At 49.4% G+C, this 143,225-nt stretch overlaps 2 long non-coding RNA genes across 3 annotated transcripts; one reads left to right on the top strand and one right to left on the bottom strand.

Moving 5' to 3' along the window:
• Positions 1-51,941: 51,941 nt before the first annotated feature.
• LOC127490559 (uncharacterized) lies at positions 51,942-106,495 on the top strand. Of its 2 annotated transcripts, XR_011389907.1 has the most exons (5): positions 51,942-52,182; positions 75,122-75,348; positions 76,985-77,049; positions 99,158-99,380; positions 102,913-106,495. It is a non-coding gene; the product is annotated as an uncharacterized lncRNA (long non-coding RNA). The 2 variants fall into 2 exon arrangements; XR_011389908.1 differs by lacking the exon at positions 75,122-75,348.
• LOC103347973 (uncharacterized) lies at positions 104,882-112,928 on the bottom strand. Its single transcript, XR_516462.4, has 4 exons — positions 112,849-112,928; positions 111,053-111,390; positions 108,372-108,690; positions 104,882-105,045 (listed from the first exon to the last, which is right to left on the bottom strand). It is a non-coding gene; the product is annotated as an uncharacterized lncRNA (long non-coding RNA).
• Positions 112,929-143,225: the final 30,297 nt, after the last annotated feature.

The raw sequence follows: 143,225 nt of genomic DNA, 5'->3' as shown, positions 1-143,225 counted from the left end.
GCTTCCGTCTGACCCAGCTCCGGCCATTGTGTCCATCCGGGGAGTGAACCAGAGGATGGAAGACCTCTCTCTCTCTCTCTCTCTGCCTCTCCTCTCTGTGTAACTCTGACTTTCAAATAAATAAGTAAATCTTTAAAAAGAAAAGAAGGAAATGAGTAACATCTTACTGGAAACTGAAGCAAACAGGATTCTTGCCATATGTGCCAGCAAGGTCAGCTGCCTTGTACTCTAAGTTTCTGTGGAAAACAGAGCCTGTAAGTGATGAACCTGGGCATTTAGCTGAGGAGGTTTCCCAGCGGAGTGCTGAAGGTGCCTTCCAATTTCTTGCTGCTTATAATAAAGTGTGAGAGGAAGTAGAATGATTGAGAAAAGAACTGTCTAGCCAAAACAGGAATGAGATTTATTTGGGACATTTTGAGTTCATCCAGTCACTAGCAGATGCCAAAATCAATTTGGCTGTCAAGAAAACATGCTTTGAAGATAAAGCCAAAGGGTGTGTCCCACCTTTGCCAATGCTCCAGAGGATCAACAAGTCAGAGGATTCAGTCGCACAGAGAACTCTTTGAAAGGGTGAACCAGGCCCTTCACGGAGTCCTCAGCCATCACAGCAGAGGCCAGAGATAAGGAAGAAATCACCCAGGGAAGATCTGTGCGCGAGCCTCTTGACCAATAGAGCAAATTCCCCAGACGTCCAGGGTTCTTGGGTATTCTCAGTCAGCAGAAACACAGGCAGCTTGGACTGTCAACACACAGATGACATGAAAGGAGGCCATCAGATTCCCTAAACTCTATAGGAAGCAAAGGAATTGTAAAACTGCTCAGCGGCAGGAGAGAAGAGGGATTCCAAGGGCAGAACCAGAAGCTCCGAGGGTGGAGTTGTGAGCCACAGGGTATTATTCTCAGGCCTTGGAACCTAATGTTTTCCTAGCTGGATCTCCAAATTGCTTGGGACTGATGAATCTTGTTTATCTTCTATTTTCTCCTCTTTGAACAGGAATGCTATAACTGGTATCCTATGCCTGTTCTATCACTGTGTTTTGGGAGAAGATAACTTGTTTTCCACAAGTCCAGAGATGAAGAGGAATTTTGCCTGCGGATGCATCATATGCAGGGTCTCACCCGTACCTGATGAAGGTAATGAGCCTGGAGACTTTTGAACAGCTGAGATCTAGATAAGATGTGGAGCTTTGAGTTGATGATGTCATGAGCAGAGCTATTTGAGGGCAGTGCGTTGGGCTGTGTTTATGGGATGGAAGTGAATCTTTGGAGACCAGAGGATGGACAGTATAGTGACAACAAGTTCCAAACACTACTCATGCTAGTGTCAACTGTATATTCATAACTGAAAAAAAATACCAAGTTCCAGCTGGAAGTTAGTAAAAATATTGATGTTATTTCCCCCTCTACCAACTTCATAAACCTCCATGTGGAGAGTATCTGGGAAAGGGGAAGCAGTCCCGGGAGACCCCTGGTCTTTATTCCTCTCTACTATTCCACCCTGGGGGAGAGGGCAAAGTTTTCCCATGCCACAGAGTATTTGCCACACTCCAAGCATTGTATCCCTACATACAAAGAAGGAAGGAAGGAAGGAAGGAAGGAGACAGGATGGAAAGGATGCTTTCTGTGAGCCACTCCTACCTTAGATCAGAGATGAAGTCTTCCCCAAAACTCACCAGTAGGTCTCTGCTTTAGACTCATTGGTCATCTGGTCAACCTGGAAAGTGATCCCTGGCAAAGGGGAATTGAGGTACGGTGATTGGATTAGACCAGGGGTCAACCAATTTGCTGTGAAGGGTGAGAGAGTACACACTTTAGGCTTTGTAGACTGTGTTGTCTGATGTAGCTACTCTGCTGCGGTAGCAGGAAAGCAACCATAGATAATACGTAACAAATAGGTGTGGTGAGCGCTATCAGATGCTGTCTGTACCAGAATAGGAATGCTCAATTAAATGTAAACTTCAGATAAACAGCAACTGTGTTTTTCTTTTTTTTTATTTTTTGAAGATACAAGTACTTATTCCAAAGGCATAGTAGCAACAGAGGGAGATGGAGAGACAAAAGAGCTGGAGGGACCTTCCATCCCTTGGTTCACTCCCCAAATGCGTGCAACAGCTTGGGCTGAGCTAGGCCGAAACTGGGAGCCAGGCACTGGGTGGCAGGGACCCAGGCACCCGAGTCATCATTTGCTGGCTCTGGGGTGCGTTAGGAAGCTGGGTTGGAAACACAGTAACCAGCATTCAGACCAGGCACTTTGCTATGGGGTGTGAGAATCCCTAATGGTGGCCTGACCCACTGCACCACAATGCTGGCCCCACAAATGCTCGTTTTTGCTTGGCTTTCTTGCTTTCTTGCTTTCTTTCTTTCTAGTATATGTTATGAAAGATTTGGGACCTACTTACACTAAAAACGTGTTCATCATTTATCAGGAGTTGTAATTTAACTAGGCATTTTGCGTTTCACCTGGAAACTGTTCTCATGGTGACCAGCTCATACTGAATTGCTGATGGGGCCAGTTCTGTTACCCCCAGAAGTCCTGAGTTCTTGGCACCCTCTCATTCCGTGGTAAACTGGGGCGGCTGTTTTCCTACCAGGAAAACTTGTGGTCACGGACATTTGAATTTCACACAGTTTTGTTAATTTCACAATTACTTTCTTAATTTTTAAAAGCTGTTTCAAAATATCTTACAAAACATTTTCAGCTTTTAGGCTGTATGGAAAACATGCGTTTGGCCTGTGGTCCGTCACTTGTTAGCACCTGACTTGGACAATCTGTAATCCATCCCTGAGGGACAGGCATAGCACCACTCCAACCAGGAAGACTGGGAAGGGCTGTTGGCAGGCAGTGAAGGCCTGGCCATCTCCTTTAGGGAGACCCTGGGTATCTAATTCCGTGAGGCTGCTGCTGGCCGTGCATCCCGCACCTGCAGCTCCTGGGCACCTGCCCAACTGGAGCTATTTTCAGAGCTTTGAAAGGAAAGAAAGTGCATTTTAGACCAGGGGGAAGTACATCCTGCCAGCTTCCTTCTTTTGAGCAAACCGTGAACTTGAGCGAGTCTGTATCTTTCTCTGCCCCAGCGTAGAAGTTCAAGGTTCCCCACCCAACGGGACTGAGACAAGAACTCTTGGGTCTTAAAGAGTCCTGGGCTTTCGCAGTTCAAATCATGCATGTTTAGGTAGCTGATCTTAGCGAATGGCAAGAGGACCTACGACGGAGGACACTGGAACCCAAGCAGCTTCCCCTCTCCTCCCCTGTATCCAAGTGCCCCCTCTTTACGTCTGATAGCCACCCTGGAGGACCAAGGGGGAAAGCAAGCTACACATTCCGAACCAGTGCGGCTCCACTGTCCCCGCTCATAAACCTCCAGAGGAACAGATGGAGCCTGTTTATCTGTGGTTCTAACCCAATTAGGACGAACGTTCATGTCTTGGGTCTGATGTGTCTCCTGGGCGTCCTTAAGTCAGCAAAACCACAGGGACTTCGTGTTGTCTCAGCTTTTCCATCAGCAGCTTTTATGATCAGGTTTAGGAATCAGTTGTAAAAACCCGGCTTCAGACCCCAACTTGGCAACACCGCACAATTTCTTTCTTTCCTGTCCAAAATTCAGATGGATGCTCCCCTTGGCAGCGTACAGAGAAAGGGAACAAGCGAGATGCAAAAATTTCTGGTTTTTAGAGGTCTTTCTCTTTCAAAGAAGTGGGAGTTGTTGGTAGTGAGAGGAGGTAAAAAAGTGAATAGGAGGCAAAAAGTACGCAGGACTTCAAAAAGTTCAGAGAAAAATGGAAGCAAGCAGTGTAGGAATCTTGGTGCAAGTCTTTGAGATCCATATGTTCTTTTAAAAAAGATTTATTTATTTGAAAGGCTGAGTGAAAGAGAGAGAGGGAAGGGGGGGGGGAGAGAGAGAGAGAGAGAGAGAGAGAGAGAGAGAGAATCCTGAGAAGAAAGGGTCCATGCAGCTGGTCTACCAGGCAGGTGGATGGTGAAATATATGGTCACGCTCTTTGTCCTTTCTGGAGGGGCAGGTTCCTGCCCACTGCAGGCAGCAAGTGGCAACACCCAGGCAGGTTTCCTGCCTGCCCGCAGAGGGCTTCCCAGATCTCTCCTTTCCCGTGGTGTCCTTGGCTGGGAGGAGCAGCCTGGGTGACCCCAGAGTCCCTGGGCACTCTGAGGCCACTGAGGTCATCCCTACCGACTCTCACCCCTTCCCAGGGTGCTCTTCCCGGGAGACAGAGGAGCCCGGGAGCTGTCAAGCTGCTACTTGTTCACTGCCCAGAGAGCACCTTCTTCCCCAGCAATTACCACATCATCATAAACACTCGGAGAGACATGATGTAAAAATGAAATGACTGAAAACATTTTTGGACTAACACTTGGCTTTATATAAACTCACAGACAATCCTATAAGGCACTCAAGCAGATTATGGGTTTGAGCAAAGCTGGAAAATTGCTGCCATTATATTGTTATTATTAACACCTTGTAATTAGCCCTAAGGAATCCCAAAGTTCTCTTTCTTGATTTGGCTTTAATGAAGGAAAATTGCTACCTTTGCAAGTTGGATGGCGCCCGTTCTGATTAACCTTAAGTATATAGGACTATTATTTTGAAAATGTTTGCTGTCATGTGAATATTAGCATGACATACAACTGGGAAAGGGTTGGGGTGGACTGTAGGAGTCCCTCTCTCTTCTCCTCTGTCTTCTCCTCTCCTTCCCTCTCCCTCTGCTTCCTTCTCCCCTTCTCCCCTCCCTTCTCCTCCCCCCCTCCCCTCTGCCCATTTCCTTCTCTCCCCTTCCCTCTCCTCCTCTCCTCTCCTCCCTCCCCCCAAAGGAAGATGAGTCACTCGCTTACCTCAGCTGTGGTCCTTGCTTCGAAGATCAAGAATGAAAGCCCTGTGAAGGCCATGACCGCAATTCCTTGGCCTGTGCCAAGCTCCACAGGCAAGACTGCTGGCTGCCAGCTTCCCTACCTGTTGATTGCACAGGCTGGTGCTGTAATTGTCTGGGTGGTTTTATCATTACCTTGAGAGGGACCCATGGGGATGAGATCACACGGGAGTTAGCACCTCGTGCAGTAAAGTAGATTTTATTTGCATGTCCCAGAACTCTCCAGGGGCCCCCTGTGCAGCCTTCACAGGCACCGTGTCTGCAAAGAACCGCCGCCAAGGTTCGTAAAAGATCCCTGTATACGTCCCCAACCCCCTTCCACAGGCTGTGGACTGCTTTCATTACCTTCTCTGGGAAAACCATACATTAAAGGGAACTCGTTTGATCTTATCTATAATTAATTTGTATTTTGATAATATAGAGGAGGAATTTTTACATGTGATGACTTTACCTGTTCATTATTTTTTCTCTTTTGAACTCCTGTGACCGCTTAATAACTCCAGCCTAAGCATGGCGGCTGGCATCCCCTCCACCCACCTTTCGGGAAGGGGAAGGTGTTGCCTCTCGCCGGGAGACAAATTGCTTTAAATAATGACTTTGTGCAAAATTAGTCATACATAATTGAAAAATTCTATAGGCCAATACCAAAGTAACTTGGGGTGATCAGTTTCCTTGGGTGCTGGAAGCTTCCCTTCCCATGCAAGGTGTTCTCGCTCATCCAGGACTTGGCATTGGGTCAAGTGTGGTCTGATGTTTGTTTGTTTGGCCCCACTGGGAGAAAGTGGAAAAGCTTATTTACAAGGAGAAATGGTACAATGGCAACGCTCATGTAGAAGCGTAATAAAAACAACAGCCCTAATCCTAGTAAGCACGATGCTACTGAAGGGAGGTCCCCAGTGCAAGGGTAAGGGATCATCCTTGGATAGACAGTTCATGACGCCAGGAACGCATTTCATGTGTCGGTAGGAGCCAGAGCCTAGGAACTTCTCTGCGAATCTGATCTCTTGTACACCTCCCTGGGCGGCCGTATTCAGCGTGAAACAGACAGCAGCAAATGCCACCTCTTTGCATAATGCAGGGTTGGCTGGTCTGACACTCAGCTGCCTGGCACTGTGGACACCCCTGGAGTGGAGCCCCCCATTTTTGCCTTTGACTCAGCGGGGCGATTTTGGGCAAATCATTTACACTGCCCAGCACCAGGGATGTTGTGATTCTAGGTGCAATCCATGAAGGATCAAAGATTGGTTAATGCACACCAAAGTCTGACACAGAGTAGGTGCTTCCTACACTTCCCTGCGCCCAGGAGGGCTGGGAGCTGCCCAGAAGTCCGAGCAGTGCCTTTGTTCCTGCTACTCCTTGGGGAGAAGCATTTAATCTGCTGGGCTCAGTTTCTGTCATGTATAATGGGCTAATAAGACATGACAGCTGCCCAGTCTCTCAGGGTGAGAAGAGGATTAATGAGTTAATGTTTATAAAGGGCTTTGAGATGTCTTTCTGAAAGTCTCTTCAGATGTATTTTATGGGCATATTAAGACTTCTATCATCTGTGGGAAAAAATTCCAAATAGGAAAACACAACTGTAACTCAAAGGAGCTAATGGGGATATGATCAGTGTAAATTCACCGCCTCAATTGCTTGTTTATGGAGTCGTTTCTGGCGGCCAGAGGCACGCCTGTTCTGGCCCCGGCTGCGTGGCGGTGCTTTGGTGCTCACTCAGACGGCATTACACGTTCTCCTCCGGCTGGGTCCGCTGGGCTCAAGAGCTGGTGTGCGGCAGAGCAGGGAAGGACAGCAGAGAGAGGCGGCCGAGCAGGTGCGGCTGTGCCGGGGGCCAGGACTGGGCCTTCGGTGTCTTGTGATCCACGTGGACTTCTCCCTTACGTGGACTTGTTCCATCCCTTCACCACAAAATGACGGGCGGAGGTATCGGTTGCTTATCTAGTGAGGAGTCTGCCTCTTGTGGGCCAGCATTTAGGAGCGTGAGATAATATCACTGCTCAGGAATCAAACAGGGCTGCTTTGCGTGGAATTGAATACCCCAGTAACGCACTGTTTTTCTCACATTTTATCATTCTTCCTAGAAGACTTGTCACTTTCCAATCTTCCTCACCCCTAGGGCATTTTAATATCACCAGTGTACTACATATATATATTTTTCTGTCATGTATAAGGGTATTTCAAAAAAATTCATGGAAAATGGAATTCAAAGGTGTTTATTTTGATGCAAGGAAAATGTACATAATCAAGTGTTTCAAAGTGTTTTTGCATCAAAATAAACATATTTTAATTCTATTTCTTCAGGAACTTTTTGAAGAAATTATACTGTGTGTGTATGTGTGTGTGTGTGTGTGTGTGTGTGTGTGCTTTATATCTAAAAAGAGCAAGATTCTAGGGCCAGTATTGTGGCACAGTGAGTTATGCCACTGCTTGCTATACCAGCATACCATAGCAAGAGGACTGGTTCAGATCCCAGCTACTCTGCTTCTGAGCCGGCTTCCTGCTGATGTGTCTTGGAAGGCAGTGGATGGCCCCACTGCCTAGGCCTCTGTCATGCATGGGGGAGACCTGGCTAGGGTTCCTGGCTCCTGGTTTTGGCCTGGCCCAGATCTGGATGTTGAAGTCTTTTGGGGAATGAATCAGCAGACAGAAGATCTCTCTCTTTCTCTTTCTCTCTCCCTCTCTCTCTCTCTTTCTCTTGATTTACCTTTCAAATACATACATAAATGAACCTTTTTTTTTTTTGAAAAGAATAAGATTCTTTTTCACCCTCCTGATTCCAAAAACCAGCAGGCACCCCTTTGGGGAGATACCAATCCGGTTGAGCAGGCATGGTTTAGCATGCAATGAAATGACAAACACTCCTTTGCTAACAAGTTCCAAAGGCCTAACTTGGCCTTGACTTTGTTGTCATGCTGATTTCCCAAAATGAGCATTCTTCACTATAGTAAAAACTGAATGAGAATCTAAAATTCAAAATAAGGGATTGGTTACTTGCACCATGGTGTCTCTTCAGCAAATGCAATGCTCTATAACTCATGTGCATATTAACATACATATTGGTTTACACAGAGCACTGTTCATTTGATAGTCATTAAGGGCAAACAGCAAATTGCCAAGTCATATTTATGCAGGGACATTTATTTCGAGAGACCTGAGCCGTGCGTGCCAGCGTTGTGGCTGGGTTACAGAATCTGCAGGGATTCTTCCTCCCTGCCACCTTCCTCCTCCTCTTTCCGACTCTCGTCTTTTTATTTCTTGCCTTTCCTTCCTCCCTTCTTTCTCTCTTTCTCTTTTAGTATGACGTTTATTTTCTGGTATTCCCATCAGGAATGTGTAATTGCATTCCTTAAAGTGGGGAGAGGAAAAACTGGGAAGAGCCCTCACCCGGATATGGCTGCGAGTGAGGCAGTTGCATGCTGGTAAGAGGAGCCCAGCTGGTGGTCCAGCCCGTCCACCTGGGGAGGGCCAAGCAGTCTCCTGGGTCCTCACCGACGGATGGCGACTGCTCACCCCTTCTCCCAGCTGTTGAGTCAGCAGCATCACCTTTGAAGCAGCAGTCCAGGCTACCCCTACGCCACCCTCAGTTCAAGAAGGTCATCGCCAGCCACTTCCTGTTCAGGCTCCATGCGAAGTCTGACAGAAGGAAAAACCAGGAACGAAGACCAACGCTGGGGAGAGAGTCTGGGTGCCTCCTCTCGATTCTGTAGAGTCTCTGCTTGGCCACAGCGAGGCCACTGGCTGGCTAAAAGCTGAGCCTAGTTTCTTTCTTGCTCGAGAAGCGCTTTGTCCACTGACACACTTGGTCATTTTGTCTTCAGACTGGGTCTGGCATTACACAATTTGATGTCAAATTGCTGTTGACTGATTCTTCACTGTGTTTGTTTAGCACTCAGGGCAATGTGAAGTTCACAGTAAATGAGAATGGTTTCTAATTGAATAAATGAAGATACTGGATCTTGGGTTGATCAATATCTTTTGAGTAGATTCAACAAGGCCTTGCCCCAGTGCCTGCCAAAGAGTTACATTTGAATAGAAATAAATTTAATGAAGAATTTAACAAGTAGAAATTTCCCTTAAAACATTATTTTTCCTATCATTAGACATTTACGTTTCCTCTCTAGGCTTTGATTTCTTCCTGCTTTAGAACTTTGCACTTGCTGTTAGTCCTACTGGAATTCAAGTCCCTCAAATTATTTAATACATCCTCATTGCCTGTGTTATTTTTCCAGGGGCCCTCCTATACCGCTCCATGAAGCCATATTCATGTTAATGCTTCTAGAACTCACCATGCTTCCCTCCCCATCCTTTTGCCCTTATCAAAGTCATAATTAACTAGTTATATGAGCAATTATTTAATGATATTAATAACCAGCGTGTAATGAGTACTTGCTAAGCATCCGCACTCTGCTAAACACTTTAATCCTGGGTTCATTACCATCTAATCTGCAGGACAATATTGTGAGGTCCTACCATTATTGTCATCCTGCAGAAGGGACGCTGAGGCTCATGGGAATTACTCATGTAGCCCAAGGTTGCACAACCAGTTAATGGCAGAGTCGGGATTAGTATCCAAACTGCTTGAACCCAAACTCTTACCCAGGGAGCTTCTGTAGACAGACCTCCACACCTTGTCCCACGGCTGCCAATGTAGACATCAAGAAATTGGGAGCTTACACATGAACAGGGGTGTCGGGCTACTCTTGAAAAACTCAAGGATCCAGCACCCTTGGGCCCCACCCCTTCCTGACAATGCCACTTCCCCAACTGATAGGATGTGCTGTCTCCATCCTGCCAATTCTCAGCTCTCTTCTGCTGTTGGCATTAGTGTTGGCAATCCTGGCACAGTGCTGAGTTGTTTCCATCATTTATTTAATTTATTATTTAATATTTACTCTCCCTGGGCTATGATCCAGGTCATGTTGAAAGAGTTCACCGTTTAGTGCAGAGACAGACTTGTGAAGCCACTTGCAGGGCAGGAGATGAATTCAATGAAGCGAGTGTGTGCCTAGAGCTGTGGGAGTCTGGAGATCCACCTGGGTACGTGGTGAGTTTGGGGGGTGGTGTCAGGATTCCCAGATGTGGACTTGTTGTACGGGGTCTTGGTAAATGTGCAAGAGCTTTCCTGGAGAACTGGGAAATACCTCTCCGAGCAGACCGAACAGTATCCACGAAGATGCGGGCATAACACCCGTGGGAAGGTCTCAGGATCTCTAGAAGTTTGGTGTGGCTGAGGCCAAGGAGAGGAGAAAAGGACAGCCACTGAGGTGACAGAAGGGCGAGGAGTCGGATGCCAGAGGCCTTCGTGCTTTGTGTCTCGGTCCATTTATGTCTTCGCCACAACATACTGCAGAGTGGGTAATTCATCACCAATAGAATTTATTGCTCACGGTTCTGGGGACTGCCAAGTCCAAGATCAAGGTGCTGGCGCACTGGTGTGTGGTGAGGGCCTTCTTTCTGTGTCTTCATATGGAGGAAAGAGCAAACACCGTGTCTTAATATGACAGAAGGCCGAGAAGCAAAATGGGCCCAAGCTAGTTCCCTCCAACTCTATCATAAAGACAAGAAACCAGTCGTGAGGGTGGAGTGCTTGTGCCTTAATCATCTCACCCAGAGGTCTGACCGCTTTGTACTGCCACGATGGGGCACATGCAGGCCAGAGCCTGAGTTAGGGTTAGGGTATTCATAAGTACTCAGTTCTCCGAACACTCGTTCTTCTCTGCCTCCTTTGACATTGGAGGGGTCATGTGATGCACTTGGCCAATGAAACGAGAGTGACACGTGTTGCTCCAGAGTCCAGTCGGTGCTCAGTTCCCTGCCTGCCCTTTCCTGCCTCGTGTCGTGCTGGCTCCCGTGGACATGGTGATTTCGTCCACCCGAGACCCTGAGTGACTTGGGTGGGAAGAGTCTGTGCATCAGCCTACAACGGACAGGGAGCGAGGGCAAGAATCCCCCTGCTGGGTCCACGGAGACTTTGAGGTTGCTTGTAATCACAGCGTGGGGAGGGGCCCATCCCGACAGATACACGGGCCAGTTGAAGTAATTGAGAGTCTACTGTGCAGGGACGGTGCAGATAGCACAAATGGTAAACAGGCAGGTAGGATACTATGAGCAAGAAAGCAGTGCTCTAACCCTTTAGGGCACCCGCTCTCCAGCAATGTCACGTGCCCACGCTTTTACTTATACTGCCTCTTCCTTTGACTCCACCTGAAAAGTTGCTTGTGTTCTTACAAGTGACATAAACATTACCCTTGAACCTCCACCCACACCACCACCAGGCATCAAGATACTTTGCTCTCATTTTTTAAAATAATTATTTATTTATTTATTATTTATTTTAATTAATTTTAATAAATAATTGATTATTTTAAATAATTTTTTCTTTTCTTTTTTTAAAGATTTATTTTTATTTATTTGAAAGACAGAGTTACAGAGAGAGACTTAGAAACAGAGAGAGAGGTCTTCCATCTGCTGGTTCACTCCCTAGATAGCCACAATGGCCAGAGCTGTGCCAATCCGAAGCCAGGAGCCAGGAGCTTCTTCCAGGTCTCCCACATAGGTGCAGAGTCTTGGGCCATCTTCCACTGCTATCCCAGGCCACAGCAGAAAGCTGGATTGGAAGAGGAGTAGCCGGGACTCGAACCGGCGCCCACATAGGATGCCAGCGCTTCAGACCACAGTGGCAGCCCCTGCTCTCATTCTTATTACAGTTTCCAGGAGTGATGGCGCACTGACACGAGCCCTGGGGTTTAGTCAGTAACAGAGGAGAGTGGGGTGGAGTGCAGGCTGCTGTAACTGCAGAGCACAGGTCCCTACTTCCCCGGCTCAGCTTCTGCTAATCTCAGCCGAGTGCGAATACAGGCCTTATCTTATCCCACCTTCTGAGTTCTCCTGAGAGTCAGGAAATATGCAGTTGCACAAAGGTACTTAAATAATTCACGAAAATGGAATTGAAATATAAATTTCTTTTTGGTGCAAAGCAATTTTGAAATCCATGCAGAGTTTTTTTTTTTTTTATAATACACATTTTCCATGAATTTTTGAAGACCCTATGCATGGGAAATCTCCAGATTTGCAAATGCCGAAAAGTGTTTTGGGGCCAGCACTGTGGCATAGCAGGTAAAGCTGCTGGCTGCAGTGCCGGCATCCCATATGGGTGCTGGTTTGAGTCCCAGCTGCTCCACTTCTGATCCAGCTCTCAGCTATGGCCTAGGAAAGCAGTAGAAGATGGCCCAAATCTTTGGGCCCCTGCACCTGTGTGGGAGACCCAGCAGAAGCTCCTGGGTCCTGGCTTTGGATTGGCCTAGGCCATTGTGGCCAGCTGGGGAGTGAACCAGCAGATGGAAGACCTCTCTCTCTCTGCCTTTCCTTCTTTCTCTGTATAATTCTGACTTTCAAATAAATAAATAAATCTTTAAAAAATGTATTTTCAATATCAGAGATAGTGGAAGCCAAATAATTTACTTTTTCCAATCTAGCTTTCAGAGAGTTAGTGTGTCTGGTTGTGAGGGTAGGGCCATGAGTGGAGGAGCTGAACCATACGGGTTCAGATAGGGTAGGCATTCAGTTTAGTTGTTAAGATGACGCTTGTGACACCTGCAGCCAACATCTCAGTACCTGGTTTGAGTCCTCGCTCCACTTCTGATTTTGTCTTCCTGCTAATGCACACCCTGGGAGGGCAGCAGGTGATGGCTTGAATGCTTGGGTCCCTGTCACCCATGTGGGATACTTAGATTGAGCTCCAGGCTCCGAGCTTTGGCCTTGCCCAGCTCCAGGTGTTGTGGCCATTTAGGGAGTGAACCAGCAGATAGAAGATCTCTCCATCTGTCTGCACTCTACTCATTCAAATAGAATTTTTTAAAAAGATAACCTCTTTAGGGAGAGATGGAGGCCAGCAGAGCAGTGAGGAATGAGTGGTGGAGAAGGACACTGGGTGTGGCTGGGAGGAGGACTCACCAGGACTTGCTGTCTGATGAAGGATGGAGAGGTGACAAGCTGGGCAGCAGCTTCTGGTGTGGCAGGAGATTGTCAAGGTGCTTCTGGAAGCTTCTTCCAGGCCTGCCTCTCTGCCACTGCGTGAACCTCAATGCAGGGCAGGCAGTGGGATGGAATCTGGGAGTGCTGGATGGCAAATACCAGCGTCTGCTTTCTAGGAGCTCTTGCCGCAAGATCCGCTCTCAGGCATGGTTAATTTCAGCTGCAGCTGGCAGGAAACCCAAGATAACAGTAACTTGAACAAGATGCAGGCTTACTTCTCTCGCCTAGGAGGAGTCTGGAGGCAGGTGGGCAAGCAGTCAACAGGGACTCAGGCCTTTGCTCTCTTGCTTTTCCACCGACTTCAACACACAGTTCCCATCTCGTGATCCAAGACGGTTTCTCTCCCTTGTGTCTGCATTCCAGCCAGCAGGAAAGAACAAAGACAGAGAAGGGAGGGTACTTCTGTTTCTGTGCCATTAGCCATCACTTAGCCACATGGCCATGCCCAGCTGCCAGGAAAGCTGAGAAATATCTTTATTCTACATGCCCAGGCCCAGTCAGAAGTTTTGGAACTAAAGAGGAAGGGAAGAACCAATACGCCAGGGCAACTAGCAGCCTTGGCCATGGATAGGGGCCAAAATACAAAGGGTCCCTGACTTATGGCCTGACTCCACAATGGTGCAGAGAGGAAGGCAGTCAGGAGAAACCGTACTTGGCCCTTCAAACTCGGATCTATTTCTGAGCTGGCGGTATGCGGTCTCAATCCTCTCTCGCGAGTCCCAGCTGCAGGCGCATATAAGCCTACAAGCCTGGTTAAGGCAGGCGAAGCTAAGCCACGGAGTTTGGTAGGGCCAGTGTTACAAATGCATTTCAACTTAAACAGTAGTTTCAGCTTGAGATGGGTTCTTGGATGTAACGCCTTCGGAAACCCAGGAGTACCGGCAGAGTTCTGCTGGCTGAGGGTAGAAAGTGAGACTGAGGGCCCCCTGCAGCCCCAGATGCCTTAGTCTGAATCATGGGATGAGGACAAAGTACGTGTGCGTATTCCAATACAGGCAGAGGCTTCACCACCGTGGCTCACAGAGTGGCAGAGGGAGAGTGTGCCCCCGTGGCCCAGCTCTGGCTCCAGGAGTCTGTGTCAGCAGGGCAGTGGAAAGCCATGTGTCTGGGGACATGGTACACACACATGCACCCACCCAAGCACACGCACACATGCACACACACAGTGCACACACACCCCTCCTCCCTGCCAGCCTGCTAAGTCGGTAGGCAGAAGTGAGGGGTCAGCCAGACTACCTGGCATTTTACGCCAAGGGACCTTGGTCAAGTCCTTTTGTCAACTGGCAGCCTCCGATTCCTCATCTATAAAACGAGACAAGGAGCCCCTCCTGCCCCTGCCCCACCGCCCACCCCACCTCCCTCAGCCTGCAGTGTTGATTAAACGAGAAAACATACGAAAACCAGTTAGCATGACTAACTGGTGCTGGTGGTGGCCGCGTGGTTGGTTTCCTTCTTTCTCCGCACATCATTTTAACAAGAACATTATAGCCTGTGGGTTTTTCAGGGAAGATAAAGCTTTGGTTGTGGCCTGGATATTGGGATTGATCAATGACGTGACTGGAAAGCCAACAGACATAGGGCCAGTTAGTTTCATAACAGGAACATACCCTTGACAGCTCTGGCATATAGGGTTATTCATTTCAATGGATATTTATTGCCCTGGGCTGGGCTACATCGGACAAACACTCAGCAGAGGCACCGAGAAATGCCTGGCTGAATCTAGAATTTGCAAACTGATCACACATAGCTATCATCATTGCAGCAAGGAACAGACACGCATGCTGTTTGTTAGCAGAGGGGAAACCCTGCAAACAGCATTAAGAAAAGTGAAACCATCAGCGCCCTTGTGTTCTTCATTGTCGTTTCCCACTGAGGTCGCTGCTGCCAGCTCCTGCCTCCGAGTCCAGCTGCAGGACTGAGACCAGCGCCCTCGCTCTGAGTTCTTGACCCCAGATTTTATCCGTTAAGTCAAAGATTTACATGGCCCGGGGCTGGAAGCTGTGGATTTGAACTGCACCTGAGTTCTGGATTGTGCCCATGCCTGGGAGAGGTGGCTGTGGGTGGAGATGCCACTTTGCGCGAGTCCTCACTGTGCTGGGACGTGATCGGAGCCAAGTACAGGGAAGCAGCCGGGGTGCCTCCCAGGCTGTCACCTTGCCAAACGTCTTCTGGAAGACACCCTGCTGAGATCCTAAGCTCTGCCCTCGTACCCCAGGGGCTCCCTGGTACTTTCTTTCAGGTCGGGAAGGAGAGTTCTTGCCTCGGTTGCTGCTTCCCTCCGCAGACGAGAGACCACGGTGGCAGAAAGATGGCCGACGCGGGGAGAAAGGCAAGCTTTCCAAACACCCCAGGGAGCAGAGCTGCGCTGCTGTGTGCCCTTCTCCCTGGGAACATCACTCACGCTCCTGACCTTGCCTCCAGTGAATGGCCCCAACGTGCACTGCATTGCACACGATTTATGCACCTCTCAAGAATCGGCCTGCACCCGCACGCCTGCTGCTCCTTTGCTGCCAGGTAACACGGGCCACATGTTCAGTCCTTCTGTCTGGGAGCCTCTTGTCTTGTCTTGCTCTCCCTTCCGAAGTCCTGAGGGCTCCAACCTGAGCCTCTCCTGGACGGACACCCTGGCCTCCCCACCTGCTCTCAGCCAGTCAGGAGATCTCCCAGACACGCTATGTGGGCACTTCTCGCAAGGAGTTTTACAAACACAGAACTCAGTGAACTTTGCTTTTATGGAATTTAACTTTAAAGCCATCTGATTCGCTTTATTTATTGGAAAGGCAGAGTTACTTAGAGGCAGAGAAAGAGAGAGAGGTCTTTCATCCACTGGTTCACTCCCCAAATGGCTGCAATGGCTGGAGCTGCGCTGATTTGAAGCCAGAGGCCAGGAGCTTCTTCCGGGTACAGGAGTCCAAGGACTTGGACCATCTTCTACTGCTTTCCCAGGCCACAGGAGAGAGCTGGAAAGGAAGTGGAGCAGCTGGAACTTGAACCGGCGCCCATATGGGATGCCGGCACTGCAGGCGGTGGCTTTACCCACTATGCCACAGTGTTGGCCCCCATCTCTTTGGCTTTCTCTAAATGATGTAAGTCCTGGAAGATACACGCTTATAGAAAAGTGAAGAACAGGTGTAAATGGGATCAAAAGTCACCATAAAATTCCTTTCAATCCCTTTACCGGAACCATTTCTTCTGGAGCTAATGTCTTGACTCTGTCTCTGGTTCTGGAAATATAAACGGATCACATCCTGCACTTTTTATTCAATAACTTGTTCATGTCACTACACAGGGATCGCTTCAGGTTTTTTTTTTAATATTTTATTTATTTATTTGAAAGGTAGAGTTACAGCTTTAGAGAGAGAAAGAGAGAGGTCTTCCATCCGCTGGTTCACTCCCCAATTGGCTGTGGTGCACGGAGGTGCACTGATCTGAAGCCAGGAGCCAGGAGCTTCTTCCGATCTTCCACGTAGGTGCAGGGGCCCAAGACTTGGACCATCTTCTACTGCTTTCTCAGGCCATAGCAGAGAGCTGGGTCAGAAGAGGAACAGCTGGGACTCGAACCAGTGCCCATATGGGATGCTGGCACTTCAGGCAAAGGATTAATTTACTTCACCACAGTATGGTTCCTTCATTTTTTTTTTAAATGAGCTATTATTCAGCCCTGAGGGTAATCCGTGGTTTATGGAACTAGTGTTTGTGGAAACACATTCAAATTGCTTGCAAATTCTAGCTGTTTAAACAACGCTGTAGTGAACATTCTCAAACACCGTTAGTGGGCGCCATTCCTGTGAATGGGGGTAGGAGAGTGAATTAGCTCTTTGGGGTGCCGTGGTGAGGACACTGTTTGCTTAGAACAGAGTGTGGTTCTGTACAGCATTAGGCCCAGTCTCTTTCCCAGGGCCTGACCTGGCCTCACAGGACTCCCTGTGTCACCCACACCTCCCTGAAGCAGGCTTGCCTCCGTCCTTGCTCTTCCAGGCCAGGCTGATATGGCCACCTCGGCTGTCACCTCCCAAGGAGCAATAAAGACCTTCATTGAATTTCGTTGTCTTTGAGTTTCTGGGACCTGAATGTTCACAGTGCTTTTTCCCAAGCCTTAATTTAAGTACAGAGCACGTTGCTTTATATATATATTTTTTTTTGACAGGCAGAGTTAGACAGAGAGAAAGGTCTTCCTTCTATTAGTTCACTACGCTATGGCTAGCGTGCCGTGCTGATCTGAAGCCAGGAGCCAGGTGCTTCCTCCTGGTCTCCCACGTGGGTGCAGGGCCCAAGGACCTGGGCCATCCTCCACTGCACTCCCGGGCCACAGCAGAGAGCTGGACTGGAAGAGGAGCAACCAGGACAGAATCCAGCGCCCCAACCGGGACTAGAACCCCGGGGTGCTGGCGCTGCAGGCGGATTAGCCTAATGAGCCACGATGCCGGCCGCTTTATAATTTTTTAAAAGATTTATTTATTTGTTTGAAAGGCAAAGTTGCAGAGGCAAAGAGAGAGAGAGAGAGAGAGAGAGAGAGAGAGAGATCTTCCATCTGCTGGTTTACTCTACAGATGGCCACAACAGCCAGAGCTGCACTGATCTGAAGCCAGGAGCCAGAAGCTTCTTCCGGGTCTCCCATGTGGGTGCAGGGGCCCAAGGACTTGGGCCATCTTCTACTGCTTTCCCAGGCCATTGCAGAGAGCTGGATCGGAAGTGGAGCAACCGAGACTGGAACCAGCACTCATATGGGATGCCGGCACCGCAGGCAATGGCTTTATCCACTAAGCCACAGTACCGGCCCCGCTTTATAATTTTTTGACTTGGTTCTCATGCCTGCTAAGCAATCAAGGACAAAGTTTGGTCTCATTCACGTCTGTATCCCCCACGGTGCCCGAAGTCTGCAAGGTCAAGTGAATGTGGAGCAGATGGTTGCTGAAAGAGGGGTGGGTGGATGGGTGAGGAAGTCCCCAGGGCTTCCTAGGAACAAAAGAGCTTCTAGAAGAGAACTGGCAACCCTGTCCTCCATCTTCAAGTCTGTGGTGTGGTGGATTGAGTGAGGCTCCTTCTCCCCCTACCAAGGGACATTTGGCTGTAAATGCCATCTTACATGGCAGAAAGGACCTTGCACATTTGATTAAATTATGGATCTTGACTCGGGGAGAGCACTCTGTGGGTGGGCCCTAAATGCTCTCACAGGTGTCTTTAAGAGGGAGCAGAGAGGGGCCGGTGCTGTGGCATAGCCAGTGAAGCTGCTGCCTGCAATGTCGGCATCCCATATGGGTGCCCGTTGGAGTCCTGGCACAGCTCCAGCCATTGTGGCCATCTGGGGAGTGAACCAGCGGATGGAAGACCTCTCTTTCTCTTTTCTCTCTCTGCCTCTCCTTCTCTCTCTGTGTGTAACTGTGAGTTTCAAGTAAAATAAATAAATCTTTTTTTTTTAAAGAGGGAGTAGAGAGAGAATTGACATGGAAGAATTGGTGAAGGGGAGCACATAGGCCGAGATTGGAGTGATGAGACCACAAGCCAGGGAATGCTGGCAACCGCCAGAAGCAGGAGGAACCCACACAGCCAGCACGTCCTGGCAGAATCCTTGCTTTCAGCCTGGCAGAACTGCTGTCTGATTTATGGTCTTGAGAACTGTGAGATCCTAACTTCCTGTTTTCAGCCACCAACGTTGTGATATTTTGTGACAGTGACCATAGGAAGCTAACATATATTGTGTTTCTGATGCCTGAGATGATGTCAGAAGTTGCAGGGGGGGCCAGCACTGTGGCATAGCAGGTAAAGCCGCCGCCTGCAGTGCCAGCATCCCACATGGGCGCAGGTTCGAGTCCTGGCTGCTCTTCTTCCAATCCAGTTCTCTGCTATGGCCTGGGAAAGCAGTAAAAGAGGACTCAAGTCCTTGGGCCCCTGTACCCATGAGGGAGACCTGGAAGAAGCTCCTGGCTCCTGGCTTCAGATAAGCGCAGCTCCGGCTGTTGTGGCCAATTGGGGAGTGAACCACCAGATGGAAGACCTCTCTCTCTCTGCCTCTGCCTCTTGTAACTCTGCCTTTCAAATAAATAAATAAATCTTAAAAAAAAAAAAAAGAAGTTGAGAAGTTGTGGAAATTCTTCACCAATTAAGGACCTGGCTCTACCCTCACAGGTTCCAGCATTTCCCTAAGGAGGCAAGCCCACCCAGAGGGATGCGTTCTGAGCATGGCAGACTAAAATGGCACCTACACTAGGATTTTTTGAAACTCAGTTAAAAAACCGTAAGCTATATAATCGAAGTGCCTGAGACGGTGGGGGAGGAGACCTGACGCAAGGGGCAAGTTTAAGCTGTGGGAGACGCGGTAAGAATTAAGACTGTGTCAGGGCCAACCTGTATATGATGTTCTGTGGTGGCACAAACTGGGCTGGGGACATCGTGTGACTCGCTGCGTCTTCCATATTTGGGCTCCTAGGGCCAGATCAGCTTCAGGCTGCAGTTAACTTGGTAAATTTGGAAGCAGCATCAACTTACTGACCCTTTCAAACGACTATTATTGTTATTGTAACAGTCAATGGTCCCACAGTGGTCATTTAAAGAGTTAATGGCACTTTCCAGAAGTTCGTAACATATTTTTAGCACTGGAGGAATTTGACCCAATGCAATCACAGAGCTATCACTTTTACGAGTGTGATTTTTTTCTCTCTTGCACAAATATTACATTATGGTAACATCAGAAATTAGCCACAATCCCGCCACCCAAACAAGCTAACTGGTTTCACTTGTGCCTGCATTCTTTTTCTGGTCTCTGTCCATTTGTAGCTGTCTATTTTTATCATCTCAATCCTAGCTCGGCTGGTATTTTATAAACTATTCTTTTCTCTTGATATGCTAGCAAAAGTATTTTCCATGATGCCACATATTCATAATTAGAAATGTGAAGATCAGGTCACAGTCTTTAGAATGAATGTTCCTGGCTAAGGGGAACACGGCCTCTTGTTGGGCAATTTGATGATTGCTGCTTTTTCCTTTTTATTTATTTTTAAAAGATGTTTATTTAGTTGAAGGGCAGAATGACAGAAAGAGAGGGAATGAGAGAGAGAGAGAGAGAGAGAGAGAGAGAGATTTTTCACCTGCTGGTTTGCTCTCCAAATGTCTATAACAGCCTGGTCTGTGCCAGGCTGAAGCCAGGAGCCAAGAACTCCATCCGGGTCTCCCACATGGGTGCAGGGGCCCAAGCACTTGGGCCATCCTCTGCTGCCTTCCCATGTGCATTAGCAGGGAGCTGGATTGGAAGCAGAGCAGTTGGTACTCGAACCAGCACTCCAAAATGGGATGCTGGCAGCCTTGCGGGTAGCAGCTTTACCTACTGTGCAGCAATGCCAGCGCCCACTCCCCACCCCTCCTGCAACACATGCACCGTTTTCCTTTCTAATTGTAAAGAAGGCTACCATATATCTGGTATCCATTTTGATTATTTGCTTAGATCAATTTCAAAGCCTGGCGTTACAATGGAATCACATCGCAATGTGTAAGATATTTGAAATAAGACAAATTATTTTTCAACCAGGCAGAACTGATTAAACCTGCCAAGACCCGGGCTGGAGTGTTTTCACTTCTGTTTCTCCTCATCTTCATCAGCATTAGATGCTGTTATTAGCCACTGAATTTATTTGATGTTAAATAGAAATTTCTCTTTTTTCATTTGCACTTCCTTAAATGTTCTCAAAGATCAAGTGGTTTCTCATGCCTGTCTCTTCATGCTGCTCTGTGGTCATTTATGTGAGGGGCCTTCAAATGGTCCAGATAAAATAGAATGGAAAGATCATTTTATTTTCATACAAACTACTTGGAAACCGATGCATCCGAGGGTCTTCCAAAAGCTCATGAAAAAAATGTGTACTGTGAAAAATCTATGCCGGGATTCAAAAATGTTTTTCAGCAAAATAAGCATTTGTTAATTCAATTTTCCATATTTCCATGGGATTTTTGAAGTATCATTATGTATTAGGGCCTGGATTTCTTTTTTTTTTTTTGAATGTGCTTTTTTTTTTAAAGATTTATTTTCTATTTATTTGAAAGACAGAGTTACACAGAGAGATAGAGCCAGAGAGAGGTTTTCCATCTGCTGGTTCATTCCCCAAATGACCGCAACAGCCAGAGATGAGCTGATCCGAAGCTAGGAGCCTCTTCTGGGTCTCTCATGTGGGTGAAGGGGCCTGAGGACTTGGGCCATCTTCTACAGCTTTCCCAGGCCACAGCAGAGAGCTGGATCGGAAGTGGAGCAGCTGGGACTCGAACCAGAGCCCATATGGGATGCTGGCACCACAGGCCAGGGCTTTAACCTGCTGTGCCACAATGCCTGCCCCTTGAATGTACTTTTAAAAATGCACTTATTTACTTATGCTCATTTTAGTTGAAAGGTAGGGTGGAGACAGAGAGAGAGAGAGAGAGAAAGAGATAGGTCTTCCACCTGTGGGTTCGTTTCCCAAATGCCCGCAACAACCAGGCTCGACGAGGAAGCCAGGAACCCAGAACGCAATCCCGGTCTCCCACATGGGTGACATCCAGCCAATTGCTTGAGCCACCGCTGCTACCTCCCAGGATGTGCCTCACCAGGAAGACGCAGTCAGAAGCGGAGCCTGGTATCGAACCCAGGCCCTCCAAGGCAGGCTGAGATCACCTTAACCAGCCTCTTCACTGCTAGACCGAACAATGGCCCCACCCCCATAATTATTTATAACTTGTCAAGTCTCCTTTTTTTTTTTCTCTCTCTTTGTTATTCTACTTAGAGAATTGTCTAGGACTCAATAGTGCACGGTTTGAAGAACAGATACGGATTTAAAACCCAACTTAACGCCGGCGCCGCGGCTCACTAGGCTAATCCTCCGCCTTGCGGCGCCAGCACACCAGGTTCTAGTCCCGGTCGGGGCGCCGGATTCTGTCCCGGTTGCCCCTCCTCCAGGCCAGCTCTCTGCTGTGGCCAGGGAGTGCAGTGGAGGATGGCCCAAGTGCTTGGGCCCTGCACCCCATGGGAGACCAGGAGAAGCACCTGGCTCCTGCCATCGGATCAGCGCGGTGCGCCGGCCGCAGCGCGCCGGCCGTGGCGGCCATTGGAGGGTGAACCAACGGCAAAGGAAGACCTTTCTCTCTGTCTCTCTCTCTCACTGTCCACTCTGCCTGTCAAAAAAACAAAAAACAAAACGAAACCAAAAAAACCCAACTTATCTTCCAAAGTGCTGAACATACTGGAGCCTCGGTTTTCTCATCTGCAGAATGGAGACGGCAGTGCCTTCACCCATAGGACATAGGATTCGTTTTTACCCTGGTGTGCTCCTGGGCTTCGTAGGTCAATTCCGTTCCCCCCCTCTTCTGCCAACCCCCCTGCCCAGAGGTTTTTTTTTTTATTATTCATTTTACATGTTTACATAGTTGACTGTGTCTTTTTTGTTTTTTCTTTAAAGTCCCAGTGAACTGTCTCTGGTGCATGTTCTCAGGATCACAAATGATTATGGCTCTTTGGTGCCCAAATGCATTCCAGATGGGTAGCGCTTACGTAGTAGCGTCCTTGCTGGGGCCAGCCTTTCACACACAGGCTCCTACTGCAACCCGAACGGCGGGTGTCTGGGCTGGGAAGGGAGAGATTTTCCAGCACAGAGGGAAAAATTGAAGGGGTTACTCAAACCCTGATAGAATTGCCCATGGGTGCCCCGAGACGAAAGCTAATATTGTTCCAGCCATGGGCAAGAATGTAGAGAATGCTCTGTGAAGTTTTATCTCTTTGTAACTCTCCATTTTAATCACTGACAGGAGGCGACCTCACTGCTGGCCAGGGAGGCTCGCATTCCCCACGTGGGCGAGTGTCAGGACCCACGAGGGACCGGGATGAGCCCCTGCTGCCTGCCCCTCTGCCACCTCCTCCAGTGCTGGAGATTGGGAAAGTTGACCAGATGCACCAGAGTCTGGATCCCGTCTCCGCCACCCTCCAGGGCGGGCAGAGTCACTCATTCGCCCTGAGCTTTTAGCCTTCTCACCTCGAAAATGGGAACGATGACACCTAAGCAGGTGGGTTGGTGATGGGGTTTCAGCGAGGTCGTGGAAGCGTAACAGGTAGCCTGGGACTAAGAGCCAGGATAAGATGAGTGATGTCTCTCTGCCCGGGTCTTTGTAGATCAACTCTGATTCTTATTCTATATCTTTTAATGACTCTCCAAATTTAAAAAGTATCACACACACCACACACACACACAGAAATCATCCATTTGCTTGTTCACTCCCCAGATACCTGCAACAGCTGAGGCTGGGTCGGGCCAAATCCAGGAGCCAGGAGCTCCATCCAGGTCTCCCACATGGACGACAGGAACCCAAGCACTTGAGCCGTCACCTGCTGCCTTCCAGGTGTAGCAGTAGGAAGCTGGGTCAGAAGCGGAGTGCCAGGACTGATCCCCAGCACGCCGACATGGATACAGGCATTCCAAGTGGCAGTGCTTGACGGAGCCCACCCGACGCTTCCGTTCCATAGGTTAGAATGTGAAATGGTCTTGCAGACATTTGCCATCTGAGCTGTACTTTCTCTCCATTTTCATCTCCTGCTCTGCTGCTTCTCAGTTGTGTGCTCAGGGTCAAGTTACTTGTGCCTCATTTTTCCTGTCTGTAAAATGGGAGAATAACAGTGATTGCCATTGTAATGATTACGGTTGCCACATGTAAATAGTTTACAAAATAAACATGGAAAAAACAGTAACTTTTTAATATGTCAATAATAAATTTGCTGAAAAAGAAATCAAGCAAGAAATACCATTTGCAATAGCTACCAAAAGTTCAAATTTTTAGAAATAAACAAAGAAGTGAAAGTGAAAATTATAGTGTTAATGAAAGGAATCATCGTGTGTGTGTGCTTATGTGGCTGTTATATCTAGCTGCTACTCCTTCTGGACTGTTCTCTTGTCAGAATAGGAAGACACTTCCTTTTTTTTTTTTTTTTTTTTTTTTTTTGACAGGCAGAGTAGACAGTGAGAGAGAGAGACAGAGAGAAAGGTCTCCCTTTGCCATTGGTTCACCCTCCAATGGCTGCCGCGGCCTGTGCACCATGCTGATCTGAAGCCAGGAGCCAGGTACTTATCCTGGTCTCCCATGGGGTGCAGGGCCCAAGCACTTGGGCCATCCTCCACTGCACTCCCTGGCCACAGCAGAGAGCTGGCCTGGAGGAGGGGCAACCGGGACAGAATCCGGCGCCCCGACCGGGACTAGAACCCAGTGTGCCAGTGCTGCAAGGCGGAGGATTAGCCTAGTGAGCCACGGCGCTGGCAGGAAGTCACTTCCTGAACCATAATGGAGCCATCCGTATTTATATAAAAATATAAGCGAATGCAGTGATGCAAAATGCACAGGTTGATTTCACTTTGTAAACCAGTACATCAATGCAGCCAAGGGTGGTGGCATTTGGCTCCTCGGTGAAGTCACTGCCCAGGATGCTCACGTCCCACGTCCGAGAGCCTGCATTTCAGTCCCAGCTCCACTTCTGATTCCAGCTTCCTGCTAATTAATGCATACCCTGGGAGGCAGCAGGTGACGGTCACGTGCCTGGGCCCCTGCTACTCACATGGGAGACTCGGATAGATTCCAGGGCTCCTGGCTTTGGCCTGGCCCAATCCCTGATGTTTTAGGCATCTGGGGGGAGTGAACGGGCACATAGAAGATCTTTTTCTCTCTGTCTCTCCCTCTCTTGCTCTGCCTTTCAAATAAGTAATATAAATATTTTTTAAAAATACTAAGGGGCTAAAACCCATCTATGTCCAAGTTTTTCAGAATCAATAAGAAAAACAGATGAAATAAAAATAAATAAACTTTGGGGCCATGCTTGTGGTACAGTGGGTTAAAGCCCCAGCCTGCAGCACTAGCATCCCATATGGATACTGGTTTGAGTCTCGGCTGCTCCATTTCCGATCCAGCTCCCTGCTAATGTGCCTGGAAATGCAGCAGAGGATGGTCCAAATTCTTGGGCCCCTGTACCTGCGTGGGGGATCTGGAAGAATCTCCTGACTCCTGGCTTCAGATCAGATCAGCTCAGCTCTGGTCATTGTGGCCATTTGGGGCGTGAACGAGTGGATGGAAGACATCTCTCTCTCTCCCTTTCTGTCTTTACCTCTCTCTGTAACTCTTTCAAATAAATAAAATAAAATAATTCTTAAAAAAATAAACAAATAAACTTGGAAAAGCAGTTCCATTCTCTCTAGTAATCAAATGTAAGCAAGATTTATTTATTTATTTGAAAGGCAGAGTTACAGAGAGAGAGAGAGGTAGAGACAGACAGAGATCTTGTATCTGCTGATTCATTCCCAAAATGGCTACAACAGCTGGAGCTGGGCCAGGCCTAAGCCAGGAGATAGAACTCTGTCTGGGTCTCCCATGTGAGTGCAGGGGCCCAAGCACTTAAGCCATCTTCTGCTGCTTTCTCAGGCACATTAGTAGGCAATTTGATTGGAAGTGGAGCAGCTGGGACTCCAACCTGCACCCATATGGGATGCTGGCATCTATGATGGTGGCTTTACCCACTCTATCACAATGCTGGCCCCCAAACATACACAAACTTAAAGCACTATCAGTCAGATTGCTCCCCAGATCAAAATCCTTCTTTGGTTCCCTATTATCTTTGGGATAAAATCCAGAATCTGTCACCCAACATCCAAAGCCTCTCACATGGTGTCTCTGCTTTCCTCTCCATCCCAGCCACTCCCCTGGATTTCAGGGACTTCAGTTTTACGCTCCTCTGTCTGTTTTCCCACACACTCTCCCTTGCAAAGGCCTGCCGGCTTGCACATACTGTTCCCTGGGACTGGCCTGCTTGGAGAAACTCTACCTGGACTCGTCTGTTTAGAGAAACTCTACCTTTCATGTTCGGCGGAGCCTCAATTCCCATCACCTGCATCCTGAATCCATGCTTTTGGGAAAAAGTGTTTAGAAGTACATAGCAGAGGCCGGTGCTATGGCATAGTGGGTAAGGCTGCTGCCTGGGATGCCAGCATCCCACATGGGTGCCAGTTTGAGTCCCAGCTGCTCCACTTCTGATCCAGCTCCTTGCTAACGCACCTGGGAAAGCAACAGAAGATGGCCCAAGTGCTTGGGCCCCTGCACCCACGTGGGAGACCCAGAAGAAGCTCCTGGCTCCTGGCTTTGGACTGACCCAGCTCCTCCCATTGCAACCATTCGTGGAGTGAACCAGAGGATGGACGCTCTCTCTGTAACTCTGCCTTTCAAACAAATAAATAAATCTTTTTTTTTTTTTTTTTTTTTTTTTAAAGTACACGGTGGTTTCATGATCTACTACACCTGTGAGCAGGAAGAAGGGTGGGAAAAGGTTGATTTCATCTAAACTCAGGGATCCACTGGTGATTTCTTCTGCATGGCAGGTGTGAACCCTGGCTTGGCCTCCGAGCTGGGGAAAGGTGAGGATTAGCAGTGGAGTGAACCTCCTGGTGGACTGGATCAGGATCTGTACCATCTGATTCCACCTGCCACCTTCCCATCCTGCTCTTAACCACGGTCCTGCCGCCAGCTGGGCTCTGGGGCCGGCTCAGAGCAGGGTTGTCAGATAAAATCAAATCCGGGTGGCCTCCAGAAATTGTATGGGATTTACGAGGGGTCTTCAAAAACCTCGTGGGAAAAAGCATATTATTAAAATACTAGGCCTGGATCTCCAAAGTGTTGGCACCAGGATAGATTTCTCCTTTAATTCCATTTTCATGTCTTTTTTGAAGTTTCCTCATTATTTATACTCAAACCTTTTCTTTCTCTGGAAGTCCAGCTTACCTGGGCCTCCTACCTTTTTAAAAAATCACCGCTAGCTTTTTGTGTTTTATTCTTTTTTTTTTTTTTAAAGATTTATTTATTTATTTGAAAGTCAGAGTTGCACGGAGAGAAGAAGAGGCAGAGAGAGAGAAAGAGAGGTCTTCCACCTGCTGGTTCACTCCCCAATTGGCTGCAATGGCCAGAGCTGCGCTGATCTGAAGCCAGGAGCCAGGAGTCAGGAGCTTCTTCAGAGTCTCCCACGTGGGTGCAGGGGCCCAAGGACTGCTTTCCCAGGTCATAGCAGAGAACTGGATTGGAAGAGGGGCAGCCGGGACTAGAACCAGCGCCCATATGGGATGTCAGCACTGCGGGCACAGTGTCGCCCCCCTCCTGAATTGTTATTGGCTAAATCTGAATGCTCTGACTTGGAAGACAGCTGAGGGGCTACAACCTAGTCTGCAGGGCTTTGAGAGGGACCCCTTGATGGGCTGGAACTGAGACAGGTGGGCCCCACTGCATAGACTGCGAGTGGTGAGAGAAGCCAGGCTCACTCTCCACATGCTTGGCTGTTGCCCTCCTTGAGCAAATTGTAGCCGGAAGACTAACCGGCACACAACCCGTGGGCTGTCCGATGCACACAGCGGTGAGCGCGCGGGCATCCGCGGCCAGCGGAGTTGGATTTAACGCAAACTTGTTCGGTGCATAAATTTGGGCAAGCCCCCTGGGCCATTGTCTCACCACCAGCAAAGCAAGGATTGCAGCGCCTCCCAGGGCTTTCGGACATACGAATGAAATAAGAAAACATGGGAACGTACTGAGCACAGTGCCTGGCGGGGAGTGGACGAATAGGAAGGAGAGAAGCAAGGACGTCCTACCCCAGGACAGTCAAGGAGAGCGTGGGCGTCTACCATTTTGTTTTCCTGTAATGAGATGGGCTTCGTGTCCTGTTTCCTGTTTATCCCTATTTCCAATATTATTGTTACTCAAAATCCCTTTAACAAGTGCTATCTTCTTCGATCCGGAAAGCATGTTAGACAGGTCTTCCTTATTATCATCATTTTAAGACACGGAGTGTGGAGTGGCTGAGGTCCTACAGGTACCAAAAGGAAGCATCAGCCAGCGGCAGCCGCAGCGGGGTGGGCAGGCGGTGCGGGGGGGTGGGGGGGCGGCCTCCCGGTGAGAGTCTCTGCCTGCCTGTTTTTACAGATCCTATCCCAGTGCACCTCGCGCCCGCCCTTGGAGGGCTGAGTCCGTTTTCTCGGCTGAAGAGAAGACCTGAAGTTCGAGGAGGAATGGATTTCCCCCCAGTTCTCAGAGCAGGAAGTGGTGGAAGAAGGATTCAAACCCAGATCTCAGAGTGTGGGGTCGCCAAGCTGGGCTTGGAAACCGGACTCTCAGACCCTACTCTTAAGCACTTGGCCACAAGGCCTGGCCTGTGCAGGCGACGGGTTTTGCGGGCTGCCATCCCTGCCCGGGCGCTAGTTCTCCTTTCTGGGGAAGGCCTCACTCCCTACTCGGCGCATAGTAAGCACTCAATGCATACCTAGGGCTGAATGATTAAGTGCATCAGGGGAGGGGTGGAGGGAAGCAGGATTTTCTGATTCCTCATGTGGGAGAACCAAGTCTATTTCCCTAAAGGTGATCTTTTATTTATTTATTTTTTATTTTAAACTTTACAAAAGTTATTTGAGAGAGAAAGTCCCCATCTGCTGGTTTATTCCTTTAATGTCCACAATGGCCAAGATTAGGCAGGGCTGAAGCCAGGAGCTGGGAACTCAATCCTGATCTCGCACATGGGCGGGGGTCCGATGACTTGAGCCAGCCCCACTGCCTCGGGGCATCTGCGTTGGCAGGAAGCTGGAGCCAGGAGTCAGAGCTGGGACCTGAACCAGGGCACTCCAACGTGGGACGCAGGCATCTTCACTTCCAGGCTACTCCTGAGACACCGTATTTTTTTTTTTTTTTTTTTTTTTTTACAGGCAGAGTGGACAGTGAGAGAGAGAGACAGAGAGAGAAAGGTCTTCCTTTGCCGCTGGTTCACCCTCCAATGGCCGCCGCTGCAGCCGGCGCACCGCGCTGATCCTGGCAGGAGCCAGGAGCCAGGTGCTTTTCCTGGTCTCCCATGGGGTGCAGGGCCCAAGCACCTGGGCCGTCCTCCACTGCACTCCCTGGCCATAGCAGAGAGCTGGCCTGGAAGAGGGGCAACCGGGACAGAATCCGGCGCCCCAACCGGGACTAGAACCCGGTGTGCCGGCGCCGCAAGGTGGAGGATTAGCCTATTGAGCCACGGCGCCGGCTGAGACACCGTATTTTGACATCAAAACAGAGACCCCCACACATCAGGTCCTAGAGACTTTGGGCAGAACCGCAGACCAAAACCAAGCAGCTTTGGAGAGCGCAGTGTCAGGCTGGCTGCTTTGTTGGGTTAAGTGGCGATCCTGTGGTGGGCTTTCTCCAGGCTGCAGGACCCAAGGCAGGGACCCTGTGGCCAGATCCACTTGCAGGGTGCCACACCGAGGGCCGGAGTGGCTGGCTGAGATGCTAGGTGTTGTGAAACCTCGGAACGGTCTGTTCCTGTCCCAAACCAGGATCAGCCAGTCAGTCAAGATTCCACCACTTCCTGCAAAGAACAAACAAAACTGGGAGAGCCCAGTCAGCCTGGCAGAGAGGAGACGGCACCCACCCCCACCTCCTTCCCTTCTTGTCCTGGTCACCAACATGTGGTGCCACCCGCCATGGGCCAAAGTTGGCCCGTCTTGGGGAGGTGTTTGGGAGCATTTATTCCCGATATAGCCAACTCAGACGCGGTAACTCAAATGCAAATCCTGCAGAAGACGAGAAATGGGGAAGGGGCTGACATTTAATAAGCACCAGCTGTGTGCAAGTGAGTTAACCAGCCGTCCTTATTCTAACTGTTCTTCAAGCGACCACTGTCTGCAGCTTTGGGCCTCCTGCAATGAGGGTGTTCAGAGACAGAAGGAAGCTGGGGTACAGCAGGTTAAGCCACCACTTGTACCCCTGGCATCCCCTCGACCCCCACTCACTCTTCTAGTCTTAGCTGCTCTGCTTCCGATTTGGCTTCCTGCTAATAATGTACCTTACAATAGCAGAGGATGGCCCAAAGCTTTGCACCCCTGCCAATTGTGTGGGAGATCTGGAGGAAGCTCCTGGTTCCTGGCTTCAACCTGGCCCAGCCCTGGCTGTTGTGGCCATTTGGGAATGAGCCAATGGATGGAAGAGCTCTCTGTCTCCTCCCCCTCCCCCACTCTGCTTTGCAAATGAATGAATGAATGAATGAATCTTTAAAACAATAAGAAGCAGCAATATGGAGGTCAAATATGGCTGGGACCTGATGATGAGACAGTGGCGCCATGGAGGAGGCTGTGGGGCCATGGAGGAGACTGTGAGGCCATGGATGAGGCGGCAGGACCAGGGAACCTCAGCCCTGTCCTCACTGGGCTGCACTCAGCTGTCTCTGTCTGGCACACAAGGTCCCTGTGACATCTGCCTATGTGCACCCACTACTGAAGGGGCTCACTGAACCGCCTCCATCATCTGGGCACGCTATGCACCTGCTGTGCACCTGCTCGCCGCCTCTTCCCCAGGGCTCTAGCCACCCAGTCCCAATGCACAGGGCCGGTCCCAGCTCAAAAGCACTGGAAACCACTGTGGGTGATGCTCAGAAACTTTCCCCTCAGCCTTGCAGAGACGCCATCACCCTCACTGTTTTCTCTATGACAGTTAAAATATTGTTTATGCCACCATCACAGGAAAAGATGAATTATCACATTTTCATCAAACTCCAGCGTCCCCGGTGTGCCCCGGGATAAGTCTCAGTATCCACCAAGCACATTGTCTTTGCTTACAGATTGAACCCTACTCCAGACCCATGAGGGGTGCCCCTTACACTTTGGCAGGCCCTGTGGCCACATAGAAGCAGACCAGGAGGCTGTGCCTGATGTGTGCTGGTGGAATAAATAAATCTGGAAACCAGCAAGTTAGATAGAAACCAGGGGAGATGACTTGCGCATGGGCCCGTGGCTGGCGTCCTGACTCCTGGCCCAGCACAGGGCATGCTCCGTGGCCCTGGCCTGGTCTCTGAGCAGTCTCCCCTTTCCTGCATGTGCATTCTATTGGCTGCCCGCATTTCCAGTCTACCTTGGGCTGGATTTTCCAATGGGAAAATTGGTGTTTCTCGTGTACTCAAAGCAGTCCCTGCTCATTCTTTCTTTCTTGTTGCTTATATTTAATTTTAGTCTTTCCTGTGACAGCACACAGTACAAGCCCAGATTAGAGGCAACATAGGCAGACCCTGTACAGCACCACAGCATTGCCCTAAAGACCTTTTCATATGGCTGCCAGACTTAGAAACGGAAGTTGCGCTTCTGGATGATTCTGTTGTAGCTGGAAAAGAAAAAGCATCTTAGAATTAGTGAGGGTTTTAGTATCAGCCTGGCGTGAGCTCCTCCCTCCTAGCAGTTAGTGTCTGCAGAGCAGGGGAAAGGCCAGGAGAACAACCAGGGTCAGCTGGTTACCTGCTGGGGCTCTGCTTGCTGCATCCGGGTCATCGTGTGGCCATGACAAGGGTCCGCATGTGGGACACTAAACTGGTCTGGGCTCAAGTTTGGCCTCTACACTTCCCAGCCTGATAACCTGAGACTATGAACTCATCCCTCTTACCTTCTGAGTCCACCTCCATCAGGTGGGGGAAACCAGTCTGTCCTTGCCCCGCTGCTGTTTGGGGAGATTGAGACAAAGTGTGCGGTGGGCTAGTGCATGCATATTCCAGGTTAACTAAAAGCAGCTGTTAGGGCACAGCGGGTTACGTCTGTGCTGGAGATACCCACATCCCATACTGGAGTGCTGGACCGAGTGCCGGCTCCCCAGCTTCCAATCCAGCTCCCTGCTAATGTGCACCCTAGGACACAGCAGTCGACAGCCCAAGCGCTTGGATCCTTGGCACCTGTGCTGGAGACTCGTGTGGCGTTCCTGGCTCCTGGCTTCCTCCTGGCCCAGCCTCTGCTGGCGCAACTATTTTGGGGGAGTGAACCAGTGGCTAGAAGCTCTTTCTCCCTTTCTCTCTGTCCGTCTGCCTTTCAAATCAACCGACCAATCAATCTCAGCATTAATAATATTAGTATTATTAGTCCTCATGTGATTCCATCCAAAAACCAGTTGGTCCAAGTGAATTTGAGCAAATGTGAAACTTGGTCAAACAATCTGGAAGAAAACTAAGTGGCTAACAGAACAACTTTGCCAAAACCAGATTGCAAATGAGCATGAATGTCCCCATGAGTAAGCATTTGAAGCACAAATTGCAAATTTATCTTCCTCTCCGCAAAGCATTTCTGTACTTTTCCCCCAAGATTTTCTTTTGTCTTTCAGTTTAATTTCTAATTCATTTTTGTAATTTAGTCTTGCTCTTCATTGTAATTGGGAAAGTTTAGACACAATAAATATTCATTAATAAGCAAACAACTTAAAAGGGCAAGACAAGAGGAAATACTTGAGACAGCTTCTCCTATTAAGGTGATTTAAGTGAATTCTGGAATGTTACAAAATAGCATGCATGGCATGAACTGGTTTTTGAGAACTGCTGTGTCTGCCTAACAGGATGTGGCTCCCCTTACCCATGGGTTGAGAGTAGGTGGGTAGAAAGGTGGGGGCCTGGGGGCTTTTTCTGTAGTTTTCTTTTGCTTTTCTGTCTATTTTACTATTGCTAAGATGAGAATGCATTACATTTATTCTAAGAAAGAAACTGTTGCAGTGGAGGATGGCCCAAGTCCTTGGGCCTTGCTCCCGCATGTGAGACCAGGAGGAGCACCTGGCTCCTGGCTTTGGATCAGCGCGGTGCGCCTGTCACGGCGCACTGGCCGCAGCAGCCATTGGAGGGTGAACCAACGGTAAAGGAAGACCTTTCTCTCTGTCTCTCTCTCTCTCCTCTCTCTCTCGCTGTCCATTCTGCCTGTCAAAAAAAAAAAAAAAAAAAAAAAAAAAAAAAAAAAAAAAAAAAAAAAGAAAGAGACTAAACGGCGAAGCTCCACAACTCCTCAGCTTTGATTAAGAAAATTATTTTAAGAGACCAGCATTTTGGCATAGCCAGCACCCCATATGGGCCCCGGTTTGTGTCCAGCTCCCTGCTTATGGCCAGGAAAGCAGTGGAAGATGGCCCAAGTGCTAGAGCTTCTGCACCCATGTGGGAGACCTGGAAGAAGCTCCTGGCTCAATGCTGGAGGTTGCAACCATCTGGAGAGTGAACCAGCGGATGGAAGACCTCTCTCTCTCTCTTTCTCTCTGCAATTTTGAGTTTCAAATAAATAAATAAATATTTTTTTTAAAAAGTAATTTTAACTTGAAAATATTCAAGCCAATTCTTCCCTTCCTGAGTTTTTGATATTTTTGTTTAAGTTTGCACACAGGAGCAGAGGAGAGGGAGGCGGTTCCCCAGTCTGTGGAATGGGCATAATGCTGTCTACCCCAAGTGACAGAAGGGTTCAATGAGATGTTTTATATAAAATCCCTTACCCAGGCCTGGGCACACAGTGGGTCTGCAACAAGCCTGTGCTGTGGGGCCCGAGGTCGGCCTCTTCTTTGGCCTGTGGTTGTTCTGTGGCCGGGAAGGTGGCTCTCCCATCACTGTCACTTGGACCGAGGCCGTGCCCTCCTGTAGAGTCTCTGTTTTTTTTCGACTTTCAGCCCATTTCCCTTTCCAGGTTGTTCTCACATCAGCCAGAACCATTCCTTTAAAAATTAAAACTGGATAGTGTCTTTTTACAGTCCTTCCCTGGCTTTCTGTCATGTCTAGTTAAAACCCCAGACGTGCTGTGGTCTACGGGTCCCTGTGCTACCATTAGCCCTGGCTGCTTCAGATGGAAATGGCTAATTTGAGCTTATGATGTGGAAGTCCGCCGCTGGGGATCAGGAAGCCCCTCCCGTCCGGGCTCTGTTGGAGGTTGGCAGTGGCAGAGCAGGTACGGAGGAATGAGCACCTGGTGAGCCAGAGGGGGGTAGAGCAAGAAGCCAGGGCTGATGGGGTGAAGTAAGCAGTGCTTCTGAACGCAGTCCCCAGCGATCCAGAGACCTCCCTCCAGGCCCCCCGCACAGAAGATGCACTGAGATCGAGTCTCTGCCATTAATCTGTCAACCATTAAATAAAACTTTGGGGTTGACATGTCGGCATGAGCTTGGGAAGCGAACTCCCGTTCAATCCATAACTCCTCCCAGAGGTCACCCTTCCTGCCCTAATTCTGTGTCTCTCTTCATGGGATTCACTACATCAAATCAATGGAATATTTGTTGTGTGCTTCATGCTTCTCTCTCTCTCTCTCTCTCAATTGGAAGCTTCCCAAGAGGATAGGCTTGGTCTACTTTTGAAGCGTGTCCACCATATTGGACCCTCGCTATGCATTTGTTGAGTGAATGTACGAACTAGTGAATGAACTATGACCTTGATTTTGGCTACAAATAGGACAGCAGATTAGAAACAAACATCTCCCCTCAAAAGAGGAAGCAACTGCTAGGACAAGGTTGAGATTATTGACGAATTGCAACCAGCTCCCAAACCAAATGATCACCAAAACTAATAACACCTGGCAGACAGCCACGTGTGTTTTCAGCCAATCATTTGCTCATTGATCAGGTTAAACAGCTTGCTTGTGTCCAAACTGACTTTCAGCCACGTCACCTGGGATCAGCGTTCAGGTGTGGCACAAGAAATAGGACAAGCTTGGGGACGTGGGAGAGTCTCTATGTGGGCCCCTTCCCCGCATCAGTGCGCAGTCTCTACATCTGGGGGCCAAGCTCTATCAGCATAGAAAAGCCATCTTCTCTTTCCACTCAGAATGGCTCTCCCCTGCCCCGAGGCATGCCCGGTGCCTGCAAGTTCATTCCCAGAAGGGTTTGAGGAGGGAACTCCCCAGTTCCGTATCCCATTATCTGTTCAGCTCCTGATTCCGGCTCCCTGGGAATGCACACCCAGGGAGACAGCAGGTGTTCCTGCCACCCACGTGGGAGACCCGGATTGAATTCTAGCTCCTGATTTCCACCTTGCCTATCCCTAGCTGTTGTGGGCATATGGAGGGAGAGATCTCTGAGTGGGAGTTCTCTGTCTCTCTGCTTCTCAAATAAATAAGTAAAGAGAAATTTTAAAAATTAAAATCTGTACAGAGTCAGCGCAGACACAGTTTTGTTGGACATAGCTTCCGGCTGCAGCTGGATGAAGCCATGGATGCAGAAGGCCCACTACTCTGCCAGTGCTTCCGCCATTTCTCAGATACTCTCTGCTCTCTTCTCTCAGCCCCTGCTTCTTCCCCCAGAACTTGGTTTCTGCACCTCCCTTGTGAAAAGTCCTTGCACGCACAGAACATGGGGGACTTCCGTTTCCTGCGGCCCCGCAGGGCCGGCACCACATCCATCTCAGGACCTGGATCCTTGGGTTGCCCGCTTGTCTGTGGCCTCCTCTCTCAGCCTCCAAGTGGCCCTCGGAGCTCCTAGAACCCGGGCGTCCAGTGGGCTGATCTTTTTTCCCCCCAGGGCCCTGTGCTTGCTCTCCTCTTAGTAGAGTAAGCACTTGGGCCAGGGTGAGTGGAGTTGCACCCACCCACTTGGGCTCCACCCTCCTCTGCCGAAACTTGGCTCTGCCCCTCTCTTGGCACTGCTTGGGCCTCACTTTATCCCCAGGAGGATGCTGGGAGTACAGTTCTCCTTGCTGTGCACACTTATGGAGAGCATCCATTGCCTGCTTGCCTTTCTCTCTGTCTCTCTCTCAGCCAGAATTACAGAGGGCCAGAGAGAAAGAGAGAGGTCTTCCATCCACTGGTTCACTCCCTAAATGGCAAGAACGGCCAGAGCTGTGCCGATCCGAAGCCAGGAGCCAGGAGCTTCTTCCAGGTCTCCCACGTGGGTGCAGGGGCCCAAGCACCTGGGCCATCCTCCACTGCTTTCCCAGGGCATTAGCAGGGAGCTGGATCGGAAGTGAAGGAACAGGTGCCCGTGTGGTTACGCGGGCACTTGCAGGTGGCGGCTTTACCACTCGGCCCCTAGAGAGCATCCCTCTTCTTCCCTGCCTCTCCCAGTGTCCTCCCCAGAGAAGGGGGAAGCATCTTTCCTCTGCAGCTCTGAGCTAGGGCCTCATTTTACCAGGGACTCACCAGATTGCTTTATTTTGAACAACAAAGAAACGTTTGCGGAATGCACATTAGTTTAAAACCACCTCAAACAACATGGGTTTAGGGTTCTTAAAGAGCTAATCTGACAGGATCTGTAAGGAAAGGAGTCAGAGACATTTTACACAGATTTAGCCATTCCTCCTCGGGGGTGACCTCAAATTACAAGTGCTGGATGTCATGGCAAATAAGCCTTTTAAAGATCCGCGTGAAAAAGCGGCTCTTTTGTGGAGGGCACGAATGTACACACGGCCTGAGGATGAATAAAAGTCCCCACTGCGCTCAAGTCATGCAGATGCAGCCGGGCGGGCGGGGAGCCCCCAGGATCCCGGGGCGGCCAGATGGAAATGAGAAGAAAGGCCTGGAAAGCCGGGCTGCAGGCTGCGGGAGGCGGGGCTGAGGGAGGCGGGCCCTCAGCATTAGCACTGGAACAGAGCCAGTTGACGCCAGCGCTGTGTTTGTAAATAAATATTGGGGCCCTGTGAAAAGACATTTTTACTGCCTGCTGCCTTGCACAACTGAAATGAGAAATGAAGGAAGTGGACGTTCGTTCGCCTCGTTCGTCTCCGTCCCTAGCGGTGTGTGCTTCCCTGTTCCCCTGGACCTGACCACCTTTGATGGAGTCTCTGAATTAGGGGTGACGCGTGGTGGCCCATGTTAGGGCAGAGGCAGAGGAGGGAGCCAGCAAAGCTGGGGACTCCGCGGCTGAAAGGCTTAGGACCAGAGAGTTCAGATTTCAGATTTGCTTTTGGATCTGGGGACATTTGCATAGACAGTAATGGGACGGAAAGAATAAAGACAGAAAAATTAAATCCGGTTTTGTGTCATATATATCTTATAATACAGCCTGAAAGTAATTTCAGACAATGTTTTAAATACTTTTGTGCATGAAACAAAGTTTCATGATTAGAATTTTCCTCTTGCGGTGTCACGTTAAGGCTCAAAATGTTTTGGATTTCAGAACATTTCTGATTTTGAACTTTTGGCTTAAGGATGCTGAATATGTACTTTTAATTTCTTTTAGTTTTAATTTTTTTTTATTTGAAAGTCAGAGTTGAGAGAGAGAGAGAGAGAGAGAGGTCTTACATTCCACTGGTTCATTCCCCAAATGACCACAACGGCCAGAGCTATGCTGATCCGAAGGCAGGAGCCAGGAGCTTCTTCCAGGTCTCCCACGCAGGTACAGGGGCCCAGGGACTTGGGCCATCTTCTACTGCTTCCCCAGGCCATAGCAGAAAGCTGGATTGGAAGTGGAGCAGCTGGGACTCGAACCAGTACCCACATGGGATGCCTGTGCTGCAGGCTGGGGCTTTAACCCGCTGCACCACAGTGCTGGCCCCATGTACTATTACTTCCTAAAATTGCTTTTTGAAAATTGTTTATTTGAGAGGCAGAGAGAACACCAGTTCACTATGTTCCTCAAACGTCTGCAACAAATGGGGCTGGGCCAGGCTGAAGCCAAGAGCCTGGAACTCAATCTAGGCCTTCCAGCTGGGTGACAGGATCTCTACTCCGTAACCATCTCGGGCTGCCTCCCAGGGTGCACATTAGCAGGAAGCTGGAATCAGGAGTGGAGCTGGGTGTTGAATCCAGGTACTCTGATTTTAAAGATTTATTTATTTATTTAAAAGGCACAGGAACAGAGAGAGGGAGAAACAGAGAGAGAGAGAGAGGGAATCTTCCATCGCTGATTAACTCTCCAAATGACTGCAACAGCCAGGTCTGGATCAGACTGAAGCCAGAAGCCAGGAACTCCATCCTGGTCACTCATAAATGAGCAGCAGGAGCCCGAGCACTTGAGCCTCATTGGCAGACATCCCCAGGCGCATTAACAGGGAGATGGATCAGAAGTGGCGGAGCTGGAATTCAATATGGGACACTTGTGTTGGAAGCGAGCTTAACCCACTGTGCCACTGGCTCCTCATACTCTTAACTACCAAACTAACCACCAGACTCTCAACTTGTCCTTTTAAATTCTAAAGAGAGGGGACAGCACTGTGGCATAGTGGGAAAAGCCGTCGCCTGCAGTGCCGGCGTCCCTTATGGGCACTGGTTAGTCCCAGCTGCTCCACTTCCAATCCAGCTCTCTGCTATGACCTGGGAATGCAGCAGAAGATGGCCCAAGTGCTTGGGCCCCTGCACCTACGTGGGAGACCCAGAAGAAGCTCCAGGCTCCTGGCTTCGGATCAGCCCAATTTCAGCCATTGCTGCCATTTGGGGAGCGAACCAGCAGATGGAAGACCTCTCTCTCTCTCTCTCTCTCTGTAACTCTGCCTTCCAAATAAATAAATCTTTAAAAAAAATTCTAAAGACAATTGACAAGAGGCTCAGTACATAGGGATCCAGTTGGAAGACATTCTTTTCCCCACCCACATTTGGAATTGATGTTTTGAGGATGATAAAGAGGACTGCTGAGCACTGTGTGCCAGCTGCAGCACGCCGGCCACGCCGGCCATTGGAGGGTGGACCAACAGCAAAGGAAGACCTTTCTCTCTGTCTCTCTCTCTGTCCACTCTGCCTGTCAAAAAAAAAAAAAAAAAAAAAAAAAAGGCTGCCGAGAACACGCCCTCCCCATGAGGAAAGGAGGGAGAGGGCGGGCCAGTGCCGGCAGAGTGCAGTCACAACACAGGGCAGTGAGTCCCTGTGCACCTGGCGGTGGGCACCGCTGCTCCATCTGTGCTTGCCCCCAGCACACTTCCTGCATTGTTTTTTTCTCCACACTGATTTAGATTGAATCCTTATTTTCACTTTACTCCTGGCTTCGGCCGGCTGTAGCAGCCATTTGGGGAGTGAACAAATGGAAGGAAGACCTTTCTCTTTCTCTCTCTCTCTCTCTCTCTCTCTCTCTTTCACTGTCTATGACTCTACTTGTCAAATAAAAAAAAATGCAGGCGTTTTCCTTTAGCCCTGCTAGAACTGAACAGGCTCCGCTTCCAGAACTTTTTATAGATTGGCTCCTCCTTACCATCCAGGTCTCAATGCACCTGCTACCTCCACGAGATGCAGTCCACCCGGGCTAACGCTGACACCTTGCCCATCAGTCAAATCACCATCGTGTTGCTGCTGCCTAGTGATCTGTCTCACTGACTTGTTTCCAAGTTTATCACCTGTCTGCCCAAGCAGAACAAGGACTTGGTGGGTTTTTGTTCATGCCCGCATTGCCAGCAATAGGACACATAGGGTTCAATGGGAGAACATTCCAACAGGACACACAGCAGGTGTAATGGATGTCTGCTGAATCAATGAGCGAGTGCGAAGAGCTGGGTGGGCTCGGAGAGAAGAGGACGCAGCGGGTGGCAGCAGTCGTTCTGCAGTGAGCAGAAGGGAAGGAAGGCTGATGTGGGGGCTGTTCGGCGTGGGGTTTGTCTGGAGTTTTGCTGTGAGTCAGCAGTGGGGCCGGCCCAACCCGTGCTCTTTTACCCAGTGAAATGTGTTTGCTTGAGAAGCTATGAAGGAGATGCAGATAATGCCTCCTGGAGCACAGATAGAATCAGAAACACAGGCGTATACCTGAAGCCGACTCAACGGCCACCGAAACAGGCAGGAAAGGCGGGGAGACTGGAATCCCGAAAGGACCGGGAGGGAGGGGACACCCCGGGGGTGCCCAGGACCCTGCGGCTGGAGGAGGGGATGAGTTGTGCTTTAGCTCATCCCCCTCCTTCTCCTTCTCTGCCTTTGGGTCTTGGTTCTCCAGCCTGTTTGGCACATCCCTCTGGGTCTCCCGGCCTCCTGCTGTTTTACTGTTCTGCATTTTCTGCCGCTCTCTCTAAGAAGCTAAAGAGGAAGACCCAGCTGTTGCTAGCGAGTCACTAATACCCTCCTCTGAAGCTTGCTGATTTCACTTTTTACCACACTTTGGAGTAGGAGTGAGGTTGAAACCTTGTCTCTACCTGTGACAGATGCTGTTGCCATCGCCATTGGTGATAAAAGTTTCTGTCTAGCGTAGGTGCCCCTGTGTTTACCACAAGGTAGATCTGTCTGAAAGAGAAAGAGTGAGCAGGCAATGGCGCAGGTGACGTGTGCAGGTGACAGTCACGAAGCTGGCGATGCGGCTTGACGCTTCCAGTTCAGCAGGTCCCGAGCTAGGCAGTTAGGTGCATCCCCCTTGGAAGGGAGCTCAAATGTCTGCAAGAGGTGACCCTGGTGCGACTTGTCAGCCCTGTTTCCCTTTACTCTGCCCTTCATTTAGGAAATTCACCACTCCCTGCTCTACCGTGGCCTGCCTCTGGGTTTGCTCATGCTCTACCCCTCCTTTTAAGATTTATTTATTTATTTGAAATTCAGAGTTACACAGAGAGAAGGAGAGGCAGAGAGAGAGAGAGAGAGAGAGAGAGAAGTCTTCCATGAGCTGGTTCACTCCCCAGTTGGCCGCAACGGCCGGAGCTGCACCTATCTGAAGCCAGGAGCCAGGAGCTTCTTCTGGGTCTCCCACAAGGGTGCAGGGGCCCAAGGACTTGGTTCATCTTCTACTGCTTTCCCAGGCCATATCAGAGAGCTGGATCAGAAGCGGAGCAGCCGGGACTTGAACCCACGCCCATATGGGATGCCAGCACTGCAGGCTGTGGCTTTACCTGCTACGCCACAACACTGGCCCGACACCCTTCTTTCACATACCGCATCTTGGCAGATGCAACCCAAATTCCAAATTCAGCTTTTAGGGCTGCACCTGTGACATGGCAGCTCACAAGTTGGTTAAGTGCCTAGGTTTGAGTCCCGGCTCTACTCCTGATTCTAACTTCCTCACGGTCCACACCTTGGGAGGCAATAAGTGATGGCTCAAGTCATTGGATCCCCACTACCCATGTGGGGGACTTGGATTCAGTTCCCAGCTCCTGGCAGGTTGCAAACATTTGGGGAGTGAATTAGCACAAGGGAACTCCATCTGTCTGTTTCTCTTTGTCTCTCTTTCAAATAAAAAAAAGTGTGTGTGTGTGTGTATATATATATATATTTGTGTGTATGCACACACACATAGCTTTTTTTTAAGATTTATTTATTTATTTGAAAGGCAGAGGTACAGAGAGGAAGAGGGAGAGGGAAAGAGAGAGAGAGAGAGAGAGAGGGGTCTTCCATCTACTGGTTCACTCCCCAAATGGCTGCAACAGCTGGAGCTGAGCCCATCTGAAGCCAGGAGCTTCTTCTGGGTCTCCCATGTGGGTGCAGTGGCTCAAGGACTTGGGCCATCTTCTACTGCTTTCCTAGGCCATAACAGAGAGCTGGATCAGAAGTGGAGCAGCCGGGGCTGGAACAAGCGCCCCTATGGGGTGCCGGCAGTGCAGGCCAGGGCTTTAGCCCGCTATGCCACAGAGCTGGCCCCTACACTTAACTTTTACTACCTATCTCCCTTAACTTTTAGTTTGCATCTCTTTGATAATAATAGCAGCGGCCATAAGCAGTTTACTGACTGGCCACCACAGGGATTCTTATATTTAAGGCTCCAACAGTTCTGGGCGGATCATCCTCCTTGTCCTCATTTTACAGAATGGGTGGCCAAGGCTGCGGGACTGGAAGGAGGGAGGCTATGTCCAAACCCAGGAACTCCAGTTCAGAACCGAAGTGCCGAGCCCCCTCCCCCTGTGCCCGATCACCACTGTGTGTGTAGACTTTGAGCTCCCTGGGCCCGAGGCTCTGTCCCCAAGGGCAGCCGAGGTCCTTGAGGGCACTCCTGGGAATCACAGCAGTCGGGCCCCTCTGGGGGATCTGCAAATCTCTGCATGAATCTTGGGCCAGATGGGAGCTGAAATCCCAAAGGGGTTTTGGGCTGAATTTCAGGATTCCTCACCAGGGATCTGGAAAGAACAGCAGGGAGAAAGAGGGTGACTTCAGGGGATCATGCTGTACCTTGTGAAAAATGGGGCGCCCGTTAGGGGCAGGGTCCCAGAGCAGTGGAACGGACAGAGCTTGCTTTGGCATCCCTTTGCTTGCTTGCTGTTGGACCCCCGGGCCAGGCGCTGTATGTCTCTGAGCCTCACTTCCAAACCTGGAGAACAAGGTTTCCGGGAGGTTTTCCGGGAATAAGGCAAGCACAGCGCCCAGCACTGGGCCTGCGTGTAAGTCCTCCCTCCCTCCCAGCCGGCTTTCTGCCCACCGTGTCCCACCCTCGCTGCCCGCAGCTTGCATTAGCCACGCTGGGGCACCACCTGTTAGGGTTCCCAACTCCACCACTAGCAGAATGCCCCGGGCCAGTTTACCCTTGAGACCTCACTGTTCCAATCTGTGAAATGGGGGTGCTAATTTCTTCACCCTCAAAAGCTTGTGGCGATGGTGTGTGAGGTAACGGGGACCCTAGCAACAGTACCTGATATGCAGAAAACTAAAGAGAAGGTACTTCCGTCCAGCCTTCCACAACCACACCTGAGCCTTATTTTCACCTTTCCTGTTTACAGCCACAGAAGCATCTCGAATTCCACAGTGAGTACCAGGTTGGAAGATGCAGAGATAGGAAAGGAAATACCCGTACGTACAGAGGGACTTCTACCAGCTTTGTGATGTAGCTTGGATTCCTGAGCGAGGCACGAAGACACGGAAAAAATGACTAAAATCTGGAGTCCACCTGAAGATCGCTTTAAAGTCCATTTGTTTGCACTTTGGTCTAAGTGTTATCAAGATGAAACTCGTGTTTTCAAATGGAAAATCCAGGTTGCGGAGAATGGAAAACACGTTCATTGGTTCAAGTCCTCACGCGCCTGCAAATGCTGCCTGCACTGAGAAGACTGTCCTGATGCTGCCAACCCCCACGGGAAAGACAGAAGGGGGAGGGAGGGCATGGATGGCCCCTGGTGCTGTGACAGGGCTGGCACAGGCGAGGGAGCCCCAGCACAGGCCAGAGCCGAGAAAACTGAGGAGGCAGAGGGGCCGCTTCTGGTGCCAGCCTCAACAGCTGACCTGGGGACCAGGCTCTGGGGCAGCTTCTGGAAGCTGCTGCTTGCAAAGACAGAAATAGCTGGCTGTCAAGGCAGAGGAGAATATATATATATATATACACACACACACACACACACATATATATATACATATATATATATATATATACACATTTGAAAGACAGAGTTAGGGAGAGAGGTAGAGACAGAGAGAGAGGTCTTCCATCCACTTGTTCACTCCCCAAATAGCCGCAATGGTCAGAGCCTGAGTTGATCCTAAGCCAGGAGCCAGGAGCTTCTTCCGGGTCTCCCAGGGGTTTGGGGACCCGAGCACTTGGGCCATCCTCTGCTACCTTCCTAGGCACATTAGCAGAGAGCTGCATTGGAAGTGGAACAGCCAGGACGAGAACAGGAGCCCATACGGGATGCCAGTGCTGCAGGCCAGGGTTTGAACCCCGAGAAGTGTAGTAGAAGGATGTTGAGCAGCTCATGGGATCAGACACAAAAAAGAAGGACACTGGGGTCCTGCCGCAGACTCGCCGGCAATGGGATGGACTGTGCGCCAAGTGTCCCTATGTTTGTCCTTTCTCGTCTCGGTGTCTCTTGGCACTGCCAAGTCCAGGGAGTGAGACTCTGATTGTCCTAGCTAAGGTCAAGTGCCTACTTGAGACTACACCGGTTTGGGTGGCTGTCATGTGATGGGGCGTCCAGAAGGGGAGAAGTAATTTCTCAACTGGAAATGAGAGCAAGATAATGATGGAGGGTGGCACCCACTGCATGGTCCACTGCCGTGTGGATGGCAGCCCCTGGAGAGTCACAGAGAGGGAGTGGTCACAGCCAAGGGCAGCCTGCACCCAGCCCCTGGAGAGTCACAGAGAGGGTGTGGTCACAGCCAAGGGCGGCCTGCATCAGAGGCAGAGGGAAGAGGGTTCCGAGCAGCAGGTATCCCGGGAGGGTGGATAGAGCGCAGCACGGTGGGCCCTGGGGTGCTTCCTGGAGTGGGTGCTCCCTGAGGGTGCTGAAGGAATGGGGGTGGGAAGAGCAAGGGTGAGGAAAGACGTGGCCAGCAGCTAAAGCTGCAAAAGCCCCCACTCCAAGTCTTTTGGATCTCACATCGATGGAATCCCAAGGAGGTAGCACTGACACCAGGGCTCACCAGGCCCAGGAGGCGTGGCACGGCGGCCCCATCTAAGGATGGCAATGGTGCAGGAGGTGAGGTCACGATGTTGCCTCTCTCTCGCTCTCTGCCTCTCTTTCTCTCTCTAACTCTTCCAAATAAATAAGTAAATATTGAGAGAGAGAAAGAAAGAAAGAGAGAGATAGAGAGACAGAGAGACAGAGGGAGGTCTTCCACCCACTCCCCAAATGGCCCCAATGCCCGGAGCTGCGCTGATCCGAAGCCAGGAGCCAGGAGCTTCCTCCGGGTCTCCCACGCAGGTGCAGGGGCCCAAGGACTTGAGTCCTCTTCTACTGCTTTCCCAGGCCATAGTAGAGAGTTGGGTCGGAAGTAGAGCAGCTGGGACTTGAACTGGCGCCCATCTGGGATGCTGCCACTGCAGGTGGCGGCTTAACCTGCTACACCGCAGAGCCGGCCCCACGTCTCCCTTTCCAGAAGTTGGCCGTCATGAGCCCCCTGGCCTGATGGCATGGCAACAGGGCACACAGTAGTGTCAGAAAGTGGTTGGGGAAGGGAGAGAGGGAGAAAAGGTTAGAGCAATGCACAAGAACAGGGAGAAGAGATTTTACAATGAACGAGAAATGAGAATGCAGAAAAGCAAGTTAATAATACATGCATGACTTGTGAGAGGACAGCAGGCAGCCGGGGAAGAATGGAAGAAAGAATGCATGAGGGTTTGAGAGAATTCAGACTACGGTTCTAGGCCCATCCTATTGCTTTGCCGCCGGCAGCCTTATTTTCCCCATCTGTACAATGGGGCTACTTTTGACACCTCATTCAGAAACGAGAAGGTTGATGCCAAGCTCTGGGTTCAGGGTGAGAGCTCTCGGGCTGTCAGCTCTCAGAGCCTATCGATTGCAAGGCAGAAGTGAATGAATGGCTGAATGGATGCACACATAATAGAAAGGAAGGGGCGGGGGAGGACAGGAGACAGTGGAGGGTCTTCCTCAGGGCCCCTCTCTGGCGTCGCCGACCAGCCAGGGCCACCCTCCTCCTCCTCCCAGGCCCAGCCTGTCTGATCTCAGGGAAAAGATAAGATGCCTGGACTGCTTTTTCATCTCCTGTGGGCCCAGCCCCTCCCCCACCTGGCCGCCCCTTGGCAATGGGGGCCTTCAAAGTCCTTGCTGGCTCCAGATCTGTAGATAATCGTTTACTGTAATCCTACCCAGGAAAGAAGCTGATAAACTCCAGATGGAGTGTGAGGTCTTCAGACTCACTTTCTCTGCCCAGATCACTCTGCCCGCCTCTCAGGAGTCCCCTCTCTGGGAGGGTGTGTGTGTGGTGGGGGGAGGCCAGGGGTCGCACTGACTCTTGGTAATTAGGAGAACCCCTCAGGATTCTGGGGGGGGGTAGGGAAGGAGCACTGTTTGTGGAGTCAGACCAGCGTGGAGTCCAATCCCAGCTCTATTTCTGATTAAAATAAGGCACCAATTCCCTTCTTCTCAGTGTGCTGGCAGAGGTCAGGAATGCTTTGGGTATGCAAAGACCTAGAAGGCAGAGGCTTTACCTTTGTTCTCTGAGGGTCTGGCTGGTTGGCCCAACTTCCCCAGGTGGCCCAGGAACCTTCCCGTGTCACCTGCACCCTAGGATGCAGACCCACTGGGTTCAGCACTCGCCCACAGGAGGCAGTGAGGAAGCTGTGCCTGGGGAATCAGGCCTGCAGTTAAATTCAGCTCCTTCCTTTCACTGGCTGGGTGATGTCAGGCAGGTTGCCAAAGCTCTCTGGGCTTCGGTTGCTTCATCTGAAAAGGGTGTGGCAACAATCCCCGCCTCCCTCGCAGGTGACCAAGGGGCAAGTGGAACCGCCAAGGAGAGAGTGCCAAGATCGGGCTGGGTAGTGAGAGCCCATCAGAGCGGCTGGGAAGGGTGACCCTGGAGCTGTCTTCTGGGGGATCCGTGCAAGATGGGGCGCTAACTCAAGACCCGGTGCTCCCGGCCACCGCCGCCACCCATCAACCAGTCTGATCTCCAGTCTTCAGGCTCTGAGTAGCTCCAGAGTCCAGGAGTGGGGTGTGGCTCGGGGCTTCAGGGTGGATGCCGAAGGCAGAGGGCGGCAGCAGCCCTGGACCCGCCCTGCAAAGGGTGCGGAACCACGGAGGAGCTGGGCCCCCCCACTTCCCCCAGGGAGAGGCCTCTCACTTACTGTGACTCCCCTCTTTGACTAACTTTCCACCCCTTTCATAAACCCATTACGTAAATCCAGCCAGATTTAAGATCTGACCCTACCTCCTTCTAAGAGGATTTAGGGTATTTTAAGATTAAAACCCGGAGCGAAATCAGACTTTTAAAGAGCTCGTCTGCTGCTCCAGCTCCTAATGGGAAAAATGCAATCGAAACTACCTGAGATGCCCTTTGTCCCCTCTGGATTGAAGAGATTGAAGCCTGATAATAGCCGAGCTGGTGAGTTTGCGGGGGACCAGGCAGGCTCACCACTGGCTGAGGAAGTTGAACGCGAGTACAGCTTCCTGGGAGGCGAATGGGTTGGGGTTGTTATAGTCAAAATGCACCTGTCTTTTGGCCCTGCAGGTCACTGTACCCCCCAAGCTCCAGCTGCAAACGTGGATGTTGGTAGAATGTTAGAACACTTGTGTGCAGTTACACATGGAGAAAAATGCAGCAACTACCTAAGTGCCTACTCTCCGGCTCCTGGATAAATAAATCACGTTGTTGTCATGCAGAGAAAAATAGCTCAATCTGGGGTGAACCAGTATGGATAGTGTCCTCCGTGGGAAAGTGTGGCAGACAGATGGAGATTTGCTTTTGAACTGTCTGTGACAGCGGCCTTTGGGGAGGGACCTGAAGGCCTGAGCCCCAGAGGGGAGGGGAAGATACACCCATCATTGTACTTTAACACTGTGTGGGGACTGCAGGTTCATTCTGCCCCCACCCCTCTCCCCCTTCCCGGGGGGCTGCAGCTTTCCGCATGGGAGCTGGTTCCAGTCCCGGCTGCTCCACTTCTGCTGTCAGGATCAAAACAGCCAATGCTCCTGGGAAAGCAGCGGAGGAGGCCCAAGTCCTTGGGCCCCTGCTACTTATATGGGAGACCCGGATGGAGTTCCAGGCTCCTGACTTCAGATAGGCCCAGCTCTGGCCATTGCAGCCATTTGGGGAGTGAACCAGCAGATGGAGGCCTCTCTCTCTCTCTTTAATTTTGCCTTTCAAATAAATAAATAAATAAATCTCTAAAAGAAAAACTGAACGTCTTGTTCTATGCATGTATGGATTACAAGATGAGTAAATAAACAAATATCTAATTATAAACTAAGTAATTAAATATCTAGTTACAAAATAAATACATGAAAAATACCTACCCCAGATAAAAATAAATGAGAAGGAGCTGGCACCATGGCGCACTAGGTTAATCCTCCGCCTGTGGCTCCAGCATCCCATATGGGCGCTGGTTCTAGTCCCGGCTTCCCCTCTTCCAATCCAGCTCTCTGCTATGGCCTGGGAAAGCAGTAGAAGATGGCCCAAGTCTTTGGGCCCCTGCACCCGCGTGGGAAACTGGGAAAAAGCACCTGGCTCCTGGCTTCGGATCAGCGCAGCTCTGGCCATTGCGGCCATTTGGGGAGTGAAGCAACAGAAGGAAGACCTTTCTCTCTGTCTCTTTTCCTCTCACTGTCTGTAACTCTACCTGTCAATTAAATAAAATATTAAAAAAAAATTGAGTAAACATCAACAAATGTAGCCTGAAAAAAAAAAACACAAAATGCATAGACAACTGATCTGAAATTCACCCCGGAAGAGCATAGTCTTGTGCATACCAGACCCTCAATTTGTAAGTAAGAATGATATCAACATCAATATAAATATCCTCACAATTAATACACATGAGTTCATGATCTTAGGGAGAAGCAAAGTAAATGCTTTCTGCTCTTGAACTGAACAGTTCTACGATGCTTGGGCAACACAGTCGACTGTCAGCTTACTATGTGGTAGCAAACAGGCTGGGCTGCATAGCTTGCATTTTCTGCCCTCGGAAAGTCCTCACGTTCCTCCAGAGTGATACCATTTCTGCTGAACCAACAGGCAATTAGCAGCTTCCCCCTTGCACCCCTGGGTGATGCCAGGCAAAGCACCCTCGCAGAAGGAGGAAAGGGAGCAGTAGGTGGGGTGTGTGTGTGTATGTGGAGCGTCCACTGGAGCAAGACGCCCGAGTGGCAGTGTGTCCTGGATGGATCTGCCTCCAGGGATGGAGTGGTTGACAGAACATGGCTGAACCTCAGTTGCCTAATCTCCTCTGTGGAATGGGGCTAAAGACCACACGCTGTCGCTTATGTCAACCCCAGCAAAAAGCAAGCAAGAGAGAAGCAAAGCCACGAGGTCGTAGGGCAGCGTCCTTGGGCATGTGTGGTAGCGACTGTCAGCAAAGCACCTGCCAGAACTGTGCCCTTGCGCAGAGGCCAATCCAGCCCACTTCTGCAAAGTTATTTGCCCGGCACCTGTCCGCCCAACCTTGGACTAACGTCACTTTGGTTGTTAACCATCGTGGTCCCAGATGACTATTTCAAAATATCTGATGTAATCCTCCTCATTCTTGCCTTCACAAACTTCCCTGGTCTCAATCTCTTTGAACACGCCCCTAGCTCACTGTGGCTTGTGTTCCCCTGTTGCAATGCTGTGCTAATCCCACAAAAACATCGTTCTTGGGAAAAATCTCTCTCTGGTTGTGTTTTTCAGTTGACAGATGTGTGGAGGTGATCTATGTGTTTTAAGCAGCTTTACTTATCCTCAGGGGGAAGACACAGTCTCTTTGCCAGGGGAAAGGTGTAACTTTGTGCGCACCTCCGGTCCTGGTAGTGCTGACAGACAGCGTGAACCATTTTTGGGCTGACCATTTCTGAAACAGAGCAACGCCTTCTAAAAGAGACAAAGAATGCACGCTGAGTGGCAGCTTTCACTGATGTGTGTGGTGCGCCCTCTGTGCCTCAGTTCTCCCATTGGCAAAGGGGCCAGACCACCATAGCTTAGTGTCGGGATGCTGGATTGGAAGCATAAAGCTCCCAGCACATAGTAGGCACTTTGAAAGCACCCAGGAAGCATTGGTTTCTCTCCCTTTCTTGAAGAGCTGGAAAAGACGAATGCTTCTGGGTCAATGACAGTTGTGCAGTTAACTTCCATGCAGTTAAAATGACTGTGCTTCCCGTGGGCTAGTGGAGAATGATCAGGCGTGTCCAGACCCGAGGGCGCTCTCTCCCTGGAAACAGGAGGCCGAGTCTGATGACTGGTAGCAGCTACGGATTGCATATTGTAGGTCATTGACGTTATTTTCCTGTTCCTACCCGTGACATAGGCGGTGAGGACTCCACGGGATTAATCTATACGTCCTTGATGAAACAGGATTTCTCTTCGCGGATTCTGAGTCCCAGGTTGTTCTGTCCTGGGACAGTCGTGTTGTACTGAGATGCATCTGGGAGCAAGTAACAGCCAACCTAACTGGAGCGGGCCAAACAGTGGGTTCAGCAGCCAACCTGCGGCATCCGAGATCCAGTTCCGTCCATCTTTCAGGTCAAACACCCTTAGCGCTGGCTTCACCCCAAGCTTCTAGCAAGACGGCTGCCGCAGAAGCAGGATTCCACTCAAATGCTGAAACATCCGAGGAAGCAAGCGGGACGTCACCATCACTTCCCAAACTTCCAGGTCAGGAGCGAGGAAGCTCTGCAGAGACTTCTCACGTCAAAGGAGCCAGAGCTGTAGGAGCCACACACCCCCTCCCAAGACAGTCATGGCAAAGAACACGCTTAGTTTGGGACCAAGCAGGCTCAACCTTGGCGCTATGGGGCTTTGGCTGGCTGCTGGCTGGCTGGCTGGTGTTTGCTGCCTGGCCACAGGTGAGTAGAGACAGACTCTAAGGTAGCTTCCTGCATTACACATAACCATTGTGTAATTCCCTCCCCTGGAGTGTGGACAGGACCTTTGCTTGCTTCTGAGCCACGCACTGCGTCAGAGGTGAGTGACTATCCCTCCTGCCACGCTGGTACGTCGTACAAGTTTCCACCTTGCTTGCCAACCCACTCTAGAATCTCTCTGTGCTGCCTTGAGGGGCGCTTCCAAGCTGGAAGGTCTCCATGGTGAGGAGAGGCTGCCTCTGGCCGTAGAAGCTAGGTATTTCCACCTCCAGCCCCCAGAGGGAACGAATTCTGCCAACAGCCCACGCGTGTTTGGGAGCAGATTCTTCCCCACCCAGCCTCCAGATGAGAATGCAGCCCTGCTCGCACCTTGATCGCAGCCTGGTGATTCCCAACGTGGTAAGTGCTGCCTGGATTCCTGGTGGACAGCAACCACGGGAAACACGCGTGTGTCACTCTCAGTTTTTTAATTTGTGCCAACTTGTTACGTGGTAGTGGGAAATACTGTCGGTAGCTTATTTGTTTGAATGAGGTTGAAAGCCAGTTAATTTTCTGAACAGTTCGTGCCAGTTTGAAAGAGAATAGCTTTGGAGAAATGAATTGGAAAGGAACTAGGAGGAATGGGACTTTCTGAAGGGCCTGGTAGCAGCAGATGCCAAATCATCCCAGGATACGAGGAGCCGCTCTGTGAAAAAGGAGGGAGCTCAAAGAGAACTTGAGTTTCCAGGAGCTCCAGGCCTGGACAAGGTGGAGCAGGACAGTGGGTGGGGAAGGCTGGGAGAGTGCAGACTGCAGGAGTTGCCCCGATTGTACCCTTCTCCTAAACCGTGAACAAATTCACAGAAGCTTCCTGGGAGTGCTTTGTGGGATGTCAACCCCGGAAGAGGCCCATCTGGGTGGAGCAGAGGCAGGAAGAGGCAGAGCCTGAGGCAGTGTCCTGGAGAACCAAACTCCCATGCCCATCTTCTCAGTCGGGCTGGCAGCATTAGCTACCGTAGCAGTCTACCAAGAGCTGAGCGGCTGCAGTTGCAAACTTTCTGGTTCCGCAGCTCTGGAGGCTGCAAATCTGAGGTCAAGGTGTCGGCAGGGTGGGCTCCTGCTGAAGTGTGGGAGCTAGAATCTGGGCCAGGCCTCAGCCCGGCTCCTGGGGCTTTATTGGCCCGTGGCTTTGGAAGCATCGCCTGCATCTCTGCCTTCATTTTCCACAGTGCTCTTCCTGCGTGGGTGTCCGCCTTTGAATTTCCCCTTCCGTTAAGGACACCGGTCATATTGGCTTAGACAGGGGCTGCTCCTCAGTGTGGCTGCAGCTTAGCTATTACATCTGGGTGAATCCTATTCCCAAAGGAGATCACATCCTCAGGTGTTGGAGGCTTGGACTTCAATTTATGAACTGGGGGTGGGAGATACGTTTTGACCCATAACATGGGAGTTGGCAGCAATCTCGGCTGGAACCAGATTTGTACCAGCTGCGAGATGGGAATGTTCAAGATAATTTTGGCTTTATTTGAAGAGGTTGGTAGGCCCTCAAATGATATCACCGTATGAAGAAACTTCCTAGGGTCTGCCTTAAATTTCACAAGCAAACCAGTATGCCTCGGCAGGTTGCTTTTCAAAGCTTTCTGCGAAATGACCAATATGCATCTCCCCAAGATTAGTGTCTCCTGCTGCCTTGTGGGCTTGCAAAGCCGTTGTGTAACAGTGACTCGTGCCTCACCGTACAGTGCCAAGGGGAAAGACACGGGAACTTCATTCTCTGTAGCGGAGGAAAAGGTCTTGCCGAAGAAGTCAGGACCGACAACTTCCCCAGGGACAAAGCTGGGTGCTCTGACACTTCCCAGGTGCCACCGTCAGATGCTGTGGCTCAAGGTTTCGTTCTCAGGGCTGAGAGCCTGTGGGTGTCCACCCACTCCTCTCCTAGCTGGACACTCGGCTACCAAGCCAACAGGTCTCGCTGCCTGCAATCACCAGGCTCCGTGTCCTTTGCAAAGCCCTTTTAAGTCCTTTCCTTGACTCTCCTCTGTGACAGCGCAGGTTAGCAAGTGTCATTTCAGTGGGACAGTGAGGCAGGGCTTGTTAAATTAGCAGCGATTTGATTCTGATCACATAGATGGAGAAGGAAGCAGTGTCTTTGGAGGTAGAAAGGGAAGCAGTGGAAAATACGCCCACTCTCTTCTACAAAAATAGCTGCCACACCGACTCATTCCTTCTCCATCTCTCTCTCTCCCTGTCTTCCACCTTCCCTCTCTCCCTTCCACTTAGCATATGTCAGACAATGGAGTCACAGAATGTTCACACTCTTTAATTCCAGAGAGTGAAACTGAGCCTCAGAGAGGTAAAGCAACTCGTCCAAAGGTACACACACAGCCTTGGCAGCACCAAAGTTGAATATGTGGGCATGTGAGAACTCACGTTGGTTTTTGCTATCAAGAAGAGTTTTCAAACTTGTTCTCTGCTCACCACCTGCCTTCTCCCAGGTAATGATCTGTCCAATAGAACGGGTTCTGAGTGAGCTTTTGAGATCTTAGCTTTTTTTTTTTGAGTATTTATTTATGTCTTTATTTTACAGGCAGAGTTACAGAGAGAGACAGAGACAGAGAGAGTCTTTCATCCACTGGGTCAGTCCCCAAATGGCCCGAGCTGAGCTGATCCGAAGCCAGCAGCCAAGAGCTTCCTCCAGGTCTCCCACGTGGGTGCCCAAGGACTCAAGCCATCTTCTGCTGTTTTCCCAGGGATATTAGCAGAGAGCTGGATTAGAAATGGAGCAGCCGGGACTTGAACCGGCATCCATGTGGGATGCTGGCACTGCAGGCTGTGGCTTTACCCGCTACACTGCAGCGCCAACTCCCCTTAGCTTTGTTTTATTGTTTGTTTCCTTCACTAGGACCAAGTTGATTCTCTAAGGGACAAGAACTTTTGCAGTCTGCCTGATGCAGACCTAGAAAAAAGACAGAGAAAGGGTCATTGGCAAGGAGGTTCATCACACACACACACACACACACACGCACACACACAACTCAAATAAACACAGCCACAGCAGCAGCTACAGAACCGCTGGGTTGGATGGCAAAAGCCAGGGTGGGTCTCACGCCGATTGCAGATTCTCTGGAGAAGTGGCCCAACCTCTGTGAAGCTGGACAGAAGCCACTCCGAGTCAACTACTAAAATCACATTACAAATTAGTTTTCCAAAAACTCCCAATCATGAGACCCAGACAGCAAAGCCAAGCCCAGCGCCCTGAGTCCTGGCCTGCTACGGGGCACGGGCTTCACGGAGGCAGTTCCGGTTCTGCGCTCTGTCCTGACGTCCCATTGCGCATGTCTACCTGCTACAGGTTAAGTCCGTGTCAGCGTGGCTCCCCTCCCCTGATCTGCCCTCCATCAGAACTTCTGTCTCGAAAGGATATGCACAACATGTCCTTACGCAATACTGTTGGAGTCAGTCCCCGCTTCGTGTGCCAGCTCTGCTGTTGCCAGCGTGTGATCTAACACACATTACTTAACCTCTCTGTGCTGTGCTAATGATGGTACTGTTCTCTCCATATCCGCGGCTTCCTCATCCATGGGGTCAATGACTCTGGATTGAAAATATTTGAAAAAAAAAGTAGTTTGTACTGAATGTGTAAAGATGTTTTTTCTTGGCATTATTTCCTAAACAATACAGTACATTATATTACATTAAAATGCATTTACAGGGGCTGGCGCTGTAGATTAAACCTCAGTCTGTGGCGCTGGCATCCCATAAGGGCACCAGTTCAAGTCCAGCTGCTCCACTTCCCATCCAGCTCTCTGCTATGGCCTGGGAAAGCAGTGGAAGATGGCCCAAGTGATTGGGCCCCTGTGCCCACATGGGAGACCTGGAGGAAGCTCCTGGCTCCCAGCTTCAGATCGGCACAGCCCTGGCCAGTGTGACCATTTGAAGAGTGAAACAGCAGAGGGAAGACCTCTCTTTCTCTCTCTCTCTCTGTAATTCTACCTATCAAATAAATAAATAAATAAATAAATAAAATCTTTAAAAATGCATTTACATTACATTATCACTTTATTACATTGCATTACATTATATTATTATTTATATTTTATTATTTATATTATATTATTATATGTATTGCCTTTACAGTGTAGTAGATAGTCAAGTTATGTAGAGATGACTTAAAGTACTTAGAAGCATATGCACAGATTCTAAGCAATTACTCCAGCATTTTGCAAAGGAATCTGAGCACCCTGGATTTGGGTATCACAGATGGTGGGAGAGAGGTGGAGCCCACCCCCCTTGAATGGTGAGGGACCACTGTGCCCACGCACTCATGGGTCATAGTGGATGGAGTGGTGTGATGCATGCAAAGAGCTTAGTGCAAAGCCTGCAAGATGCGGGTGCCCTGCTCAGCTCTGATTCCATCCCTCAAGGCCCCGGACAATGCTCTGGGCTCATGAAGGCAAAGGAATGTGCACTCCACCAGCATTTCAGAAGCTTCCTCATGCCTTCCCCCCAACACCGGGGGACTTCACAAAAATGCAGATTTCCAGGTTCCACCCCCAGAGAATCTGATTCAGCAGGTTTGGGCTGGGGTCCAGGCACGGCTGCGCTGTGTCCTGCATCCTCCATGGGACTCTGAGGGCCTGTGAGAGACGCTTCGCAAGATCCGCTGCTCCCGGCTGAATCGTAAGAGCAGCGTTGACGTCACATCCGCCTGCTTCCCTGTGGTCTCCCGAGGGGAGTCTCCAACAACGAAGTACTCCAGTGTGCGGGCCCCAGACTCAACAGTCACAATGCAACAGCACAGAGAGTTGGGAGCGGAAAGACCTGGGGCTTCGGTTTCAACCAGCACCTGCCGACATCCGCCGTCTTTCGGGTCAGGCCCAGCAGAGCCGCTTTTCTCCCCCCCAAAGAATCCCAAAGCGGAGAACTTTGTGCTCACTCTCCTAAGTTTAAATAGTGGGAAATAATTGACGACTGATCTACGTCACACACGTGGGCCCGAGCAGCCCTGGGGCTGCTCCCACCTTGCCACCTGCAGGACGAAGAGACCAGAGACCCGAGAATGGAGGGGAGCTGTGCAGGCCGCACAGCCAGGGGCGTCTGGGAGCCCAGCAAGGGGCTCTGCCATTTGCTCTGTGCTTTTCAGAGCTCTTTCCAAAGGTGCGGAGATGCAGGGCAATCTCTGCTTCTAGAAGCTTCCACGGGCTTCCTCCCAGCAGGCCTCCAGGTTTTCTGAACAAAGCTCCCTGCAGCAGCTGGAGATGGCCAGGGCAGAGGCAGAACCTAGAGCTGGCCTGACTCACTCTCTCTCTCTCTCTCTCCTCCCTCTCTCTCCGCCACTTTCCCCTTTGATGTCTTGAAGTTCCAGTGCTGGCGCCCGGTGAGGCAACAGCACCCGGCTGCCTGCTCCAGCAGCCTCCTGACACCGGAACAGTTCTTGGCAGGGTTTTCTGGGGACTTCAAAGGCAGAGAATCGCCCTGGGACAGCTTTGCGAAGGCGCCTTCCCGGTGTGAACAGCAGTGAGGGGAGAAGGTAGATCAAAGTGGAATCGACCTTTGGGTACAGGGACAAGGACGAGCGGGGCTTATGCTTTGCTGAGTGGAGGACGAGAGTCTGGGGTCAGAACCTCCTGCTTTGCACCTGTTCCCCTCTTGCTGTAACCGGGAGCCTGGATCTGCTTGGCAGGACTGACCAAGTGTTTCCCACGTGTCTTCTGAGCCCACGGCCTCCTCTTTGGCTTTCTTGGGCTTCCCCAGGCACAGCCATGCACCAGAGGATGAGAAACCTCTCTGGTTGACCTGCTGGGAGCCGGGACTGCATGAAGGCAGGGCAGCCAGCCAGGGGCTGATAAATCTCTTCCTCTTGGGAAGTGCCAGGCAGTGCCTCGCAAGGGGAAGCGAGCTGTGGCTGGCACATAATGGCGTATGGCCCGGTGCTTGGGCCTGGCTCCTGTGGCCCCTGCTGTAGCCAGGCTGTCTGGAGAAGCTTCCCGGCAGGCATCGGCACTGGTTCACCGCTGAAATGCCTGCAACAGCAGGTGCTGGACCAGGGCTGACCCAGGGAATGGGGAACGGGATCCGGGTCTCCCACGTGAATGGCAGGACTCAAATTCCTGAGCCATCAGTTGCTACCTCCCAGGGTCTGCAGACAAGCCGGGAGCAGGAGCCAGAGCTAGGACTTGAAACCAGACACTCTGACGCGGAATGCAGAGGTTCCTACTGGTGTCCCAAATAGCCGCCCTGAGATTCCATCTCCTTTTAATGTGCCTTTTCCACCTGAGCGAGCTACACTTTGCAAAGCCCCATCGTATGACTCTGTTGTACGAGGGTCTGAGGGTTTAGACATCAATTCTCTGTAGCTCTGCTGCTTGCTTCAAGTTTTTTCTCTTTTACAATCAACTGCCAATTTCCATGCGCTGTTGGTAGTTTCCTTGTCTGAGAATGTCTCTGGCTTTCTTTTAAAAATCTTACTGAGGGACTTGTGCTGTGGTGCAACCAGTTAAAGCCCCGGCTTGCAGCACTGGCATCCATATGGATGCCGGTTCAAGTCCCGGCTGCTCCACTTCCCATTCAGGTCTCTGCTATGGCCTGGGAAAGCCGTGGAAGATGGCCCAAGTCTTTGGGCCCCTGTACCTGCAAGGGAGACCCGGAAGAAGCTCCTGGCTCCTGGCTTCAGATCAGCTCAGCTCTGGCCGTTGTAGCCATTTGGGGAGTGAATGAGAAATGGAAGACTGCTCTCTCTCTCTCTCTCTCTCTCTCTCTCTCTTTCTGGCTCTACCTCTCTCTGTAACTCTTTCAAATAAATAAAATAAATCTTTAAAAAAATCTACTGAACACAAGCAGAGTTTTCTCAGTCATTGAGGGAAGGATGATGGCCCCATTTTACAGATGAGGAAAATAAAGCTCAGACAAGCAAACTGATCTGCCCTGGGCTACATATCTGGAGTTCAGAACAATTGTTCACTCAACAAATGGTTTTTGAGCGGCATCATTGTCCTTTCCAGACACAATCGTCACTAGACAGGAGGAAAAGAAGTGCTTGAAGTCCTGCCTTTGTGGTGCCTTCACCCAGATTGTGCTAAGTCATTTAAGGGAAGAACCAGGGTGCTGTAGACAGCATCAGGTGGATTGGCTTCAGATCGTGGGGCAGGGAGGCCTCCAGAGGAGCCCACGTTGTTAGACCGGAAGGAGGAGTAAGAGCGGGGAAGGTCAGATCCGTTGTGGGGCGGTTCCGGCGGAGGCAGCCGCACGCGCAAAGGCCCCGCGGGAGCCGCTCTGCTGGTGCTGTTTTAGGACGAGACCGAAAACCAGCAGGGCTGGTGCGTGGCGATGGAGCGGTCAGTGTGACCAGCGGGCGAGGCGGGGCGGGGCACGCGGGACCTCAAGGACCACTCGCGGATTCTCCGTGCGGTCCGAATGCAGTGGGGAGACCTGCCGGCTGCTTTGTCTTAGCCGTTTTGTGGAAGGCTTTGGGACACCGGTGGAGCTCAGCAGGGAAACAAATCCAGCCTCTAGCAGTGTTTTCACTTTTTGAAGAATAGCGTTGGTAGCAATAAAGGCTGACATTTACTGAATGTGTACTATTTGTGAGAGAGAGAGAGAGAGAGAGAAGATAGAGAGAGATATCAGCTGCTTTATTCCCCAAATGGCTTTAACTCCTTATATTAGAAAGTAATAAATATCTAAGGTTGATGACCTAAGGGGCAGCATTAAGAAAATAGGGGAAAAAAGGCAAAGTAAACAAAAAATACATTTAGAAAGGGAAATAATAACAATAAGAGTAGAAATAAATGAATTACGAAAGAGAGACAGTAGAGAAAATTAGTAAAGCCAAAACCTCGCTCTTAAGGAGTAATCATGTAGACTGACAAATCTCTGAACCTAGACTAATTTTTAAAAATGGCCAATCACCAATATTAAAAGTGAAAAGAAATGGTCACCACTGATCCTACACATACTGATCATAAGAAAATCCCACGAATATCCATGTGCAGACAAACAGAAGATGAAGGGGACAGATACCATGAAAAATAAAACTTACCAAAATTGACCCAAGAAATAGAATACCTAAATATCCTTATGACCATTACATAAATTAAACTGGTTATCAAGGGGCTGGTGTAGGGGATAAAGCTGCTGCCTGTAGTGCTGGCATCCCATATGGGCTCTGGTTCAAGTCCCAGCTGCTTCACTTCCAATCCAGCTCTCTGCTATGACCTGTGGAAAATGGCCCAAGTCCTTGGGCCTTTGCACCCACGTGGGAGACTGGGAGGAGGCTCCTGGCTTTGGATTGGCGCAGCTCCAGCCGTTGAAGACCTCTCTTTCTCTGCCTCTCTGCCTCTGCCTTTCAGATAAAATAATTAAAAAAATAAAAATAAGCTGGCTACCAAAAATTTTCCCCAAAAGAAAACTCCAGGTCCAAATGGTTTCACTGGTGAATTCTATAAAGTATACAACACAGATATTAGACAAATATTTTCAAAACAGAGAAGGAGGAATCACTGCCCAATTGTTGTGTAAGTTTAGTATGTCCTTACTATCAAAATATCAAATGCTATTTAAAAAATGAAAATTACAGCTCAATATTCCTTACAAGTCTAAGCACAAAAATCCTTAAAATCTGGGATCAGCAGTGTGGTGTAGCAGGTAAAGCTGCTGCCTGCTATGCTGGCGTCCCGTATGGGTGCTGGTTCGAGTCCTGGTTGCTCCACTTCCAATCCAGCTCTCTGCTGCGGCCTGGGAAGACAGTGGAAGATGGCCCAAGATGAAGCTCCTGATTCCTGGCTTAGGCCTGGCCCAGTGCTGGCCATTGTTGCCATCTGAGGAGTGAACCAGCAGATGGAAGATTAATAGCTCTCTCCCTTTCTTTCTGTAACTCTTTAAAAGTAAATAAATAAATAAATCTTTTTTTTAATCAACTTGAACCCAATAATATATGAAGCAGATAATACATAAAATGGATAATATATTATGATGAAGTACAGTTTATAACAAAACGAGTGTGGTTTAATATTTGAAAATCAATCTGGCTGGCGCCACTGCTCACTTGGCTAATCCTCCACCTGCGGTGCCGGCACCCCGGGTTCTAGTCCCGGTCTGGGCGCTGGATTCTGTCCCAGTTGCCCCTCTTCCAGGCCAGCTCTCTGCTGTGGCCCGGGAAGGCAGTGGAGGACGGCCCAAGTGCTTGGGCCCTGCACCCACATGGGAGACCAGGAGAAGCACCTGGCTCCTGGCTTCAGATCGGCACAGCGCACCCCGGCCATGGGGGTCATTTGGGGGGTGAACCAGTGGAAGGAAGACCTTTCTCTCTGTCTCTCTCTCACTGTCCACTCTGCCTGTCCAAAAAAAAAAAAAAAAGAAAATCAATCTGACAATGGAATTCAACAAAGTAACAAAGGAGAACAAAACACAAAACAGGATTATTTCAGTAGACTTCAGACATGTATTTGAAAACAAAATTCTGCCTATTTAAAACTAAAACTCTCAGCAAATTAGGAGTAATGGGGAACTTCCTCAAACTGCTTTAAGGTCATCTACAAAAATGAAGAAACAAATCATTACATTGGTGAAAGATTGGGAGGCAGACAAGGTCAGAAGCCTGCTTCCGCCCCTGCTTGCCTTATTATTCTGGAGGATCTAGCCATTGCAGTAAGCCAAGAGAAACAAGCAGAAGGCGTGGGGGCAGCACTGTGGGGCAGTGGGTTGAGATGCTGTCTGGACACCCGTATCCCACACAGGCGCCGGTTCAAGTCCTGGCTGTTCTGCTTCTGATCCAGCTCCCTGCCAATGGCCTGAGAAAGCAGCAGTAGAAGGCCCAAGTGCTTGGGCCCCTGCACCCGCAGGGAAGATCCAGAGGAAGCTCCTGGCTCCTGGCTTTGCCCTGGCTCAGTCCTGGCTGAGTGGTGGCCTCTCTCTCTATAACTCTGCCTTTCAAATAAGGAAATAAATAAAATTTCTAAAAAGAGAAATATTAAGGCATAATATTTGAAAAAGAAGAAATAAGCCTACGTCTTCAATCATGTAGCTTGACAAATCTCTGAACCTAGACTAACTTTAAAAAAAAGACCAATCACCAATATCAAAAGTGAAGAAGAAATGATTGCAGGTGCAATGATGATTTATGTAGAAAACCTAAAGGAGTCTAAAGAAACAATTACTAGAATTAATGAATGAATTTAGCAATACAAGAATATCAAATTAATACACAAAATTAATTGCACGTACTCTAACATCAATTCATTGATGAAATCAAGGAAGCAAATTCATGTATAGAGTAGCACCAGAAACTATTGAGGACAGGTGTTTGGAATGGTGACTTAAGTGCCTGCATTCCATGGTATCTGGGGTCAAGTCCTGGCTCCATTTCTGATTCCAGCTTCCCGCTGATGCGCACACTGGGAGGCAGAAATGATGGCGCAGGTGCTTAGGTCCCTGCCACCCTCATGAGAAAACCATATTGAATCCCTGGCTCCTGGCTTCAGCCTGGCTCAGCCCTGGCCGTTGCAGGCATCAGGGAGTGAATCAGTGGATGGGAGGTCTTGCTTTGCCTTTCTGCCTTCCGTATAAAATTCTATACACATATATAGAATTTAAAAATCTTAAATACTTAGTAAGAAATCTAACAGAAGACATCTAGGACTTTGACACTGAGAGCTGCAAAAACATTACTGAGGGAAATCCAGAAGAACCTAAATAAATGGCAAAATAAGTCGTGTTCCTGGCGAGACGACTCCGTGTCATTGCGATGACACCTCAAGGCCGTCCTAATAAAAATTACAGAAAGTTTTCCCGTGGAAATTGACAAACTTAGTCTAATCTTTCTGTTGGAAGGCAAAGCGTCTAGAACAACAAGAACAAACTTTTCAAAAGAAAAACAACCTGGAGAAGGTACCCTACCTTCATTCAAGACCTACTGAAAAGCTCCAGCAATCGAGAGATCTGGCATTAGTGAAAATATAAACATGTAGATCATTGGAGCAGATTAGAGAGACCATAAATAGACCCACATGTCTTTGGTCAATTGTTTTGACACATGTGCCAAAGCAATTTTGTGGGAAACCAGAAGTCTTTTCAACAAATGGTGCTAGATTTCCTTGTTAGTAAAATAAATGAGTATTGACACCAAAACCACGGCAGACAGAAAAATAGTCTCAACGTGGATTTTAGGCTCCCACGTAGGACTAGAAACTCTGAGTTCTGAAGGAATCCGTAGGACAGTACGCAGACACGGGGCCAGCAAAGTCAATAGCAAGCACAAAGCATAAACAAGAAAATCGACAGTCTTCAACAACAGGAAGAATCGTCTGTGTTTTGGAAGGATACCATTCAGGAAGCGAAAAGGCAAGCATACCCAGGGAGAAAATGTTTGCAAAGAGGGGATTGTGGACTCTCAATGTGTCTGGAAGCTGCAGAATTGGATTCAAATCTGCCCTCCATCACTTACTAGCTGGGTGACTGGCAGGTTGTCTCTCTGCATCAATTTTCCACCTCCGAGTATCCCAGACACTTCAGAGGGTGTGGCTTGAAACAACTCCATTTATTCGCTTTGCATAGAATTTTGCAGGACACGGCATCAGGGACGTATGGCCTGCAGGACGTAGCAGCAGGGACAGTGCTCCCCTGAAGGCTGAGGGCTCCACTTTCCAGCCAGGTGGCTGCTGCTCTTACCTGAGAACGCTCGCACAGTTGTAGACCAAGGCCTCTCTCCCTCTCCACATCCATCTGTCCATGCATTGCTCTTCCGGGCTTCCTGACAACCTGAAGCCTGCATGCCGACAGCCTAACACTGCCGAGAACCAGGCGGAAGCTGTCTCTCCCAGGTCACCTTGCGTCTGTGTAGCCTCCATCCTCTAGCAACGCCTTTCCCCTTATGCACCCTCTGCCAGCGGTGCTAGACTCTGTTCCCTTGAAGCTCTGCATGTTCCTGTATCAATGTGTTTCATCTGTGGTGCCTTCTGCTTGGAACACTCGCCCCGGGCCACAGATCTGCAGGGGGCTGCCTCCTTCTCTTCCCAGCCTGCCAGTTTCTGCCAATGCCATCACTGCACAGACGCTTCCCTGCCACCTCTTCCCTCCCCCCAACCCCCCGAGCCTCACCAGTGCCTCAGGCAGAACTTGGGGCAGCGAGGGAGTTGTACATCACCCCACTGTTCAACACAGAAGCTGCCAACCATAAGGCTACTGAGTCCTTGAAATTCAGCAGGTGTGACTGCAGAGTGGCATGTCCAGTTGTATTTCCTTTTTCTTTTTTAAAAAAAGATTTATTTATTTATTTGAAAGTCAGAGTTACACAGAGAGAGGAGAGGCAGAGAGAGAGAGAGAGAGAGAGAGAGGTCTTCTATCCACTGGCTCACACCCCAATTGGCCACAATGGCCAGAGCTGCGCCAATCCAAAGCCAGGAGCCAGGAGCTTCTTCCAGGCCTCCCATGTGGGTGCAGGGGCCCAAGGATTTGGACCATCTTGTACTGCTTTCCCAGTCAGTAGCAGAGAGCTGGATCGGAAGAGGAGCAGCCGGGTCTCAAACCAGCAGCCATGTGGGATGCTGGTGCTTCAGGCCAAGGCTTTAACCTGCTGTGCCATAGCGTCGGCCCCTGTATTTCCTTTTGATCAACTTAAAATTAGAGGTAAATAGCTAGATGTAGCTAGTTGTTATCATGTCGGGGAGGTTGGGGCTATCCTATGAATATTACCCCATTTAATTTTCTTCACAGCAGTTATCATGCTTAGAATTAGTTATCTGATTGGCTTACTTTAAAAATGAAGTTGTGTGGGCTGGCATGGTACGGCAGATCAAGCAGCAAACCTTCAATACCAGCATTCTATATCAGAGCACTATGGTTCATGTCTTGGCTATGCTGCTTCTGATCTAGCTCCCTACTATGCACCAGGGAAAGCAGTGGGTGATGGCCAAAGTACTTGGGCTGTGTTACCCACAGGGGCGATCAGGATGAAGCTCCTGGCTCCAGGCTTTGCTCTGGCCTAGCTGTGGCTGTTGCAGGCATTTGGGACACAAATCAGTGTATGAAAGTTTCCCCCCACCCTCCTTCTCTCTGTCACTCTGCTTTTCAAATAAATAAAATGAAAAAATGTATTGTGGTACGAACAGATAGCAGGAGATGCTTGCATTTATTTTAAATTAAGAAAACACCAAAATATATTTAAAATCTATTATAATTTTATTTGAAAGTCAGAGACAGACAGAAATCTTCCATCTGCTGATACACTCACCAAATTCCTGTAACAGCTAGGACTGGGCGAGGTCAAAGCCAGGAGTCAAGAACCCCATCTAGGTCTCCCATAAAGGTGGCAGGGACCCAAACACTTGAGCCATCATCTGCTTCCTCCCAGTGTGCACATTAGCAGGACACTGGGCCAGAAGCAGAGGAGCTGGGACTTGAACCAGGCACTCTGACATGGGGTATGGAAGTCTTCAGTTGCTGTGTCAAGTGCCTGCCCCTGTACAGATTTTTAGGAGGTACAATACAGTATCGTTACCTATAGATATCTCATCCACCTGTGTATTTTCAGTCTTTTATTATGACCCCCCGTCTAGAGTAATGGCTAACATCTTGTCAGATCCGCTTTTCTCTTCAGTGGGACGAGACAGCTGTTGTACACATGGTGGCTGTAGTGAATCACGGTGTGTTGTGAGCTTGGAGATCACTGAGAGTGGACTTAACTGTTCTACACATGTGAAAATAAGTGTGTGAGGTAATGAATATGTTAATTGGCTTGATTTAACAATTCTATGGTGTCTACATAAATCAAAATGTCATTATGCACACCATAAATGCATACTACTTTATTTGTCTATTAAAATGCAAAATAAAAACTGAATTTTCTACATGGGCATATATGAAGGAACTTTGACACGGTTGTAAGAAAATGGAATTAAAAGATAAGTATATTTTAGTGCAAAATAGTTTGAATGCATGTATTTTTTAAAGATTTATTTATTTATTTGAATGACAGAGTTACAGAGAGGCAGAGAGAGAGAGAGAGAGAGAGAGTCTTCCATCCACTGGTTCACTCCCCAAATGGCTGCAACAGCTGGAGCTGCGCTGATCTGAAGCCAGGAGCCAGGAGCCTCTTCCAGGTCTTCCCATGCAAGTGCAGGAGCCCAGGGACTTGGGCCATCTTCTACTGCTATCCCAGGCCATAGCAGAGAGCTAGACCTGAACCTGGGACTCGAACCAGCACCCATATGGGATACCAGCACTGCAGGTGATGGCCTTACCCACTCTACCATAGTGCTGGCCCCATGCATGTTTGTGGCTGAAAGATTTGAGTTAGTGGCAGGCATTACTTCAGTTCACTCCTAAGTGTGCCGCAGCTCACCTCCTGGGGACAAGGACGTTATTCCACACTGACATCATCACACTCGAGGATCATACCACTGACACGCTTCTGTCATCTAATACTGATATAACGTGGTTATCTCAAGCACAGTCCATATTCTGCTTTCTCCTGTTGTCCCAACACTGTCTTCCGTGGGCGATTGGTCTCCTGCTCTGAGATGCGGTCCAGAATCACCCGGTGCTTATCCTACCTCCTTCCTTCCTCTTTCGTGTTCTGGGTTTTGAAGAGAACAGTCGCGGGAGGACTAGCCCTCCGTTTGGATTGTTTGCTTGTTTCCCCACGGTTTGATCCGGGCTGTGGGTTTTTGGCAGGAGTCCTGCGTGGCGATGTGGTGTTCTTCTCAGTGCCGGATAGCAGGAGACGCCGGATGCCAGCTGGTCCCGTCCTCGAGGCGCCTCCCTTTGCTCACCTGCTAAGGCAGCAGTCTCCCGAGCGCCTCCTGTGAAGCTGCTCTTTTCTCCCTCTTGGCCTGACCTGCTGGGAGCTCTTGTGTAACTAACATGCAGCAAATACCTTCTTGGCAAATTTTCTTGCCAAAAATGTTCATGGATAACTCTACCTGAAGCAATTATTGCACGATGATTTTTTTCTCCTTATTTCCTTCTATATATTATTAGTTGCATTCTATTGTAAAGAGCATCTTTCCTTCCCCAGTCTCTATGTGTGTGTTTGTTCAAACCACTAGGAACTCATGGATTCATTCAACATATTTTAATCTGTTACTGACGCTATTAATTTTGATGCTACAGTTGATGCAGATTACACCCATAGGAGCTCCGTTAAGCAGGTGTGATCCATCCCCAAAGTCTGAGCTCTTCTTCATCCTCTGGCACAAGAAGATGCACTAGGCTTACCTTATTTACTTAAGTGTTTACTATCTATCTTTCTCCCTCTGGAAGATAAACTGTTCTCTCGTCACCACTGTGCTTAACACTTAAATCCTGTGGTACAAATTGGCTGAGAGAAATCCTGGAAATCTATTTATAAAACTAATAAAAATCATCTTGTATAAACAAACAGGAAGGTTCCAGTTCCATGAACTTGTTTTATGTTTTTTAAAGATTTATTTATTTAGGGCCGGCGCCGCGGCTCACTAGGCTAATCCTCCGCCTTGCGGTGCCAGCACACCGGGTTCTAGTCCCGGTCGGGGTGCCGGATTCTGTCCTGGTTGCCCCTCTTCCAGGCCAGCTCTCTGCTGTGGCCAGGGAGTGCAGTGGAGGATGGCCCAGGTGCTTGGGCCCTGCACCCCATGGGAGACCAGGAGAAACACCTGGCTCCTGCCTTTGGATCAGTGCGGTGCGGCGGCCGCAGCACGCTGGCCGCAGCGGCCATTGGAAGGTGAACCAACGGCAAAGGAAGACCTTTCTGTCTCTCTCTCTCTCACTGCCTGTTAAAAAAATAAATAAATAAAAGATTTATTTATCTATTTACTTGAAAGTCAGAGTTACACACAGAGAGAGAGAGAGAGGTCGAGAGAGAGAGAGAGGTCTTCTATCCACTGGTTCACTCCCAATTGGCCACAATGACTGAACCTGTGCCTATCCAAAGCCAGGAGCCTCCTCCAGGTCTCCCATGAAGGTGCAGGGGCCCAAGGACTTGGGCCATCTTCTGCTGCTTTCCCAGGTCATAGCAGAGAGCTGGACTGGAAGTGGAGCAGCTGGAACTCCAACCGGAGCCCATATGGGATGCCGACACTGCAGGCAGTGGCTTTATGCCATAGTGCCATCCCCTGTTTTATTTTTAAGTTTATTTATTTGAGAAGGGGAGAGAGAGGTGAGAGAGAGCAAGAAAGAGAGCACTCTTGTCTGCTGGGCCACTTTCCCAATGGCTGTGATGCCATTGACTATGCCAAGCTGATCCTGGGAGCAGGGAATTCAGCCCAGGTCTCCCCCGTGGGTGGTGAGAACTCAGATACTTGAACCCTACCTGTATCATTCCAGGGTGTTTATCAGCAGACACTAGAATCAGGAGTGGAGCTGGGACTTGAACCCAAGCATTCCAATGCGGGATGAGGCATCTCAACTGTCAACTTAACCATTAGCCCAAATGTGCACCGCAAATTCCACGCATCTTGTAGCCGTTCAGTAGTCACAGGAAGTTTAGCCCCAGCCAGGCAGTTCAAGTGTTCAAAACCTGGGGTCGTGGAGGTGCACTTTCCTGACTTCCTCTCAGAACTTCGTTATCTCCCAATTATGAACCTTGCACAAGTCACTTTTGACAGCCTTTTCTTACTTATTTGAAAATCATAGGGACAGATGTGTCCCTGTGTGTGAGAGAGAGAGAGAGAGAGAAAGGTCTTCCATCTGCTGATTTACCTCCAAATGGCCTCAGGAGCTTCTTCCTGGCCTACCACGTAGGTATAGGGACCCAAGCACTAGGGCCATCTTCTGCTGCTTTCCCAGGCCATTAGCAGGGAGCTGGATCAGAAGAGGAGCAGCCAGGACTCACATGGGATGCCAGCGTTGCAGGTGGAGGATTAACCTACTACACCACCGCACCAGCTCCTGATTTTCAGTTTCATCACTAATGTTTCTAGTTCAAAGGGTGCTTAGCACAGTGCCTGACATAAGGTAGATGAGCAGTACATAGTGCCTGTTAGTTACACACATTTCTCATCTAATCCTGCAAGCAGCGCTGTGAGACACTCGCATTTGTAGATGAGGACCCGAAGTTCAGAATGGTTAAGTTAAATAAATGCCCATGGCCACCCAGAGAGAATGGTGAGGAACCCCAGGGGTGATCCAATGGAGACACTTTACAGGGAGTAGCGAAGCATGAGCCACGGGGCCTAGGGGTGTGTGTCGGGGGCCCGTTTTTCCCTGGCTTGGCTGTGCGACCCTGTCTCACCTGGTTAGGCAAGGGAAGCCACTGCCCACTGTGCATGGAGAAATCATCAATGCTAGGCAAAAGGGCGGCAGCCATGTTTACTGCCTGGAACTCACCGGTGACACCAAAGACCAAATGATGCTAACAGGCGAAGGCAGCGGGACAGTGGCCACAAGCAAGAATATGAACTTGACCTGGGTGGCAGATGTTGGCTGAGTTACCAAACCTCTCTGGGTCTCAGACCCCTCATCTGTAAAACCCCTGGTGCTCCCATTTGCTGCTCCCCAGGAATTCATATGGTTAGCCCCTTTCTCTCCGTCATGTCTCTGTGCAAACTCACCCTCACCATTCCATTTCTTCTTTCACTGTTCCATTCCATGCCCACCCCCACCCACCCCAGTGTGGACTTGTCATTACTTATTTGTATTGTACACTGGCCTTCTCATCTCACTAGAATGCCATCTCCACCGATGCGGGGACTTGGGTCTGTCCTTTCAGCACTGCGAAAGTGCTGGCTCCTAAAGATTGCTGTTGTCCCTGTAAACAAATCACCCCCCGGTGCTAACTTGCAGGAAATGCTCAAAACAAAATCAGTGCTAACTTGCAGGAAATGCTCAAAACAAAACTGTGTTATCAAGGCCCATATTCCACTCCCTCTGGAATGTAATCACACTTCAGATTCCTGCCATTTTTATTTTCAGCCTATGGCCTCCCAGCAGGGCCAGGATTTCTCCCTCCATGCACCTCGCCTCCTGACCTTCCATGGGAGGTTCCCCGGGCCAGCGGCACCTGTAGAATTTGAGCTACAGCCCAGGCTGATTGGATCTGCTCTGTTCAACACTCCCGGGGGACTCCTGTGCTGACTCAGACCCCTTGGGTCTTTTCTGGAATGTCTCTCTTTTCCAGCTCTGCATGGGAGGACCCCCCCCCCCCCCCCCCGCCAGCTTCTACCTGGATTTAAAGTTCTTTGCTTTGCAAGTTGGAGCAACTCCTCCTTCCTCAAAACCCCTCTTAACTTTTTTTTTTTTTTTTTTTTTTTGCTTCTGTGGCTCTGCAGGAATGTGTCACCTCCCTTCTGTGTCAGTCTCCTATCTTATCTCCTCCAGCCCCGCTTCATTAAAGGGTAAGCTTTGTGAGGGCAAGGCCTTATCCCATTGATCTCCAGATCCTGCTGCCTTCCCCAGCTTAACTTGATGAGGATCTGTCCGGGCAGCAAATGAATTACTTCATGTGTTTGTCTCCTTTGTTATTCTTGGCATCTGAAGACACTTCACACACAGCATTGCTTTCCTGCCTTTTTAGTTCTTGAGTTGCAGGCTTCTAGAGGCAAGGGTGTCTGTCTTAGATCTTACCATGGCCTAGTGCTTAAACTAGCTTTTTATTTTTTTTTAAAAGATTTATTTTATTCATTTGAAAGGCAGAGTTACAGAGAGAGGTAGAGTTAGAGAGGTCTTCCATCCGCTGGTTCACTCCCCAGATGGCCGCAAGGGCCGGAGCTGCACTAATCTGAAGCCAGGAGCCAGGAGCCAGGAGCTTTTTCTGGGTCTCCCATGTGGGTGCAGGGACCCGAGGACTTGGGCCATCTTCTACTGCTTTCCCAGGCCATAGCAGAGAGCTGGATTGGAAGAGGAGCAGCCAGGACTCAAACTGGCTACCATATGGGATGCCGGCATTTTAGGCCAGGGCTTTAACTCTCTGCACCACAGCGCCGGCCCCTAAACTGACTTTTCTTTCATTCAGCAAACACCCAGATGAAGTCAGAGAAATAAATATGATGTGACAAAATTCCTGTAAATAAAGTTCACAGTCACGTAGAAGAGACAGATCCCCTACCGCAACTAACAGGGGTCTCCACTGAGTCCTGGTCCACATCGGAGACAAACAGCTAAACGCACAGCCTCAGGAGTGACAGGTCTGTAACTCATCACACTGCAGCATTCCACGCAGCAGCCTATAAAACCTTTCTGCTGTCCAGCATTGGGGCGCAGCGAGTTAAGCCACCGCCTGTGATGCTGGCATCCTATATACAGGTTAGAGTGGATTTTACGAAAGGAACTCTGCATTACTCCCCATGTAGGATCTCTGTCCTTAATGTGCTGTGCTGTGTGAATTAACGGGATAGCTAGTACTCAAATAGTACTTTATATTTTGTGTATCTGTGTGAGTGCAGTCTGTTGAAATCTTAACTTAGTATATACTAAGTTGATCTTCTGTATATAAAGATAATTGAAAATGAATCTTGATGAAGAATGGGATGGGAGAGGGAGTGGGAGATGGGATGGTTGTGGGTGGGAGGGAGGTTATGGGGGGAAAAGCCACTATAATCCAAAAGCTGTACTTTCAAAATTTGTATTTATTAAATAAAAGTTAAAAAAAAAAAGAACTCTGCGAATGGCCTCCCACCCAAAATTAGAAGCTGCTGTCCAGAGATCTGGGTTTCCAGTTCCTTCTCCCAAGTTCTCAGTTTCACCAGGAACCCCATTGTAGTTACCATCCATTCGGCAAGACCAGCCTCATCAGCGGGGACCTGGATTGTCATCCCTGGGGACTAGGGGTTTTAGTTTTTAGTGTTTATTTTTTTTAAGATTTATTTATTTATTTGAAAGAGAAGGAACATTAGTAGGGACCTGATGGAAAGTGGAGCAGCTGGGACTCAAACTGGAGTACATATGGGATGCAGGCACTGCAGGTGGTGGCTTTACCGGCTATACCAACATGCTGCTTCCAGCCAGGGTCTTTTTTTGTTGTTGTGGTTCCCCAGGGTCTTCAATTTTAAGACTCGTATTATACATGAGGCCAGCCCTGTGGTGAGTCCTGACTGCTCCACTTCCAATCCAGCTCCCTGCTGATGGCATGGGAAAGCAGCTGAAGGAGGCCCTGCGCCTGCGTGGGAGACCCAGAGGAAGCTCCTGGCTCCTGGCTTTGGGTCGGCCCAGCTCCAGCCATTGTGGCCGTTTTGGGAGTGGACCAGCAAATGGAAGACCTCTCTCTCTCTCTCTTCCTCTCAAATAAATAAATACATCTTTTTTAAAAAAGACTCTTATACCTGCCAAGGAAATTACAAAGAATGAATGCATTGGGAAGGCAAGCAGGGCACACGAAATTGCACATTAACAGCAGCAAAGGCCAAAGACCTACTTTCTTTTTTTTTTTTTTTTAAATTTATTTGACATTTAGAGTTAGACAGTGAGAGAGAGAGAGAGAGAGAGAGAGAGAGAGAGAGAAAGGTCTTCCTTCCATTAGTTCACTCCCCAAATGGCTGCTGTGGCCGGAACTACACCGATCTGAAGCCAGGGGCCAGGTGCACTTGGGCCATCCTCCATTGTCCTCCTGGGCCACAGCAGAGAGCTGGACTGGAAGAGGAATAACTGGGACTAGAACCCGGTGTCCATATGGGATGCCAGTGCTGCAGGCGGAGGATTAACCAAGTGAGCCACGGCGCCGGCCCCAAAAGACCTACTTTCAAAAGTGCCTGAATATTCATGTTAACTGAAATAAGTCAGGCACATAAAGACAGCTATTCCAAGTCCTTAAATGCGGAAGTTAAAATCTTCGATCTCGTAGAAGTAGAGAGTGGAATAGTGATTACCAGGGCCTGGGAATGGTGTGTGGCGAGGGAAAGATGGAGAAAGGATGGCTCATGGGTGCAGGGTATGTGTGGGGGGGCAGGAGGATTAGCTTCTGATATTCCACAGCACAATAAGGTGATTCTGCCTTCTACAAAGAGATCAAGAAACTCCACAACAACAAATCAAACAACCCACTCAAGAGATGGGCCAAGGACCTCAATAGACATTTTTCAAAAGAGGAAATCCAAATGGCCAATAGACACATGAATCAGGATCACTAACCATCAGGGAAATGCAAATCAAAACCACAATGAGGTTTCACCTCACCCCTGTTAGAATGGCTCACATACAGAAATCTACCAACAACAGATGCTGGCGAGGATGTGGGGAAAGAGGGACACTAACCCACTGTTGGTGGGAATGCAAACTGATTAAGCCACTATGGAAGTCAGTCTGGAGATTCCTCAGAAACCTGAATACAACCCAGCCATCCCATTCCTTGGAATTTACCCAAAGGAAATTAAATTGGCAAACCAAAAAGCTGTCTGCACCTTAATGTTTATTGCAGCTCAATTCACAATAGCTAAGACCTGGAATCAACCCAAGTGCCCATCAACAGTAGACTGGATAAAGAAATTATGGGACATGTACTCTACAAAATACTATACAGCAGTCAAAAATAATGAAATACGGTCATTTGCAACAAGATGGAGGAATCTGGAAAACATCATGCTGAGTGAAATAAGCCAGTCCCAGTGGGACAAATATCATATGTTCTCCCTGATCGGTGACAAATAACCAAGCACCAAAAAGGAAACCTGTTTAAGTGAAATGGACACTAATAGAAACAGTGACTTGATCAGCCCTTGTCCTGACTGTTGATGTACAACTTAATACTTTATCCCTTTTAGTAATTTTTTTTGTTCTACTTAATACTATTGGTTGAACTCTGTAATTAACACACAATTATTCTTAGGTGTTTAAATTTAACTTAAAAGTGATCTCTGTTAAATATAAGAGTGGGAATAAGAGAGGGAGGAGATGTACAATTTGGGACATGCTCAAGCTGACTCGCCCCAAATGGTGGAGTTAGAAATGTGCCAGGGGATTCCAATACAATCCCATCAAGGTGGCATGTACCAATACCATCTCACTAGTCCAAGTGATCAATTTCAGTTCACAATTGATGACACTGATAGGTCTAAGAGTCAAAGGGATCACATAAACAAGACTAGTGTCTGCTAATACTAACTGATAGAATAAAAAAGGGAGAGAACGGGCCAATATGGGAAGTGGGATACACAGCAGACTCATAGAATGGCAGATGTCCTAAACAGCACTCTGGCCTCAGAATCAGCCCTTAAGGCACTTGGATCTGGCTGAAGAGCCCATGAGAGTATTTTAGACATGGAAAGCCAAGACACTCTGGAAAACCAAAACCAAAACCCAAACAAAACCTAAATCAAAGATCTCTGTGAGTGAGATCCCAGTAGAAAAAAATGGGCCATCAAAGAAGGAGGAACCTTTCTCTGAAGGGAGGCATGAACCTCCACCTTGACTATGACCTTGTCTAAATAAGATCGAAGTCAACAAACTCAAAAGGCTTCCATAGCCTTGGCAACTCATGACAAGAGCCTAGGGAGATTACTGATGCCATAAACAAGAGTGTCAATTTGTTAAGTCAACAACAGGAGTCACTGTGCACTTACTCCTCATGTAGGATCTCTGTCCTTAATGTGTTGTCCAGTGTGAATTAATGCTATAACTAGTACTCAAACAGTATTTTACACTTTATGTTCTGTGTGGGTGCAAACTGTTTGAAATCTTTACTTAATGTATACTAAATTGATCTTCTGTATATAAAGATAATTGAAAATGAATCTTGATGTGAATGGAATGGGAGAGGGAGCGGGAGTTGGGAGGGTTGCGGGTAGGAGGGAAGTTATGGGGGGGAAAAGCCATTGTAACCCATAAGGTGTACTTTGGAAATTTATATTTGCTAAATAAAAGTTAAAAAAAAAGTGATTCTGCTTGAAACAGTTACCTGAATGTTTCAAAGCTAATAGAGGTAATTTTGAACGTTCCCAGCACGAGGAAAGGATCTGTGTGTGGGATGATGGCTCTCTCTGCTATCTGATCCTTACACATTGAAGTGCAGCACTGTAGCCCATTAATATGCACAATATGACATGCTGATCAAACGTAAAAGATAAAAGAACAAATGAACAAAAATGGGCGTGGTCTTTGGCAAGTCCAAAAACCAAGGCTTTGGGGCTGGAAATCGCTTCCTGGGCATAAACGTCTGGACGTGATGAGCTAGAACAAGATAGTGCCCCGTGGGGAGTGCTCACCCCCTGCTGACGGTTAGGAAGGGGCTTAAAGGAATGAAGTAGTGAAGTGTGCTCCACGAGGTGTCCTAGGCATGGCTGAAATGACCTGAACAGAAGAGATGTGTTAGCTTTTCTCAAAACAAGGTCAGCCAACTCTGGAAGAAATGACGAAGCGTCAGGATGTCCAAAAGGTTGAATGTGTAAATCAACTCTGCACAGCAGGTTCATTGCCAAGTGTGAGGGCTGGAGACGTAGCAGAACCAGATTTGGAAGCAGCAGCTCCAATTTTGTTTGGCCAAATTTGCCAAGTATAATAGGCTATGAGCCCTTATGGGTGTTCCCAAGTAATTATACTTAATTGTTTGTGCAAATCGGAGGATCTATCAGCTACAAGCCCAATTAATTAAATGCAGACACACAAGTCAGATTGGGAAGGAAGGAGGAGGGTTGGGTTCACTTCAAAATGAAGCCTGTGTTATTTTACTTTGCTTCGAAAACACCACAGGAGAACACACCTAATAACAGTAGTTGTATGAAATCTTGCATCAGGATACCATAGGGGCTATCTACAAGGAAGTCCCAAGCCCATCAGAGCCCTGAGATTCAGGGTGTTGGGGAGGGAGGGAGAGAGAAACGGAATGGCTTGGGCGGGAGCCTGGCCAGTCTTCACCAGCACAGCTGGGCAGAGGCAGGGGACAATGGCCCATGTGATTTGAAAATCAAGTGAACTGAGGTTCAAGGCCATTTGAAGTGGAGACTGAACAGTCTCTTTAGGAGACCCCAGACTCCATCAGGTGGGACAGGTACCTTCTACAGACAAGCCTGCCTATGCTTCTGCCGCCCGTAAGTACCTTCACAGTGTTTGGAATATTCAAGGGTCATTTGTGCTACATTTTCTCTTTAAATTGGTCAACTGATTTCCAAAGGAATTGTAACATTTTACACTGTCACCATTGCTTCACAGATGAGTATTTTATTTTTAAAGTTGTTTGTTTTTGAAAAATGTATTTGAAAGGTGGGGCCGGCATCATGGCATAGCGGGTAAAAGTGCCACGTGGGATGCCAGCATCCCATATGGGCACTGGGAAGTGTCTCAATTGCTCCACTTCTGACCCAGCTGGGAATGGCCTGGGAAAAGCATCAGAAGATGGCCAAAGTGCTTGGGCTCCTTGTACTCAATTGGGGAACCTAGAAGAAGTTCCTGGCTTTTGGCTTCAGTTTGGCTCAGCCCCAGCTGTTGCAGCCATTTGGGGAGTAAACCAGTGGTTGAAAAATCTCTCTCTCAGTCTTTCTTTTTCTATAACTCTTAAAAAATTCATTTGAAAGGCAGAGTTACATAGAGAGACTGAGACAGAGATCTTCTCTCTGCTGGAGCCAAGAGCCCAATCCAGATCTCCCCGTGGTGGCAGGGACCCAAATGCTTGAGCCATCACCTGCTGCCTGCCAGGGTGCTCATGAACAGGAAGCTGGGCAGAAGCAGAGACAGGATTCGAACCCTGGCACTCTGACATGGGATACAGGTGCCTAACCACTGAGCCCATTGCCCGTGGCAGATGAATACTATCACCTCTTCCACACCAGTGTCATCTATCAGATCCACTTGTCCACCCGAGCGGAAGGCGGTATCCCCTTCTCCCAAAGATACCATGTAAGATACAAAGCCCCAGTTTCTCATTGGCCCTTTTAAGATTTATTTATTTATTTGAAAGTCAGTGTTACACAGAGAGAGAAGAAGAGGCAGAGAGAGAGAGAGAGAGAGAGAGAGAGAGAATGAGAGACAGAGAGAGGTCTTCCATCTGTTGTTTCAGTCCCCAATTGGCCACAATGGCCGGAACTGTACCAATCTGAAGCCAGGAGCCAGGAGCTTCTTCCAGTTCTCCCATGTGGGTACAGGGGCCCAAGCACTTGGGCCATCTTCTACTGCTTTCCCAGGCCATAGCAGAGAGCTATATCAGAAGTGGAGCAGCTGGGACTTGAACCGGCGCCCATATGGGATGCTGGCACTACAGGTGGCACTTTTACCCGCTACACCACTGCGCTGGCCCCTCATTGGCTGGTTTTAAAATGACCCCTTCCCTTTTCAGCTCTTGCAACCTAGTTTCCCTGATGCTGCCCCAGAATTACTGTGCACAAATTCACTCTGCAGACATCTTCTCCTTTAGGATGCTTCTCATTCAGAAATGAAACTCAGCTTTTGCATCTGGGGCAGGGCAGAGAGCCCCAGGACAGAAAGGGCCACAGGAACCTTCTGGGTGCACCAGGAGGTTTTGAGTTGACTGATACCGGCTTTCTGCATTGAGTAGGGCCATGCAGCCTTGGTGGTCAAGCCTCAGCCCAGTCATCACCATTGCAGGTCACCATGGAGGCTTCTCCCCGAACCCCTCGCATTTGGCTCTGTGCTGCAGCAGGTGCCGCCACCACCCCGCCCACCTCAGAGCTGGCTCTCTCTGCCTGCCCAGGAACCCTGCCTAACGGATGTGCGTGGAACGCCTTGCCACTCAAAACCGAAACATGGAGCTTTCTCAGGCACATTGGCCCAGTGTCACCATAAACAGAGAAAAGACAGCCAATCGTGAGCAGGTGAGTCAGAGAGACCCTGAAATGGCAGGAAACAGGAGGGGAAACACTGCCAAGGACCCTGCAGGGGACCAAGGTCCCCTGGGGACCCAGTCCCACTGAGCCACCTGTCACAACCCTACCGTGTCAACCCCGAGTTCTAGGGTGAGTTTGGGCCCAGAGCCTTCCCTCTGTCTGAGGATTCAAGGGAAGGGGTGGCAGAACTGTGATAAAAAAATGAGGGCTCATTGAAGTCGTGGCACCCGTGGAAAGACAGCTCATGTACGATGACACAAGAGGGGCTGAGAGTCCCGACACCTTGCGTGGCCGCCGCTTTGTTTTAACAAGTGTTCTCTTTCAGAACCAGAGGCTCTTGCTCATCCCAGCTGGAATCCGCCCGAGGCCGGCCACCAGCCACACCCTGTTCAGAATGGCAGCCGGTTAGCAAGAACCTGCAGCCAGCCTGGCCAGGAACTCAGCGGGGTCTAAGTTTAACTCGGCACAGAGGGCATTTCCTGCCTTGCAGAACCTTGGAGATGATCAAGCCTTTCCCTCTCACTTTGCTTCTTCAAGGGCCAGAGGCCAGATCTAAGGGCTCCCTTGCAAAAGGTGGCCCGACAGCCATAGGTTTCTTCTAACCACGGATCATCCACTACAGAAGACCTCAGAACAAATCACCAGTCTTAGGAGTTCCTGGCTGTGAAGCTTAATTGCCTGGGCATCTGTAGTGTAGAAGAGGAATAAACAGGAGCAGTGGCAGGAGAAAGTTCTCATTCTGAAATTCCACTTCTGTCAATAGTAACTATTAATTATTACAAGGGCTTGCTACATGAGATACTTTCTGTACATTCTCTCAGTTTATTCCCACATGAACCTGTAAAGTAGGTGCTAATGTGAACCCCAATTTTTAAATAAGAAAACTGATTCAAGAACTCATGGTAATATAGCTAGAAAGTAATACAGCCAAAATTCCTTTTTAAAAAAATAATTTTAGGGACCGCTGCCTGCAGTGCCAGCATCCCATATGCATGTGGCTTTATCACACATGGGATTTTATTGCTAACGTGATCACTAATCTGGTTCTTCCATAAACTTGTCACTGCTTTGGCTACTAACTAGCCACCTTATTGACAGAACAAAGAGCAATTATTACAGTCAAAACAGTATGATTAAAGTCACTTGTGTTCAAAATAGTAAATCAAAATGGTGGAGACAGGGTCTGGCCTGGAAAACGCACACATGAAATGTTTCATTTGGGCCAGGCATTCTGGCACAGCGGGTTAAGCCTCTGCTTGGGGACACCCATATCCCATGTCGCAGTGCCTAGCATTGAGTCCTGGCTCTGCTTCTGATCCAGCTTCCTGCTAATGCACATTCCGGGAGGCAGCAGAAGATGGCTCAAGTACTTGAGTGCCTGCCACCTGCAGAGCTCCTGGCATTGGCCTGGCCCATCCCTGGCTGATGCAGGCATTTGTGGGGGTGATGGAAGCGTTCTCTCTCTCTCTCTCTCTCTCTCTCATTCTCTATGTCTCTGTCCTCATTCTCTCTGTCTCTGTCTTTCAAATATGTTTTTAAAATGGGTACATAAACATTTAAAAATAAAATGTTTCATTCTCCTAACAGTCAACAGATACTAATAATTTGTCTACTTTTTGCCCAGGCCTCTTTAAACACCGTGACCCAGCAGTTAACAAGACACAGCCTTGACTCTCACAGTCCAGCAGGGTAAGATCTTACCAACCAATTATTTAACTAATTATCATCTCTGTGATGATCCGGAACACATAGGAAAAGTATGGGGACTCTTAGGGTGTGTGCGTGGGAGCCCTGAACGTAGGCAGTGATGGCTCCGGGAACTTTAGGCCTGGGGTCAGAGGTGGAAGTTGCCAACCAGAATATTCCAGGGACCACTGCCTTTGGCCAAGGCAAGGACAGAACAAAGAGCTTCCTCCTGTGTATGAGGGCATTGATGGAAAGTATGTTTATTTTGCTGCAAAAGATTTTCAAAATCCATGCCAAGTTTTCTTGTTTTCCATGAGCTTTTTGAAGACTTCTTGTGCTCTTGTGTGTATGGATTTGAGTTTTTTTTTTTTTTTTTTTTTTTTTTTTTGCAGTGCCGGTGTTGCAGCACTACCAGTTAAGCCACCACTTGTGATGCTGGCATCCCATAATAATTATATTATTATGCTGGCCAGAGTCCTAGCTACATTACTTCTGACCCAGCTTTCTGCCTATGCACAAGAGAAGGCAGAGGAAAGTGGCCCAAGTATTTAGGCCTCTGCCTCCCATGTGGGAGGTTTGGATAGAGTTCCTGGCTCCTGGCTTCAGCCTGGCCCAGCCTTGGCTGTTGGGAATATTTTGGGGATTGAACCACTGAGTAGAAGGTCTCTCTCTGTCTCTCTTTCTATCATTGTGACTTTTAGATACATAAATGAAAAAAGATCATAAAAAGGAGCTTGAGGGGCTGGTGCTGTGGTGTAGTGGGTAAAGCTGCCACCTGCAGCACCAGCATCCCATCTGGGTGCCGGTTCAAGTCCTGGCTGCTCCACTTCCCATCCAGCTCTCTGCTGTAGCCTAGGAAAGCAGTAGAAGATGGCCCAAATCCTTGGGCACCTGCACCTGCTTGGGAGACCTAGAACAGACTCCTGGCTCCTGGCTTCGGATCAGTGCAGCTCCAGCCATTGCAGCCAATTGGGGAGTGAACCAGCAGATGGAAGATCTCTCTCTCTCTCTCTCTGCCTCTCTTCTCTCTGTGTAACACACATTTTTTTAAAGAAGGAGCTTGCACCAAATTAAAACTGCTTATTTCCATTTTCTATTCATATTTTAAAGTACCCACATAGATGTTTCATGGACTGTGCTGAGGGTGGAGTGAATCTACACTCATTTGTAAGGAAACTGCGCAGTGGGGAGAAACAGTATCACTGAGGGCCTGGTGCCAAGTGACATCAGCATTGATTGGAAAGGTGTGGCTGTCCTCAAGGTCCCCAGAACAGGAAAGGGGACTCTGGCGTCACCATTTCTGGGGCAATAAGTCCTCTCCTAAGTGTGGCTATGTGTAAAGTCCTTCAAAAACTTTGTGCAAAGTGGAATTGAAAGAAACATTTTTTTTGATGCAAACATTTTTGAAATCTATGCATGTTCATGGAAAACGTATGTTACAAAAAGACAATGCATGGATTTCAATTTTTTGGCATCAAAGTAATTTATCTTTTAATTACATTTTCCATGAAGTTTTTGAAGTACCTTGGTGTTTGTGCACCTGGAAGCACTAGGCATTTTTTTTAAAGTTTTATTTATTTATGTGAAAGGCAGAGTTACAGAGAGGCAGAGGCAGAGAGAGAGAGAGGGGTCTTCCATTCGAAGGTTCACTTCCCAGATGGCCACAATGGCTGGAGCTGTGCCGATCTGAAGCCAGGAGCCAGGAGCTTCTTCCAGGTCTCCCACATGGGTGCATCTACTGCTTTCCCAGGCCATAGCAGGGAGCTGGATTGGAAGCGGAGCAGCCAGGACTCGAACCAGAGCCCACATGGGATGCTGGGACTGCAGGCGGCTTTTACTTGCTATGCCACAGCACCAGCACCAGCCCCAGCACTAGGCATTTTTATTTTATTTTTGCTACAACCTTTCCTGTGGCATGCTCCAACTGTTGCACACACGAAGCAAACAGATTCAGAGAAGGGAAGCTACAAAATCACCCTCCTGGAAAATAAAATGAGCCCCGCATGCTAAAGAACAGCACGCCCAGAGGGTCATTCCTCCCGGATACCCTCTGAGAATGCGGGCTCCAGGTTTTCCAATGTGGAGAAATAATCCCTTTCTGTTAGGCTTGTTCCTGTGGGGGTAGCTGGGGAACAAGACAATGTATGTTAACTGGATAGCAAAGCACAAGTAGGCGGCTTAAGGTTTCTGCTTGCTGTGTTCAATCTTCCTCAGTGGTCTCACTAGTGTTGTCTTGACCTTTGGGTGGCTTTTCCTGGAGCTCTAGGGGAATAAAAACATGGAAGAGAGAGTCTAAGCTGTTACAGTAACACCTGCCGCCTAGCTGGGGGCCTGGGTGTACACCGGAAGTGGGCTCCTCCCAGAGCCTGTAGTCAGTGCTCCTTTCTGGACTGCACCTGAAGCCTGCAGGAAGAGGAGAAAGCACCTGCCAAGGGCTGTGTGACCAGGAGGGGCTTCCCAGGGAGCAGAGGGAGGACCCACCATGCTGACTTACCAGCCGTTGCTGTGGGGGTTTTAAAAGCTTCCCGGATAAATGAGCCCATCTGATATCTGGCACGGGGGAAATGCCCCTGGACATCATTTCTTGGCCAATTTTTCCAAAGCTGAGTAGCCACAACGTGAGAAAGTAGCTCTTACTGGTGAAGAGTTGTAAAGACACGTGCACACACACACACACACACACACAGAGAAAGCAAAAAAAAAAAAAAAAAAAAATACAGCAACCAAAATGCAAAACCAGCTTTTGGAGTCATGGAGTCACATCAACCTGGGTTTGGGTCCTGATTTCGCCACTTCCAAGTTGGGAGATTTGCTGCAAACCTTGTCACCATCCCAGCCTCAACTTCCCTTTCTGTAAAATGAAAATAATAATACCAGCTAATACCAGCTTTGCAGGGTTACTGGGGCTGAGCTAACACATGGAAGGCACGTGTAAGGAACAGACTCATGAAATGTGCATGAGAAAATATGCAAGAATTGAAAACTTTTTTTGTACCCAACCAAACTCTTGTTTTAATTCCATTTTCCCCATGAACTTTTTGAAGTATCCCCTTGGCTCAGAACCTGGCCAGTGTAGACATTCATCCTGGAGCTGAGACAATTGCTCCACATTCTCCTGGGAAAAGCCCTTCCTCAACTTGTAGGTAGCATCTCACCTCTTTAATACAGGCATTTTCAAGTGCACAGAGAATGACAAACAAGAGTACGGTGAATCCATAGTCCCACCCCCAGCTCCAACATTTACCCTCTCATTGGCTAATCTTCCTTCATTGTTATCCATTGCTTACTCCCCAAACTTGGTATATTTTGAAACAAATGTCAGGTACTTTATCCACAGATACTACTTTATTTCTTATTATTTTTAATAAAGATTTATTTATTAATTTATTTGAAAGGCAAAGTAACACAGAGAAGGGGAGACACACACACACACATATACATACACACACAGAGAGAGAGAGAGAGAGGTCTTCCATCTGTCGGTTCACTCCCCAAATGGCCACAATGGTGGGAGAGGCGCTGATCTGAACTCAGGAGCCAGGAGCTTCTTCCAGGTCTACCACATGGCTGGCAGGAACCCAAGTACTTGGGCCATCTTCTGCTGCTTTCCCAGGCTCATTAGCAGGGAGCTGGATTGGAAGCGGAGCAGTAGGGGCTCCAACCAGTGATCATGTGGGACGCTGGTGTGGCAGGTGGTGGCCTAACCTGCTGTGTGACAACGCTGGCCCCAATATTATTTTTAAATTAACTCCTCAATTCTTCCCTTTTCCAGGGGGAAATAATCAGTAACCCAAATGACTGTTTTCAGATTCCATATAATAATATTAACTGTTTTCAGGGTATAATTCTGAGTTTTGATAAACCCACATTCTTCAGACAATTTTCAGTGGTCCTCTCTCAGCTTACAGACATAAAGATGGCAGCACTAAATCGATGAATGAACACACAGTGTTTTAAGCTCTTCTTGACCTTAAGTAGAAAACAAGGAAGTGGCCTCTCCCGTGGTTTCCTTAATCACGGGCTTGTTATGACTTGGACACAACACATTTGATTGGCTGGAACATAAGCCACTCAGAGTAGATTTATGAGCGTCAAGAGTTGTTTAGTGCAACTGAGCATATGTTGATGCTTTCATTCCAAATGGCTGTAATAGAAGGTTTCTAAGAAGCTTGATTCCTATTGGGCTCATTAATAACTACCCCCTAAACATGACTGTGGCCACAGTGATCAATCCACATAGAATTAGCCTTGTTAACAAGGAAGAGATGTTTTTCTGGCAACTGCTACATGCCCAATAACATAGAAACAAAGAACCAAACAAGCAACAAGTCCAGATGCCAAGAAATCCTACTACTTCCTTCTTCCTGAACTCCCGTTGGCCCTGGGACCATCTGCCAGCCAGAGCGCCCCCTACTGTTTCCCAGTGGCATTGTCAGCTCCTTGTCTGATTTTGGTGGACAGAACAGTCTCCCAGGCAGGGAACCTCTGTTGGACCCAGATCAGGACCGTGCAGAGGGATCGCTCACAGTGTGGATGAACGGAGACCTGCAGTGCAGTTCAGAGCTCCTCCTTTTAAACGCCATCTACAAAAGGACTTGGTAGTTACACGCACTTGCCTAGGAGCTAGCAAAACTGAATGTTTGGCTTCATCACCACTGGCTCCAAAGAGTTGAATTTACTTAAGGACCATGAACTTTAAGCAACTGCAGTACCCCAGAACCCTATAGAACCCAGCTACAAACTGCATGCAGACTCATGGGATCATCCCATCCCATGCTGAGGGCTGGTTTTGAATGCATGGTTGGCACCACCGGGGGTCCCTGTTATGGTGCAGTGGGTTAAGTTGTTGCTTGAGATGCTAAGCATCCCTTATCAGAGTGTTGGTTCGCGTCCCAGCTGTTCCACTTCCAATCAAGCTTCCTACTAGTGCTCCTGGGAAGGCAGTAAAAGATGGTCCCAGTACTTGGGCCCCTGCCACCCTCATGGGAAACCCGGATGGAATTCCTGGCTCCTGACTTCAGTCTGGTCCACATCTATTGCAACCATGTGGGGACTGAATCAGCAGGTGGAAGATCTCTTTCTCTCTCTCTCTCTGTCTCTCCCTCTCTCTTTCTATTGTTTTGTTTTTTCAAATTATTTAATTATTTTAAAAATCAGCACTACCACGGGCTCCCCTTTGCAGCACTTGCTACCCTTAGAGAACTGCGAATGAAGTATCTCGCTAGCGTGTGCTCCATGCTGGGCAGGTTATCAGACTTGTGTGTGCGTATGTATGTGTGTGTGTGTGTTAGTTTACGGCTGCTGTTGGTTGACCGCCCTTTTCCACTCTGGTGGTCTTTTTTGTACTCCACGGCATAAAAGATGGAGGTTCCATCAGGGCCACCTTCAGCAGCCCTGGCGGTGATGTCACGGACATCCCAGCTGGAAACAGGAGCCTCTCTGCCACCGTGTTCTGTCTCTCCAGGCCCAGCACGCTGGGGCCTCCAGGAGCCAGGGAGGATTCTGTTTGCTGCTTCTTTAACCCTTGTTTAATCCAGGTGGGCGGATTTTCCACTCTTTGCTTGTCCCATCGCTCTGGCCAGCAGTCCCCTGGGAGACTTGAGTTGAACCCTGGAGGCGATTTCAGCAGCACCTGATCTGTTGTGTGTGTGTTGTTTATGTTTTGTCTGGAGAAGAGGAGTAGCAAGTTGTTTCTTGGGCTTACTTGTGTATGTCTCTTGGCTGAAGAGAGAGGGGGGTGGGGTGGGGGAGAGTTTCCATCCACTGGTTCACTCCCCAAATATCTGCTTCAGCCAGGAATGGGCCATGCAGAAGTCAGGATCCAGGAAGCTCAATCCAGGTTTGAATGGAAACTCGAGGGAGGCGCGAGCCCAGTTAATCAAGCCATCACCTTCTGCCTCCCAAGATTGGCGGTAGCAGACAGTTGGGGTTAGGAGCCAGAGGCAGGAATCGAACCCAGGTACTCTGACATGGGAAGTGAGTGTCTTTAATGCTAGGCTAAACGCCTGTCCCGGGAATGACGAATTGTTTCAGTTCTGTAGTGCTCAGTCTTTTCCGCTGGTTGTTAACTCTGTTAAACCACACTCCAGGAATACCTGGTCCAGACAGAAGACACAGGTTCCAAGCACATGAATTCCATGGGAACCCTCAAGTTCATTGGTTTACAGAAAGAATTAAAAGCACTCACATAAATTTGACATTAGAGGACTCAAGGATTTCCAAAAGGCAAAACAATCTAACTGCTGGAGTTATTAAGTATTTTAGTTCTTTTAGGGAATATTTTCCTGGTGAGACTATCTCTGACAGGGAAAGATCCGGCTGTGAGTTAACTTAATGATTCTGACCACTAGGTTGCACACTAAGGTCAATCGCAGTTCACCTGCTGCTTTCAAACAAGTTTGAGGGTTCATTGTTGCTAATTGATGTAAAATCGGAGAAACTTATAAGCAACGATGTAACATTTATAATTGAAAAGTAGCTGAAAAGAGCCAATGTTGAAAATGACTTCTCCCTAATTTTTTAAAAAAGTTTATTTTTTAAAAATTTTTGTTTGATGGGCAGAAAGAGAGAGAGAGAGAGAAATCTTCCAACCATTGGTTTACTCCCCAAATGTCTGCGACATTCAGAGGCTGGCCAGGCCAAAGCCAGGAGCCAGGAAGTCCATCTGAGTTTCTTCCGTGAGTGGCAGGAACCCAACGACTCGAGCCATTGTCTGCTGCTTCCCAGGGTGTGCATCAGGAGGAGTGGACTGTAAGCAGGGCTGGATTGCGACCCCAGGCACTCCAGTGTGCGCTGCCGCTGTGCCACAATGCCTTCCTCTTCTCTCTGTCCTTACAGCAGTGTAAAAATACTGTTAGCGTAATATTGTAATGCATGCCAGAGAGCTCGAATAATCAGAATTTCCTAAGTTGCCTAAACTTCTCATAGGTTAGCTTTATTCTCATAAGTTTTTATAATTATAAAAATGTAAAGAAATATATGTATACAATAGACTGAATAAATACTTCATAAGAAGACATGGATGGGTTCTTATGAAGAACCATGTCTTCTTATGAAGTATTTATTTTTGTAAATTCAGTTATGCTATGAATCACCTGAATTGTAGAATTACTCTAATTAAGCTTTCAATGTATATGCTAAAATGGTATTTTTCTTATAATTTTAATATCATTAGATATTGTATTATTTTTTAAAGGATGACTTCAATTTAATTTCTAAGATCTCCAATTGACTTTATTTTTTATAAGATTTATTTATTTATTTGAAAGTCAGATATACACAGAGGAGTGGCAGAGAGAGACAGAGAGGTCTTCCATCGCTGGTTCGCTCCCCAACTGGCCGCAACTGCTGGAGCTGTGCATATCCAAAACCAGGAGTCAGGAGCTTCTTGTGGGTTTCCCACGTGGGTGCAGGGGCCCAAGGACTTGGGCCATCTTCTACTGCTCTCCCAGGCCATAGCAGAGAGCTGGATCGGAAGTGGAGCAGCCGGGACTTGAACCGGCACCCATATGGGATGCCAGCACTGCAGGCAGCGGCTTTACCCGCTACACCACAGTGCTGGCCCCTCCAATTGACTTTAAAATCTTGAAAGTCCCCAGTGAATACTTTTTATTTTAAATTCCTAAAATGTGGAGCCGGAGCTGTGGTGTAGTGGGCTAAGCCTCCGCCTGCGGTGCTGGCATCCCATACGGATGCCAGTTCAAGTCCCGGCTGCTCCTCTTCCCATCCAGCCATCTGCTATGGCCTTGGAAAGCAGCAGAAAATGGCCCAAGTACTTGGGCCCCTGTACCCATGTGGGAGACCCAGAAGAAGCTCCTGGCTTTGGATTGGCGCAGCTCCGGCCATTGCAGCCATTTGGGGAACAAACCAGCAGATGGAAGACCTCTCTCTCTGTCTCTCCCTCTCTCTGTGTGTAACTCTGCTTCTCAAATAAATAATAAAATCTTCAAAAAAATTCCTAAAACAGGAAGACATACAGAATTATTGTATGTGTTAGTTTTCTATTTTTGCTGTAACAAATTACACAAACTTAGAGACTTAAAAAAATTCGGTCTCATACAGTCTTAGAGAGGCTATTAAGAAGCCAGTTGGGACACGCACACCCCATATCTCAGTGCCAGGGTTCAAATCCCAGCTCCGCTTCCAATTCCCGCTTCTTGATTGTGTGCACCCTGGGAGCCAGCAGATGATAATCGAGTAGCAGCTCCCTGCCACCCTTGTGGGAGACTTGGATTGAGTTCCAGGCTCACTGGTTCTGCCTGGCCCAGCCTTAGCTGTTATGAGCCTTTGGGGGAGTGAATCACAAGATGGAAGATCTCTCTCTCTTTCTCTCTCTGCCTTCCAGATAAATAAAAATAAACATTTAAAAAACTGAGATAAAAGTAATAAAAATAAGTAGATACAATCAAAGTGCTGGCAGCACTGTTTCCTCTGGAGACTTCGTGCGGAATGCTTCCTTGCCTTTGCCAACTTCTAGAGGCTCCTGCTCTCTCTGGCTCCCTCCTGCAGTCTTCAGGGCTGGCAAACAGACATCTTTTCCTCTGCTCTTACTCCCTGCTCCCCTTTCATAAGGACCCTGTGGAGACATCAGACTGGCTAGAAACAGATAGGATAATCTCGAGGGTCTCAACTTGACCACATTTGCAAGGTCCCTTGAATGCCACTTGTCTCCCCTGAAACATGCCTTGATTTTTTTCTCCTTTTTTAGTTATTTATTTATTTAAAGGATTTTTTAAAAATGATTTATTTTATTTACTTGTAGAGAGAGAGAGAGAGAGAGAGAGAGATCTGCCATCCACTGGTTCACTCCCCCAATGGCCACAATGGCTGAGGCTGGGCCAGGCCCAAACCAGGAGCCAGGAGCTTCTTCCGGGTCTCCCACGTGGGTGCAGGGACCCAAGGACTTGGGCCATCTTCCACTGTTTTCCCAGGCCACAGCAGAGAGCTGGATTGGAAGTGGAGCAACCTGGACACCAACCAGAGTCCATAACTTAACTTACTATGCCACAATGCCTGTCGTTCTTTTTTTGTTATTAGAGAGAGAGGAAGAGAGGGAGAGAGCGAGGAAGAGAGAGAGAGAGGAAGAGAGAGTGCTCCCATCAGTTTTGCAATGACTAGGGCTGGATAAGGCTGATCAGGGAGTCAGGAACTCAATCCAGATCTCCCACATGAGCGGCAAAGATCCAAGGACTTGAGTCATCATTTGATATCTCCTGGGGTGCACATTAGCAGGAAGTCGGGATCAGATACTAAGCTGGGTATCAAACCCAGGCATTCAAGTGTGGGACACAGACACCCCAACTTCTGCGCCAAATGCCCTGCACCCCATGTGAAAATTTGATTGCCGTGGAGGCAGTGCTGGGAAGCGGAGCCTTTGCGTGGTGGTCAGGTTGTTGAAAGGGGTTAACACCTGCGTCGTGCCCATGAGTTAGCTGTGCCTTCTGCAGGCAGCCACCTGCACTTCTGCTTCTTCACCAAGTTGTGACACAGGCCACAGCCCTCACCAGACATGGCTGTACCATCTTGCACGTCTGGTCTCCGAAACTGTGAGCTACATAAACCTCTTTCCTTTATAAGTCTCTGGTATTTGGTAGTAGCAACAGAAAATGGACTTTGACACCGGGTAAGAGAACGCAGTCACTGGCTCCTGCATTAGGAGGTGGTCATCTTGAGAAGCTGTTACTCTGCCCAGTACACGAGGCAGTCACTTGCACTCATATTCTGATCTGGACACCAAAGCATTTGCTCTTTTACAGTATAATCAAAATGGCCAGATCAATAGGATGTGTATAGCTTGTCTTATGTTACCACTACTAATAACACAAAAGATTGTATAGCATATCTATTTTATGTGTTTGAATATAATGTACACAAAAAATTTAAAAACTAAAACTTTAAATATGACACAAGGAGGCCAGTGATGAAAGAAAAATTCTAACCTCAGACTATGCATCTTTTTTCCATATGAGAAAATAAAAAATTGTTCTTATTTCATGTAGGCTCAATGCTTAGCAATTTATAATTGGCTTTCATACTTTTTTTTTTTTTTGACAGGCAGAGTTACACAGTGAGAGAGAGAGACAGAGAGAAAGGTCTTCCTTTGCCGTTGGTTCACCCCCTAAATGGCTGCTATAGCCGGCGCGCTGAGCCAACCCAAAACCAGGAGCCAGGTGCTTCCTCCTGGTCTCCCACGTGGGTGCAGGGCCCAAGCACTTGGGCCATCCCGCACTGCCTTCCCAGGCCACAGCAGAGAGCTGGCCTGGAAGAGGAACAACCGGGACAGAATCTGGCACCCCAACCGGGACTAGAACCCAGAGTACCAGCACCGCAGGTGGAAGATTAGCCTAGTGAGCTGTGGCGCTGGACGGCTTTCATACTTCTTACCATCTTGTAGGCTGTTTTTTTTTCCTCACATCAAATTAAGTTAGATAAAATATCTGTGAAAGCAGAGACAGAGAAAGAGACATCTCTCATACACTGGTTCACTCCCCAAAGATCCACACTGAGGAGACAGGAATTCAGTCTGGGTTTCCCGTATGGGTGGCAGGGATGCAGGTACTTGAGCATCCAGTGTTATTTCCTAGGATGCGCGTTAGCAGGAAGCGGGAAGAAGAGGCAGAGCCGGGACTCCAATGGAGCAGCTTGGATACGGGATGCCGGCATCGGAAACGGCAACTTAACCACCGTGCCAGTGCCCGCCCCGCCTATGTTTAATGAAGCAGTCAAGGCCACACTTCCCCTTGTTCTGTCATCAATCTAATCTGTAGACTCTTTTTTTGATATGACCTCCCTCATTCTACAGTGCTTTTATTTTAATTAAATTTTTAAAAATTGTATTTTTAATGGACACCTAAGAATTGCACATATTTACGAATACTATGTAATGTTCCTATACATATGTGCTTTGCATGGTGTCCATTCAGAGTGAGCCTCCATCTTCTGAAGCATTTAACATTTCTTTGTGGTGAAAACATTCAGGTCTTCCATCCACTGGTTCACTCCCCAGCTGGCCACAATGGCCAGAGCTGCGCTGATCTGAAGCCAGGAGTCAGGAGTTTCTTCCGGGTCTCCCACATGGGTGCAGGGGTCCAAGGACTTGGGCCATCTTCTACTGCTCTCCCAGGACATAGCAGAGAGCTGAATCAGAAGTGGAGCAGCCGGGACTCGAACCGGCGTCCATATGGGATGCCGGCACTGCAGGCAGCGGCCTTACCCACTATGCCATAGCGCCGACCCCTATAGCCCCATTTCTGATGTTTTCAGGAACCTCCATACTGCTTTCCATAAGGACTGAACTAAGTTACATTCTCACCGAAAGTATATCTTCTAAAATCCTAATCTCACTTGCTCATCTCTCAATGTTAGGGGACTCTTGGCCATGACCCCAGAATTTGGCTTCTTCTTGGTTTTGGCCTTTTACAACTGGTGTGTTTATTGTAGCAGTTGGACTTCTGTGATTGCAAGCAGCAGAAACCGAGTTCTGGCTAACTTAAAGAAAACCAAGCTCACTGGAAGGATAGGAGGCGCTTGCAGGAGCTGAACATTCAGGCTCTAAAAAGAGCAGCCATGAGGATCGAGGGCAGGCAGTGGTGGGCAGTCTTTTTGGCATCTTCACCTTTGACCCCCTCTGTGGGGTCCTCCTTGGGGATCACCATCAAGGGAGGTCCACCTCTGACTATGGGACACCATGGACAGCCCCATTTGGACAAACAGGGAAAGATTCGAGCCTCAGCACTCAAGGGTTGGCCTCCCTTTGGGCAACTCTTCACTCCCCTTCACCTCAGTTTCCTTCTGTGTTAGCTGGAGAAGATGCTACTCATGGGATGGCAGTCACAAAGCTTCCTCTTCAGCCTGGACTCCCGCAGGATGGCTTCTACAGAGAAGGGTGGCCAGGATAAGAAGGGCCGTTCTACCATCAGAGAAGAGGCAACCCGAGAGTGCGCCGTCGACATTCACAACTGCGTCCCTGCAGCGGGCTCCAAAGAGATCAGGAAATTGGCCATGAAGGGGATGGGGGCCACAGCTGCCTGCACCCAAGGAACAGGGAATGTCCCCTACTTCACCCATTGGAGTGTCTGGAAAATGCAATGAGGTCAGGATTAGCCAAAAAAAGCTCTGTACTCTGGTATCCATGCACCCATTGCCACTTTCAAAAATCAAGGGGCCAGCATTGTGGCTCAGTGGGTTAAATTGTTGGTTGTGACACCGGTATCCCATATGGGTCCTGGTTCATGTCCCAGTTGATTCACTTCCCATCTAGCTTCCTGCTAATGTGCCTGGGAAAACAGTGGAAGATGGCCCAAGTACCTGGGCCCCTGCCACTCATGTGGGAGACCCAGATGGAGTTCCTGGCTCCTGGCTTCATCCTGGCCCAACTCCAGCTGTTTCAGCCATTTGGGGAGTGAGCCATTGGATAAAAGCGAGCTCTCTCTCTCACTCTCTCTCTGCTCTGCTACCAAATAAATAAAGAAATCTTTAAAAAAGATCCAGCCACTGTAGATGAGAGCTAACAGCTGATTAGAGTTCTAAAACTGCAGAAAGGAAAGAAACACACATCATGATGAAAAGCAAAAGCTACTCTAGTGGAGTGAGCATAAGCAAAGCCAAGGGGGCCACATCCTTGCGGGCTCAGATCCTGACTGAAATGCATACTCGTGGTGAATATTGGTGCAGTTGGTTACACAGTTGAGTGTCCTCATCTGTGAAGCCCGTATGACGAGGCTACTCACCTTATCACAATTAGCCTTGTATCTACACACCATGAGGGAAGCCCTACAAGGCGAGCAGGTGAGAGAGGCGCCGACGACTTCATGAAATTGCCCTTGTCAATCCCTGCTCCTTGGGAGTTGGTAAGAAAGCCACCCCTCCTCTCAGATAGAATCCGGCAGGACAGTCAGGAGAAAAACCCACCTTGCAAGCAAACTCCTGGCGTGTGAGAAAGGCAGCCTTTGTTACGAGGGTACCGCTGGAGCTCACCTCTGCGTCACCAGCAGGCTTTCCCCGCTCCAGGCTCACGTCTCTCCTGGAGCCTGCCGTGTCCCCGGCACATCTTTTATAAAAGTCAGCCTCACTCTCTTCCTGTTGCAAATTGCATGCACATTTCTGCTCCTTGCCACCAGCCTCCATTTCTCAAGCGTTCATTCTCTCCCAGCCCCCTCTCCTAATGAGAACGAGTTGACTTGTAATTAGGGTCATATTTTACCGGCCAGCAAAGGCAGTGACTGATGTGGCTGGGGCACCGCAGCTCCGTTCCTGGTGGCTCTGGCGGCTCTCGGGTGCGCTGGTGACCTCGGCTAGAGACGCAAGACTGGAGCTGATGGCTTGAAATGAGCAACTGGATGGGGAGAGCTTGTAGAAGGCCCTTGTGGAGAGATTTTCCTTCTTTGCGCTAATCCCCTCTTTCTATTCAGATCTCGCTTAGGCATCCCTTGCCAGGAAGATTATCCTCAGAGTGGAAAACAAGAGGTTTCTCCCTTTGGGAGCTGCTCCTGCTGCGCAGTCTGTAAGGGGCCTTGTGGGTCTTTGCTGTGTGCCCGTTGGCTGCATCCTCGGAGGTGGGCCGCCCCACTGACCCTCACAGCCGGCGTCCCTGTGTCCTGCCTTTCTGATCACTCGCCTTTCGCTCTTCCGTTCTTCGGCTCAAGACAACACGGTTTCGGATCGCCTCCTATTACTGTGACTCTGTCTCTTCATGTCATGGCTTCTGCATAGAAAGACAAGCCTGTTCTCCCAGACACCCTGGCAGTGATGGTGCGGGAGGAGCCCGTTTGGGAAAAGGGTCATTTTCTCCAGATTGCCACATCCGTCTAAGCCATTAGTGGGACCCCGGGATGCCGGGCTGACTTGCCCAGTCTCCAAGTTGCATTTGCTTTTCCCTTTTAAAGATTTATTTGTATTTGATTGATTGATTTGAAAGGTAGAGTAGAGGGAGAGCGAGTGAGAGGGAGATCTTCATTTGCTGGTTCGCTCCCCAAAGACCCACAGCAGCCTGGCCTGGGTCAGGGTGAAACCAGGAGTCCAGAACACTGTCTGGGTCTCGCATGTGGGTGATAGGAGCTCAGGGACTTGCGCCATCTTCCTCTACCTGCCCAGGTGCATTAGCAGGGAGCTGGATCCGAAGTAGGGCAGCCGGGCTTCGAACCAGTGCTTTGCTATGAGATCCAGGTGTTGCAAGCAGTAGCCTAAACTGCTGTACCCCAATAGTGGCCTTGCACTGGTTTTCTGTCTTAGAAAGGAAAGAGGCAGACGTCAATAGAGAGATCCACCCCCATGCCCCGCCCCAGGGAAAGGAGGTTCCTCATTAGAAGGAAAAGAAAGAGCAAGCGCGTTCAAACAGCTGTTCTGGGCCACCGGCTCTGAGAGGTGCGGCTAGGCCAGGTGCTCGCACGAAGACGGCACTCACTGCGGGGAGAAGCAGCCTCAGTTTGCTTCTTCTAACTCTGGCGCAGTGGGCGGAGGGGCTCAGCCCTACACTGCAGCCGCAAGGGTCAGCACCAGAAACAGGCGAGTCTTTCCCCTTCCGCCCTCCCCCCAGGGCAACCCAAAATGTTTTCGATTAACATCAGAGTTCTAAATGGGAACGGCATGTCAGCGAGCCCTCCAGACGACGTGATTTAGTCTCCTGACGTCGGCGTTTGTAGGGACTGCACATTGTACCGGCACCGTCCTCAAAGCGGCGTGGACAGGACTCTGCTCCAATACGTTCATTTCCCCGTCTCCGACTGATTCGTCGGGCAGTAACCTCAAGGTCACAGGCCAAGGCGGAGGCTGAATGCTGCGACCGCTCCTCTGGAACACCAAAAGGACGTTGCCACATGTCATGCGCACGGGCACTGGGAAGCACTTCACTTCTCTTCAGCTCGATCCTTCTCTTTCCTTTTCGTGGCAATGTGGCTTTGTGGCCAGCCTCCCATTTCCTCTCTCCGTAGTATTCTCACATTGGCATCTGATTTTCAAGGTCAATATTTATGGAGCTCATTAGTGCATTGGACTGTGTAAAGGCAACTCCCGTGTGCTACTTTTTTTTTTTTTTCCAAATTGTTAGAACAACCCGTTGAGCTGGGGGCTAGGTCCTTGTCGTACCAAAGATGACACAGGAGTTCTGAGAGATGAGAGAACTAAGCTGTCTGACTTGTAGATGAGCTAAGCAAACTTCGGTTGGAATTCCATCAAATCGCACATAGGTTGATCACGTGGTATTTTTTTTTCCAAACATTTGTTTTGTTTATTTGAAAGACAGAGTTACAGAGTGAGGTAGAGACAGAGAGAGAGAGGTCTTTCATCTGCTGGTTCACTCCCCAGATGGCTGCAACAGGTGGAGGTGCCCTTATCCGAAGCCAGGAGCTAAGAGCTTCTTCAGGGTCTCCCACGCAGGTGCAGGTGCCCAAGGACTTGGGCCATCTTCCACTGCCTTCCCAGGCCACAGCAGAGAGCTGGATCAGAAGCGGAGCAGCCAAGACTTGAACCAGCGCCCATGTGGGATGCTGGTGCTTCAGGCCAGGGCGTTAACCCGCTGTGCCACAGCGCTGGCCCCGATCACGTGATATTCCCACTCTGCTGCCCTGCAGAAGATAATCTCACTCCAGGTCTCTTCTGGAGAAGGCTCCGGGCCGGCTGCTCAGGAGACAGGGCGCCGAGCTTTGAGAGATCCTGGCAGCGCAGAGGCGCGTTGATGCTGCGGCGCTGAGTCTGCCAGTTGAAACCCAGGCTGCCACGCAGCAGGCTCGGGACTCTCCTTTTGTCATCTGCCTTGAGTTCAAAAGAAAGAGATGGGCCAGCATACCCGGCGCTGGGGAGGAATGAATGGAGCGACGTGAACCCACCCACCAGGCCGTCGACTGACGATTGAAGCCCAGCCCAAACCAAACACTGCTCTTTGAAGCCGGCAAACTTTTCCTTATTACTCATCCTTTCTGATTCCCCGCCAGCTTTCCACCATGAGCCGGTCTCAGGCCTGGTGGGGGGAAGAGAAAAGGGGTCTTCTTTTCCTCCAGAGGAAGTACCCTGGAGAGCCGTCAAACCCCTCTCAGGAGATCCCCCTGCTGGCCTCTCAGATCCACCGGCTTGAATCCTTGGGGACACATCCAAGAATTCTAGGCTCTCCTCCAAAGGGAAACCGAATCCCACATCTTTGGAACACTGTCCACATGCGTTTCAGACCGCTCGCTGTGAACTCGGCTGAGCTGTGGCGTGAAGTTTTGGACTGATGGCCCATCACAATACGGGGGTAGGAGATGAGCTTTCCTGCTTTTGAATTGCACTTTCCACATGGCTTCTACATCCCCGTCTTTCAACTTGTCTTTGTGAAGAGACTTGTGCAGACTCAGCAGCATGAGCTCACCAGTCCAGCTGCCCGAGTGGCTTCCTTGTCCAAAAGCCAATTCAAAGTGGCTTTAAAAATAAAATAAAAAAAAAGCAATAAGCAGTCACTGGACGTCAAGAGGTCGTTGGGCATCAGGTGAGGTTTGATCCAGGTGCTCACAAAGTGTCATTGCGACTCAGTCTAGCTGTATTCCTTGGCTCTGTACTTCAAGTTGTGGCTCTCAGCAGTTGCAGGTTCTTCCACGGCTGCAACTTTTGATGAAAGAGAAGGCGCGTCCCGGGGGACGGGTAGAGGTTCTCCAGCTCGTGCCCAAGGAAGACAGAGCTTCCCATGGGGGAAGCCCCAACTGTCCCCCCCAGTCACTTCGCACTTTGCTTAGGGGCCATCAGACCGATTCCTGTGTTAAGAAGGAGGAGATGTACTTGTCGGCTTAGGGCAATCAGGGTCCCCCATCGGAGCTGGGGCGGGGCCACTCGCACCCAGGCCTCGTGACTAAGAAGAGAGAGGGGCAGATTGCCTAGGAATTTTCAGGGCGCTGTTCCCAGGAAGACACGAGGGTGATGGGTACCGGGAAAGCAAGTGACAAAGGTAGCAAGTCAGCTCCCTTGGGACAAGGAAGAAAATGGCCCAAAGTATTCAAGCCATACAGTGACTTCCCGCTGCTCCGGGGACAAAGACGGAAGTCGTGGCTGTGACCTCCAGGGCTCTGCTGTCCCCTGCAGCCACCCCCAAGCCTCTCCCTTGCATCCTCAGTGCCACAGCCATGAGGCCTTTCTCAGTGCTCTGAACCTGCCAGCTCCCGTCTGCCGTGAGCGTCCCTCTTTCTCTCACGAACTCCTACTCACGTCTCCCTCGCAAGGCCTCCTCCTTCAGGAAATCAGCCCTCCCAGCCAAGGCCCTCTGTCCTCTCCTTTTGCTGCACTGATTCGGTCTGTCCCTCCCACTGGTGCTAAGGGAGCTCCTCTCATGTGTCCTGCCCCATTCTAGGTGCCGGGGACAGAGCAAGGGACAGGAAGGGCCCCTCTGTGCTTTCAGAGCAAACGTGGCTCCAGCGGGAGAGGCCACTACTTGCATCGCAGATGCCACAGTGCAAGAAAATTGTCACGTGTGGAAGGTTGCATTTGAGATTCCGCCTCAGAGCTGCTTTGTTCTGGGCTTGTATTAAAAAATGCATGGTTCTAGGGCCAGTGCTGTGGCATAGCAGGTAAAGCTGCCACCTGCAGCACCAGCATCCCATATGGGCGCTGGCTCGAGTCCCAGCTGCTCCATTTAAATCCAGCTCTCTGCTGTGGCCTGGGAAAGCAGTAGAAGATGGCCCAAGTCCTTGGGCCCCTGCGCCCACGTGGGAGACCCGAAAGACAGCCCTCTCCTCTCCCTCCATCAGCCCCCCTAAGCCCCCTCTCCTTCATGGCTCTGGAATTCCTTCCCCCGGAGTGCACCCCAAGAGCCCCCTATTCTCTCCTGTGGTTCCAGGCTGACCTGTGGACTCCTTGAAGGCAGGGCTTTTGTCCTATTTGTCCCTCAATACCCAGTTCTGTGTGCGGTGTCTGCGCCACACACCGCATCTTCCTACGGGGCACTTTATCCTGTAGCAGCGGCTCTGGATCCTGGCTGCCGCCACCACGGTGGAGCTTCAGGAACGCCGTGGGATTCCAGGCCAAATGCGCGCGTGTGTGCATACATTTGCAGAAATGAGAGCACAGCTTTCATGGGCTGTTCAAAGTTCTCTGGAACCAAAAAATAAATAAATAAATAAACCATTAGGAATCCCCAGCCTGGGAAGAAGTTCTTTCTTTTCCTTCTGACTGACACAAACGCTGACACACCACTGCCCCGCACCGAGTTGGCTTCAGCGTGGGTTTCACCCCGAGGCGAGGGGCCTCTCTCTTCCCGGGGCACCGACTCAGACTCTGGCCCTTGGCACCCACCGCGCGGCCCACACCAGCTGCTGCCCCAGCCACATTCCTGACGAATCTGAATGTGAGGAGGACCTGAGGATCCAACGAGATACGTTTCCAGACAAGATAAATACAGACAGTAACACAATCCCGAGGAAAGAATAAGGCTACTGTTGGAATCTCAGCCCTCGAAAAAATGTACCAAACGACAGGGGCACGCCCAGTTGGAATTCTGGTTTTCACAGTCTCTTTGCTTGTCAAACTTAATATCAAGGAAAATAAGCTAATTTGATTTGGCAAAGGCTCCCGCAATATGGAATTGATATCTGTGGCAGCGACCTTTGATGTTTTGTATAAACAGTGTTTTCCCTGCTGTGGAAGCGAGAGTTGAATAATAAACAGTGTCTTCCCTCCTCCACTCACCACCCACCCCCTCCTCAGTACCAAAAAAAAAAAACAAAAAAAAACAAAACAAAACCGGTGCTGCATTTCATTTTCAATTGGCGCTGATGTGCTGGGCTGGAAGATACCTCATGGTAGCAGCTGTCCTGGGCATTGCACGTTGCTCACTGGCATCCATGGCCTCCGTCCGCTGTTGCAATGACCCAAAGTGTCTCCAGACATCACTAATTATCCACTGGGAGCAGGATCATCTCTGGCTGGGCGCTGCGGTTGTGAAGGTAGACCAGATGGCAGTTCATGGACTTCTTTTATTTTTGCTCTCAGTTTTGGGCCCTGGGTTGCCTTGCTGTGGACCTGCCGCCTGGAGACTCTGGCTCATCATCTAACAGCTCTGTAGGAGTCGGCATGGAAGGGGCGTTGGGGAACAGGCAGCACCTGTGGCACCCCGTTTGCTTCGGGAGCCCTCTGGCCTGCCTGTGCACATCTGGCTGGAAGGGGGCCACTCTGGATCGTCTCTGAATGGCAGATTCTTGTGAACTCAGGACAGCCTTGCTGCCTTGGGATGCTTTTCAAAGGTCAAGAATTGCATGGTCCCTGGGCAAAGGCCCTCTTCCCTGTGTCCCCTGACATTTGGTAAAGGGTCATAATAAAAGGGGGTTTACCTGGGGCCGGGCAGATTCACAACCATGACATTCTGGAACTCGTTTGGACCAGCTTGTGTGAGAGTGGATGGGTAAATCTTCAGCCATCTGTGAGCCATTTGCAGACATGTCGGTAGCTTGGATTTCCCGGTGTTAGGAGTGTGGTCGCATGCTACTTAACCAGGGGGACACATCCTGAGGGATGGACCATTTGGTGGTTATGCGAATACAACAGTGTATTCTCAGAGATGCCTCAATGGTCTAGCCTGCTGCACACCCAGGCTGTACAGTCGAGCCTATTGATCCTGGGCCAGCACCTCCCTAGATTAAACACGGTGAGGTAGAGATGGCTGCAGTACAGTTGTTAGCACTGGTGCAGCTACACCAAGAAAAGGCACCGTGAAAATACTAAGACAGCCGGCGCCGTGGCTCAATAAGCTAATCCTCCGTCTTGCGGCACCGGCACACCAGGTTCTAGTCCCGTTCGGGGCGCCAGATTCTGTCCCGGTTGCCCCTCTTCCAGGCCAGCTCTCTGCTGTGGCCAGGGAGTGCAGTGGAGGATGGCCCAAGTGCTTGGGCCCTGCACCTCATGGGAGACCAGGAGAAGCACCTGGCCCCTGCCATCGGATCAGCGCGGTGCTCCGGCCGCAGCAGCCATTGGAGGGTGAACCAACGGCAAAGGAAGACCTTTCTCTCTCTGTCTCTCTCTCTCACTGTCCACTCTGTCCAAAAAAAAAAAATACTAAGACACAAGAGCTCTTCAGCTCGGGTATGATCGTATGAGCCCACCATTCTATATGTGGTTTGTCATGGACTCAAATGCTATTCTGTAGTGCACAGTTGTATTTACCCCACGGCAATTGGCCAAGGCCACAAATCTGAACTTTCTCTCCTCCCTGCTGGCCAGTTAAGTGTTAATTAGCACTTCACAGGTTCAAGTCCAGGCTGAAAATGAGGGTGAGTGCAGGTGCTGCTCGCGGCTCATCCCGTGCCCACTTTCCCCTGCTGTCTTACTCAGGGAATTCCAGTTTTGTTTCACCTGCTGCCAAGTCCAGATGCATCACTGCACTGCCTGCTTTTTTTTTTTTTTCTTTTGCTTTCTTTTTTTTTTTTCTGTAGAAAGCGTTCAGATGACAGAGCTCTGGCCAATAGCATGTAGATGGAGTTTACCGGATAGGACATCCTCAAACTCTTTCCTCTCTGGCCTCTCGCTACTCCCTGTTCAGATCACAGGTCTTCTGCCTGCCGTGGAGCGGACGTCTCGCAAGCACAGGCGGATGGGTGGAGGATGAAGGTCACTCATTAGGGATGCTTGAGCAGGAAGGCGGGAGGGGCCTGGTCCCTGTGAGCATGGTGGATTCAGTGTGCCAGCCCTTGACTCCCCATCCCTGGCTGCTTCCCAGTGGGCCGCACAAACATATTGCTGAATGCATCCCTACCGAGGGCCCTGGGCAAGTCGACAGAAACGTTATTACCCTATCTGGAAAACAGAAATACTAAGAAGACCCCAACTCACGGTACTGTTGGAGAAGTCCGGCGACCAGGCCTGGCCCCTGGGAAGCGCTGGGGAGTACAGGCCCCTGCTGCGGCGCCTCTCCACGGTGGCCTGTGTTCTGGCAGGACCGTGTGTTTTGATGTTTGCCTCTTCCTGGGGCTTTTGTGTCTTCAAGCGCATGGGCATGTCTTGAGTTTCCACTATGTGACTTGGTTCACAGCAACCCTGTTAAGGATTTAACAAAGACTAAATTCATTATCCATTGTTGGGAATATAATTCATATCTCCATCCTGTTCCTTAGGCCAACTTAATTCTATTCAGGCTAACCCAGCAATGCAGAATGTTGTGTGATCCACACGTTGAGCAACACAGAAATGAAATACAGAAACCATTTATGTCTCTGCCCTACCCTAAGGGATTCGTAGTCACGTTGGGGACTGAAGAAAAGTCCCCACATAGTTGTGATGCAAGGAAGAGAGGCATGAGGGGTCTCAGACCAGGTGCCCAAAGGCTGCGGGTGGATGGTGGAAGGGCTGGGAGATAAAAAAGAAGGCTTCCTGGAAGAGGAGACATCAGTACAGGCTTTGGAAGATGGTGGAGCGGTGTTTCCCTTAGGAAGACATGATAGACTTGGTACCCTAGGTGGACAGTGAATTACAGGTAAGGAGCGTGCAAGCCATGGGACCTGGCTCTTGTCCTGGGGGTTGGCGGAGAGCTTTGACTGCCAAGCTGAGGCATTTCCATCTCACTCTCTGGGCAGTGGGGAGCCACTGAAGGCTTGAGAGCTGGGAGTGACACCAGAGCTGGGACTTCGGCACATCTGTCTATCAGCCATGCAGACACTGGTTGGAAAGGGAGACGGGGGTAGGCACCAGCAAGCTCTTACAGAGACGAGAAGACAGGTGCGCGCTCTCCTAGCAACTTCGAACTGCTCCTTCATGGCACACAGCACTGCAGCCAATAAACACTCCTCTGGGCGGTCTTTTTTTTAATATTTAATTATTTATTTATTTGAAAGGCAGATTTACACAGAGAGGCAGAGAAAGAGAGAGAGAGAGAGAGACTGGTTCACTCCCCAGATGGCCACAATGGCTGGAGCTGTGCCATTCCAAAACCAGGAGCCAGGAGCTTCTTCCGGGTCTCCCACGCAGGTGCAGGAGCCCAAGGACTTGGGCCACCTTCTACTAGTTTCCCAGGCCATAGCAGAGAGCTGGATTGGAAGTGGAGCAGCTGGGACTCGAACTAGCGCCCACATGGGATGCAGGCACTGCAGACAGCAGCTTTACGCACTACACCACAGCGCCGGCTCCTAGGCAGTCCTTTGATCAGTACCTCTCTTCCTTTCTGGACCAGAAGCTCCGAGCGTGCAAGGCCTAGATCTGTTGTGGAGACTGCTGTGAACCCTCAGCCGTGTCTGGAAGGGAGATGCTCCACGAATAGCTGGTGAATGATGAAATCACCGGACAGGACTGGGGTCTGGCTTGCATCTTCCAGAGCAATGACCCTGGTCCCACAGCCCTGAAGACACAGTCAGACACCAAGGGAGCCTTGCCAGCGCCGGGTCCTGGAGACAATGGTAAAGAACTATTAGTTGGATTCAGACATCTGGGGATTTCTTTTCTTTTCCTAAAAAAGATTAATTTATTATTGATTTATTTGAGAGACAGAGAGAGAGAGAGAGAGAGACAGACAGACAGCAATCACCCAACAGCTGGTTCACTCCTCAAATGGCTGTAACAGTTAGAGCTAGGCCAAGTTGCAGCCAGGAGACAGGAATTATATCCGGGTCTCCTACGTGGATGCCAGGGGCCCAGGTACCTGGTCTGTCTTCTGCTGCCTTCCCAGGTGCATTAGCAGGGAGCAGGATCGGAAGCAGAGCAGCCAGGACTTGAACTCACACTCAGATATGGGCTGCTGGTGTCAGAAGCGGTGGCTTCATCCACTCTGCCCCAGTGCCAGCCCCATCCTGGGGATTTCAACCAAAGTGCTGGTTTTGCTGCAACTTGTTACACAGGACCTCGGAAGACACCTCTGCAGATTTCTGTCTGAAGGAGAGAAGTTGGGATTCAGGACCTTGGAAGTCTCCCAGAGTCCTGTGCATCTCATTGGGTAGGGAGGAGAGAATTCACTGGGCACGCGCTCCACGCCCAGGGCTTTGCCTGCACCCTCTCAAGAATGCTCAGGAGAGCTCTTCCGTGTTCTGAGCTGGCCAGCCACCAGGAATGAACCAGACGCCACATTTCTCTCTGAGTGTCTCGGGGCAACAGACTTAGCTTTTCTAGGCCTTGCTTGCTCATTTGTGAAAGGGGCTTCCAAGGCATTATTTATCTCCCAAAGGAATTGGAAGAGTCAGATGAAATGATGCACTTTATTCGTGTATGGTTCCTCTGTGGGCTTCGTAGAGGTCAGTAATGCCGTCTCGTCATACCGGGATGCACCCAGCAGAAATTCAAAGCCATTTCCAGAGTTCTGGGCCTGTAGAGGGGTGCAAGCTCTCCTTCTGTAATTAGGTGTGTGGGGAGCAACTCGGACTAGACTGTTACTCGAATTAAGACTTATTCTATGCATCTGCTCTCCCACAATATGGCGCTGGAAGAGGAGGAAACAGCTTCTACACAGCTGCCTCCAGTTCAACCAATAAACAGCAGGAGCTGCTCCTGATTGGAGGAGAGCAGCGTACTCGGCGTGTGGGTAGCAGAGTTGGGATTGGCGGAAGAGGACTATAAAGGAGGAGAGAGACACCATGCACCAGGAACATCTATGGGGAACATCTATCTGAAGGAACACCTGTGCAGCCCCCGAGAGAGCCGGCCGGCGGTGTGCCGCTCCCCTGCGGAAGTGGGGAAAGTGGCAGGGGGAACCTCCCTTCCACGGAGGTGGAAGGGACGGTAGCCAACCCGGGAAGAACCAGCAGCAAACCCGGGGAGGGCCGAGCAGACAAAAGAACAGCGCAGGGTCCTGTGTCGTTCCTCCACGAAGAGGGGGAGCGACAAGGTGCTACTATTTCCTGAATATAATATGTTTAAGTCACCTCACTGTGTACAGTGTGAGTAAATCTGTTTCCAACGGACTTGAGACAGCTGTTGCCATGGAATAAATGCTACGTGGGATCCATGGAAGGCAAGTGAAAAAATAAATACAAGGAAGATAAAGCAGAGTGAGAGCCAGCTGGCTGCAGCAGGTTGCGTGCCCCGCACCGCTCGTTAAGAAGAGCGCTCTGCTACCGTCAGGGAGGGAGGTGTTAAAGGGCCAGGAGAACCAGACTGAAGTCCAACTGAGAAGGTTGAGAAGGGAATCATTTCTTCAGTTCTCCATTGGTCTCATTTAATGCTATGCCAACCCCTCCATGCACATCCCTGAGTATGGGAAATACTGCAAATACTGCACCAGGTTTTTTTTGTTTGTTTGTTTGTTTCCGGTGGCTTCTCAGACGGAAGACTAGTTCCCTGGGTTATAAGGGTGCATGCAGCCAGTCCCCCCGGCTTCCTTCCTACTCCCCTTGCCTTTGCATCCAAGCTTCCTTGATCTGGTACATTGTTGTGGCAACTCCTTTTATCTGCTGCATCATAGAGGAATATTTTAAAAAATCCCATAGTTTTCTTTTCATCCCTTCCTCATTTTTACCGCTTAATTTGCAGAGTTCCTGTGAGCTGCCTATTGATAATTGATAGATGGTTCCTTCCTTTCCAATTTCCTCTATTAATTATCCCAGGAAGTTGATTTGGGCTTTGCATGTAACCCAATAGGTTGGAGAGCGCCCGGCCCGCCTGTGGGCCTGTGTGAATTAATACTGTCCAGCGGGCCCTGCCACCAGCAAGCTCTCTGGATGCGTGGTGGCAGGCCCCTCTTCATGGAAACGACCTGTGGAGGAGGCAGGGGGCTCCCCCTTGCTTTAGTGGCTGCGCGTGGCCGTCTGTGGGAGACTGCTGATGCTGTCCTGGTCTTCCCTGCCCCACCCCACATCCCCCTCCACCTCGTTCCGACAAGTGGGCTGCTTAGCTAAAGACATCTGGTTTACATTTCTCAGCCTTGTCCAGTACCTTGGGCTTTCAGTTTGCTTTCCCTCTTTGCTACTGTTTACTTCTCTTTGACTTTTGCTCTTTTGAGTCTATGTAAGAAAGAAATATTAACTATGGAGATATGTCTCCAGATAGGATTTTGACTGGGGGCTGGAATAGAACCAGAAGTGTAGATTTCTTTTTGTCTGTCCAGCACTTGAAATGGGCCGTTGAAGACAATCTGGAGATCACACTGACTTCCTGAAGTTTTAGCTTGAGTTGAGAAATGGAGAAAGAGAGCAAGGTGGCGTCCACGTTCCTCCAGGGATCAAGTGAAGCGGCCAAGAAGGGGCTACTTTGCATGGCACCCACTCTGCTGCTGACCACGAAGACAATGATGGTCTTTGACAAGCCACAGGTGCACATGACCTTCAGGGCCCCCCTGCACCATGCAGACTCGGACCCAAGGGGCGAGATTCTTCTTCTTTGGTCAGACGACGATCAGATTTCTACTTGAGGTTGTTTCCTCTGTGACGACATGATCATACTCCCCAGCTCCAAACAGTCTTTCTCTAGCTTGAAAGAAAGGACATTTCTGTCCTTTTTGCTCATGGATTCTGTAGACTTAGTAAGGGCTGCTGCATCTGCTGAAGTCAAAATTAGTGTCTTTTCACCTGTTTGGCAAGCAAGGACCATGAGACTAGGACAGGGATCCTATCTGCAATTAACCCCTGCTCAGCCCCCAGCGCCCAGCACGGAACCTGGCTCATCAAGAGAGGAACCAAGGAAGGAATGACTGACTGACTGACTGACTGAATGGTTTCATCCATGTCAAAGGGAACGCAGCCTCTGTAGACGTATCAGTGCAATGCTCTCCAAGGAGGGCTATAAGAGGGGACGCTCACTGGAATGTAGAAATTCAGGGCTCCAGCTAGATGGGGAGAGTGCTGAATGAGCAGAGGCCTGAGGGTGAGCTGTGTGGGTCAGCCTCCACAGGGACAGGTGTGGGGAGGCAGGCAGAACAGAATGTGCTGGGGATAGAGAGCATGAGACACACAGGGCTCCGGTGTGGGCGCGGCTTCCTCACCCTTGCCTGTTCTGTATCCCCAGAGTCCACAGTAGTGACTGAGACAGAGTAGACATGCAGGAGGCGTGGGTAAGGTGAGTCTGTTGGGGGAATGAGGGGATGGAGCTTCAGCTGCGGTGGAGATGTGGAGTCGAATCCGGCTTCAATGCACTGGATGCTCAGGTGAGCTTGGCGGGAGAGGGGGAGGGGGAGGGGAGGCTTAGATCTGAGGTCTGGAATCGGCAGAGGAGAGTAAAGATGGGTTGGTTGGGTGAGCATGTATGGGCAGGCTCTGGCTTTTTTCTTTCCTGCTCCAGAGAGACTGTGATAATGATCCCAAAGAATCCCAGTCCCAGCTCCTGGGATCTTTCAGTGCAACCCGAGAAGCCTATGGCCTCCCCAGGCCTTTTCCATCAGGGAAGTAGGTTCTGGGTCATTTGGACTCCAGAGCTTATCTCAGACTTTCCCTCACTGGAACCCCTCCACCCAAATCCAGTTGTTGGAGGCAAAGGGACCAATCAGTATCTACCCCCTTCTGTGTGCCAGTGATTAAGGACAATGATTTTGTTGACTCTGCTCAGTGCTTATGAGAATGGGAATATGGAGGAGGAGGGACAGGGGACATTTTTTCTTCTACTGGAGTCCCTGAATATATCTGATTTTCTCAATGAGTTGCATGCAACCGACTGCATCACAATGCTTTGCATCCATTATCTGACACGTTTATCACCTCTATGCGAGGCAAGTGCTATGAGTGTCAACCCCTCTCTGCTCTAAAAGCTGGGATGTGCGTCCGTGTGCCTTCCTCTAATACTTGTCTTGCCCTCTGTGAATCAACCCTACAAGCACCCACCATGCTCCGGAGACCTTAAACTGGTGAGGACAGAAGAGGACTTCAGTCGTCCCTGGTCTCTCCTCAGTGTCAGCCTGCCCCTCCTGGGGGAGCTTTGTCTTAAGTCAGTTCCCTAGAAGGAGGACTTGCCATGGGGACTCTCGGGCAAGGCAGGTACAAAGGGAGTGTTCTCCCAGGAAAGGGGCAGAAGGAGTGTAACAGAGGAGAGAGGGAACGTGTGGTTTCCAGAGAAGTCCAGCTATGTATGTCCTCAGCCAGCAGGAGTCTTGGCATGAGAATTGCCCCATAAGAGCTGTTAGACCCAAAGGGAAGGCAACTGGACTGTCAGACTCTCATCAGTCATGGCCATAGGCCCATGTACGGTCAGTGTGGGAGGGGACAGCTTTGGTCAGCCCAGAGCCATGCCCAGTGTGCAGGGAATCAAGCCAGGGGAAGTGGGTGGGGCCCTGACAGTTATCCGCCAGACACTTGGACACAGAGCCAGACACAGAGACAACAGTTACCATCTCTGCGAACAGACCTGGCCTTGCTCACAGCAGTGATTCAAGCAAGTCTCTTAGCCTCATGGAGACTTGATTCCCTCTTCTGGAAAGTGGGAACAATGTGTGTTTTTAATCTCTAAGAATTGTTGTAACGATTCAACAAGACAATGCAAGCCACAGGGTTTAGCATGATGCTTGTTCCCCGGGTGAATCCGTGGCTAGCCCAGCTGTCTCCAAGTTGGAAAGTTTTCTGTCCAGCTGGGGCTCTGATCTTTCGGTGAAGGATTGCTTATGCTTCTGAAACCCAAAGGGACACATCAGTGCAGCATTCATTACATTAGAGACAGGCTGTATGGGTGTGTGTGCGCGCGCGAACGTGTGCGTGTGCACACGCATGCGCATGTGTGTGGTGTGCCTGCTTTTGAAAGCTAAAAAGGAGCCTGGTTATGAATCTGATTGGCATGTGGCAAGTTGTGACTCGTGCTTGGGGTCCAAAGTCTCCCGGGAACTGCTTGGACAGGAAGAAGCTGTTCAAACAGCCTTCCTTCCCCTTCTTCGCCAGGGAAGTACGTTAACAGTCAACACCTCATTTTCCCTGTGAACACCAGGCAAAGACACAGCCGTAAATTGCCTGCAAATTGTTCTGCTGCCAGCTGCCAGAGAGAACTTTTGGGTTAAGCGTCCCTCCCTAAATTCTTAGCAGATGTTTAAAGGGCAATGTGAAGATCATCACTATTCAAGTAAATAAAGACCCAGGCTGGAAGGTTCTGGGCCGTCTCATCTTTATTGGTTGTTCTTCCAAATGGAGACTCTGCTTCCTTCTCTTCAAACTGATGCAGGATCTGAAAATCAGGCAAACCCCACGTTTCCAAGGTAACCTTGAGGAGGAGCTTGGCTAAGGCTGCTGTATGGGTTAGCGTCATGGGTCCCTGTTTCTCCAGAGAGTTTTTTTTTTTTTTTTCTTTTTTGGATGGCAGAGACAAGGCAGCTCCTCTGGCTTGTGCTCCCTGTGCCCCAGCAAGGCGTGGTGGGCTTCTCCCACCAGGAGAAGCCAACAGATTACCTTACTGCCGCCCCAGAAAGGATGATCTCAGGCTTAAAATGAGTTTTCCATTGCTGCTTTCTCTTGCATCCTTTGCGATTGTAAGAAAAAAGAAAAAGCGAGGCTGGCGCTGTGGCTCACTTGGTTAATCCTGCGCCTGCTGCGCCGGCATCCCATATGGGCGTCAGTTCTAGTCCCTGTTGCTCCTCTTCCAGTCCAGCTCTCTGCTGTGGCCCAGGAAGGCAGTGGAGGATGGCCCAGGTTCTTGGGCCCTGCACCCACGTGGGAGACCAGGAGGAAGCACCTGGCTCCTGGCTTCAGACCGGCGCAGCGTGCTGGCCATAGCGGCCATTTAGGGGGTGAACCAACGGAAAGAAGACCTTTCTCTCTGTCTCTCTCTCACTGTCTAACTCCATCTGTCAAATAAATAAAAAAAGAAAAAGAAAAGGAAAAGAAAGCAGAGACCTTTAAAGTGAAATAGAAATTGTCATTTATCACCCTGAGAGGCAGTCTGAGGGCAGAAGGCAGAGCAGTGATGTGTGTGGATGGGGAAGGAGAGGAATGAGCTATCAGCGACAGGAAGAAACTTTTTGGGAGTGTTGGAAGTGTCCACTATTTGGATGTTGATTGTTTCACAAGTACACGCACGCATGTGTGTGTGTGTGTGTTTGTGTGAAAACTCATTAAACTGTACTCTTTAAATCTATGTAATTGATCAACTGTCAGTTACACCTTAGAAAAGCAGATTGCTTCACTTGTTTTAAAATTACACACACACACACACACACACACACACGTACACATTTAAAAACTGATGATTAGTATGTTCCCGACTTGAAATGTAGGAATACGTGCCGGCGCCGTGGCTCAATAGGCTAATCCTCCACCTTGCGGCGCCGGCACACCGGGTTCTAGTCCCGGTCGGGGCGCCGGATTCTGTCCCGGTTGCCCCTCTTCCAGGCCAGCTCTCTGCTATGGCCAGGGAGTGCAGTGGAGGATGGCCCAGGTGCTTGGGCCCTGCACCCCATGGGAGACCAGGAAAAGCACCTGGATCCTGGCTCCTGCCATCGGATCAGCGCGGTGCGCCGGCTGCAGCGGCGGCCATTGAAGGGTGAACCAACGGCAAAAGGAAGACCTTTCTCTCTGTCTCTCTCTCACTGTCCACTCTGCCTGTCAAAAAAAAAAAAAAAAAAAAAAAAAAAAGAAATGTAGGAATACGTGAAAGGTTTTCAGCCAAGAAGTAGAGAGACGAGAGACCTGAGACTACAGTTAACTCCATGGCCAGATGGCCAGGGCTCACTCTCTCTCTCTCTCTCTCTCTCTCTCTTAAATAAAGATTTAATTTATTTATTTGAAAGGCAGAGTTACACAGAGAGATAAGGAGAGACAGAAAGAGAGACATCTTCCATACACTGGTCCACTCCCCAGATGGCCTCAATGGCTGGGGCTGGGTCAGGACAACACTGGGAGTCAGGAGCTTCCTCTAGGTCTCCCATGTGGGTGCAGGGGCCCAAGTACTTGGACCATTTTCTACTGCCTTCCCAGCAGGGAGCTGGATCAGAAGTGGAGCAGCTGGGATTCGGAGAGCCCATGTAGGGAGTCAGCATCGTAGCCTGCAGCTCCACCTGTTCTGCACCCTAAGGCCAGGGCTCCTGTGTGTCCCTGCAGCCCTCGATGCTGGGAGTATGGACAAAACCCTGGGGAGACGCTCTCCAGGCCTTATCAGAGACTTGGAGAGTGTTATTCTACAGGTCCAGGAAAGACTGCCAAGACATTCCAACGGCCCAGTCCCAAAAGCATAATAACTATTTGTTGAACTGAATAGAACATTAAAATCTTATTTCTTGTCCTTGCCTGAACTACTGATTTTCCAATTCAGCTTAAAGTTGAAGGGCAACATACGAATGTTCCCCCAGACCCCCTCAGCTCTCACTAGGTAGCTGGACAGAGGAACTGGAGTAGGCATTTAGTGTCTCAATGAACATAAATCCTGGGCCGAATCCAAAGAAAGCAGGAACCTCCTGACTTCTGGCTTCCCCCTGCTATCAGTGGCGTCACCATTCCCACACCCCCATGTTCCTCTTTCTAACCTACCTGTACAGCAATGAGGGATTATCATCTTGCCCTTATCCGTTCATCCACTTAGTGAACCAAGTGCTCTTTACTAGGTACCTAGCATGGTGCACATAAAGTGGTAGGGAACTGGGAGATCCAAATGGACAACAGCTCACACCCACATGGAGCTTGTGTTCTAGAGGAATCGGTCAAGGAATCCAGTACAGCCATCCCTCAGTGTCTGTGGGGGACAGACTGATTGTCTACAGGATTTACTTTGGATAACAGCAAAATTCACAAATGCTCAAGCCCCTTACACAAAATGGCCTAGTATTTGCATGGAGCTTATGCAATCCTCCAGCACTGTTTAAATCATCCCCAGATTCTTTGTCATATGTAACGCAGTGTAAATGTTATGTAAATCATTTTAGACTGCATTGCTTAGGGTTGAGGGAGTATGTTTGTATAGGTCCAATGGGACATACTTGTTTCCCCTAAGTATTTTCAGTCTATAGTTTGATGAATCCATGGGTGCAGACCCCATGCACCTAGAAAGCCAACCAGAACCAGAACCTAAAGGCAAAACTACAACTAGGGTGTGTTACAAAGCAGAAACAAAAGAGAATGGCAGTCACACAGCTATGTGCTAATTGTCAACCCAGGGAAGAAAGAAGCGGGAAGTGAAGAAATAGGTAAGAGGAAGAGCCAGCGAGGTAAAGAGGGTTGGGAGGGGTATTTCAGGCTGGAGGAGGAATGTGTGCAAAGGCCCTGGGGTAGTGGTAGGGAAGCATGGACTGAGAAACCACTGGGGGCCTCTGTGGTTGGAAGGCAGACAGCAGAGAGGAGAGGAGCCAGGAGAAGTAGGGGCCGGGACACACACCACTTATCTTAGGCAGGGAAAGACCAACCAGCAGCACTGGCAATTTCCCCAGAAGACCACAAAAATTAAAAAAGAAAAAAACAAGCAAAACCAAACGGAGGGTGCATTTCTCAGGTAAATGTTACCAGGCCTACTGCAATGAAGGGAAAGACAACTTCGACAGTAGAGGGGTTTCAGGGGAGACTGTTTACCGTTTTAAGGCCTGGGCCGATGCATCTAGCGCTGGCTTTCTCAGGTGGAGAGCCGGTTGAGACCAGGTAGTTTCCACTGCAGACACAGTGAAGAGAGCCGGCAAGGACGTCTTGTCATTCTTAGTGTCACATAAGCTCTTTCTGTTTGTCCAGAGCCTTCTCTTGAAGGAGCCGGTCTTTCTCAGAAAGCGCGTGGATCGGTTGTCTTTTCCAGCTCTCGGTACTGTTTGAAAATGGCCTGGCAATCAGCCCGGGCCTCGCGTTGTTGAACCCAGGGGCGGGAAATCGCCTTGCCTTCACTGCCGAGGTTAGCCGTTATCTGAAATGCGACAGGAAAGCCGTGAATGGGTTCTATGTTCCCACTGGCTGCGGACTTTGCCGTGGGGTGGTGACAGGAGCACAGCGTGGGCTGCCCTGGCTGCGTCACTCTGTGTTCTCATCTGCCCACTGAGAACGCACGAAAAGATGACCCCGTAGTTCTCGCCCACTTAGAAGTGTTCCTCTTCTCGTGTTCCTCTGGGTTAGGAGTGACTGTGGGGAGACATTCTGGGGCAAAACAGACCTGCAGTCCTTGCTATGTCCTGACACCAGTTACCCTTGACCCTCAACTTGTCCTCTAGCTTCTGAAGTTTCCTCATCTCTACAGCAAGGATAGCAGTGGCATTGACTTGGTCAGGGTTAAGCTCTGCATGTAAGTCTTTGAATAACCCCGCCCCTCCTTGGTATCTGCAGGAAATTGGTTCCAGGACCAAGCCCCTTACATAAAAATGGTGTGTTATGTGCATGGAACTCACACATGTTGTACACTTTAAATCATACCTAGATTAATTATAACACCTAATACAATGTAAACGCTATGTAGACAGCTGCTGGACTGTATTGTTTCAGGGAAAATGACGAGAAAGCAAGTCTGCTCAGGTTCAGTACAGAGGCGACTATTTTTTCTGAATATTTTCCATCTGCAGTTGGCTGACTGTATGCATGCAGACGGAACCCACGGATACTGAGGGCTCACTATACGCTGGCATGGTCGAGGCCAGGGAGAAGAGGAGTAGGCAGGCCTTGAGGCTGCAGAGAAGAAAGAGATGACACGGGGCCTTCTGTGCTCTGGTCACATCTCACACATGCTCCTTGACTTACCGTGGGGTTGCAGCCTGCTAAACCTATTGTACCTGGAAGACATCGTCAAGGTGAGAATGCATTTAACCCACCTAATTTAAGCCATCACAGCTTAGCCTGGCCTACCTTAGATGTCCTCTCCCCCTCTCCCTCTCCCTCTCCCTCTCCCTATCCCTATCCCTCTGCTGACACATGGCGTTTGGGCATCAGGTACTGCTGTTGCATTCACACTGAACCACCGAGACAAGAAGATCTCAGAAGCCCCGAGTCCATCCCGTGATCCTCTGCAGGCAGCTGCCCATCTAATTGGTTGGGCAATCGCGTCATGCCATTACTGCTGTTGCGATCTCGGTCTTGTTTGATCAGAGGATCCTCTGATCCTCTCACCGAGGATCTTGCCCACCACTGTGTCCCTTCTTGTGACGTGTCCAATGATCCATGTGCACCAGCCTTTCCTCCGTGACACGGATGCTGGGGGACAGGCACTCTTGGTCAGTCTAATTAAGGTGGCCCGAGAACCCCACTCTGAGAAACATTGCACCATTTAAAGTTCTATTAATTGGATCTCAGCTAATTTTAATATAAGTATCAAATGGAACTATTAAAATTTATTTATGTATTTATTTGAAAAGCAGAGCATCAGAGAGAGAGAAAGAGAGAGAGAGAGACAGAGAGAGACAGAGGTAGAGAGACTTTGCATCCACTGGTTTATTCTCCAAATAGCCACAGTAGCTGGCACTGGGCTAGGCCAAAGCCAAGAGCCAGGATGTCCAGACTGGTCTCCCGTGTAGGTGGCAGGGGTCCAAGTTCCTGGGCCATCTTCTGCTGCCTTCTTGGGTGCATTAGCAACAAGTTGGTTTGGAAGCATAGTAGCTGGGACTCAAACCATGCTGTGATATGGAATGCCAGCTTGGCAAATGGCAGCTCACCCAACTGTGTCACAATGCCAGCCCCAAGTGGAACCGCTTTTGCAGCCCAAGAAGTGGGAAGCAGGAAGGAAGTGAGCTCACGGTTGGGATTAATTATGTCAAATTTTCAAATCAAACTGTCAGGTCATGGTTTAGACATGTGTGAGATTCAGCTCAGTATTTCCTGGAAGGTGTTTATTTGGTCTGGGGAAAGGGAATGAAACAGTGGGATGGTGCTGACCATTGAGGGTCCACAAGATTGGAGACCAGTAGGGCTTGGCTTCGCTTCACTTCACTTCACTTCACTTCACTTCACTTCACTTCACTTCACTTTTCTCTGCTCCAGCCTGTGCTGGACCCTGAAGACCCAGGATGAAACTGATGCAGCTTCCAGGAGTTGGTAGAGAAGCAAAGGAGAGGAAGGCAGTGAACAGGTGGTTAGGAATGCAAGAGAGGGTAAGAGGAAGGAAAGAGGAGGAAGGTGGTAAGGGAGAAGAGCAGAGCAGAGGAGGGGGAGCAGTTTCTGAGTGCTTTCTCTCAGAAGTCCTACACAGACAGCCAGTGCCCCCACGATGCTGCCGCTAACGCAGAGCATGTTTTGGGCTGCTTCAAATTTCAAGGGAGACAGGGTGATGCCCGATTTCTCTAGCGCACCTTGCAAGCTGGTAGTTGGAGGTCGTCCCCAGTGTCAGCATGAGATCGGGCTATCTTCCTTCTGATGACGTCAGAGTTTGGTTCTCAGCCATTGCTGTAGTAAAACACAACTACAGCCTGGAAATCCACACGGGATAGGCGATGAGCGTAGCGGTGTTCAATCTGCTCTCTGGGGTTTCTGTGGCTGTGCAGTACCCAACGAACGCGCGCGCACTCTTCAGCCTCGTGTCCCTGTGTGACCCGCAGCTTGGAATGCAGACGACCTCAGGTGGAAAGTGTCTGGGGAACCAGTTGTGTCTGACTGGACACGTGCAGACTTCTTGTTCTTGTCTTTATTCCTTAAACAATACACGGTGACAACTATTTACATAGTGTTAGGTGTCATGAGTCGTCTAGAGATGATTTGAAGGGTACAGGTGGACATGCGTAGGTTATGTGTGAATACTACACTATTTTATATAAGTCCTTGGGCTTACTTGGATTTTGACTTTCATGGGGCCTATAGAACCCATCCCTGGCGCATGCCCACAGTTGATTGTAATGACGGTTATTTAAGAATGAAACAAACAAACAAACAAACAAACAAAAAAGGGCTGGCACTGCGGCTCACTAGGCTAATCCTCCACCTTGCGGCGCTGGCACACCGGGTTCTAGTCCCGGTCGGGGCACCAGATTCTGTCCCGGTTGCCCCTCTTCCAGGCCAGCCCTCTGCTGTGGCCAGGGAGTGCAGTGGAGGATGGCCCAGGTGCTTGGGCCCTGCACCCACATGGGAGACCAGGAGGAAGCACCTGGCTCCTGGCTTCGGATCAGCGTGGTGCGCCGGCCGCGCCATTGGAGGGTGAACCAACGGCAAAGGAAGACCTTTCTCTCTGTCTCTCTCTCTCACTGTCCACTCTGCCTGTCAAAAAAAAATGAAACAAACGTATTATTCTTTCTATTTATGTACTTTTCCCCCCAAATGGTTGCTAGGCTGTGATGACACAGGTACTTATTGCATCCTTTGGAGCTAACTGCTTCACGCATGGAGCTGTTCCTTGTTTCGTTTTGCCCTGGAGGAAGCAGGAACAACGTTAATGAGACGTTGAGGGCACTGTGAACAGAGAAAGTTCGGGAGCTGTTCTTGCAACATTTAACTCTTTATAACTTCATTCTTGCCCTGACACCATGGCTTAGGTCCTATTACTCACTCTGTTTTACTTCAGGAAAAACAGGAGCAGTGAAGACCAACAACCTAGAGCCATTCAGTGCAAGAGGAAGAACTTAATTTGCATGAGTCTAGCAGGATGTCCATGTTCTCAGCCACTGCACTTAGCTCGCAGGTATGCCGGATGTCCAATTAGCAAGTGCACCTTTAACATTAGGAAAGCTTAGTTTTATGGTATTACCAACAAGGCTGCATTATTCTTTCATCCTACTAAACTACACCAGTGTCTTATCCTCTAATTTGGAGTCCCTTGATGTCTGGGCAGTGTAGCTCTGTGAGTCAGGTGGCTGGTTCCACCACTGTCATCACCGACGGGAATGCAGCCCTGGGGACCAGGCAGCAGTGTGCCTTCCAACTGTGGGCCTCACCAGGCCTCTTCCAGGCACCAGGAGGTGTCTGTGGCATGGGGAGAACCTGGACACAGTTCAGAAGGAAACAGCTACTGCCATGGAAAGAAAGAACATCGCAAAGATAGAAGTCAGTGCATCAATAACCTCTGGTCCCCAAGGAAGTAACAGGCCAAGGCAGGTGAAGACGCCTGTCCAAGGCCACTGTGTGAATCCGCGACAGAGTCAAGATCTTGTTTGTCTACCTCTAGTCAACCTTCAATGTTCCCCGCCTGATGCTCACATTCACTCTTCCTGATCTTGCTGAATCTTGCTTGTGACTAAAAATGTTTCAGGCTTCAGAATTTGGAACAGGTGCAGCACATAATAAGATGTTCTCAGAATGGAACCTAAGTTTATACTTAGATTTTATACTTAGTTTTATACATGAAACTCATTTGTATTTCATATACATCTTTTTCTTTCTTTTTTTTTTTTTTTTGACAGGCTGAGTGGACAGTGAGAGAGAGAGACAGAGAGAAAGGTCTTCCTTTGCCGTTGGTTCACCCTCCAATGGCCGCCGCGGCCGGCGCGCTGCGGCCGGCGCACCGCGCTGATCCGATGGCAGGAGCCAGGAGCCAGGTGCTTTTCCTGGTCTCCCATGGGGTGCAGGGCCCAAGCACCTGGGCCATCCTCCACTGCACTCCCTGGCCACAGCAGAGGGCTGGCCTGGAAGAGGGGCAACCGGGACAGAATCCGGTGCCCCGACCGGGACTAGAACCCGGTGTGCCGGCGCCGCTAGGCGGAGGATTAGCCTAGTGAGCCGCGGCGCCGGCCTCATCTTTTTCTTTTTTTGACAGGCAGAGTTAGACAGTGAGAGAGAGAGAGAGACAGAGAGAAAGGTCTTCTTTCCGTTGGTTGACCCCCACCCCCCAAATGGCTGCTACAGCCCGTGCGCTGCACCGATCCGAAGCCAGGAGCCAGGTGCTTCCTTCTGGTCTGCCACGCGGGTGCAAGGCCCAAACACCTGGGCCATCCTCCACTGCCTTCCTGGGGCACAGCAGAGAACTGGACTGGAAGAGGAACAACTGGGACAGAACTGGTGCCCCAACCGGGACTAGAACCCAGAGTACCAGTGCCGCAGGCGGAGGATTAGCCTAGTGAGCCGCAGCGCCGGTTTGTATACATCTTATACCCTAGTCTGCAGAGCTCCCCTTTCTCCACACCCTCATCAACTTGTTGTTCTCTGTCTTTTGGGTAACAGCCATCCTGACAGGGGAGAGGCGATATCTCATTGTGGCTTCTGTTTGCATTTCCTGGATGCCTGGTGATATTGAACATTTTCATATATTTCTTGGCCATTTGTATTTCTGCTTTTGAGAACTGTCTATTCAGACCCTTTGTCCACTTCTGACCCAGATGGGTTGTGGTTTTGTTGTTGTTGAATTTTGCTTTGTTTTGGAGTTGCTGGTATATTCTGGCTAGTAATCCCTTATCATGTAAGTAGCTTGCGAATATGTTTGCCCATTCTGTTGGATGTCTCTTCACTCTATTGATTGTTTCCTTTGCTGTGAGAAAGCTTCTGCATTTGGTATAATTCCATTTGTCTGGTGTTTCTTTTGTTGCCTATGCTTTGGTTATGTACTATTTTTAATGTGTTCACGTTTTGATTGTGAATCAGCACGTGAAGTCTGGCGTGGAGGTTTCCACTAGTGGCATCAGGTCAGCACTCAGAATGCTTCGTTTAGTTCCATGCCTGGCCAGCAGCCCCTTTCTGACTTAGCTTCAATATGTTTTGCCTGAAACTTGTCTCAGTCAGAGGCCTTTATGTGTTGGCAGGGACCTAGTGGGGTGAATTCACGAGGAGGCCATCACAGAGCCCTCTGAGAGCCTCAGAAATCCTGGGCTAAGGAACCTGCCTGGTGCACTTAATTCTGCACAGCGTCCTTGGGGCCGTGTGCCCAGAGACCCTGAGCATCCTTCAAAGTCCGACCAATGCATGCTTCCTTTGCAGTACCTGGAGAGATGGAAGCAGCTGGCTGGCAGACAGCATCAGTCTGAAAACCCCAAGCCCCAAGGAGGAGGTGACGATGTGCTAAAGGATTGGTTTTCGGGGCTGGTGCTGTGTCGTATCGGGTAAAGCCACCGCCAACAGTGCCGGCATCCCATATGGGCACCTGTTCAAGTCCTGGCTGCTCCACTTCTGATCCAGCTCTCTGCTATGGCCTGGGAAAAGCAGCAGAAGATGACCCAAGTCTCCTTGGGAGCACCCACATGGGAGACCCAGATGAAGCTCCTGCTTCCCGGCTTTTGCCTGATTCAGCCCTGGCCTTTGAGGCCATTCAGAGAGTAAAACAACAGATGGAAAATGTCTCTCTCTGAAACTCTGCTTTTCAAATAAATAAATACATTTTTTTTTTAGAAAAGCCATCTCACTGTGTATACCTATGGGCTGCCACGTAAAACAGTGGAAAGCCTCAGTCTTGGCTAAGTCACTGTATTTCTGGATCTCTTTGTTGTGGCTGCAAAACTTGAACCCAGCATTGATTGCATCATTTGTGAAGCTGAGCGCAAAATGGCAATGTAGTCTCTTGTTAAAAACTATTTTATAAAGATTTATTTATATGACAGGCAGAGTTACAGAGATAGAGGGACAAAGAAAGAGAGAGAAAAATAATAAAAAGACAAAAAAGGAGAGGTCTTCCATCTATTGGTTCCCTCCCCAAGTGCCCACAGCAGCCCAGGCTGAGTCACGCTGAGGCCAGAAGCCAGAATCTCCATGCAGGTGTCCCACATGGGTAGAAGGGACCCAAGGACTTGGGCCATCATCTGATGCCTTCCCACGTGCATTAGCAGAAAGCTAGATGGAAGTGGAGCAGCCGGGACTGGAAATGGCACTCTGATATGGGATATGAGCATCCCAGGCAGTGGCTTAACCTGCTGCGCCACAGACCAGTCCCTTGTTAATAAATGAGGAATTTCGAGAGAGTGGCAGCAGAGCAGTAAATCGGGTGTTTGTTTGTTTGTTTGTTTTTGCTTTTTTGAAGATGATTTAGTCCCATCTTGCAAGCCTGAAATGTAACCGCCTTCTAGTTAGTAGGTTAGGAGGGTAGGTTCTGGAGTGAGCACAGATCCAGCTTCCAGTTCCATTACTCACCAGCTTGTGAGCTCAAGCAAACCTCAGATTCCTGGTCTGGAAAGTAGCAGCAGGAGTGAAAGACTCTGGTACCGAATGAGGTAACACGGGCAAAGGACCTGGGGCTTCATGGGCTTTTGTTTTTGTTTTTAAGATTTATTTATTTATTTGAAAGGCAGAGTTACAGAGGGAGAGAGAGGTCTTCCAACTGCTGGTTCACGCCCCAGATGGTGGCAATGGCCCAAGCTGCACCGATCCAAAGCCAGGAGCCAGGAGCTTCTTCTGGGTCTCCCATGGGGTGCAGGGGCCCAAGGACTTGGGCCATTTTCTACAGCTTTCCCAGGCCATAGCAGTGAGCTGGATCTGAAGTGGAGTAGCGGAGATCCGAACCAGCACCCATATGGGATCCCGGCACTTCAGGTGGTGGCTCTACCTGCTATGCCACAGCTCGGGCCCCCTCATGGGCTCTTTCTCAATGTTCACTCTCCTGACTGAATCACAGTTAGGTTTTCCATTTCCAAATTCCCTTTAACCCTTCCCTGCTTCTGCCCTGCCCTCCACAGCCCCTCCTGTTTCTACCTTCACCTTTGTTTCTCTACTTCCACCACTTCTCTTCCCTTGCTGCAATGTTCAACCAGACAGGTATTTGTTTTTTGTTTTTTTGGGTTTTTTTTGTTTGTTTTGTTTTTAAATCAGGGCAAAATGGTTACATTTAGCTGAGTCTAATTTATTAAAATAATTGCCCTAATGAATACTAATTATTAAATGTTCACTGCATTACGTGCTTCCCTTTGCTTATGCCTGTATTTCATATTAGTCATTATGAAACAGGACACGCAGCAAACGGCGTAATTACAGACAAAGCGTTTAACACACAAACCAATAAAAATCAAAGGTAGGAGGAAAATGCTTTGAAGAGAGCCAGGGAGGAGCTGGGTCTTCCTGTGTCCTGCCAAGAACCTGCGGGAGGAGGGGGCAGGGGACAAGGTGTTGGGTGATGGCCCTGAGCTCTGTGTGCCAAGCCTATCTGTGTAAAACCGAGGGCATGAGAAAGACTGGGGAGCCCCTCATGTCATGTTTGTGAACAGATTGTTAGGAGATGAACTCCGGGCCCACAGAGCCCTCCTCTCTCAGGTAGCACAGGTGTGTGTGCAGTAGCAGCAGCTGCATGGGATCTGGGGCTAGGGTAGCTTCTTGCCTCTCTAGCCTGGCACTTGGCTGACTGACTGGGAGGGGCTGAATTGCCTCTCTCCCCAGCAAACTTCATGGTGTCGTCTTCCCCTGCAGGACCAAGCAACATGACCTCATTTGGTGACGGGATTGTCCCAGAGGCCATTAACTTGAGTGGCCTCGAGTCCACCAGGACTGATGTCTTTGTAAAAGGTGCCACACACTGGGGCAGCTTAAACACAGCAGTTTGTGACCTTACAGTTCTGGAGGGCAGTAGTCCAAGAGGAAGTTGTCAACAGGAATGACTCTTTCCGATGGCTGCTGGGGGGCCGGGAGCTCCCTCCCCCAGCTTCTGCTGGTTTTCAGATGGTCTTTGGCATCGTCTTTGGCTGCGCTCATGTTCCTACCTGGTGCATATCTGTGCCTCCATCCCACTTTTCATAGTCGTATTGGATTGCAGCCTGTGCTAGCATCCTCATGTTAACTTCATTATCTTCATAAAGACCTTTTCTCCAAGGAAGGCCCCGTTCTGACACCCTGGAGGCTCAGAGAACTATTTCTGGGCTTTTAGGGGGCCTGACTTAGTGTTAGAAATCTGGATCACCCACCTCTCTGCTGTGGCCTGGGAAAGCAGTAGAAGATGGCCCGAGTCCTTGGGCCCCTGTACCTGCATGGGAGACCAGGAAGAAGCTCCTGGCTCCTGGCTTCCGATCAGCTCAGCTCTGGTCATTGCGGTCATTTGGGGAGTGAACCAGTGGATGGAAGACCTCTCTCTCTAACTTTCTCTCTCTGGCTCTACCTTGCTCTGTAACTCTGTCATTCAAATAAATAAAAAAAAATTAAAAAAAGAAATCTGGATCACTCTCAAAATTTTAATTCCTCTTGTACTATGTCCAACTGCGTTGCTGGTGCTAATGAGATAATGTTTATGTGGCAAGAAGGGGAAGAACCATTTGAATTCAAGTTATGAGCCAGTCACTATGCTAAGTGCATATGTGCGTCCTCCATCAAGCCTCACAAAACACTGCTGGATAATGTCTCTATTTAACAGAGGCAGAGTGTCAAACTCATAAAAACCGATCTCCATGTATTTTTTTTTTTTTTACAGGCAGAGTGGACAGTGAGAGAGAGAGAGAGAGAGAGAGAAAGGTTTCCTTTGCCGTTGGTTCACCCTCCAATGGCCGCTACAGCCGGCGCGCTGATCCGATCGCAGGAGCCAGGTACTTCTGGTCTCCCATGGGGTGCAGGGCCCAAGGACTTGGGCCATCCTCCACTGCACTCCCTGGCCACAGCAGAGAGCTGGCCTGGAAGAGGGGCAACCGGGACAGAATCCGGCGCCCCGACCGGGACTAGAACCCGGTGTGCCGGCGCCACAGGCGGAGGATTAGCCTAGTGAGCTGTGGTGCCGTCCCTCCGTGTATTCTTGTGTGTTGTACTTTCAGTCTGGTTTTTACCCCATGTGCTGCTTTCTGCACTTTCCTAGCTAGGCTTTGTATACTTTTTTTTTTTTAAAAAATTTATTTATTTATTTATTTAACAGATGGAGTTACACAGTGAGAGAGAGACAGAGAGAAAGGTCTTACCTCCATTGGTTTACCCCCCACAAATGGCCGCTATGGCCATTGCTGCACCGATCCGAAGCCAGGAGCCAGGCGCCTCTTCCTGGTCTCCCATGCAGGTCCAGGGCCCCAAGCACTTGGGCCATCCCCCACTGCCTTCCCGGGCCACAGCAGAGAGCTGGACTGGAAGAGGAGCAACCGGGACTAGAACTCGGCGCCCATATGGGATGCTGACGCCGCAGGTGGAAGATTAACCAAGTGAGCCATGGCACTGGCCCCTAGGCTCTGTATACTTTGTCAATGTTGTTTAGGTAAAGGGCAGGGCCCAGGCCTCAGGAATGAATTTTGGGAGCAAGAGGAGAAGACACAATTCAACCCTTGACAGCGATCTTGAGCAAGTGGCCTCCCTTTTCTGATTTCAGTTTACCAGTCTGAGGAATGAGCTATTGTAATTAGATTAATTCCCAAGGGTCTTGCAGCCCCAAAGTCCTACGTAGACCCAACAAATCCTAGCTCCAAGCCGTGCAGGTACTAGAGAGGGACTTAATGCAAAGGCTGCAGAAACAGACGTGAAGATACCAAATTACAGCAGGCAGGTGTGGCTGGCAACCGCCTGCCGTGCAGAAGGTGCGCTGCCCCACGCCGTCTTCATTCTTTGCTTGTGGAGAACTCCCCCACCCTAATCCCACCCCCAGCCTCTGTGTTGGAGGACTCTGTGCTTGTTAGAGAGGACCAGGATCCAGACCACATCTCTCTCACCAATCACCAGGGAGACCCCAGGCTGCACAAGAGCCTCTGGGAAGGAGAATTGAGTCACCCACCTCTCCACTTAGCTCAGTCGTCCAGAAGTCATGGGACAGGCAATAGCTTTACTTACCTGTGCTCAGGGTCCTAAGTGCAAGCCAGGGGCTGACATGGGGACAATCTGTGGGCTGCACCATGGTAATCACATGGAAACATCTGTGATTTTGTCTCAGGCCCTCTGAATCCCTGCCACTAGAATGCAAAAGAGAGCTCCAGGATTGCTGGCCAGGTGGCTTCTCTGACAGCTATTTTCATACCACCTTTGAGCCTGCACGGGAGAAATGAACCTGGCAGAGACACACGGTGCTCTTTTGTATAAAACAGAGTGGTAGGATGTGCAAGTCAACGGAGGGTGCATATTCAAGGCTGGGTTTCTGGACGTTTCTTTTAACAGATGGGTAGTGTGGAGTTAACTAGGGGAATAGAGGCTGAGACTGCATGAGCTGAGACCTGCATCAGCCAAATCAGGTCTCCGGTCAAGGTCGCTTCCCGAGTAATACCCTACTACAGAGTCAAGTCCAAAACCTCCAACCTGACTATCTCTGCCCAAATGTACCTGTGCTGCCTCTTCCCGTTGCATCACTGCTGTATACCAGCACCTGTCCTAGGGGGACCAACTCCCCGGGGTGCAGTGCTGAAAGCCCCACATGCCAGGAACCCCCAGAATCCCATGCAGAGTAGGAGGGTTGATCCCCTACCCATACCCATTCCAGTCAGCACCCCAAACACACCCTCTAAGAGTGCAAGGCCAGCACTTTCTCCAACAACCCAGCTCCTGCTCCTCTCTTAAGTCCTTTCAGACGCCTTGCTACTCCAGCACCCTTGCTCATCAACTGCTCCCTCGGCCAGGCTCCTGTCGTCGCTACTGTGGCTGTCCCACCCTTCAGGTTGGAAGCTCCTCCAGGGCAAGGGTCTGGGCGATACTAGACGCCAGGAACCACCCACAGACGGGGGAAACCCAGAGGGTTGGGCGTTGAGGCTGGAGACAGCTCTTCCCTATACCTGTCTGCCTGTGTGACCACGCCACAGCTGAGATGAGACAAGGCCAGCCCAGAGCTGTGCTCTTGTTCTCAAAGAAATGTGTAGCATGAAAACAAATTCAGGTAATTTGTGGGTCAAAATTCATTTCCCTTCCACTTCTTACTGCCGTGTCTTTTTACAACATACAGCCACCAGGAGCCAGGTTTTTTTTTTTAGATTTGTTTGAAAGGGGGAGTAACATATAGGGAGAGAGAGAAACAGAGATTTTCTTGTTGCTGGTTCACTCTCTAACTTCCCACAGCAGCCAGGGCTGGGCCAGGATGAAGCCAAGATCCAGGAGCTCCATCCTGGGTGTCCCATATGGGTGGCAGGGACTCAAGTACCTCAGCCATCATCTGCTGCCTCCCAGGATACATTAGCAAAAAAAAAAAAAAAAAAGGGGGGTGGTGGTTAGAAGCAGAGTAGCTGGGACTCTCAAACCATCACTCTGGTGTGGGATGCTGGCGTCCCAAACAGCAACTTAACCCACTGCACCACCGTGGCCGCCCCAGCTAATTTCCTGTGTACCCTTGTAGAGACAGTGTGTATGAAGGCAAACACATCTTTGAAACACACACACACCAGGAACCTGGCATGCATCTTTATTCTGCACCTTGCGTTATTCCCCAGACTTTATCTTGGCTGTTGTTAGGTGTTAGTGCACACAGATACACCTTTTCCCCTTTAATGGCTCTTGTTTCCCAAGAAGCATCTGCCTGGCAACTCCATCCCTAGGGACTCTCACTCTCAGATCCCTGCACCTCTCGTCCGGCGTGATTACAGTTCTGATTCATTAAATAACGTGTTATCCCGGCTAACGAGGGGCCTGGTGCCTGAATCCCCACAGTGGTCCAGAGGAGTGTGTGTCAAGGTCATCCATGAGGCTTCTTGCAAAGCAGGTTGCTGGCGACTGTCCAAAGAGTTCCTGAGCCGGTTGGCCTGAGGGCAGCCTGAGAATCCGCATCTCTAACTTTGCTCAGGTAGTGACGCTGCGGTGCCAGGGGCTGCCCTCTGAGACCCGTTGCACCAGACTGTGAGCTCCCCCAGGGAGGCGAAGAGCGCCTGCTGCCTGGCACATAGTAGCTGGGCAGTTAATAACCATTTGTTGGGAATGTTTCTTACCATGGCTGGGAGGGGTGGAAGGGATAATAGGAACTTGGCTGAAACAGAATGGGGGAAGCTGGGTGAGGATCATTCATGGTGACAAAGATACTAATACGAGATTGTTAATGGGGGAAATGAGATGAGGGGATATGGGAATTCTTTGTATTATCGCCTCTCCATTTTTGGTTTGTAAATTTAAATCTATTCTGAAATAAAATGAAAAAAAAAATCTTTGTTGAATGAAAAATACATGAATGAACACCCAAACCCTACTGTGCTCACCTCAGCCGCATGGGTCTGAGCTGCAGCCAAGGCTGTTTTGCTAAAGGGAATTTGAAAAAGTCGTGCAGTGAATCAGTGATGGGGCCCCTGGTTCGGCTGGTTGGACGGGTTCGGCTCAGCCCAGCCTCTCCCGACTCACTTTTGCTTCTGCCAACTCCCTTCCTCACGCCCTGATCCCTGAGCACTGTTCAGAGAGACAGAAGGACTTTAGGACATGTCCGCTTCTTGCTCCCACATTGTCCCAGTGAGCAAACTGGGGAGCCCAAGGGGTTAAGCGGTTTGCCCAGGGTTGCAGGCACCATGGGGGCAGAGCAGAGCTGGCCCATTCAGCTGGGGGAACTGGCAGTACCAGAGCAACCCATGCCACGGAGAAAAGCAGAATGGCATTTTTTCCTCTATTGAAACTTTTCAGTCTTGCATGAAATTTCACACAAATTCATTCATTCATTTCCTCATTCATTCAAGAAAAATGGACTGAACACTTACAGGTCAGGGTCTGTTTTGGGTGGCGAGGACACAGTGATGAACAAAGCAGAGTTCCTGCTCCTTGAATTTTCACTTGGGGGAGGGGAGGGTTGCAGACAACAAACAAAATATAAGTACAATCATGCATCCCTCCCCGACGGGGATGCGATCTGAGAGATGCGTTAGGAGGCAGCTTCACTCTGTGCAAACGTCATAGAGAGCACCTACACTAAGCCAACTGCAGACTCACTGGATGACGTAACCCTTACGGGGGAGACACCCTGACGGCTATGCACCATGCGAGCATCAATAACTTCAGACGATAGTGATCAAATGCAGAGAAGAAAGCGAGACAGTCTGAGGTCAGAGTGCTCACCCACTTACTCTCGCCAGCTCGCGGTGGGCAAGGCTGAGGCTCTTGGTCGTGGCAGGAGAGGTGCTTCCCTATGTAGAATCCGACTCACGAGACGGAAGACCATGAGAGGGGAGCCTCTGCCTCCCCAGATGCCGTGCCTTGGGTCTTGTCTAAAGAGCAAAGCCTTCAGAGCCAGTTGTCTGCGGTTTTAAATCCTGTCTCCGTCACTTTCCAACTGTGTGCTCGTAAGCCAGCTGTTTCAGCTCTTGGAGTCTCCAGTTTTCCCAGAATAATTCCAACAACGACTTCACAGGGCAGTTATGAGAACGGCAGGAGGTAACTAACGCATGTGTAACTTGCACGTGAGAGAAGCGACTTGTCCATGACTTCACTTATCCGAGTCTCAAAAAATTCATTCACTCTTTTTTTTTTTTTTTTTTTAGGTTTATGTATTTATTTGAGAGGCAGAGTTACAGGGAGAGGGAGAGACAGAGAGAGAGCGGTCTTCCATCTGCTGGTTCACTTCCTAATTGGCTTCCATGGCCAGAGCTGGGCTGATCCGAAGCCAGGAGCCAGGAGCTTCTTCCGGGTCTCCCCGGTGGGTGCAGGGGCCCGAGGACTTGGGCCATCTTCCACTGCTTTCCCAGGCCATAGCAGAGAGCTGGATTGGAAGTGGAGCAGCCGGGTCTCAAACCGGCACCCATATGGGATGCCGGCACTACAGGCGGAAGTTTTACCTGCTACACCACAGTGCCGGCCCTTCCTGAAGGACTTTAAACCCCAAAGTCAAAGTGCTAAGAGGGTGGGAATTGAACCCAATTCTGCTGTGTAGGAGGAGGTGGCCTAGTGGGAGGTCCATAGGTCCTAGGGGTATGCTCTCAGTCGTTCTCACTCACAGGTTGTTACTAAAGCCTGGACTTGGGCCTACTTTCTCTCCCTCCCTCCCTCCCTCTCTCTCTCTTTCTCTCTGCTTTCTGGCTCACCATGTGACCATTCTTCTACGTGCTTTCCTCCGTCCACCATGAAGCCTTCCGCCAAAGCCTGCGCGGTGCTGCCGGGATTTCCAACATCAAAGCTGCGAGCCAGACAAACCGCCCTGTCTTTCAGGCATTGTTCCCACGGTAGGGGAAAGCCAACCAACACACTCCCTAAACGTCAGAGCTTAGCTGAGCCTGCCTTCAGCGTGCTCAGAACATTTCTGTTAGCCAACTGGTAGGCAAAACCATCTATCTTAAAATAACATATTGAACGTATCCTATAATGTATTGACTTCGGTGCTAGAAGTGAAAAATGGAATGGTTAAATGGGTATGCTTTTGCACGGCTGGAAAGCAGAAAAATTGTTAAGCTGGACCTTGTAAACTGGGAACTTGAGTATTCCGAAACTCATTGATGTGACTGTTGGCAGGAGTCAGTTCCTTGATGGTTGTAGAACTAAGGCCACAGTGCCTTGCTGGCTGTTGGCTGTAGGTCACCCTCAGTCCCCAGCCATAGGGGACCCCCCCTAACATGGCTGTTGGCTTCTGCAGAGTGTGAGTAACTTGGAAGTCACAGTCTTTCCGAGCCTGTAATAACTCAGGAATAACATCCCTTCTTGTTTTTGTGTTTATTTTGTTGTGGCTGTTTTCTAAGAGCCTCTTCTTATTCACTTGTATTTTCTTTACACCAAAAAAAAAAGTTTAAAACTTTAATCACAGTAAAATACACATGACAAAAATTTCCCATGGTGACCATTTTTAGGAGTAGAGTTTAGTAGCGTTAAGAACATTCACACTGGGGCTGGTGCTGTGGCACAGCAGGTTAAAATCCCAGCCTGCAGCACCAGCATCTCATATGGATGCTAGTTTGAGTTCCAGCTGCTCCACTTCTGATCCAGCTCTCTGCTGTGGCCTGGGAAAGCAGTAGAAGATGACCCAAGTCCTTGGGCCCCTGCACCCATGTGGGAGGCCCAGAAGAAGCTCCTGGCTCCTGGCTCCTGGCTTTGAATTGGCGCAGCTCTGGCCGTTGCAGCCATATGGAGAGTGAACTACCGGATGGAAGATTTTTCTCTCTCTGTGCCTCCATCTCTCTCTGTAACTCTGTCTTCCAAATAAATAAAATAAATCTTAAAAAAAAATTCATATTATTTTAAAACTAATCTTCAGAACATTTTTTATCCTGAAAAAACTAAACCTCTACACCTTAAACAATTACTCCCCATTCCCAACTCACTCCAGGCCTGGAAGCCAGCAGTCTATTTTCTCTCTCCATAATTTCTCTACTGTAGGTGCCTAAACAAGTGGAATCAAACATTTGTCTTTTTGTGAACAGTTTGTTTCACTTAGCATGATGTCTTCAAGGTTCATCCACGTGGTAGCGCGTGTCAGAATTCCTTTTCCAATGTTGAACAATATGCTCTTTTTTTTTTTTTTTATTTTTTGACAGGCAGAGTGGACAGTGAGAGAGAGAGAGACAGAGAGAAAGGTCTTCCTTTTGCCGTTGGTTCACCCTCCAATGGCTGCTGCAGCCAGCACGCTGCGGCCGGCGCACCGCGCTGATCCGAAGCAGGAGCCAGGTGCTTCTCCCAGTCTCCCATGCGGGTGCAGGGCCCAAGGACTTGGGCCATCCTCCACTGCACTCCCTGGCCACAGCAGAGGGCTGGCCTGGAAGAGGGGCAACCAGGACAGAATCCGGCGCCCCAACCGGGACTAGAACCCGGTGTGCCGGCGCCGCAAGGCGGAGGATTAGCCTAGTGAGCCGCGGCGCCGGCCGAACAATATGCTCTTATATGTAAATCCCACATTTTGTTTATCCAGTTGATAGACAACAACTTGGGTTGTTTCTACCATCAGTTATTGTAAATAATACCGTTGTGAACATGGTGTACTAATGTCTTTTTGAGACACTCCTTTCAGCTTTTTAAAATTTTCTTTATTTATTTTAAAAGAAGAGAGACACAGACACACACACACACACACACAGCCCTTCCATCTGCTGGCTCACTCTCCAAGTGCCTACAACAGACAGGGTTGGTCCAGGCCAAAGACAGAGGCAAGAAATTCCACTCAGATCTTCCACATGGGTGGCAGAACTCAAGTACTTGGGCCACGACCTGCTGCCTTCAGGAGGCACTGGCAGGATCAGAAGCAGAGGCGGCATTGATCTTAGGCCTTCTGAATCGGGATGCATCCATTCCAAGTGGCGGCTTAACCTTCTGCATCACAACACCTGTCTTTTTGTAGGTTTTTTTTTTTTTTTTTTTGAGTATGTACCTTGTAGTAGGATTGTTGGTTCCTATAGCAGTTATATTTTTAATTTTTGAAGAACTGCTATATTGTTTTCCACAGTGATGGCAACATTTTACATTCCATCAACAGCATACAAGTGTCCCGATTCCTTCACATCTTCACCAAGACTTGCTTTTTTGTTTTTGAATGGTAGCCATCCTTATGGGGATGAGGAGTGGTTCTGATTTGTACTTCCTTAATGATTGATGTTGAGCATTGCTTCCTGTGATTTTCTTCTCTAGAGAAATGTCTATTTAACCCCTTCAAATTTCATTTTAAAGCTTTTATTCATTTTCTTTTTATTTGAAAGATATAGAGACAGAAACAGACAGACAGACAGAGATCTTCCATCTGCTGGTTCACTTCCCAGATGCCTGCAACAGTCAGAGCTTGGCCAGGCTGAAGTCAGGAGGCCAGAACACAGTCTGGGTCTGCCATAGGAATGGCAGGGATACAAGTATTTGAGCTATTACCTGCTGTTTCCCAGGGTCTACATTAGGGAGAAGCCGATTAGAAGTGGTGGAGCTGGCACTTGAACTTGGCACTCCAGTATGGAATGTGGAAGTCCCAAGCAATGTCTTAACTGCTGAGCCAAACACCAGCCCTAGTTTGCCTTTTGAATTTTGCTTAAATTTATAGATACTTTAAAAAGATATATTTATTTATTTATTTGAAATGTAAAGTGATGGAAAGAGGGGGCAGGGGAGATTTTACATCCACTGATTCACTCCCCTAATGCCTACAACAGCCAGGCTGGGCCAGTGTGAAGTCAAGAGACTGGCATTCCATCTGGGTCTCCCATGCTAATGGCAGGAACCCAAGGACTTGAGCCACCGTGCGCAGCCTCTCAGGTGTGTTAGTTGGAAGCTGAATCAGAAGTAGAGGCAGGGCTCATTCCCAGGCATCCTGATACTGGGATGTGGGCAGTCCCTGCCATAGCTTAACCCACCATGCCGCAATGCCCCTCTGCCCATTTTTTAATTGGGTTGTTTGTTTTTGTTGTTCCTGACTTTAGGAGTTCTATGTGCATCTTAGGTAGTAATTCCTAATAAGACATATGTTTTACAAATATTCCATAGGTTGCATTTTCATTTTGTTGATTTTGACAAGTGGTTTTGTATTTTGATGCAGTTCAATTTGTCTTTTTTACTTTTGCTGCCTGCATGTTTGATTCCTACTCAAGTAAGCACTGACAGATAAAATGTCACAAAGTTTTTCTTTAATGTTTTCTCTTTTAAAAATTTTTTTACAGTTTATTTATTTATTAAAGGTTTATTTATTTATTTGAACGTCAGAGTTACACAGAGAGAGGATAGGCAGAGAGAGAGAGAGAGAGAGAGAGAGAGAGAGAGAGAGGGAGGTCTTCCATCCAATGGTTCACTCCCCAATTGGCCGCAATGGCTGGCCAGAGCTGTGCTGATCCAAAGCCAGGAACCAGGAGCTTCTTCCGGGTCTCCCACGTGGGTGCAGGGGCCCAAAAACTTGGGCCATCTTCTATTGCTTTCCCAGGCCATAGCAGAGAGCGGGATTGGAAGTGGAGCCACCGGGTCTCGAACTGGCGCCCATATGGGATGCCAGTGCTTCAGGCCAGGGCGTTAACCCGCTGCGCCACAGCACTGGTCCCTAATGTTTTCTCTTAACAGTTCTGTAGCCTTAGGTCTTGCATTTGTCTTCAATCTGTTTTGAGTTAATTTTTCTATATGACTTAAAGGAAGGATCAAATTTTATTCTTTTGTGAGTGGGTGTACAGTGTCTCCAATACCATTTGTTGAAAACACTGGCCTTTCTCCATTGAATTGTCTTCACATCCCTGTTGAAAAAGTGACTCTATGTGCAAGATTTTTGTTGTTATTTTTTAAATGAGATCTTTATTCTACTCCATTTTTTAAAAAGATTTATTTATATATTTGAAAGGCAGAGTTACAGAGGCAGAGGCAGAGAGCAACAGAGAAGTCTTCCATCCACTGGTTTACTCTTCAGATGGCCACAATGGCCAGAGCTGTGCTGATCTGAAGCCAGGAGCTAAGAGCTTCTTCCTGGTCTCCCACGTGGGTGCAGGGGCCCAAGGACTTAGACCATCTTCCACTGCCTTCCCAGGCCACAGCAGAGAGTGGGACTGGAAATGGAACAGCCGAGACTCTAACTGGGGCCCATATGGGATGCTGGCACTGCAGGCTGCGGCTTTACCTGCTACAGCACCGACCTCATACAACTCATTTTCGTGTGTGGATTTTATCTCCCACAACTTTGCTAAATTCACTGATAAGTTTCACCAGTGTTACAAGATTATGTCATCTGTGAACATACAATTTTCCTTACCAATTTGATTGCCTTTATTCCATTTTCTAGCTTGATTGCTCCAGCTAGGCCTTTCTGTACTGTGTTCAACAGAGGTGTCTTGTTTCTGATCTTCGAGGAAAAACTTTCAGTATTTCACCATTAAATATCATTTTGTCTGTAAGGTTCTCCTGCATGGACTTCATTATGTGGAGGTAGCTTCCTTATATTAGTAACTTCTTTGAGTATTTTTTCTTGGAAACACATTGAGTTTGTCAAATGTCTTTATGCAAAGCTTGAGATAATCTTGTTTATTTTCTCCCAATCCTCCTGATATATTATATTGTTTGATGTTTGTATGTTGAACCACCATTCTAGCCTAGGAATAATTCTCGCTCAGTACTGGTTCCTGACCATTTTAACGTGTGGTTGAATTTCATTTGCTAGTATTTTTTGAGTATCTTTCATCTATACTTATCAAGGATATTGGTTTTCTTTCCTTGGATTACCTTTGTCTGGCTTGGATTCCAGGATGCTGGTCTCAGAACGAGTTTGAGAATGTTTTCTCCCCTTTGTTTTTTGGAGGAGTTTCAGGAGGACTGATGCCAATTTATGTTTGTATGTTGGGTGAAATTCACTAGTGAAGAGACCTAGTCCTGGCTTTCTTGGGCAGTTTTTGACTACTGGTTCACACACTGAAATCGCACTAGTTTTACTATAGCAGTTCACAGTGAAGAGGAAGGGTTAACCAAGAGGAGAGAATAATTAAGGTCATTTTAGATATCTGCTCACCACAGTCTTTCTCTACAGAAAGAAATATCCCCAATCAACGGATAAAACCAGGTGACATTCAGACCCCACACTGCCTGGTATCTCAGAGGTGCTTGGTGAATGGTGATTCTCCCTCCCAGTTGACAGTCTTTATGGCGTAATCTGGTAGTTATGCTATCAGATTCAATTCTGAGGGCCTGCAGTACTGATCAATGAGAACTTTCTGGCAGCTTCATATAATATCCACACTTTGACACAAGATCCCAGTTCCTGCAAATCAATGGAATCTCACAGGAAATTCAGCTGTACTCTGTGTGTCCTCAGCAGTAGGCAATGCACAGGGTGAACATGATGGTCTTGGTTTTGTGGTTGTAATTCTAATAATAGCAGTCATCTTGGACCCCTGAAAACCTGGGTGTAGCCCATCCTATGTGAGCCACAATATTTTGAGGGCTTCTCCTCCCATTACACTTGTCAAACAGTACTGCATTTGTCTGTTTCTGATATTTCTCTTTTGCTAGGTGGTGAACTGGACCAGACATGATGTCTTTTTCATTTTTTCTTTCATATTCCCTGCATTTCCTTCAATAGAGATTTAGGCACTCAAGAGGGATTTGGAGGCCCTCACTTAGAGACTGGTTACATAAAAAAAAAAAAGGAATAAATGAGTGACCAAATATTGCCATTGCCAGCAAATGTACCTATCTCTCATGCTAGTGTTGAAGGCTCTGACTTACTGTATACATGCAGTGTCCAGCCTGGGGCATGACCAGGGAAGAAAAATCAATAAATATTATGGGCTGAAGAAGAGATCAGTAGGATAGCATTTCTTCAAGTCAGGCCTGTCGGCTATTGCAACTGCGTTAAAAAAGGGAAAGGCCATTTAAAATCCACTCAAAGGTGTCCCATATATATATATCTCAAAGGGGTCATATATATGTATATATACGTCTTATATATGTATATATACGTCTTATATATGTATATATACATCATGTATATGTGTGTATATACATATTCCCAACTTAAAATTGTTCAACTTATGATTTCTCCACTTTATGATAGTCCGGAAGCAATCTTCATTCAGCATAAACTGGAGTTCAGATTTTTGTATTTGATCTTTTCCCAGGCTAGTCCTATGTGAGATGATATTTTCTCACGCTGCCCAACTTACAGACTAATGGCAAATGTTCTGAGAATGTTAAAGGCAGGTAGACCAAGCTACAATGTTCAGTAAGGTGGATGTTATAAACACATTGTCAACCTAGGATGGGCTTATCAGGATGTGGCCCTCCAGTGCCCTCAGCAGAAGAGCAAGAGTCACAAAACAAGAGACTCCTAGACACATCTTAGTATGATAAAATCAAGCTGCCGGCCGTGGAGGTCCCCTGGAAGCTGATCCTGAGAGCAGGGTTTTTGTACAAGTACCTTCTACCGAAGGGGATCCCAGGAAGAATGATGGGGTGGGTAGGGAAGGGAGCTGGGGAGAAGGGAAGAAGTCAGTGCAGTTTGCATTAATGAATAGGTGAGCAAAGTGTGTGCCTGAAACAGGCGATCATATGCAGTTGTGCCCCTTACGTAGCACGGAAACCATAAAATGTGTGAGTTCCCATCACCACTGTGTGAGAGTGCACATTCTGGAACTCTGGCCTGCCCCGTAGCTGGAGAGGCCCCTTGGGAAGAGGGGTTCAGGGACTCAAAGGAAGAAGGTGCGAAATGAGGAGGGCGTTTGGGTGGGAAACTGACAAGAAATGAAACTTGATGTATGAACTTGGACCTGAGAGCTGGTTTTGTTCCAGACTTGCAAGGCAAGTCCCTCCCAGCTCCTTGGTCTTCAGTGTACTTATCTATGGAGTTGTTTTTTTTTTTTTTTTTTTTTGCTCCCAAAGGGCCAGGGTTTCATTCCCCTAGAAAGAGAGACAACATAGGCTTGCCCACGTTTTTCCTCGTCAGAGCTCAGTTTCCAGCGTTCTGGGTGGGTGGACATCCTGCCATGCCCCTGTCCGTACTTCACCCTCGTGTTCCAGTGGAAGCCGTGCAGGATCAGGCTGCTCCGGACAGCTGATCCATGTATTTCTAACCGCAAGCATGAGTCACACATTGCTCTAATGTGGTGTTTATATCATTTGATACTTTGATGACTTTGTTCAAAGTGATATCATTTGTTTATGAGCATTTGTCAAATCCCCAACAATCCCTGCTCCCCTGTCCTCTTGGCTCCTTCCCTCATGGACAGAGTTAAGTCCCCTCTTGCCGGAATAACCCAAGGTGGCTAAGATGTCTCACCAATGAGTCACAGGCTTGTTGTGTTTCTTAATACAACTGGGGCAAAAGAAAGAAATGAAACAAAGGCCCAAATGTGTTGGCCCCGTTTTGTTCACGGTTGCTGATTTCACTATGGGGAGATTCTCCATGCAAACATGCATTGGCCAGTACATGCGGCTGTCTCTGGCTCTTCCCTCCACATCTTCTTCCCTGCTATTTGAAGTCCAGATAACCTGTCTCTAAATGTTCCCCGGACACAGATAGATGGAGTCACGTGCCACACGGTGACAGTCCCATTGATGACAGACCAGATATAGAATGGTCACGTCCTAAGATGTATTACCTGGTGATATCATGGCCATCTTGGTGTGTAATTCACTCCGTAAGGTTCACACCATGACGAAATTACCCAATGATACATTTCTTAGAATGGGTGCCTGCTGTATGTAACGTATTAGGGAAACAAATATGTTTCTCCCCTGCTGGACCTCTCAGAGCCTTGACTATGTCCCTGTGCGCTGGGTCTCTTAGTGAGCACGAGAGTGAACAACATTTCCTAAATGGATGGGACCAGCGAACACTTCCTGGTAGCTGGAGAAACACGCCTGGGACACAGCTTATGACATGCTTTCCTGGAGCTGGCATTGGCCACAGGATCCAGAAAGCTTGATTTTTCGGAAGGTCACAGCCATCTGCAAGGCTCCCGTACACGCCCCTCGGTGCTGAGGTAGGAATCCCTGGCATCGCTCGCTGTGGATCACATGCTATGTGCTGGGGGCTTTATGACACGAAACAGCTCTCATCATGAAAGACAAAAGAGAAGTCATCTCTGGGCTCCCTGGTAAGGCACTTGGTGAATCATGGGAGAGTGGGCAACCTCTCTCATGGGGGTGTCCTCCATGGGAGATAGACAGGACTCACACCCGGGGCCCTGCCTTCAGCGCCAGGACCGGCTGGATGATTTGCAAGATCCACTGCAACATGAAACGGTGGGGTTCCTTGTCTAAGTATTAGTAGGAGATTCAAGAAGATGACAGCAGAGCCTGAGGGCCTTCCAGTAGCACACAGGATGCACACCCGTGAAACTGGCCGTGTAGGAGGGTCTTCTAAAAGATCCTGGAACATGGCATTAAAAGATAACGCACATTTTCATAAACTTTCTGAAGCCCCCTGGAAACAGTGCCTTTGCCGCAGCCCCGGTTCTCTAGAGGCTGTGCCCCTGTCATCTTCTCCTCCCTCTCCTGCTGTGTTCCTCCAAGACCAGCCTTCTCCCCCTGGGCCTCAGCAGGAAGCTGCTTCTGCCTGTGTTTAATGAGTCAGCAGCTGATTAAGCAATGTGCTGGGAGATTGCCCAGAGGCAGCGTGAAATTGTGGCAATGGGGGTTTAAATCCTCTCCATTGCGTTGGGCAACTCCCTTACCCCTTTCCCGGATTTAGAAGCCCCACTTTGGGAAAAGGAGTTGAAAGGGATGCCTGTGCTGGAGCCTGGACAGTGTCAGGAGCCAGCGAAGGTGACATGTCCAGTGTAAACCTTTATCAAATGGGCCAGTGCGTCACAGGGCGGGGTGCTTGCATCTCCTCCGTTAGAGGCTCTTGGCCCCTTCTCTCACGCACTTGCTTATCCATCCATTTAGTCAGTAATTGCAAGAAGAGTGAGACGGACCCAAAGAGGAAGGGGAAATGGCAGCACAAGACCCCTTGAGTAGGGGGAGTGTGTGGTACATGAGGCGGAAGAGCCAGATCAGATGCCAGACAGCTTCCCACCCACTGCACCTCACCACAGCCTCCTGGGCCTCCTAGGCCAGTAGCAGCCAGGCGCATGGACAGGACATGGACAGGCGCTAATGGAAAGCAAGGGCAGTTGGGTTGTCTGTGGATCTTAATCATCCTCACAGTAGCCCAAATAACTGACGCTTGGCCACCAACCAGCTTCAGGAGGCTCCAGCCTCATGGTGCCTTCAACCATCTCCAGCAATTAGGCTCAGCGGGACAGCTGTTTCTGCAGCGAGGAGCCGAATGAATGGGATTAATCTTCCTGATTTAAATCCATTAGTGCCTGTGATGTCCTGGTGCAGGCATTTAAGAGCCACTTCAGCTCACCCGGTCATGCCCAAAGGGTCACAGGCTGACTCATAGTTAATAGTGGGGAAGATTTTAATGGAGAGGCAGGCTTTGAAGAAGCGCAGGGTGTGTTCAGAAGCTCTAAGGTTTAATGCATTTTTAATTAAATGTGCTTTAATAGGATTCAGCGCCGACTATCATGTCACTGCAGATAGATTCATTATATTTGTTCAGTTAATTACGCGTGTGTTATTACCCAAGTGTAAACTTTGATGACCTGGAAAGAAGTTTGACTTCGAGGGACGCCCGGAGTTCTGCTGGCACTTTCAGGGCCAAACTGAATCATTCCCCACCTCCAGCCCCCGTGCGTTCTCTTGGGTATGCTCCCCCACCCTCCCACCGCCACACATGTAGGCACAGGTATGTACACTACGAACACACCCAGGCAAACATGTCTCTGTCTCTCTTTCTCTCTCGTTCTCGCTCTCTTTCCCACTCTTTCTCTGTGTCTCGCTCCCATTTCAAAGAGAAAGTGGTGGTAGAAAGTATTCAAGTTCGGGGAAAATGTTCTCAGATTGGGCTCCATTCTGTTATCAGCTGAATGTCTTCAGACAAGGCACAGAACGTCTCTGAGCCTCAGTGATCCTTCTCTGTAAGCTGATTATAAACACTATTAATAACAATAATATCTCCAGGAGTGCTTTAGGCTCCTAGGAGATTATACCTTTGCACTACTTTGTGAAATGCCAAGAGCATTGGTCACAAGCAATCCACCTATCCCCATTCCATAACTCCAAGACCTTAGAGCCACTCACACACATCCATTCAATGCATTCAGGGAGTGAAGCCTGCTTTACACTGAGTATTGACATGCTCAGGTGTGATCTCATTTCCTCATTCGGCAGGCATGCATTGAATCACACTCAGCAATGACTGGCTGAGCACCTGCCCCTACCACATGCCCAGCTCAGAGCCCTGGCTTTCACGTGTTTCTCATACCTTGGTGCTTCTCAGCTCATAACCAGGTGAGCATCGACGTATTATAGATGGGAAACCAAGGCTCCAATAATACTCTCACTCAGTGCTGTGACTGGATCCTTATTGTGTGCCAGTAATCATATCATGAGTTGGGGATACAGAGAAAAATGGACCAGATATGGCTCTTCCTTGCCTTCAAAGACCTGATCTTGTCCTAGGCAACTGTCGAGAGAGCTCCCAAGAAAGTGCTTACATTCCTGGGTCGTTGGTTCTCTCTTGGAGCAATCGCAACAGGTTGGACTGGGTATCTCACGGTTCGATGGAGTGAATGTTTTGCTCCTTCACCACAATATCAATTCCAGTCTAGGGAGGGAGGGCCTGGGAGGGAATCTGACACTTCTATATGCATAGATGGAGCAGCTGAGACATCCGGGATAAATCTCAGGGCTGGTGCCTCTGAGACTCCCACTCCCATGGCTTCTTGTTAAGAGTACAGAGTCTCACTTGGTGATGCTAGCTAGGGTTGGGCAGTGTGACGACTCATTCTGTGTGTCAACGTGGCTAAGCCATGGCACCCTGTTTGACCAAACACAAGCCTAGACATTGCTGTAAGGGTATTTTCTTTTTAGGTGAGATTAACATTTAACTAAGTAGGCTTGGAGTAAAGCTAATTATTACCTTCCACCCTGATGGTGGGCTTCATCCAATCAGTCAAAGACCTTAAGAGAAAAGGCTGAAGAAGAAGAAGAAATTCTGGGCTCAGACTTCCCTGGAGCTCAAGCTGCTGTGCCAACCCTTCCTGGAGCCTCCAGCCTGCCACTCTGCCCTGCGGATTTTGGAGTTGCCCACCTTCGCCGTTGCATGTGTCAATCATTTAAACAAAATCTAGCGATCACCCCCTGTATCTTTATAGCTATATTGGCATCCTATTGATTCAGTTTCTCTGAAGGATGCTAATACGGGGAGGAGAGAGTCTGAATGTCCTGCAGACTCTCTGTGACGCTGGTTGTGTTGTCTGTGAACCAGACTGAAGAAAGTCATGGATGGAGATGATGTCTGCAAACAGGGAATCTTGTGAAAAGCCAGGGCAGATCTTCAAGTTGCCCCAAAGACCTTTTTCTAAGATTTATTTATTTTATTTGAAAGGCAGAGTTACAGAGAGGCAGAGAGAGAAAGAGAGAGAGAGAGAAGAGAAAAGAGAGGTCCTGTATCTGCTGGTTCACTCTCCAGATGGCTGCAATGGCTGGAGCTGTGCTGATCCAAAGCCAGGAGCCAGGGGCTTCTTCTGGGTCTCCCATGCAGGTGCAGGGGCCCAAGCACTTGGGCCATCTTCTACTGCTTTCCCAGGCCACAGCAGAGAGCTGGATTGCAAGAGGAGTGGCCGGGTCTTGAACTGGCACCCATATGGGATGCCGGCACTGCAGGTGGCAGCTTTACTCCCTATGCTACAGCACCAGCCCCCACCAAAGACCTTTAAACACAAGTTTTAGAGGGAGCCATTCTGCTCTGTTCTCTCCAGTGATTAATTTCCACCTGATCATCTGAATCCAATGGTTTGTCCAAGCTGCTGAGCGACGGGCGTCTCCAAGAGCATGCCCTTACTACTTTCAACTTCACGGTTTTCGGTTGCATAAACACAGCTTTTCTCACACACTCCCAAGACAAGCAGAGGCAGCAGCGCTCGATGCCAAACAGCTGGATGGAAGCTGAGAAGAGAAGAAATCGGCAGCCCAGATGTCGGGCGTCCCACAACCACAAGCAGGCCACAGCAGTCCCCGCCTTTCCCAACACCTTGTGAAGGGCAGCATGAGCTGCGTGTCAGCGACAGCACTGGACGAGAATCACGAGAGCCCAAGTCAAAGCTGTCACAAGTGCGGCAGTCAGGAGGCGGGTGGTTCGCCATGTGCTGCTTGGCTCGCCGCAGAAGGCAAGGCGCAAGCCCCAAAGACAAAGGAGGGAAAAGGGAGGGAAGGAGAAAGAATCTCGTCAACAAAGGATTTCCTGGTCTCTGCCGCTGTGAAGTTCCCTAGACCCACATGTACGAGGCTCTGGAGGAAGGGGAACCTGGGGGAGGAAGGGGAACCTGGGGGAGGAAGGGGAACCTGGGGGAGGAAGCTGTGATGACAAACGCCCGGGGACCAGTCTGGCCCTGTCCACAAGTATGATGCGTGTTGTGTTCAGTGTTCTAGTCATCACACTGGAAAAAGTCCAAAGAAACAGGCAAATTCATTTAAAAGTTATTCATTGATCTTTGTTTATTTGAAAGCCAAGGACAGAGGGTGGGAAGGAGAATAGGGCAGGGCTTGGGGGGGAGGCACGGATAGCTAGCTTCCATCTACTGGTTTACTACCCAAATGCCCACAACAGCTTGGGCCAGGCCAGGCTGCAACCAGGAGCCTAGAATTCAAGCCAGGTCTCCCACGTGGATGGCAGGGACCCAAGTGTTTGAGGCATCATTGGCTGTCCCCCAGGGTGCACATTAGTAGGAAACAAATGGGGAACTGACTAAAGACTTGAACCCAGGCACTCCCTTATGGGAAGCAGGCGTCCCAGCAGTGTCTCAACTGCTGTACCAAATGCTCACCTCAAATTTTAATAATGGGGGCTGGCACTGTGGCGTAGCGGGTAAAGCCGCCACTTTCCATGCCAGCATCCCATATGGGTGCCCGTTCGAGCCCCAGCCACTCTACTTCTGATCCAGCTCTCTGCCACAGCCTGGGAAAGCAGTAGAAGATGGCCCATGTCCGTGGGTCCCTGCACCCATGTGGGAGAGCTGGAAGAAGCTCCTGGCTCCTGGCTTCAGATGGCCCAGCTCTGGCCATTGTGGCTAACTGGAGAGTGAACCAGCAGATGGAAGACTCTCTCTCTCTCTCCCTCTGTCTCTCCCTCTTTCTCTCTGCCTCTCCTTCTCTGTGTAACTCTGACTTCCAAGTAAATAAATAAATTTTAATAAAAAGTTTAATGATGTATGTGATAGGAAAATACCCTAAATATTATTTCAACATGTCACAGTATAAACACGTAGTAATGAGTTATTTTGCATTGACAGTCATCCCCACTATTCACAGGGGCTTGGTTCCAGAACTCTCATGTATAAAAAAACCTGTGGATGCTCAAGTCCCTTATATAAACTGGTGTGGTATTTGCCTAGAAACTATACACTTCCTCTCAAATACTTTATTTTTTAAAAAAAGATTTATTTATTTATTTGAAAGTCAGAGGGACATAGAGAGAGAAGGAGAGGCAGAGAGAAAGAGAGAGAGAGAGAGAGAGAGAGAGATATCTTCCATTGACTGGTTCACTCCCCAAATGCCCACAACAGTGAGGGCTGGACTAGGCCAAGGCTGGGAGCCCAGAACTGCATCTGGGCCTCCCACACAGGTTAGGATCCAAGGCTCTGGGACCGTGAACTGCTGTCTATCAGGTACGTCACCAGGGAACCGGCTCAGAAACAGAGGTGACGATGGATGCCAGGTGTCCCACCCATGGCATCATGCCTGCTGCAGATGCAATTTCTTTGGGATATTTTTGACTCCCCAGATGTGGATCCTGTGGGTGTGGACGCCCACTGTCCCTTTCTAGTGCTAACTCTTGGACATCTGGGGCACTGACAGTGCACCTCAACTCCCAGCAGCACTTGGAGTGCTCTCCAGGTGGCGAGGGCTGCCCCATCAGGTAACGGTTCTTTGTGTTCAACGTGCAGCACAGAACAGGAGCAGGCCCTCAAGTGCGAACTTGCCACCCTGCCCCAGCCTCCCCCAAAAAGAGAAAAATGGAAAAAAATAATCTTTCCATATTTAAAGAATCCAGACAAGTCTCGTCAGATTAGCTAATGCTCTGAGTGGAGTAACAGCAGTGGTTCCGCTCAAGCGAGCATCAAATAAGCAAACATTCTTTAAATAAACAGAAATTGAGGATTTTTTTTTTTCAAGAACGTATTTACTCTGTGGGTCACAGGGGAGGTTAAACAAAAATTTGTTTTAAAATTGTCACCCAAGGGATACTCCTCCCTTGTGCTCCTCCTCTGTGCTGTACAGAGTGAGGGTGGCTATTGGGGGTGAGAGCTGACAAATGGGTAGAGGGGGCCTCCAGACACTCCCTCTGCCACGGTCTTGCAGCCAAGTGCCAATTTCACGTGCAGGCAGTTGGCAGGGAGAGTGACGTCCCAAAGGACGCGTGCACGGGAGATGTGCAGTTGCTGGCGGAGGTCCTGACCCCAGGAGGCTGAGCTGTTCACCCAGCCAGGGGGCTGCTCGCTCACTGCTTCGGCTCTCCCTTCACATGCTGCCCCTGTTGGGCTTCCTGGCCAGCAGACAGGACGTTTATGAGGGACTATCTTGCAACTGACAGCAACGAGAGGGAGAGGAGGAGCCTGAGCTGGGGCTCAGGGAGACACGAATCGGGCATGTGGCCTCGAGGGGCGCCTCACCCCACACCAGTGGGGTCCGGCAGCTCGAAAGAGCCTGCAGCCTTCTCCTGAGCTGGACCTTTACTGCGTGTGCACGCTGCTCAAACCTCGGATGTGGCTGCTCTGAGCAGGCGGCGCCGCACGGGCCGAGGTCGCTTCCTTCCTGGGAGAGCAGCGCTGCTGGGCCGTGGGGCGCCAGGTCCTGTGTTCCCGATGGGGCACACGGTGGATGCCACGCTGGCGCATGCGGGCTTGTCTCTGAACTTCACTGCCTTCCCTGACTTACCCATTCGCTGGACTTGTACAGAAACTTCCAGTGGCTTCTCTTGGTGCTCCAAGGCCCTGGGGCCTGGGCTCTGGCCCCTGGGAGCCGCCCCCTCGGCTGTGCCCCCTCGGCTACCCTGTGCTTTGGCTTCCTTGCTTTCTCCTTCATGGTTGCACGTGTTTGTGTCTCTAGCGGAAGTCCTGCCTCCTCTGGTCTTTGCATGTCTGCTTTGCTTTTATCTTCTGGGTCCCAGCTCAGACCGAGCCTACCCGAGGGGCCTTTGCACACACCTCCTAGCCTGCAGGAATTCCGCCTCGTCACCCCTTGCCCTCTCTAAGCCTCTCCACCGGTTATTCACACACTCAATCGCTCTCTGAATAGTTCGTTTGTTTTCTTACTGGTTCATCCTCTCTTCCCCTCCACTTGAAACTCAGTTCCCTGCGGAAAATGCTGATTCTCACTAGTTACTCAAATACTTTTAGAAGAAATTGTTGAGGCCGGCGCCGCGGCTCACTAGGCTAATCCTCCACCTAGCGGCGCCGGCACACCGGGTTCTAGTCCCGGTCGGGGCGCCGGATTCTGTCCCGGTTGCCCCTCTTCCAGGCCAGCTCTCTGCTGTGGTCCGGGAGTGCAGAGGAGGATGGCCCAAGTGCTTGGGCCCTACACCCCATGGGAGACCAGGAAAAGCACCTGGCTCCTGGCTCTTGCCATCGGATCAGCGCGGTGCGCTGGCCGCGGCGGCCATTGGAGGGTGAACCAACGGCAAAGGAAGACCTTTCTCTCTGTGTCTCTCTCTCACTGTCCACTCTGCCTGTCAAAAAAAAAAAAAAAAAGAAGGAATTGTTGAATGACTGTTAATGAACCTGATTCATTTATTCATAGATCAGTTTTCTTATTCATGTATTTTTCTGCCCATTCATTTATCCATTGACTTAACATTTCATATATACATACCTCATTCCCAATGAACTTCAGAAAAGATATTCTTAGTGGCATGACTGGAAGCAGCAAAACCAAAATGATACAAGCAAACGAATTTGAATGACTTTGAGCTTGTCCAGCTTGGTGTGGCCAAGGACATTCCAGCAGAAAATGAAGACGCATTTAGCCAACGACACGGTGGCAGGGCTTCATGGCAGTGTAGCAACCCAGATCAAGGGCAGCAGGTCCATGTTTCAGTGCGGAAAGATATGTCTGGACTGTGTGGACCCCCAAGGCAGGACAAGATGTGCATTTCTGGGGCTGGCGCTGTAGCTTAGTAGTTAAACCTGCAGCCATCATATGGGCACTGGTTTGAGTCCCGGCTGTTCCACTTCTGATCCAGCTCTCTGCTGTGGCCCAGGAAGGCAGTGGATGATGGCCCAAGTCCTTGGGCCCCTGCACCCGCGTGGGAGACCCCGAGGAAGCTCTTGGCTTCAGATGGACCCAGTTCTGGCCATTGTGGCCATTTGGGGAGTGAACTAGAGGAAGACCTCGCTCTCTCTCTCTCTCTGTAACTCTTTCAAATAAATAAAATAAATCTAAAAAAATTGTACATTTCTGAGACCAGATAACAAGTTCTACCATCCTCCCTCAGTATCCGTGGGTTCCATGTCCATGATTTCAATCAAACACGGTTCGAAAATATTTGAAAACATATTGCCATTGCATTGAATATGTACAGACTTCTGTCCTTGTCATTACACCCTAAACAATGCAGGGTACCAGCAATTTGCACAGCATTTACATTGTATGAGACATCATGGGTAATCCAGACGTGACTTATATGGGGGATGTGGGTTATATGCAAATACTGTGCATTTATACAAGACGCTTGGGCATGCGTGGATTTTGGTATCCACAGGAGATCTGGGAGCCAACCCTTTATGAATGCTAAAGGACACCTGTACATAGAAAGCTGCTGTGTGTCTGGTGATCAACACGCTTTTTTTTTTTTTCATTTACCACTCAAAATGAGCATACAGGACAGGTAATATCCTGTGTATGTCGGGGGGGCAGAATAACGGCCCCCAAATCTGTGAATGTGTTACCTTACGTGGAAAAAGGGACTTCCCCAATGGGATTAACTTAAGGATCTTGAAACAGTTGATTATCTTGGATCACCTGGGTGGGCTCAATCTGCAATCTATCTACAACGTATCCCCAGTAAGAGGGAGGCCAGAGTGTCAGAGTCAACAATGAGACTGCGGAAGCAGGGGTGGGAGCAATGTGGGGCTCTGAGACGGGGAACACAGGCGGCCCCCAGGCGCCTCGCCACTAGGCGCCAGGAGAGGCAAGAGAACGCACCCTGCCCTTCAGCCTTCAGAGGGAGGCCCGCCCATCTCAGAGTCCCGATCTGCAGACCAGCAAGTGGGTAAACGGGTGTTGTCTCAAGCCTCCTAAGTTTGTGGTGACTTTTTACTTGTCCAAGCACAGTGGGACAATTAGGGTTGATTCAGAGGTCACAAAACTTCAAGTCCTTCTTGTCACCTCCCCGTGGAATGCAGCTGCAGATGGAATTCTTTGTGACAAACTATCCACAGTGTTTTAGATACTCACAGGGACCTGGTCTTAGGTTGGTTCAGGACTGGGCGTGTCAGTTTCCCTCCCTCCCTCCTTTCTTTGTGCCCTCCTTCACTTCCTTCCTCGCCCCCTTTTAAATTTAGTGAGCAACTGCTCCGTGCCAGGCTCTGCTCCGGAGGCTGGGACTGCTCTAGAGATGGGATGGATCGGGTAGGTGTCTATCCTAGGGGGAACTTCATGATAAGATTTTTGTGGATATTTTGGGCTAAACAAATCGGACTCCTGTTTTCCCACCGTGTGGAGTTGGGGAAGCATTAAAGGGTTGAAATTAGGATCTCTCTCTTCACCCTGAGTCCTGCTCCTCCAAGAGGGATCATAGAGAACAATGAAACTATGTCTCAAGGCCAGGTCAGGGGGAAGATCTGGATTTTCTAGCCACTGTTCTCTGGCTTTGACGGCCTCCCAGTCTCTCCAGGAGAGTGTGTTGGTCCCCGGGGTTTGGACAGGACCTGGCTCATGTGCTCACAAATGTCCAATGGGACCAAAACCAGGGTGGAGAAGAAGCAGGCCCTGTGTGTCAGGAGGTGTAGAAAAATGCAGAGTGGCTCGGTGTCGCTCCCCCTCTTCGTGGAGGAACGACACTAAACCCTGCCTAGGCTTCATATCCGAGTCACGGCACCATTATGTCGCTCCCCCTCTTCGTGGAGGAACGACACAGGACCCTGCGCTGTTCTTTTGTCTGCTCAGCCCTCCCCGGGTTTGCTGCTGGTTCTTCCCGGGTTGGCTACTATCCCTTCCACCTCCGTGGAAGGGCAGTTCCCCCTGGCCACATTCCCCACTTCCGCAGGGGAGCGGCACACCGCCGGCCGGCTTTTCTCGGGGGCTGCACAGGTGTTCCTTCAGCTAGATGTTCCCCTTAGATGTTCCTCGTGAATGCCGTCTCTCTCCTCCTTTATAGTCCTCCTCCGCCAATCCTAACTCGGCTGCCCACACGCCGAGTACGCTGCTCTCCTCCAATCAGGAGTAGGTCCTACAGTTTATTGGTTGAACTGGAGGCAGCTGCGTAGAAGCTGTTTTCTCCTCTCCCAGCGCCATATTGTGGGAGAGCAGATGCATAGAATAAGTCTTAATTCCAGTAACTCAGTCTAGTCCGGGTTGCTCCCCACAGCTCGGGATGATGGAGGCTGGATTGGGAGATGAGTTTGATTTTCACCTGTCATCTCGTGCGACCTGGGGCTGGTCCCGGCATCACGCTGCTCCTCATCTGCCTCACGGGTGATGATTGTACGTAAGTTTCCTCTGTCCCAGGGCTGAGGGTACAAGTGAGGACGCCCTAGCAAAGGCGCCTGGTGCAGTGACAGGGCAGACCAGGGGAAGGGCAGTGGGCACTCATTCAGAAAGGATCAGATCACTGTCACGGAGGCTGGAAATACTGATGTGCAAAGCTCTGGTTCTCCATCACACTGTGCCACCTGTATACACACATGCATGTCTGCATGCACTGTGCCGCCTGTATACGCACATGCACGTATGCATGCTGCCCACCTGCATACACACACAGACACACACACACGGGTGCACTGTGTCTTCCTGTATACACCCAAAACACACATGTGGTACAGTGTAAAACAAATCCCACAGGACAAGGAAACTCGAGGCATGAGTCTGAATTCTCTCTGCCCTGTGCTCCTCTCAGGACAACAATCAGTGGTCATACACTGAGGCCTATGGGCCCCATCCAGCTACACAGGTGGTGTTTGGTCTTGAGTGTTGAACAAAAAGTTTTGTACACTTGTCTACATTAAATAGAGATGATTTTGACCATGCAATTCTAGGCTTCCGGGTTTTCTTAAGGCCCCCGGGGTCTGGCTACCTGGATGGCCTTCCTCAAGGTCACATCTGTCTGGCACTGGGACCTCCCTGTCATCCCTGGGACCCTGTGAGCTCCTGCCTATT

Source organism: Oryctolagus cuniculus, chromosome 6 (genome assembly GCF_964237555.1).
Source record: "Oryctolagus cuniculus chromosome 6, mOryCun1.1, whole genome shotgun sequence".
Classification (NCBI taxonomy): Eukaryota; Metazoa; Chordata; class Mammalia; order Lagomorpha; family Leporidae; genus Oryctolagus; species Oryctolagus cuniculus.
Note: the sequence above shows the minus strand (reverse complement) of the source record. Positions and strands in the feature narration are given on the sequence as shown.